The sequence below is a fragment of the Phascolarctos cinereus genome, unplaced genomic scaffold, assembly GCF_003287225.1.
Source record: "Phascolarctos cinereus isolate Bilbo 61053 unplaced genomic scaffold, phaCin_HiC Scaffold_4;HRSCAF=312, whole genome shotgun sequence".
NCBI classification, from domain to species: Eukaryota; Metazoa; Chordata; class Mammalia; order Diprotodontia; family Phascolarctidae; genus Phascolarctos; species Phascolarctos cinereus.
In genome coordinates, this window is record NW_027555847.1 from 22345263 (window position 1) to 22465761 (window position 120499).

Sequence of the window (120499 nt, forward strand, 5' to 3'; positions counted from 1 at the left end):
CAAGTCACTCTGTTGACCCATATTGGCTCTGTGACCTTGGGAACATTACTTAACCTCTCAGTGCCCCCAGGCAGCTCTAGGTCTCAGAAAGTCTTAGAGTCCAAGACCATAAATTGCAGAAATCATGTGCATGAAGGATGTACTTTCCTTATCAGAAATTCCCTGTAACAGTGAAATTACTGGTCCATGGGGACCAACCCCATGTGCTTGGGATGCAAAAACAAACAAAGTTTCAAGAAAATCTCTGCCTTCCAGGAGTTTACTTTCTAATGAGATGCTAATAGGTAGAGCAATGGTGTCCAGGAAGTGAGCTTTGGTCTGGAAAATCATAGGGATGGCAGGTCATCATCATGAGGATAGTTACCCTCGAGTGGCCCATTGTCGTACCTTTTCCAGTAGCTATAGTAGTGTTGATTGGAGTAAGAACAAGAGTTAGAAAGGCTGGGGAGGATGCTGTGATGTTGGCAGCAAGGAAGATGGTGTCCTGGTGGATGGCTGAGTGGGAATTAGAAGAGTGAAGAAGCAGCAAGCGCTAGAAAGAGCACAGGACGTGGAGGCCAGGTTGGAGTTGGGGCTTTTCCCCTAACTTGCTATGTGACCTTGAACAAGTCTGTTCTTCACTGGTATAAAAATTATGATGACAATGGTAACTCATGTTTCTATAGTGCGCGCTCTCTCTCTCTCTCTCTCTCTATTTCTCTCTCCCCTCTCTTTTTCTTTCTCTCCCCTCTCTCTCTTCTTTCTCACTCCTTTCTCATTCTTTCTCTCTTCTCCTCTTTCCTTTTCTTTCCTCTTCTCTCTCCTCTTTCTCATTCTTCTCTCTCTCTTCTCTCTTCCTCTCTTCTCTCTCTCTTTTTCTCTCTCTCTTTCTCTCTCTCTCTAGCTGTCTCTCAGTTATGTCTCTGTTTCCCCCCATCTGTGTTACTATCTCTCTGTGTATGTATCTCTCCCCTCCTCTCTGTTTCTCTATGTCTTTCTGTGTCAGTATCAGTCTCATCCTCCATTTAAATCAAACTTATGCTTTAAATGATGCCAGAGAGATTTCACACAACTTTAGCTATCCTGGCTTATGCATTAAGGTAACGTAAGGTAATGTATAGAGCCACAGAATGCCAGAGGGGGAGGGGACCTTCGAGTTTGCCTTGCCCGACCCCCTTATTTTATAACTGAGGTTTTGGAGCCTTGGGGTAATGAAGCAGTTTGGTCCAGGGAGTTATTTGTTGTTTTCTAGAGACTCTTTTCATAATGCATGGGTGTGGCCTGGGGTCTCTGGGGAGGTCCTCGAGGACCTCCTGTAGCCCCCTTCTCCTCTCTCTATCAATAATGAGTTTATTGTCTAAGCTAACTAACTCACTTTCAAATGCCCTGGCCCAGAGGGACTGAGGGATGGGGTAGGAAGGAGGAGGAGAGAAATCAGCTGCAGGAAGGCCAGGAAGGAAATGGGATGGCCGTAAGCAAGCAGAAGAGGTCTAAGTGGAGACTTCTTGTTTTTAGCATGGAGAGTCTGTATGTACATATATGCAGAAGTTACTGTGTAGGCAGAATAGATAGCAGGGAGTTTAAGGGGGTGGTGCTCTCAGTTGAGGGAAAAGGATGACAAAGTGGAAGAATGAGGGAAGGCAAGGCACAGAAATGGAAATAGGAGCCCCATATAGAAGGGAGCAGAGAAGAGGCCACTTTGGCTGGGCCATTGGCAGTCAGAAAGCTAGTCTGAAGCCATGTTATAAAGGATTGTAAGCCAAATAAGCTATTTTGTCCTCGAGGCAATAGGGAATCACTGGAGATAATTAAGTAGGGAGTGATACTGTCACATCCCTGCTTAAGGAAAATCACTGGGGAAGCTGAAAGGAGGATGGCCTGGAAGGGGAGGGACTTGAGGCAGGGAGACCAATGAGGAAACCATTGTAATAGTCAAGTTAAGAGATGATAAGGGCCTGAACTTATGGTGGCTATGAGGGATGGAGGCATGAGTGAGATGAATGAGAAAGCATTTATTAACCTCTTACTGTATGCCAAGCATGGTGCAGAGTACTGGGGATGCAAATGCAAAAGCAAGACCATATCTTCTCCCTCAAAGATGATGGGGGAAGACCCCCAAAAGGCAGGGCAGAGGTAGAAAAGGGGACATGGGGTGGGTGGAGGGCACATGCACCTGCCATGGTTAGGAAATGACTTTGAAGAGGCATGGTTGTTTGGCTTCAGAGAAGATAAGGTAAGAGTTCACCAATAAGAGTCCAGGGTCCCAGGGACAAGATTTGGCATTGATATATAGGGCAACAGAGGTTGAGGGGTCCAGGGTGATACCAACGTATTGAGCCAGTGTGACTTGAAGAATGGAGGTGCTTTCAAAAGAAATAGAGAAGTCTGGAAGACAGGTGCATTTGAGAGGAAAAAGACTGAGTCCAACTCTGGACACGATGAGTTGGGCAACCATCTGGTGTTGCTGGGGACCAGCCTTGAACCCGGTTCCCTCATCAGACAACAGTAAAGGTTCATGCCCAGAGAAACATCCTTGCTTATCCAGAGACCTGCAGCTATTCAGCAGGAGAGCTGGAACAAGAGACCTCAGGTGTCCTGACTTCCAGTTCAGTTCTCTGCTCAATGCATCAGGCTGTCTCTGCTTGGCAGGGATCCTGGGTGGTCAGCATTATTTCTCCCAGGCCCTCCAGGCTCAGGACTCATCAAAGAAACATGGAGTTACACCCACCATGGTTTGAGCACCAAGGATAGTGTATCATATCAGAGGTTTTCGCTCTCATTTAACCAGAATATTCAATTAACTAGAGCTCCCCAGCCATACTGAAGTTTCATGGTGTAATCTTTTCCTGATTGATCTTGGGCTCCACCTACTGAGCGGAACTCAAATGACAACTTCTTGGAAGATTTTTCTTCACTTTCTCCAGGGAATGGAACTGGCAGACACACTGGCAGTTTAGCCTGAGGGGCCATACCCACTCAGCTGCTCTCTAGGTACAGCCAGCCAGACCTGGGCTGGCATTCAAGTGGCTCTATGTGGCCTTCCCTCCATACCCCCTCACTGTGGCAAGTACTTTCAATAGGCAGGTGGCCTGGCCATCTTCTCATCATTGGGCTTGGGCTTGCCAGCCAGGCTAGAGAATAGGCCCTGAGGACTTCACCTTTTCAGATCCAGAATTCCCAGGCTGAGCCTGCTGATTGACCCATCCATCAATCAATAAACATTTATCTTTTTCTTTTTAAAATTTATTTTATTCCAAACTTAAGAAATAAAACGTGCTTTTCCATAACATAGTAGAATGGAAAAAAAAAGATGATTACACACGAAACTTCAAATCTATTGTGTACAACTTGCTATTATTAAGTGCCAAATGTGTGTCAGGTAATGTGCTGAGCATTGGGTTGGTGAGGGTCTCCCCTGGCTCAGTATCGTAGGCAGGTGCCAGCTGTGTTTCCCTTTTTTCCCTCTCTCCACTACAGCTAATTCCTCTGCTGTCCAGATTTCCATTTCTGGAACCTTAAATAAATGAATTCTGCTGTTACTCCTGGGAATGTGTCAATCGACTCCCCCATGGAGCCCACAGTCATCCAGGGAACTCTCCAATGTACCTGTTGGTGGCTACCGCTCCACTCTTACTTATGTGCTATCTTCTTCTCTTAATGTGGGAGCTCCTTGAAAGCAGGGGCAGTTCCTGTTTTTGTCATGTCAGTCATGACTGAACCACAATAACTATGAACCACAATACCTATGCTGTGCTTTTGTAGATATTATCTCATTTGGTTCTCCAGACAACCCTATGAGGTAGATGCTGTTGTGATCTTCATTTTACACTTGAGGAAACTGAGGCTCAGAGAGGTTGTCCCACAGATTCCCCCAGTTGATGGTGCCTCTCCCTCACATAATCATGTATGTAAGCACATGTAACCCAGCTTATGGTGTCCATTCCAGAACTGGGAAGATGAAAGGAAGAAAATTGTCTTTCTGTCAGAACATAATCTCCTGCTCCCAGGTAGAGTGCTTGAAAACACATATTCCTCTTTCACATTTGGGAAATAAAAAGCAGAGGCTGTAAATCATCTCTCTCTTCATGATTCTCTCCCCATCAAACCAGGTAATAGAGGCCTCCCTGAGAGCGTCCTCTTGGAATCATTACTGAGAGAGAATCCAGTATCAAGAATTTGAATCTCAAACACACACACACACACACACCACATACACACAAAGATACAACCAAACTCACAACCAAACAAGGAAATGGAGTCACTGAGCCCTTCTGTTCTATCTCCATCCAGTGGGAAATGCACCTCCCCCCCCCCCCCGTGTTGATCATTTTCACCCTTTTGTCCTTTTTCTGGTATCTACTGAGGGTAGTCTGACCTGAGCCCACTGGCCCACCATATTGGGCTGCGTGGTCTTTTTTATTCAACTCTCCATCCGTTATTTGCAGCAATGCTTGCAATATAGGATTCTGTCTCTGCTGGGGGCTCCATCGTGGATGGGTCTGTGGACCTCTGCTATGGCTATTTCCCTATAGATAGATAGATATTTAGTTCTGGGCACGTAGCAGAAGAGGCAGACTATTGAGTGTGGTAGATTGTTTGGTCAGTCCCAGTCCATGAATCCTGGCAATGACCATTCCCAAATCCCAAATTGTCAAGACCACCAGCATACTAAATGGTCAAGGGAAAACAGAGGTCCATGACAATGAGGGAAGAGAGATGACTACAGGCAGGGTGCTATGAGTACCTGAGACCACCTAAGGCCAGAACTGCATGGACTCCAGGACCTTCAGCCCATCTATCAACATCCTTCTGAACGCAACATACTATATATGCTATTTCCCCCCAGTAGAATGTAAGCTCCTCAAGGGCAAGGGTAGGGCCTAGCATAGTGAAAACATAGATTTGATTTTGCTAAAGTATTCATTAGTGGCTTTCATTCTGGAAGGATAAATCTGTGCTCTACCCAGCTGAAATTTGCTCCTTTCCATAGGAAGCAGAGTCTTGCAAATGGGAATAGGAGATGGGGACTGGACATGTGATTTCAAGGGTATAGGGAACTGCCAGGTGAGAAAAACAACTCTTTCTACTGATGCTGGCTGGTACCTTCTCCTCAACTTAAAAGTCTTAGTTGCCTAGAGCCCAAGAAGTGACTTACCCATGGTCACAAAGCCAGAATGGGTCAGAGGCAGGTCTTGAACCCAGGTCTTCCTGGCTGCCTTTCTACTCACACCCCCATACTGCCTTTCTTTGTACACAGCAGTCATTTAATAAATGCTTATTGAACTGAATCAAATCTCATTCAATTATTGACATTTGAATGGAAAAACGGAACCTAAGGTCAAGGTTGAAAAGTTTTATTTGTAAATAGTTTGTGCCCATAGGGACAGGCCTCTGAAGTATTTTTCTCTTTGAGGTCAGGGTTGGATTTAAATCCCACCTCTGACCCACCTTGGGCCTCAGTTTCCTCATCTGTAAAATGAGGTTGGGCTAGATGGCCTGTTAGTGCTATATTTGTAATCTTATGCTTATCTCATTGTTTTGTATTTGTATTTCCAGCGCTCAGCACATAATAAATAATAAATAAATGCTTTTAATTTCATTCATTTATTCCTCCGTGGGATCTAATGCTTCAGGATTTATCCTCTATATTGCCCACTGGAGCTTCCCTAGAGCACTCCAAAACCATGGCAAATAGGGAAAAGGCCTTGACTTCTCTCTGGTATAAATCTGCCTCAAATCATAAAGAGAGAAGTGGAGAGAAGGGAAGGAAAAGAGAGGAGTGGGAAAATCTCCGTTGACTTTTCGTTGGTGTGAACAGGCATTTAAATCCAGCTGGGATGTGCTTGGTGTTGGCTAATACACCTGTGGGCCCTGCCCCTGGGGAAGATTGAGGTGGGTGGATTGTTTGAGCTCAGGAGTTCTGAGGCACAGTAAGACTGATTGGGTGTACAAACTAGGTCTGGCACCAATATGGTGAGCCCTAGGTAGGGGCTTCATGAGGCAGGTCATTAACTGGGGCAGGTCAAAGATTCTGCACTTTGATCAATCATGGGATTGGGCCAGTAAGTGGCCACCATTCTTCCAACTGGGCAAGATGGAGACATCTGGTCGCAAACAAACAACAAGCAACCCAACCCAAAACAAAACAGAAAGAATATTGAGATTTTGCCAGGAGTGCCCCTAGCTCCTGTTACTTCCAAAAGTGGGCTAACATCGATTGGTAAGACAGTTCTGTACAAATGAATAATTTAGACCAAGATTTCTGGGTCACTTTGAGTAGACTCTAGTTGTAGAAAAATGAAGACCAAAGACATCTGTCCAAAAGTTTTCTCATTCTTCCCCCAAAGAAGACAAGATACAGGATTACACAACTAGTAGAAAGTCACAGCGATAATAAACAAAATAGAATTGAATTCTGCTGCTCTATTCCTCAGTCCTCTTTGAGTTGGAGACAATCAGCCTCCTGCCCAACAGAAACATCAGCAGGCATCAGAATCATGGACAAGCCTCGGCTCCAAAGTCATCTCACTTAGGGGTGAGGCTTGAGACCCTGCACAGTGGCTGGTGTCCCTGGGGGTGGGGAAAAGCATCCGAGATGCTTCTGATTATCAATTGGAAAAATCTTTTCAACATGGTTGCTTTTATTTGACCCTTGCCATCCACCCCTGGGGGCTGGCATCCTCCTGCTGCCCCAAGCTCCGCTTCTTCTTAGAGGCAGCCCAGAACTTCTTGAGGCAGGAGGCTTTGTGGAGAGACCTGAGCTGCCATGCTGGCCCTATATCACCTTGTGGGGGATGCAGCCCTCCACCGTCAGTGCTTCTGGCCACCCGTCATATTTGTTCTGCTGTGGCTTGTTCTTTAAAATCTGTGAAGAGATGGAGAATCTGGTCAACAACTGTGATGTGAGGCTATCCAAGGGAAATAAGAATCGTAGCTAGCATTTGTATCACATCTACTATGTGCCAAGCACTGTGCGAAGCATTTTACAAATATGATCTCATTTGATCCTCACAACAACCTTGGTGCTGGAATTGCCCCCATTTTATAGTTGAGGAAACCAGGTTAAGTGACTGAGGTTAAGGGACATCCAACTAGTCCATACCTGAGGCTGGATTTGAATTCAGATCTTCCTGACTCCAGGCCCCGTGCTCTATCCACTGCACCACCCACTGCCCATTCTCCCTAGGAAGAACCATGTCATAGTGTCCCTGACCCTCGGAGTATAGACTGAGAGCTGGAAGGTCCCTCAGAGGCCAACACATCCAACTTTTTCATTTTACAGATGAGGAAATGTAGGCTCAGAGAGCCAATGTCTTGTCCAAGGCCACACAGGTAGCAGGTAATGCATGGGGATAATCCTTTTTATTTTTGAAAGTGCCTTTGCAGGGCAGCTAGGTGGCACAGTGGATAGAGCACCAGCCCTGGAGTTAGGAGGACCTGAGTTCAAATCCAGCCTCAGACATTTGATACTTACTAGCTGTGTGAACCTGGGTGAGTCACTTAACCCCAGTTGCCTCAAAAAAAAAAAAGAAATAAAATGCCTTCACACATATTTTCTTGGTAGGTATTAGGGCACAGTGGATGGGGTACAGGGCCTGGAGTAGGGAGATCAATGTTCAAACCCCAGCTCAGACACTCACTACTTATATGACTCTGGACAGTTCCTTCACTCCTCTGTGCCTCAGTTTCCTCATCCATGAAATCAAGATAGTATTATACACCTTCCTTCCAGGGTTATTATGAAGATCAAATGAGATCGTATGTGAAACCTCAGTGTGCTATATAAATTCTAATTGGTTTTTTTTCAGCACCTCATTCTTCAAGCACCTTTATCATCAAACCTTGAGTTCCCAATGCCCCTCCTACTACCTTTATCATCCTCAGGACCTTCCGTTAAAACTGACTCATCTTCTGATTTACTCTCTTTACACTCTTGCTAAGTGATTGTGGCTAAGCCATTTTGGTGCTAATGTCTTAGCAAGTCACCTCTCCCAGATAACAGATTTCCATTTTAAGAGAGGTCTTCAATGCCATCAGCCTAAGGAAAGACTAATAGGTAAATTTAGCACATTTAGGCTGGTCTAATGTGGGAAAGATTTTAGGGCCCAAGAAGGGCCCCTTCAGGATCTTAAAAATTGCACCGAAGAGTCACTATCTTCTCTACCTCCAAGTAGGGTCAGTCCCAGTCAGAGGAACAAGATCATGGAAATGACTGAATTGTCCACAGACAAGATTTCTATTGAGGGAGATCTGACCCAGAAAGTTTTTAACATTTCACTCAGAAATACATTTGCAACTGGCAGAAACTTAGACCCCCTCTCCCCTCCCCAGAGGACAATAATAAAGTCCAGTCCTGGTGGAAGACTGGGGGGGGGGGCAAACACACAGAGAAAAATCAAGAAAGAAATTCGCTTACTAGGCTCCTGTCTACATATTTGTCCATTTAACAGTCAATCTCTTCCATCTGCAGTACCCCCACCAAGGTATTGGGTTGCCATCTGGCTATGGTAACTCCTTGGCCTGTCACTGAATAAATAACTTGTTTATAGCTCACAAGGAGGTTTGAATTCTATTTTAAAAGAAGCGTTTGCACAGTCTGATACTTAACACAAGGTCTAACTTATACTGAGTATCTCATAAATGCTTGTTAACTGACCAATTGACTTTCTTGTGCTTGCCCTATGAATAAGGAGCCTGGTATTGGTTAAATTAACAAATGTTTAGCCCTCTCAACAGCTCTGGAGACAGGCCCCCAGTGAGTTTCCCAACTATCCCTCCTGGCTCCAGGCGTTAGCTAAGCACCCTTACTTCTCCTGACCTATGATCTATCCCTTATCCAAGTTTTTTAAGATAAAAACTCTTGGGCAGAATTGTGAAGCTCCTGGCCTGCCTGAAGCAGATCAGAATATACTTTGGGAAGTATTTGACAACATAGATTAGGTTAATTTGTGATTCTGTGCCATTTTTGTATCCTCTTCTATATGAGTTTGACACAACTGCTCTTGGGGACCCAATATAGATGTACGACTCAGAAGATCATCCACTTTGGGTTCCTTTGTTATGGCTATTAAAGTTCATGGAACCACAAAAATGAAGCGAGAAAGGACTTTGGAGACTCTCTAGTCCAGCCTCCTTATATTACAGATGAGGAAACCAAGGCACAGAATGGTTAAGTGACATGCCCAAGGTCACACAGATTCTAAGTGTCATAGGTAGGATTTGAACCCAGGTGGCTCTTCTCATTGTTCTATCCTGCTTCTCTGTTCCAGCAGGTCCTGCCCCCCAGGATGCCTCAGACTAACTGTAAGCCCTCATCTCAGACAAACTATATGGGATAATACCTCTTCAAAGGGACTTTTTCCGCTGATGTCTTTGGCACCCAAGAAGACCCAGCTGTCGCGGAAGCTAACACTTTCTGCATAGGTACTTCCTAAAGCAGTGAGTAACTTTCGAGCTTCTGGGTTCAATCTGAAAAGTCAAAAGAGAATACAATCTGTCATCACTTGGTACAGGTGATTCTGTGTCTCCAGGTAGAACACAATTGTGCTAGGGATGGCATTGAGAACTCCTCCCCACTTGGAAATCCTCCTCAGCCCTTACAATGAGTTACAATTGCCACCTGCCCTATAACATAAAAGATAGGTCCTAAGGAGTTGTCTGAGGCTCAAGGAAGGTGAAGGAGAAGAGAGAGGAGAGGAGGAAGGGGAGGGGAGGGGAGGGGAAGAGGAGGGAAAGGGAGGAGAGGGGAGGAGAGAAAGGGTAGAGAAGGGAAAGAAAAGGGAGGGGAGGGAAGGGGAGGAAGGGTAGAGGAGGGAAAGGAAAGGGAGGGGAGGGGAGAAAGAAAGGAGAGGGAAGGGAAAGGAGGGGAGGAGAAGAAGGGGAGAAGAGGGAAAGAGAGGGGAGGAGAGGAAAGGAAGGGAAGTGGAGAGGAAGGGAAATGGAAGGAAAGGGAGGGAAGGAAAGAGAGGAGAGGAGGAAGGGGAGGGGAGGGGAGGAAGGGGAGAGAAGGGAAAGGAAAGGGAGGGGAGGGAAGGAGAGGAAAAGGAGAACAGGAAAAGAGAGCAGAGGGGAAGGGAGTGAAGGAAAAGAAAGGTAAGGAGGGGAAGGGAAGAGAGGGGAGGGTAGGAAAGGAAGGGAAGGGGAGAGTAAAGGAAATCGAGGGAAATTGAGGGAAGGAAAGAGAGGAGAGGGAGGGAAAGGAAGGGGAGGGAGCTCCTTGACTTGGGATTCTTTGTTCAAAAAGTGAGGCAGAAGGCAGTATATTTTATAGGAACAGCCCCAAAGGGGGACCAAGGAGGGCCCAAAAGCTACTTTTCAGAATGGATAATCTGGTGGGATGCTGAGTGATTTTGTACTTACTTTGAGGCTGGGTCATCATATGAGGCCACCAGTACTAGGGTTTTCTCTGGAATTTCTTTTAGGAATGTCAGTAAAGGATCAATATCTGTTGGAGAGGAAAAAAGAAAAAAGCATAAGCTAGAGGTCAGGTGCATCTTCTATCTCCTTAAGCACTTGTGCTCTTCCCCATCTCTGGGCACTCTTCTCTCCACCCCTTATTGACAGAAAAAACCTCCCACTTTCCATTTTAGGGTCTCATTAGAAATACAAGCTTCCAAGATAGGTGATCAACCTGTTTTGGACTTCCATTCAGTCACAACAGTCTTCTTACATGGATGGACCTCTTAGTTTCTTCAAATGTCTCCTTATGTTTAGTAGCCAAACTAGACAGGTTGGGAATAGTGGAAAGAGCACTGGGTCTGGTGTCAGATGATCCAGGTCCAAATCCTGACACTGTGGCTTACTTCTAAGGGTGACCTTGGGCCTCAGTTTCTCCATATACACAATAGGGGTGGGTTGGACTAGATAACCTCTAAGGCTCCTTCCCACTTTAGATGCAGTGAAGCTGATGGTTCTTCTAGGAAGCCTTTCCCGAACCACCCCAGGCCTCCTAGGGAGGATGAAGAGAATGAATGATCCTCCCTCTGTTGGGCATTCCTTGTCTTCGCTCTTAATGTCTCTCCATGCCATCCCTCCCCCCTCCCCAGGGCCGTAGTCTTGAGAATGTGTCTTAGTATCCTAGAATTATAATAGGTATGTGTAGCCATCCCACACAGCATTACAGGGCTTTCCCCCCAGCTAGGGGCAGAAATGGGGCTGTAGGATGGAGGGCATTGGGCCTGGATCCGTCCTTCTTCCTACTCTGGCACTCTATTTGTCCTCAGATAAGCAGAAAGAAGTCTGAGATTTTTATGGACACCTCACCCCCTTGCCCCAGCCTGGTCCCTTTTTCCCCATGAAGGGGAAGAAACCACAGAAACTGTACCTGTCAGGTAGCGTGATCAAGGTCTCCAAACTTGTCTCCTTTTCCAAGGGCATTCTGGGGACTTTCCCAGTGCTTCCCCAATTCCTATCCAGGCTCTTTTCTGACAGAAGCTACTCAGCCCTAGATGGTCCTTCCCCACACCATGACAACTGGTATTTTTAAAAATGAAGCATCCTTTGCATTTGTCTGATTCTTGGGATGAATGTCTGCTCTCTTTCTGTGCATGTGCTGGCCACCTCCTCTTCCTTTAGACCCCAGTTTAGGCTGCCAGGCAGCCTGCCTGGATGTCCTCTGCTCAGAGCTGCCTCACCTTCCTGATAGCCTTAGAGCCCTCGGGATCCTCGATTCACTCCAAATCCCATACTGCCTTCTCTCACTCTGGCCTCTTGAAACCACTTTGTATTGGCGGTGACTTACTTGCATAAATGTTGTATAGTCAACCCATCCCCACAACTAAGGAGAATGCCCTTTGAGGGCAGGAATTTAGAATTCGATTTTTTTTTTCAAATCCTGCTAAAAAATCCAAATGGTATAATGAAAAAAAGGATCTCTATATAAATATATCCACTCCTAATTGTAGCCTGGGGGAAGGGGAAAACCTATAAGGAAGCAAAGGTAGACAGCTCTCAACACAATTCATAGTATTATAGGCTTTCTTGAAATGGAAATTTATTGCTATGTATTTTGAATCCTCTCTTAAATTCTGCTGTGCACATCAGATTTTTTTCATTTCTCATTTTATATTTGTTTTAATATTTAAGTTTATGTGTTTCTTTTTCTTTTCACATTATGTATTTAAGTTTTAGTATTTAAATCTAAAAGAAAAAAAGGAAAAAGGATGAATCTGGAGTCTATTGGACGTGGACTCACACCTTTCTGCCACTGATGTTTTAAAAATCTCTCAGTCTTCAGCACCTGATACAGTGCTGGGTACCTGGTAGGTGTTGTTGAATTGAATTATTTGCATACACCATTGCTTCCCCTGACTCTCTCCATTAGACTTTTAAGCTCCATGAGGGAGGGACCTATATTATTTTATATTCTCAGGGTTGAAGACAGGACTAATTACATTTATGTTGTTTTATTTGGAGAGGGTGGGGTCTGGACCTGGATTTCATTGGCATAGGAATTCCCAGTGAGGAAATGCTCTTCACTGATGCACATTGGTGCCTGATTTGCAGTTTATTGACCTCTTTTGGATCATAGACCTCTTGGCAGTCCAGTGCCTAACACAATGCCTGGCACATAGTAGCTGCTTAATAAATGCTATTGAACAACTAACTGGTAAAGCCTAGGGATCTTTTCAGAATAGTCTTTACAGATGTGGAAACTGAGGCCCAGAGAGTTTAAGTGATTTGCTAAATGTCATACAGGTGGTAAATGTCAGAGCTAAGATTTAAATATGATGCACAAACTAAAATACATAGAATTACAAAGGAAACTATATTAAACTAGTTATCCAAATCTTAAAAAAAAAGTTTGTGGACGCCAGGTTAGGATATCTGTTGTAGTGGAGACTTGGCTGGGGCACTGAAAATTTAAATGACTTTTCAGGCCCCTGATACCATGGCTGCCCCTCACCTGGCATATAGGTGGTGCTTAATAAATGTTTGTCCATTTGAACAGAGTAAGTATCATCCATTTCCTCAAGTTACTAATTGGATGACAAGGTCTGGATCTTTCTTGGACCATCAAATGGCTTTCTGAAAACTGAAGTTCTTTTGTTAATTACCCTATGAAACACTCCCTGCTTTCAAAAGGGGTGGGGAAGAGGGATACAATATTTATACAAGTAAGTAAATATTGTTCTTCTCTGAAAACAATTTTCCTCTTTGTCTCTGTGGGAAGGAAGTATCTTTTTAAAAAAATCACAATCCTGTTATAGCTTTCAGGTACTATTACCTCAAAAGTTTATATTTTAAAACTCTGCATCTCCATCTTCCCCCATCTGACCACTACCTCCTTCCTGGTGAATCATCTCAAGGGAGAAGAGTCAAATCTATAATTTTTGAAGGGGACCTCAGAAGTCATCCTGTCCAATCCTTTCATTTTACAGATGAGGAAACTGAGGCTCACCCAGGTGGTAAGCATAAGATTCAAGATTTGAACTCAAACCCTCTGGTACTAGAGCCAACTATTTGGAGTGAAAATTTTTCTTCCCTCAGAGTCTATACTTTCACAGAGGATAGCTGGGCACTTTTCTGGATGTGGGTGTCTGGAAGGCTTGGCCACAGTTTAGAGAAGGGACTGGCAGCAAGAAAGCCCTCAAGAGTACTGATGAATTTTTATTTGTAGCCATGGGATCTTAGAATGCTAGGTTTTAGAGTCCAACCTCCTTATTTACAGATGAGGAAGCTGAGTCCTAGAGAGGTGAAGTGATTTCATTCAAGGTCACACAGGTCCTTGGACTTCAAATCAAGAAAAATCTGGAGGTCTTGAGTGTTTTCCAAAAATGGCCCATTGATGAACATTTCTATCTTCCACTGGCCAAATGAGGTAACATACATGAAGCACTGTGCGAACCTTAAAGAGCTGTCTATGCGTTAGCTCATTATTATTTTTTATCTTCTTAAACTTTATACCAAGCAGATCAGAGGTAACATCTTTATCACGTTAAAAGGTTCATCTTTCTGGGTCCACAGGCTCTACACAGTGATGCTTGTTTGTTCTCTCTCTCAAGGGAAACCTTTCCCTGCAACTGGTCAGCCGTGGTAGGGATGGAAATGGTGAGTCCAAAGGATAATGCAGGCCCTTCCTGGGGGTGCCCAGGCCCTCCTACGGCGAGCAAAAGCAAGGCCAATTCTTGTAAGAGAGGAGCAAGAAAAAGAAAGCTTGGCAGGCTGGGTTGTTTTGTTCCTCTCTGTGGGGAACCATTCCCCAGGATCAATGGGCTGTATTTGTTCTGCAAAACTTGAGTGCAGCCCATGAAGGGAGCCAGCTAAGTTAATTAATGTTGCTCTTCAGCCCCTGGGAGCAGTACAGTGCTGCCTCCCACCCCCCTCTCCCACTCTTGGCCAACCTGGGAATGCAGAATGTGAAAGATTATGAGAGAGTCAAAGCCAAGTTCAGCAGCTCTGAGGAAAGGAAACCTTTCTGCATTAACAGATGGAAGGCCGAGTGCTTTCCATGTGCCAAGCATTTTCCCTTGGCTGGGGCGCATTTCCATATTTCTGGCAGCCCGTCTTACTGATGTACCATGGCACAGTTATAGCCTCCATTTCTGTGTGTACCCCAAGCCTGAGCCCTGGGCTTCTCTCTCCATTTAAGCAATCAATCCATCAATCAGCATTTATTAAACACCTACTACATGCCAGGCACTGTGCTAAGCACTGGCAATACAAAAACAGGCAAAGGAGGAGAGGGACTTCCAGCGACCCAGAAAATCCACCTGCCAGGCTGAAGGGGAAGTTGGTTTGGTGGCTGATGCTTTATAATATCCTTTGTCCCCAAAGCTTTCTAGTGACAAAGCTGTTGTGTCAACTTCTATAAGAATCCTTTCTTGGCCCTTAGAGTTTTTTTTTAAAAAAATGATGTCTCCATTTCTGAATATAACCTTCCCCTAGGTTACCCTTTGCTTTCTAAAAAATTGAATCTGTAATGTTATGGGCGTGGGGAACCATTAGTTAGGAAAGTTCCTCTACCAAGGAAAATTGCAACTTATTCTGCAGCTAGCTTACGGTCTTAGAGAGCTGAGAGTCTTCTTAGCATACAGTAAGTGCTTGATAAATGCTTTTTCATTCACTCATTCAAAGAGAATAATGCTCTCCTCCGGTACTGGACATTATGCTACATCGCTGTGTGTCATAGTTGGGAGGGGGCCAGCCAGGGAGTCCAGAAGACCTGAGTACCTGTGTCATCTTGGGCAAATTGTTTGACCTCTAATTGTCTCCAGAGATATTATCTAAGAACTAGGTATAACAGGAGTGCTGATGCGGATGGCGTTGGTGGTTGGAGTTTACACAATGGGAATTTGGATGAAGTCATAGGTAGGGAATAGCCCCAAAAGCTGTATTCCCATCCCACATTCATTCCTTATTGATCTAAGAGGGTGCGGCAGTGGAAGAATTGGAGTCAGGACACTTGGGTTCAGATTCTACTTGGCTTAGTGTGGTTGCTTAATTTTTCCGAACCCTTGTCCCTTTACCTGGAAAATGGGGATACTTGAACAACTTGCTGCTGGAACTCTTTTGAGGGAGGGTAGGGGGTTCTTCAAGTGCATGTTGGACTCAATGCCTTTCAAGTCCCTTCCAGGTTCCTTGGAGATTTCCTTCCATCTATACCTATCTCTATGTCATATGGACGCAGTTATTTGTGTGTCACCTCCCCCATTAGACTGTGAGCTTCTTGAGGGCAGGCACTATCTTCTGGTCTTTCTCTGGTCCCCAACATTTAGTGCCAAGCCTGGCCGATAGTAGGTGCTTAATAACTGCTTGTTGATTCTATGATGGAGTCCATCTTCTTCCCACCAGACCTGCCTCTTCTCTTGACTTCTCCATTGCAGTTAAAGACACCAGAATCCTTCTCGAGTCTCCGAATGTCAGAATCATCTCAGAATCCTCCCTGTTCCTTGTGATCCAGGCAACTCCTGAGTCCTCTTGGTTCATTTGTCCTATCTAACCCCTTCTGTGAAACTCACATCAGCCCCACTCCAGTTCAGACCCTCATTCAGGTGCCCCTCCCCTCCCCACCCATGGAAGGTCTCTCTCTGGTCCTCTTTCCTTCACACCACTTTGTTGGCACCTTTCTAATGCACTTAGCATATGCTAATTTCTACGCTAATTATAAAAATACCACAGTGCCTGGCACATAGTAGGCACTTAATAAATGCTTATTGACTGATTGATTGTCATTATCACACAGCTTGTTGGTGTATGAGACAAGATTTTGAAGCCAGGTCTTCCTAACTCCCATGCCAGATCTCCATTAGACCGTGGCTGCCTCTCTGTGTATCTTAGCTTTGCAACTGACTGACCAATCAATCAGTCCATAAGCATTTATTAAATACCTACTGCATTCTGGGCACCGTGCTAAATGCTGGGGAGACAAAGAAAGGCAAAAATAGCACCTCCCCTCAAGGAGCTCACCGTCCAATGAGGGAGACAATATTACCAACAATTATAGACAAGCAAGTTATAGATAAGATAAATTGGAGATAATGTCAGAGGGAAGGTGCTAGCATTTGGGGGAGGGAAAAGGCTTCTCTTACAAATTAAAAATAATTTCTGTTCCACTAAGTGGCAATGGAACACAGTGGTTAGAGTACTGGACTTGGAGTCAGGAAGGCCTGCATTCAAATCCTGCCACATCTCAAATCGATTAGCTGAGTGACCCTGGGCTTAACCCTTAACTCTTAGTTTCTTCATCTGTAAAAGGGGATAACACCTCCAGTAGCCACCTCACAGGGTAGTTGGGAGTCTCCAGTGATATGACATGTAAGAAGTGTTTTGCAAACTTGAAAATGCCATAGAAATGCCACTTATCACTGTTCCGATGTATTCCCCACATCACCGGCACAGTCCAAACCAGACAACCTTTTGCAGAATGTTAATTTCAATATGAAAGTGAATACTTACCTCCTGAGAACATATCGAAGTATTCGTGTTTCTTGAGAACTCCTGTTGCTCCTAAGGGTAGAAATGAAAACACAATCATCATGAACTCCTATAGCTCAGGTTTTATCTAACTATGACATCAGAGAAAATAGCTTCTAGTGACTCGACAAGTTGGACAGATATGAGACATTACTGTGTGGGACCTTCTGGCTACCTCAGATGGAGCCATCCATCCGTCCTGTGTATCCCCACTTACATGGCCACCCCATTCAGAATTGGTCTTGGAAAAGAAACAACAAAGCTCCTTGTGACTGGATGAGGGGGATGGCTGCTGGTTGCTGGCCTTCTCAATTTTAAGAGACCAGTGTGTCTTTCTAAAGCACCCCCCCCAAATTTGCATAGAACTTGAAATGCAGGTGTGATGTTGTCTCCCACACTCCAAGGCAGCTGAGCAAGAAGGGAAGTCAGGGGCTCACAGGATCCAAGATCTAGGGCTAGAGGGGGCCTCAGGGCCCAGTCTGTCCCACTCCCTCATTTTATAGATGGAGCTGATGCCTGGAGAGAGGAGCTGATTTGTCGTGAGACGCTCATAATAAGGGGAAGACCCAGGATTCCTCTGACTCCAAAGCCAGAAGACTGTGTCCTGATGAGACTAGAAATAGCAGGAACAGGGTCCATTCCCTCCCTATCTCTGTCCATCTCTCCCCAGCCCCTTTCCCTCCCTGTCTCCCTGTCTCTCTCTCTCCCTCCTTCTCTTCCTCCCTTCCTCTTCTCTCTCTCCCTCCCTCCCTCCCTCCCTCCCACCCTCTTCTCTCTCTCTCTCTCTCTCTCTCTCTCTCTCTCTCTCTCTCTCTCTCTCTCTCTCTCTCCTCTCTCTCTCTCTTCCTCCCCCCCCCGGCTCTGGCTCCCTCTCCCCTTCCCCCTGACACACTTCCCCCTCTTTTTTTCTCTCTGGCTCCCAGCTAGGCGGCCATGTCTGGTTTTCACCTTCTTTGTTAGGTTCTCAGCCAGAGAAGCTGCTTCTTTCTCCTCTTTCCCCCTCTCTCTTGATTCTCTCCCTTTCTCTCAAGCCACTGGCCTGGCCATATCTTCATTTCTCTTCCCCTTCTTCTTTCTCTGCCTGGAGTTTAAGGTTTACGCTGGTAGCCTGCTTAATCTTGTGTCAAATTAGCCTGCTGGACTCTAGGAGACATACCCTAATTTATAACCCAACCTCATCTTCTTTGCAGGGATGCTTTCTTTGTGTGAATCTGTAGCGTCTCAAGCTAGAGGTGCCATTTTTGATGGATTTATATGTGTCTGTTGAGATCAGAATTTCCCTGGGAGTCTCTGTGTTTGCAAGTGCTCATTAAAATTCCCTTTGAAAGCTTTACCTGAGGGAGGCTCATAGAACCACAGACAGCCCATTACAACACTCAATCTGTCTTTTGCTTTGAGATATGGGGACTTGCTAGCTGGGAAGGAAATTTTTTTGAGATGCAAAGACAGAACCAAAAATGATACAGATCCTGTCCTCAACAAGTCTATGTTCAGATACCAAGCCCTTGCTTATGCTTTTCTCTTATTTTTTTTTAAATAACTAATGAGCATTCATTTTCTTTGCCCCTGTCCCTCACCGGGAGAAAAAAAATCAAAACCCTTGAAACTAATCTATGTAGTCAAACAACACAAATTCTCACATCAGGTGGATTAAGCACTAGCCCTGGAGTCAGGAGGACCTGACTTCAAATTCAGCTTCAGACACTTGACACTTACTAGCCATATGTCCCTGGGCAAGTCACTTAACCCCATTGCCTAGCCAAAAAAATAAATTCTCACATCAGTCAAATCCAGGGAAGTGTGTTTCCTGCACCTTGAGTCCATCATCTCTCTGTCAGGAGATGAGTCTGCTTATACTCTTCATTCCAAACCGAGGTACTATCCGGTGCTTGATTCAGGACAAGCTAGATGGTCTCTCCTGCAAATCCTCTTCCTTTCAAGGACCTTTGCAGATGTGAATACAGACTTGCTATGGTATTAGGAGCCATAGGTCTGAAACCAGAAGGGACCTCAGAGACCACCTAGCCCTTCATTTTACAGATAAGGAAACTGAGGCCAAGGCAGGTTAAGTCACTTGCCAAAGGTCACACAAGTAATAAACACTGGAAGTGGGATTTGAACCCAGGTTCATAATGGCCCTAGTGGGTAGAATGCTAGACATAGAGTCAGGAAGACCTGCCATAGACATTAGCCATACTAACCCGAGCAAGTCTTTTATGCTCTCTGAGCCTCAGTTTCTTCATCTGGAAAATGGGGATAATTTATAACATTAATGATAATCGTTAGCTAACAGGATTGTTGAGAAGACCAAATGAGTCTCTGCAGACCTTAATGACCCACCTAAATGCCAGTTATCATTATTATCTTTAGACAGCACTCATAATAAGGAGTCAGAGAGTGGAGGGAGGCATCTGGATTTGGGGGAAAGAGGTGGGTTTAAATCTCACTTCCAATGTGTGTTATCTGTGTAAGCTTGGGTAAGGGCCTATGCTACTATTGGTTTTTATTGTTGTTGTTGTTTTGCTTTGTTTTGTGGGGCAAAGGGGTTAAGTGACTTGCCCAGGGTCACACAGCTAGTGAATGTTACATGTCTGAGGCTCGATTTGAACTCAGGTCCTCCTGACTCCAGGGCTGGTGCTCTAGCTACTCTGCCACCTAGCTGCCCCTCTACTATTTATTGTTCTTTCATGTTTGCTTTTTTTTGGCAGACTCTTGCTCACATGGATAAAATGATGATGACCAAATCAACAAGCATTTTTATTAACCTCTCTTGGCCTCAGTTTCCTTATCTGCAAAATGAGGGGACGGCCTGTGAGGTCATTTCCAGCTCCAGATGGATATTTCCTAATTCTATAGCAAGCCTATATTCCCATCTGCAAAAGCCCCTGAAAAAACAAAGAATTATTCTGTAGACAGAGCACCTGTCTAGTTGTCCCTATCCAAGAACCTGATGGTGCCTGGGTTTGGAATAGAAAGACAATCAGGGTCTCAAGTCCCGATAGAATGTAAGCTCCTTGAGGGCAGGATTTGTTTCATTTTTAAATTTTGTATCCCCAGTGCCCATCCCAGGGTCTGGGACATAGTAGGCCCTTAATAAGCATTTAGAGATTGGCTGGCCTCTACTTTTGTGGTCTCTGGTTTCCTTCAAGACTTATGTCCTTCGTGCATTCTTTCCTGGTGCCCTCAGCTGCTGGCACACCTCTTCCTAAAACTAGTGGGTATTCATTTTGTATATATGTGGCATCTACTCGTATGTTCATTGTATCTTCCATAAGAATGGGAGCTCCTTGAGGGCAGAGACTTGGGTTTTCTTTCTTTGGTATCACCAGTGCTTAGCATAGTGCCTGACACACAGTTGGAGCTTAATAGATGCTTTCTTATTAAGTAGAAAAAGGCATTGAACCTGGAGTCAAAGGCTTACTTTTGGCTCTGCTGCTCACTCCCAGCCCTCTCCTGTCTCCGCGCCTCATTTTCCTCATCTATAAGATGAGGGGAGGTTGGCATGAGCTCTTCCTGCTTCCAGCTCTAAGTCTACAAAGTTCTAGGAAAGGCAGATGGAAACCAGACTAGCCTCAATGAAGAACAGACTGTTGTTCTTCCAGAATTCACTAGATGGCAGTGTTGTAGAAGAGATGGGGTAAACCCCAAACACGTGGGAAGTTTTCTTTTGCAGAAACTTTTAGGTGCAGGATGGAAGCTGAGTCCGTGGGGCTCTTTGTACCATGTACCATGATGATTAAAGACACTCCCCCACGCCCAAGGAATGGGCAGTCCTCACCCTCGAGGGCTTGCAGGGGTCTCAGCAATTAGGAGAACTCTGCAAATCTTAAATACTCATAAACTCCAGTGGATCTCAGATTTCCCAGTAGACATTTCCTCCTAGACGAAGCCTGGAACCTGTGCCTGCTGGCCCATCCATTCCGGGCTGATCCTTTTTCCCAGGGAGTTCATTCGACGTGACATTATGTGAATGCTTATGATGGTTATATCTCTTACTCTCACTAAGAGTCTGAATGAGTTATTATTTATTTTTATCCTCATGCTACATCTTATGGAGTTTAACTGGATCCAGGGACAGGTGCTGTCTAGCTCTTCATTGTCTTTCATGTTTGATTTTTGGCAGACTTCTGTTTCAGTGGATAAAATGATGATCAAATCAATAAATAAGCATTTATGAAGCACTTGCTGTGTTCCAGGTGCTGACAATGCAAGGGGGAGGAAGAAATAAGCATTTCTATAGCACCTACTATGTGCCAGGCACTGTGCTACACTCTTTACAAATATTCTCTCATTTCACAGCAATCCTGGGAGGCAGATGTTGTTCTTATCCCCATTTTACAACTGAGGAAACTGAAGCAAGCAGAGGTTAAGTGACTTGCCCAGGGTCACACAGCTACTAAGTATATGAGGATGGATTTGAACTCAGGTCTTCCTGAGGCCAGGCAGAACACTCTATCCATAGCATCAACTGTGTCTGATACAAAATACAAAGACAATGAAACAATCCTTGTCCTCCAGGAGCTTACTGTGGGCAGCTAGGGGGCGACAGTGCACAGAGTGCTGGGCCTGCAGTCAGGAAGACCTGAGTTAAAATTTGGCCTCAAGCACACCAGCTGTGTGATCCTGGGCAAGTCACCCTCTGTTTGACTCAGTTTCCACATCTCTGAAATGGGGATAAGAACAAGACTTATTTGCCACAGCTGTTGTGAAGATCAAATGAGATAGTTACGAAGTGCTTAGCACAGTGCCTGGCAAGTGGTAAGTGCTGTATAGACGTCAGCTATTATTATTCATCTGGCCTGGTGTTTCTGAGCCTTTCACGGGACTGTGGGACTTTGTACACTGCCCATAGCGGTTCCGTGAGAAAATGTGACATTTCCTTTGAGTATCTGCTGCTGGATGGGCTTCTAGATCTTCCTGATGCCAAGGAAGTACTCCCTACCCAGTCTGCACCACAACTGCTTGTTGAGGATGAGAATGCCTCACATCGCAAGGAACAGATTCCCAGATCTATACCCCCAGATCCACCTTGTGGTCTTGGGAAATCCAGCAAGTTTCAGAAGTCAAGGCAGAAAGTCAGCCAGTTATGTGGATTATCTGCTAAAAGAGCTTTTTATTTGTTCATCCATCCATCCATCCATCCGTCCGTCCGTCCGTCCGTCCGTCCGTCCATCCATCTATCTATCTATCTATCTATCTATCTATCTATCTATCTATCTATCTATCTATCTATCTATCTATCTGTCTGTCTGTCTGTCTGTCTGTCTGTCTGTCTGTCTGTCTGTCTCTGTCTACCTATCAATCTATCATCTAATTATCTATCACCTATCTACCCATCCATCCATCTATCTATCTATTATCTATCCATCCACCTGTCTATCTAGCTATCTAATCCATCATCTATTATCTATTTATTTATCTATCATCCATCCATCCATCTATCCATCAAGCTTTCCATCTGTTATCTATTATCTATCCATCTACCTGGCTATTATCTGTCTATCATCTTATCTAGTTATCTAATCTATCATCTACCCTTTTATCATGTACCTATCATCTATTTATCTACCCAGCTATCTATATGTATCATCTATTCAGTCATCTATTATCTATTTATCCATTATCTATCCATCTATCTGTCTATCTCCCATCTATACATCTATTTATTGTCTATATATGTCTACCTATCTATAACCTTACCTATTTATCTAATCTATTATTTATCTATCAATCTACCCACTTATCTATAATTTATCCATCATCTATCTAGCCTATATTTGTCCATCTATCTATATATCATCTATCCATCGTCTATCATCTATCTAATCTACCTGTCCATCTGTCTATATCATTTATCCATCCATCTATCATCTATACATTTTATCTGTTGTCTATCATCTCATCTATGTATCTAATCTATCATATATTTATCCCTCTGTCTAATTTATCTATTAATCTATCATCTATTTATCCCTCTATCTAATTTATCTATTAATCTATCATCTATTTGTCATCTATCTAATTAGTCTAGCAATCATCTATTCATCCATTTACCTATCATCTATTTATTTATCATCCATCCATCCTTTTATCACCCGTTCATATATCATCTTTCTATATATGTATCCCTCTGCATTAAGAATATTGAGAAAAATTCAGTATAGTCCAGAGTTCTTCCAACCTTTGGGGATTTTTAGAATTTTCAAAAACAGCCAGTGAGGGAAAGCTGGAGCCTGGCATTCACTCACTTTAACAGAAGGAAACCGTCAGGAGAATGCCAATTCCCTCCTTAAAGATGGAGTTTTGCCAAGGAGCAGACAAGTATAAAAACAGGGCTTACACAGGCTTCTCCAGGGGTGAGCTGGACATCTGCCTTCAGGTCTAGCACCTGCATTAACCTGCTTCCAGAGGGAGGCTTAAAGAACCAGTTTGGACTTTCACATTGCCTGTGCTAGGGCAGAAGCCTGGGACAGACATTCTCTCCTAGAACACCCTTTTGGGACTTGGAGGCCAGGACCTAGAGGGCAAGGTTGGGGGATGATGCTGACTGGCAACTTATCAGCTAAGTGGGATGAAGGAGAGTCCAGGATGACACTTGAGGTTGTTAATCTGGATCCGATTGGTGCCCTGGCCAAACTTGGGGTTGCTGGGAAGAGGGCTGAATTTTTGGAGAAAAATCTAAGCCTGTTTAGCTTGTGGGACTCATTATGTCCTGTCCAAACTAAAAAGTTGGGGTAGATGGCTCTTACTCATGGGTTACCTGTGAGATGCTAGGGGAGGTAGGGTTGGAGGAATAGGGTGAATCTGCTGGGGTGAGGGAAAGAGCAGGTGTTCCCCAAGGCTACCTGCAGCTGCAGGCTATAGGTAGCAGTGAGGTCATAGCTCCCCTGAGGGGACAAAACTGGCTTGGAGAGATGAGAGTGAAAGCTTGCCAGCCAGAAGGACAGAGAGTGGGTGAATACTGGGGGATCTGATAAAGGAAATTCTTCACTGGGAGCTCCTGATACAAGGAAATCACAGGCCCAGTTAAAAAATACATGCATATATATGTATATATATATGTATATATATGTATATATACATATATATATGTATATATATGTATATATATACATATATATATAAAATCTTTTTAAAATATGATATATACTATATTTAACATATTTTAAAATGTATGCCATACACGTATACCATATTTTTATATTACATATATTATATATTTTATAACACGCAAATATATACATATATTATACATTTTAAAATCTATATGATATAGATTTTAAACTACATAATATATATTTAATATATTTAAAAATCTATGATATATATGTAAAACAATATTATATATTGTATATTTTAAAATATATATTATATATATTGTGTGTGTTGTTTAATATGTATACGTGTAGAAACCTGTATGAGTACATGCTGTCTCCCTATGTATGTAAACTTTATTTTACAGATGAGGAAACTGAGGCTGGCAGAGGGTCAGGTGACTTGCCCAGGGTCATACAGTTAGTAAATGTTAGAGTCTCGTGGTCCTGTGCTCCTGGCCCCAGTCCTGGGCTCTTCCTACGACTACAGGCTTCTCTCCCTCCTCCTTCCCCCCACATCGATCCATCACAGTCCCCCTCAGAGTTAATGGGTTACAAGTCCTCAGAACACGCTTCACTGCATCTTTTAGAGGAAATGTTGATCTTTCTCCACAGAGTCGTCTTAGGTGATAAAAGCGATTTCTTCTCTCTTGGCCTTCCTTTCTCCCTTCCTGCCTCCTCTGCTATGAGCCAGACGCAGCCCATGGGGCCCTCCTCGAGTCCTGGCCCCTCTGAGCCGGAGGGGAGGCCGAGGATGGCGTGGCAGCATTCTGCACCCACTCTAAGGCAATGGTATCCAGTTGACTTCTCCTAAAAAGAATCAGGCTAGCCCTCCCTTTCCTCCTCTTCCCCCTTAATGCCAATCAGCCAGTGGCATCTTCCAGCCTACCAAGCCTAGTCACTGGATCTCAGACCCAGAGCCGGAAGGGACCCCAGTCCAACCTAGTCCAACCCCTCTTTTTACAGATGTGGAAACTGAGGCTCAGAGGGTAGAAGTAATTTGCCCATCATCCCACAAGGAGTAAATAACAGAAAGGAGGGAAATGCTTTAAGAGGAAAGGATGATCTGAGAGCTAGGTGGTGGGGGAGGGAGAGAGGGAAAACCAGATGTCGCCACATAGCCGACAGTCAGAGAGGAAGCTTGCTGATGTCCACTGCAAGTCAACGAGCCGCCCTGAGACCATGGGGTGCGGCTTCAGACAGCCCTTCACCCACTGATTTTCACAGCCCGTGCTGGGGCCTGGGTTCCCCTGCCTCCGCTACAGCTGACTCTGTCTTTGCAGAGACTCCAGACACACTTGGTGATCCTCCCTTGACTCTCATGGCCCCCTGAGCTCTGACTTGGACCGAGGATGGCTCCTCATTGCTCTCAGAACCCGGGCTATGTTTCTAAACTGAGCCCCGATCTTGCCTGGTGTGCAGAAGGAAGCTGGAAACCTCCCTGGCTGGGCAAGGAGAGCTGGGCCAAATCCTTCTCCTTGAACCCTGCGCCCTCCCCCCATTGCACAGACCCCTTCGGGGTTTGTGGAGGTATATATCTGGAAAGGGAAGCAGCCATGAAATAAAGAGCAATTTCTAGGAAGGTCTAATGGAAGAATGAGGAGAACTCTGGGCCTCAGTTTCTTTATCTGTAAAATGAGGGAGTTGGGTTTGATGACCACTAGGGTCCCTTTTGACAAAATTTTTGGTCTTATGACCCCCCTCCCCATAGTGGTTTAAAGAGTTGGGGGTCATAATAATACACTTCTCTAGACTCAGTTTCCTCACTTGTAGAATAATACTGACTGCCTCGTAGAGCAAGCCCAGCACAGTTAATAAAGGCCTGGACTTGAAGCCATCAAGACATATATTAGAAACCAGCCACTGGCATGTATGGCATTTGCACCTCTGCAACTCCAGAGAAGGCACTTAAGATCTCTGACCCTCAGTTTCCTCATCTGTAAAAGGGGGAAAATAGTGGCACCTACCTCCCAGGGATATTGTAAAGCACTCGGCAAACCTCTGAGAGTGCTATGGGTCTAGGCTAAAAGCTGCTTGAGGGTAGCAACCACATCTTGCCCTTCTAATGATTTTCTCTCCCAAGCTGCACCCTTCTCCAGCCTTGAGTACACAGTAGGTGCGTTATCAACCTTGCTGATCAGTTACTCACCATCCACCAGGGCAATGTTGAGTCCTCTGCCGATGTTATTTTTCACACCACTCATGAGTCTAGGGGAAGGAAGAAAAATTAGAGGCAGCAGCCTTGGCATGGACCTAAACCAGCCCTCAGGGCAGCCCTGGAAAGGGCCAGGGAGGACAAAAAGACAGACACCTGTGCAGATGGAGCTTGGCCATGGGTGTGTCCTCCGGGGAGCCTCCAATAATAGCCAGTAGTGGAGACAGTTAGCTCTCTTTCCATCTCATTGAATGGCAGATTGGTTAGAGGGGCAGCCATCAGAGCCTGTAAGAGCTGGATTCAAGTTTCACTTCTGCGACCAGTCACCTACCCTTTCTGTACTCAGGCAATGCTCTAAGGTTGCGGAGGAGATGCTGACCTGCGTTGGTCAAAGGGAGTGCCCTCACCCGGGAGTTCCCAGAGGAACCGCAGACCTAGCCCCCAGCTAGGCCCAGGCTTGCAGAGACCATTTGCTATGAAAAGACAAAGGGTGAAAACAAGTGGGTAACTAGGTCCTCTGGCAGAATAATCTAGAAAGCTCTACCTTGCCAGCATCTTTGCCTTCATTTAGAAGAGGAGGTTCCTTCTGGTTAGGACATTATTCTCCAAAATGAATACTTGTACATCACCTTGGTTAGGTTTAAGCCAAGTTTTATTAGTTGTAGTTCTTGTCTGATCAGAATGAGTGCATGTGATGTTTTGGGGTATATATGTAGGGAGGTCTCCTGGGGGGTTTCTGACACAGTCTCTTTTCCAGTTCTGGGGATACTCAATCTCAACCACTATCAGCTAACCAAGAGAGACAGCGTGGCGGAGTGGATGAGGGCAATGGGCTTGGAGTCAGGGTTCAAATCCTGCCTCAGACACTTATTAGCTATATGAACCTGAGTAAGTCACTGAACTTCTAATGCCTCAGTACAATGAGGGGGTCAAATCTGATGGCCTTTAAGGTCTCTTCTAGCTCTTTTTTTGTGGTGAGGTGGTTGGGGTTAAATGACTTGCTCAGAGTCACACAGCTAGAGAGTGTTATGTGTCTGAGGTCAGATTTGAACTCAGAACCTCCTGACTCCAGGGCTGGTGCTCTATCTACTGTGCCACTTAGCTGCTCCTCTTCTAGCTCTTAATCTGTTATCCTATGTACTGTTAACTGACTAGTCAGTACACAGGAATGAATGACCCGGCCGACGCTACTCACCATCATTTTGGGCCACCATCCCCTCCTGCCATGTGATCTACATTAGTGGGAGAAACAAGACCCTCTCTACACCTCCCACACTCCCCTGCTCCCTTGCCAAAGTCTTCTGGACTTATTTGGTGACTGGAAATCTGAATTCTCCAATGGATCCATTTAAATAACCATGAGATCGTGGTGCTCAAATGGCCTCAGGAGATGTATGACTCCAGACATGGAAAGAAAAGAGCGAGACCAGCTCTCTGGCTCAAAGGTGGGCAAGCAGCTGCTGCAAGACTTACATGTTGTCTTCAAAACATATGGAGGGTCCCACGACATTGGCAGCTCCGCTTGTGATCTTAAAGGCAAAGAAATCCTTCGGGCATTTCTTGCTGTTGTCGCATTTATTTCTCGAAGTCTCTGTGGGGAGAATATTAGTGTATTAGTGACACCCAAGAGAGGAAGCCATATGCAGACAAAGAAGAAGGGACTGATGGGGTTTTCCCCAGTACCAAACTGGGCCAATGCTCAACCAGTATCTGTTGAGTGAACAAACCAAGAAATGAAAAGCTATTTTAGGAGACACATTTTGGTGTGGGGGATGGAGAAGAGGTTTTGTGAACTGGGAAGAGCAAGCTTTAAGGTCTGCCTTTGACACATACTGGCTTTGTGGTTGTGGGCAAATTACTGGTCGCCTCTCAGCATCCTCTAACAACTCCCTAAGATCCTGTGTTGCTGAGATGGTGCCAACCTGTGTTGATAGAGGGTGTTTTCTCACTTGGGTATTCCCTATACTAGTGAAATCTCAGGTCTAGTCTCTATCCTCTGACTACCCCTATCCCTCAGGTCCCTATCCCTAATCCTGTGACTCCCTGGGTCTCCTGGCTATCATGCCAGAGATTCTCCTGAATTATTGGGGACCGTAAGACACCCACCACGCTGTCTTCCAATGGTACTTTCCAGATGGAAGAATGCTTTCCTCACAATGAATAAACCTGTAGGGTAGGTTTATTAATACAAAATTATAACCCCCATTTTACAGATGAATAAACTGAAGCCCGGAGTAGTTAAACCACTGGGTCCAGGTTCTACATGGAAGTATCTAAGGGGCTCTCCTGGAGTAGGACACCTGAACTCAGTGGCAGACCTGGCGAGCTTTGCCTACGGAATCTGCTCTTGTCCCCTGTCTCCAACTGGAACTCCACCTTCAGGAATGGACCTGTAGAAGACATGGTGCGGGGGTTTAAATTATGCAGGTTCAGAACTCTGCCCCATGGGTGAGTGAATGAGCGAAAGTCACCTGGCTGACTATAGCCAGCCACCCCCAGGACATACTTTCCTGTCTGTCCACCTCTTGCTTTCTGCCCTGGTACCACAGGGGTACCCCCTCCCCCATGATCCCTTTCCACCTCCTTTCTGGGAGCAGTCCTCAAACCTATCCTCCCAGTGGACAAGGCATGATAATCAGCTCCATGCTGTCTCCACTCACCATTCCTGACGACCCAGACCAAAGCTCTGCTTCCTGGCTCTCACTCCTCTATTTGTGCTGCCACCTTTTATGAGAATGTAAGCTTCCTGAGAGCAAAGGGTGTCTTATTGTTGTGTTTGTACCCCTAGCCTGGTATATAGTAGGTGCTTAATGAATGCTTTTTCCTTCCTTCAAGCCTGGCAACCATGATAGCTAAAAACAGCTGGCATTTACATAGTGTCGAATATTATTCCATTTTATCCTTAAAACACTCCTGGTAGGTACATGCTGTTATCATTCCTATTTTACAGATGGGGAAACTGAGGCAAACAGATTTTTTTTTTAAAGTGACTTGCTTAAGTCCACACAGCCAATAAGCATCTGAGGCTGGATTTGACCTCAGGTCTCCCTTACTTCAGGCCCAGCAGTCTATTCAATGGGCCCCCTAGCAACCTCAACCCCATGAGGTAGGAATTACAGAATTTCTTTTCCTAGTAAGGGCCTCAACCACCTCAAGGGCCCTTAGGGGGTAAAATCCGGCTGGCTTGTCAGACCATAGGAGACCTCTTGCACTTTTAATTGTTAAAATTACTCTAAAATCTCATCTGCAAATGTCACACTTTGGTGCCACATCCACCCTCCACACCCCTTTTAATGAGAGCACATAAAGAAAAATAGCTCTTTGAACCGTTGTCCCCTAGGGTAGTTTGCATGCAGGGGATGAAACCCGTGGCTTTCTGCCTGACAGGTTATAATTTATATTAATGTGTGGTTTTAACACTATCTGACAGTTCAGAAGGCATCATTAGGGAGAAGTGGATAAACTCCAAATTAGGAAATTTGGGGCTGTAGGGGAAAGGGAGCATTAAATAGTCAGAATCTCTACCAGAACCAAGCTAGAGTTGGTCTGGTTTTCTGTCTGGTAGAGACATCAGCATTGCTGCCCTCCAGAGAGGGAGGCCGATTGAGAATCCCACGCTGTGCTGGGGGCACCCAAGAGGTCATCAGCAGGGCCTCTGGGAAAATGCTTCCCCCTCCAGAGAGCTCTGCATGCCGGAAGGACTCCAGCGTGGAGCTCTGTGATAACCCTGGGGAAGCAGCCAAGTGCATGCCCTTTCTCTTCCCAGGACCTGGGGAGAGGGAAGGGAAACTGGTTTTTCTGGTAGTCACGGCAGGAGAGGAAAGAGGAGGAGGATGAAGAGAAGGAGGAGAAATAGGAGGAGGAGGAGGAGGAGGAGGAGAGGGTGAAGATAAAGAGGAGGAAAAGGAGGAGGAGAAAGAGAGAGAAATAATGTTATTAACTACCTAAAGGAGACACTGATTTTGAATTGACGGAGCATATGTGTATATATTATACATATACATATATGTAGGGAAAGAAGGAGAGACAGACACAGAGAAGAACACGCAGAGAGAAGAGAGAACGGGAGTGGGGAGAGATATACACACAGAGACATAGAGACAGGAGAGAACAGGAAGGGAGAGAGAGACAGAGAGACAAAGGGAAAGAGGCAGATAGAGTCAGAGAATGAGAGATGGCAGGTAATTTCATATATATATATATTTTATATATATATATATATATATATGACATGTGACTTGTAAATACACCTCTATACATCTATATGCACATACAGATATATTCATATTTAAATGCACATGAGAAAGGCTTATTGAATTCCAAAGACAAAGAGAATGCACAGACTCCTGGAACCTTGAACCTTTCTGACCAAGTTCCCACCAAAGGCTGAGCCTGCGTGAGACCAGCCCAGCAGGATCCCAAGCTGTAGGTGGCCCAGAAGGACACTTACATGTAGGTTGTTTAAGGTTAATTGTTCACAAGATCTGACTTTCATTGGTTTCCAGTTCCTGGTGAAGTGTTTTCTTTGCAAGTTCAGGAAAGAAAGGGAACAGGAGTTGGCACCTCCCTCTGAAGCAGCTGCCCTGGCACACAAAGAATGGTGCATGGAGGACAGCTCCCCCCCGGCTTCCCCCATGAGACACATTAAAATCAAAACATCTCTCTGTGGAGACTCGAGTCATCTGAAGATCCTGCCTCTGGGTTCCTGGTCCCTCTGCCTTCATTCCTGTTGGTCTATGCTCACCCCCTCTTGCCATCTCTGCCCATTTCCTGGGTCTGCCTCCTCTTACCTAACTGGCTGGGATGTCCAGGGGAGATGACAGCATCTGCCTTGTCTTTGGACTTCTTGGCATCACCAGGTCTGCTGACTCTGTCAAATTTGCTGATGGACTTTTCTGGGTTAAAATTGGGCTGGAAAGCTGATTAGTCTGCCCAGGCTAACATTCCAATTAGCCTCCACCCAGCAAATATTTATTCAATACCTGCTGGGGTCTAAGAATGGGAAAAGCCCATGAGAAGAGTCAACGGTGATGACAATTAGCTCTCTCTCATGGTCCAGACTAGAGAACCCCCACTGGAGGCAGAAAGACCTAGGTTCAAGTCCTCCCTCTGACCCATCCTGGCACCCAGGAGGTCTCACCAACACCTAATCTCTCAGTGCCCTAGGCAGCTCTGTAAGACTCTAGGTTACAGATGAGGTGCTTTTTGCTCTGGAAATTCTCTGTACCAACAAAATCATGGGTGCAGTCCCTATACCAACATATAAGGTGCTATGCTGGGTTTTGGGCACACAAAGACAAAAATGAAGATGGGGCTTGCCTTCAGGGAGCTTACAGTCAACTGGGGACAGGGGAAACATGTACACATATAAGTCAATACAAAATAAATGTGAAGTCATTTCAGGTTGTGGGGCAGAGCGCTGACACCCGGGGGCATCAAGAAAGGCATCTTCTAAGAGGTGGCAGGTGCACAGCCCTGAAGGCAAATGTTGGTGGTCCTTAGTCTTGACCTTCCTTCTGCCCCTCCCTCAACTCCCAGCAGCCTAACAGAAGGAGAAGAACATTAGATCTGGCATCAGAAGCCCCGAGTTCCAGTCCCAGCTCTGTTCCTTTGTAGCTAGGTGACCTTGGCCAGGTCACAGAATTTCTGAGCTTCAACTTTCTCATCCATAAATTGGGGAATAATAACGTCTATCCTTTTTATTTTCTAGTGTGAGACCTATGTATGAATAAAGCAATGGGCTGTTAGAGTTGGAAAGGGTCTTGAAGATCATCTGGCCCACCTCTCTCATTTTACTGAGGTCCAAGTGACTTGTTGAAGGTCACACACAGAGTGGCAAGGGCAGAATTAGAACCTAGGTCTTTTGGCTTTGAAATCAGGATTCTTTCCCTGGTATCATGTAGCGTGTGAAAACTGGAAGACGTGAAGGTACAATACAACAGATTCAAGGTATCCCCATCAGTATAATAAATGGGCTACTGTGTTAGTGAGCTCTTGGTATCTGATGAAGGGATGCTGACAAGGAGAGGGGAGCCCTGCATGAGGTAGATGAGGTGTCCCTCACACCCAATAGCCAATCAGTTACCAAGCCTCGCTTATTCTCCCCAAAGAAGTCGCCCGCTCTCACATCCATCCCCTTCTCTCCAGTCACACGGAAATGCTCTAGGTCAGGCTCCCATCAGCTCTCACCTGGACCTTAGAAGAGCCTCCTAATTGGACTCTTAGTTTCTTTTCTCTCCCTTCCCTGAACATTCCCCCCAGAGCTGCCGAAATGTATCCCTAAAGCCCATGTCTGACCACATCACTCTGCAGCTCAAAAAGCTTCATGTCTCCCTAGGATAAAATACACAGTCTGATTCAGCTTGGCATTGAAAGTCCTTCCCAGTCTGCTCCAGCTTCCTTTGCAGGCTCATGTACATGCATTTCCTTTAGTGTCCATGCAAAGTAGCCTGTTTTCTTTTCCCTAAATTTGGCCTTCATCTCCCACCTCAGGACTTTTGCAGGCTTCCTCATGCTTGAAATGCATCCTCTTCTCATCTTTGTCTCTTAGAATCCCAGACTTCCTTCAAGGCTCAGCTGACATGCCATTTTCACACGCATTGCATGATCCTGTAATACAGGGGCCCTTCACCTGGGTCCATGAGCCCCCAAGGGGCTGGTGGATTGATTTCAGAAGGTCTGAGCACTTGGATGGGGAAATATTACATCTTTAGTTCAATATAATTGTTTTTATTTGTAATCCTGCGTATTTTACTTTATGCTCTCACAGACAAGATTCAGAGGACTCCACAGGCTTCAGCAGACTGCTCAAGGGGTCCATGACCCCAGTAGAATGTAAGCTGTCTGAGGGCAAGAACTGTCTTGTTTTTGTCTCCAGTGCCTAGCACAGTGACACCATGTCACCGCTTGTTGGAGTAGACCTCTAGATTCTAGAAGTCTTCAGTTCCAAGACTCTAAAATCCTGATTCTTCTGGACTCAGCTGGCTAGCAGAATCAAGGCAGAAATGTTGGACCTGAGAGATATAACATGGTGGGGTGGGGGTGGGGAGAGGCGGAGGACCCTGTGGGCTTAGTTATCTAACCTGCAGCAGGCTGGCTTGGATTTCTCCCCCTCCCCTCCTTGAAAAATGGTGTTTACTAAACCATTCCTGCCCCGTGCCCTGAGTCATGCTGAGCAAAGTGACTAGAAGGCCCTTTGCCAAATACAATGTCAAGACTAATTAACCTCAGCTGCAGTCCCCTAATCAGTACCACTTCCCTGGAGCTCCACACGTTTTGCCTGTCTCAGTGACCGCGGCTATACAGACAAAATGCCTCAGCTGCCCCAGGCCCTCTGTTCAGAGTGGCCTTACCCAGGCAGTCCTTGGCCATGGAAAAAGTCTAGGCCACTACATCCAGGAGGACACACAGGGGCTTGTTTACAATTTGCCTGGCCTGGCTTTACAAAGGGAGGGAAGGAAGGAAGGAAGGAAGGAAGGAAGGAAGGAAGGAAGGAAGGAAGGAAGGAAGGAAGGAAGGAGGGAAGGAAGGAAAAAAAAGGAAGGAAGGAAAGAAGGGAGAAAGGAAGGAAGGAAAGAAAGAAGAAAGGTAGGGAAGAAGGAAGGAAGGAGGGAGGGAAGGGAAGAAGGAAGGAAGGAGGGAAGCAAGGGAAGAAGGAAGGAGAGAAGGGAAAAAGGAAGGAAAGAAGGAAGGAAGGAAAGAAGGAAGGAAGGAAAGAAGAAAGGTAGGAAGGAAGGAAGAAAGGAAGGAAGGAGGGAAGGAAAGAAGGAAGGAAGGAGGGAAGCAAGGGAAGAAGGAAGGAAGGAAAGAAGGGAGAAAGGAAGGAAAAAAGGAAGGAAGGAAGGAAGGAAAGAAGAAAGGTAGGGAAGAAGGAAGGAAGGAAAGAAGAAAGGTAGGGAGGAAGGAAGGAAGAAAGGAAGGAAGGAGGGAAGGAAAGAAGAAAGGTAGGGAGGAAGGAAGGAAGGGAGGGAGGCTGGATATCACATTTGATATCAGGAAGAAGTGCTTAAGAATTGAGAGCTACCCAAAGGTAGGAATGGGCTGTATTGGGAAGGCCTGGAATCTCATTTCTAATCTCTGGTCCCCAACATTTGATAGAGCACAGTCTTGGAGTCAGGATGATCTGGATTCAAATCTAGCCTCAGGAAGAAGTTTACTAGTTGTATGGCCTTACACAAGTCATTTCTAGCTTCAGTTTCCTCCTCATTCATTCATTCATCCTCATTCCTCACCTAGACTCGGTGGCTTTAGACACTTTCTGGAACAGAAATCTGATCCAGTCCCTGCCTACCATTTTTAGCAGAATGGCCTCGCCCTCTCTTTCTTCCTGTCTCCAAGCAGGGCAGAAATTGAAATAGCAAAAAGAACGCATTTCAGGATTAATATTGGGATGGGGTCAAGCTCCCCTCTTCTCCGCCCAGCACGAATCTGCTTTTCTGATGGCTTCTGCTGCCCATGACCCAGGGTACACATGCTCCCCAACGTGTAGGCTTTCATCTGATTATGGGAAGAACAGCACATCGATACCGGAAAAGGGATTATTCTGGGACTGCAGGGAGAATGTGGTTTGCCCAGAGTCTAATCAGCTGCAAGCTGGGCCTTATAAATCCTGTGTCAACGTGCCGGCTTAAACAGTCTTTGCCAGAATTGATTTTCTGACCTTTGTGTTCAGAAGCTGCTGGTGCTGGCTCTGGCTGCGCGCATGAAAAGAATTGGAGAAGGTGTGCCTTGCAGCTTGGCTCTTCCCACAAGGGGGAGATGTTTAGAATCCTGTTTAGTGAGATTCGAAGGCTGCATTTCTCTCAGGCCTGCTACATCAAGCCAGCATCCTTGTTTGAGCTCCAGGAGGGAAAGGCTCCCGAGAGCATCCCCTGTTCGGGGACCCCTAGGCCAGCATCCCTTCAGGGAGCCTCAGCAGCAAGAGGACCTGAGCAGCGGTCAGTCTTCCTGCTCCTCACCCAGACCCGTTCATTGTCATCGGCTTTTATCACTGAGCTGTAGTTGGTGGGGATGAGGAGTTCTCTGCAGCCCTACTCAGTGTCTATTATGCCCCCCCCCACCTTTGATCCAGTCCCCCACCAAAAAGAACTACAGAGCTGAGAATCAAAGGGTCTGAGTTTGACTCAGGGCTGTTCACTTAGGGCCACCCCCTAAACATGGGCTGTAGGGGAGGGTGCCTTTGGGGCAGGGTGTGGCAACCCCCACATAGCTCCCCTACTTGTCCGTCTGCCACAGACCCTAAGTTTCTACCATTAGTCCTTCTTTTGGGTCCTTTTAGCATAGACCTAGAGCAGGAGGGATTGTAGAGGTCATTCAGTCCAAGCTCCTCATTTGATGCATGAAGAAACTGAGGCCCAGAGAGCTAAAGGGATTGGTTTAAGGTCACACAGATTTGGAGTGGAAGAGCGATGATTTGAAAAAGGGTCTGGGACTTCAAGTTAAACAGTTTTTCCAGGGACTGTTTTGCAAGCAGGGCCAACAGTTCAGGAAGAAAGAAAGGGAGGGAGGGAGAGAGGAAGGAAAAGAGAAAGGGAGGGAGGGAGGGAGAAAGTAAGGAAAGAAGGAAGGGAAGGAGGAAAAGAAAGAGGGAAGGGGGAAGGAGGGAAGGGAAGAAGGAAGGAAGAGAGGAAGTGGGGAAAGAAGGAAGGAAGGAAGATATTTAGAAATGAAGGTGCTGTGAAAATGAAAGATATCAATAAAATTTTTAAAAATATACTATTAGACATCTACTTTGCCGATGGAATCATGCTAAGCTTCACAGATACAAAGATAAAAGCCATAGCATTCCTTCCCACAAGGAGTTTATGTTCTAAGAGCAGTAGCTTAAGAGGGTCCTGCCTGAGATTCTTTGCCTAGTTATGGCTCCTTTTCTCTGCTAATTCAGCCTCTAATTGATATTCCTGCCTCAAATCTAGGCTTTCTCTCATCTGCTTTCCGTTTGGCTCCCCAAACTGTGTCTCCTAAAAGGGATCTGATAATGTCACTCCTGTACTCAAACGTCTTCAGTAACTCCCTGTTGTCTCTAGGATAAAACCCCAAATCCTCAGTCTTCTACCTCTTTCTTCTTTTTCTATTCACCTGTTTTCTCTAGATTTTCAAACTAGGTGGACCAGCCAGGGGGTGGGGAGATTTTTCCTTCTTCCATTCCCTCCATCCCTACTCATGCCCCCCAAAATGAACAGAAAGTCCTTGCAGCACAAACAGCTTATACTGGCACAGAGTAGCCTGAGATTACAGTCTATGGAACTCCTCAGTGGTTCCCTGTTAACTCAAGGATCAAATTCAAAATCCTCTGTTTAACATTCAGAGCTCCTCACCACCACCTGGCTCCAACTCCCCCTTCTGCCTTATTAACACGTCATTCCCCGTGATACACACTGCCATCCAGTCAAAGCGGCCTCTTACTGCTCTTCACACGTGACGCCCCATCTCTATTCCTCTGTGCCTTTGCATGGGCTGTGCCCCATGCCTGGAATGCCTTCCCTCCTCATTGCTACCTCTTAGAATCTCCATTTCCTCTGAAGCTCAGCTCAAATGCTTTCTGTATGAGGTGTCCTAATCCCCCCAGCGGCTAGTGCCCACTCCCCAAAATTACCTCATATTGATTATGTGTGTCTTTATATATGCATGCACACATACACACGGAGCACAGACTTATTTTGTATATATTGAATCTTTGAACTTCCTTTTTCTTCTGCCTGGATATTCTCTCCTCAGATCCATCTCTTGGAATGTCTGGTTTCCTTCAACACTCAGCTCAAATGCCACCTTTTACAGAAGACCTTTTTGTCTCCTGTAGAAGTTAGTGCCTTTTCCTGCAAAGATACTTTTTCTCTCTTTTGTATTTGTCTTACATGTAGTACTACTGCTGCTGCTGCTGCTGCTGCTACTATTACTACCACTACTACTTTTACTCCTACTACCACCACTACTACTGGTGCTACTATTAATTGTTACTACTACTACTACTACAACCCCTACTACTGGTACTATTACTACTATTGCTACCACTACTCCTATTCCTATTACCACTACCACCACTACTACTGATACTACTACTACTATTACTACTACTACTAACTAGCTAACATTTATATAGCACTCACTGTGAACCGGCCACTGTGCTAAGCACTTTACAATCATTATCTCTTTTGATCCTTGAACCACTCTGGGAGGTAGGTGCTATTCTTATCCCCATTTTACGGTTAAGGAAACTGAGGCAGACAGAGCAAAGTGACTTGCCCAGGGTCACATAGCTAGTAAGTGTCTGAGGCTATATTTTGAACTTAGGTCTTCCTAAATCTAGGTGTGGCACTTAGCTAAATGTACCACCTAGCTAAATGTGTATATGTACACACACACACATATCCCTCTATCTATATTTAAATGTAGGTTGTCTCCCCCTGTAGGACATAAGCTTCCTGAGAGCAGCAACAGTTTCATTTTATACTTATTTATACAGTTTCATTCTATACTTATGCTACATGTGCATACAGCAGGTAGATAATAAGTGCTTATTGGTTGGTTGGTTAATTGATACAGAAAAATAAGGTTCTACTTACTCTCCTTGGTTATCCTTGAGGAAAAACCTACATGGAGGGAGAAAGAAGACATGATTAGAATTTATGTCATAGAAGGAGAGCCCTGGAGCTAAGGGGAAGAAGAAAAGAAGTTTTGAGGGAAACAATACTATTTTGTACCCCCAGGCAGTCTAAACATAGTTCTCCTCATTACAGGATTTCACAAAAGGTGATTTTAAAAAAATGTCGAATGTTGCGGAATCTTCCATCAAGCCAACCCTAACCAGTCAACCTTGAGCTCTTCTCCTGAACCCCAAAGGGGGCTTCATGTTAGCACTGTACACTTGGTACCTCTTTGTGGTGGTCAGTCCTGACATGTTCTCTGATTGTGATACACCTCCCAACCTCACTTCCATGCACAATAAATATCTTAATTTCCCTGAGGTCAGAAAGTCGGATACAGTTTCTGGGAGTCCTACCTCAAACAGAAACCCTTCATTCTCTACCTTTCACCTGAAGCTCTGTGACGAAATGAGTTTCCAGATAAATTCAGAGGTAAAAATTGATGTCAGATTGAATTAATATCATAGTGATGGGAGTAATCTCAAATTGATGATGGTTCCACCATTGGCCATGAGATATGTTTCACATTTGCTTGAGGTAAGAAGTGGTGACTGAGGGAGTTTGGGTGCCATGTGGGTGGTGGACTATGGCTGAAAAGCCAATGGTGGTCACTCCTAATTGCCTGAGGTTTGGAATGGATTTTTAAAGAATCAATTCAGAGGGGGAGTAGTTTAGAAGATGGGGAAAAGGACAGATATCAATAAAAATGTATTTTAAAAAAAATCAGAGAACTGATCTGAGCCAATGTGCCCAAAGTCCAATAGACAGAGATCTAAATTTCTCAGTGGCGTAGTGATTGGGGGTGAGGAGAACAGGGGGCTCTCTCCTCAAGGAGGAATGCAAGCTTGATCTATAGCCTAAGAAGTCAAGGGGCTTCAGAAGGGTCTTGAAGTATCATCCATGTTTCCTTCCTTTTGTGGACTCATCCTATCATTCCCAGGACCAGAAGGGCCTCCCTGGAGCCATTTTCCTCTTCATGGACCTCACCATTGGCCAAGAACTCTGCCTCACCCCCAATACCAATGTGCAACATTCAGTAGAGAAGTGGGGCCTATAGAAAACTCCTATTCAAATGAATAACAACTTTTGCCTATCATCTAAACAATATGTCATTGGCCACATATGGCAAGGAAAAGATGAGTTAAATAACTTCCAAATAACTCAGCTATGGGGTAGTGTTTGGGAAGGAGGTCCAACTTTTTTTTTCCTCACCAGCTAAACAAAGAAATGGCTTAACACATTTAGGACTTGTTAAAGGAGAGTTATATATTTATTAGGGGATGGGTTTCAGGGTTCTGGAATGGAGTTGAAATTCATCTGGGGTGCATGGGGGTGATATTTGTCGTTTTCTGGGTCACTGGCAGTGTATCAGATTAACGTGAGGGAGGCAGTCATGGCAGAATACAGTGAGAATGCTAGTTGAGAAGGCAAAGAGATTGGTTGGTTCCCTAGAGAGATTCATGTGGGCCCATAAGAGACTCATCAGAGGATTGGAAGATGGTGGTCTCCCTAAGAGGAGTTCCCTGGAGATAGGACCGTGGGAAGAATGCTGGGAAAGGTGGAGATCTGCACAGGCAGACACCCTGAGGCAAAGTCCCAAAGCCTTCCTTATGGCTCTGGCTTAGACTGGTTTCCTCCTTTCTTCCATTTTCTTTCTCCCTCATTTTTTCCTTCTCTTATACTTTCTCTCCCTTTCCCTCTTTCTTTTCACTTACTGAAAGATAAACACCCCCTAAATCCACAGCATTTCCCCAAGCCTTTCTCCATTTTCTCTTAGCTAACTTTCCCTCCTGGGTTCATTCCAGTGTGTGCTTCTGCCTTTGGGAGGAAGAAAAGAGTTGGACTCATTAAGAAGGGAAGTGGGGACAGCAGCCTTGGTGCTGACGGACAGCAGCAGTCCAAGAAATCTATGCAGGGGCCTAGGTCAGACACGCCAGTGATGGAGTAGAGCCTTGACTGGGGCAGCAACAGCCACTTCAGCAAATGATAATTCTTTTAGATTTTCAGCCCCAGCCCTGAGGTTTCCCTGCTAATAAAATGGCCAAGAAGTAACTTACCCAGGTAGCCTCGAACACTGATGGTTTTACCAGTTCTGTTGAAATAGATGTGGGTAAAGAACCATGTGGCCATCAGGGTTGAAATGATGACCATGATGCGGAGTATGACTGAGAGAGGAGACAGAGAATAGGTGACATTAGATCAGAGTGAGAAGAGTAGCTACCCTAGAATATTCATTTGACCTTGGGCAAGTCACCCTTCTTCTCTAGGCCTTGATTTCCTCATCTGTAAAATGATAAACTTTTACCTAATGACCTCTGGAGTCCTCTCTTGCTCTGGAGCTATGACCCTATGACCCACGATCAGCAACACTGTGAAGAGGACTTTTGGGGGAGAGAGGGACCCTCTTTTTCTCCTTTGGCATTTTTCTCTCTTTGGCATTTTTCTCTTTTGACTTTTGGTGTTCTGCTAGTCTTGAGACCCATCACTCTTGAATTGCCATAGGTTGCCCATGGCTGCCCAAAGTAGGGCCCCTCCTGGGCCTTCCTCTACCATTTCCAACCTTATCCTATGATTCAGTATTTTCCCTTCTAAGCCAATGGAACCATCAAAACTTACTTATTCTGAATCTCATTCTCTAAGGGTCTTGATGGCTCACTGGATGAAAGGAGAAACTAACTGATGTTAAGATGCTGACGGCTTATTCAATGTCCACATTTATTAGAACTTTAATGACAACTAAAAATATTTTTTCAATTAGCAAACATTTATTTTCTCTCTCTCCTCCAAGTTGGGGATGGGGTAGGGTAACAAAAACAAAACTTTTCTACCAAATATGCATAGTCAAGCAAATTCTCATATTGGCCACATCCAAAAAAATGCATGTCTCATTCTGAAGATTTATTCCATCACCTCTCTTTCAGGAGATGGGTAATGTTCTTCATAACCAGTTCTCTGGAATTGTGGCTGATCACTGCTTAATGCCTTAATCTTAAGGAGTCAGAAACATGGGAATTTTAGGAAGAAGTTTCTGGAGAATCTGTGACTCAACTTCCCTCTTAAGTATGGAAAACAGCTTTTTCTTCTGGCTTCCCCCATTGCAAGAATATTCATGTCGACATGATTCAGTTCTCTGTGCGTCATTGAGTCCAGCCCTCCCATTCAGAGTACCTATAAGGAGGCAGATAGACTTAGACTCTCCTATAAGCATGTATCCTTGAATCTCTAAGCACACTGGGGACTGACTGGACAACAGTCATTGCTGTCTTGGCTCTTTTAACTTGCCTGTCCTGAAGCAATTGCTTTAGATTAGGAAATGGGATGAGTGTGTCCAGGAGTCCTGTTGGTGACTTTTTCGCTCACGCCTCAAGCATTGGTAAAATTCCTACTCCAGTATATGCCAGGCACTATGCTAGGGTGGAGTTATACCAAGACAAAAAGAAATAGCTCCTGCCCTCAAGGAGATTATATTCTGTTGGGGGGGGCAATATATATGAGGGGAAAAAATAAGTGCAAAATATATACAAAGTAATCTTTGTACCTGTATCTCTAGTGCCCGGCACATAGTAGGCTCTTAATAAATGCTAAGTGACTGATTAATTGATAGAGAACCTTTGTAAAGGCAGAGAGGTGGGAGATAGAACCACATGTATGGGGAGGGAAACAATAGGTGGATGAGTTTGGCTGGAATGGAGAACACCTGGAGGAAAGTAATAGTGACTGGCACACAGCAGGTGCCTCAAAATTTTTTATTGATTGATTACTTGATTGATAATGTATAATAGGCCTGGAAAGGTAAGCTCCCTTGTGACAGGATGGAAAGGCAAAAAACCAGTTTAAGTCAAACTGATGTCAGGAAGAGTTGATCTGTCAAGAACAACCAGGCTGCCTTTGCAAGGAGACAGAGGCTGGCTCTGCCTGGAACAGTTTGGAGTGAATGCCTGCTGGGTTTGGCCCAATGGGTCTTGTTGGAGAGTGGCTGGGGTGGGCTTCTACAGAATAAGATACTCCAAGAAGTCACTGGTTGTAGAGGAAGGGCCCTGAATAGCTGTCACTCTCCCTGACCCAGCCGCAAGGGCACTGGGGGTAGGAAGGCTGGGGCAGGGAGAACAGGTGGGAAACAAAACCAAGGCTATTCAGGGGGAAGTCAGAGACCCTTCTCACTCTGATAGAGAGCTATCAGAAACTGAACCAACCCATAGAGGAGGGAAGGGAAAACAGTGCTCATCCTGTGTTAGCCCAGCTAGGAACAAGGGGCAGGCAGGCAGAAGCTGTAACCAATCACTCAAATAACAAATATGTATTAAGCACTTACTATGTGCAAGGTACTGTCCTAAACACTAGGGATACAAAGAGAAAGAAAGGAAGAAAGAAAGAAAGAAAGAAAGAAAGAAAGAAAGAAAGAAAGAAAGAAAGAAAGAAAGAAAGAAAGAAAGAAAGAAAGAAAGGGAAAGGAAGGAAAGAAGGAAGGAAGAAAAGGAAAAAAGGAAGAAAAGAAAAAAGAAGGAAGGAAGAAAAGGAAAAAAGAAGGAAGGAAAGAAAGAAAAAGAAAAAAGAAAGGAAGGAAGGAAGAAATAAAGGAAGAAAAGAAGGAAAGAAAGAAAGATCTTGCCTTCAGGGAGCTTACCTTCTTTTGGGGAGACATATAAGTATATGCAAAGCCATTCAAAATGAGTTCTAGGTAGGATACTCATACCAGATAGGGCAATCATTTGGGAGAGGGCATAAAAGCAGTTGGCAGGACCATGGTAAGACATTATGTAGAAGGGGGCACTTAAATTGAGTCTTGAAGGAGTCCAGGGATTCTGAGAGGCAGAGGTAAGGAGGGAAGGCATTTCAGGCATGGAGTCAGTCCATGCAAAAACATGGAGATGAAAGATGGAGCTTCCTGTGTGCAGAATATAAGTTGGGGAGTGGTAACGTGAAAGGAGGCCGGAAAGGTAGAGAAAAGCCATCTTGTGAAGAGTCAACAGCACTGAGGTGTGCCCCCAATTGTATCCTGTGTTTGGCTGCTTAGAATGAGTTCATAAAACCTGGGGGAAGGTGGGCCTCTCCAGCAGAAGTCTGGAAGCATCCTCTAATCATAAAGCTTGTGCAGAACTTGCATAGCTTTTAGGAAGGAGAAAACTGGAGAGAGCTGGGACCCTGGAGTGGGTCTACAGGGGTGGATGCTCTGGAGAATTATTCCCATTGTGTCTGTGGGGGTGTTTCCCCTGTGCTGTTAATGTTATGAGGGAGGGAGAGAAGAGAGAGGGTCGAGTTCTGAGCTGAGCTGACAAGCTCCCCTAGTCTTGGGCATGAAGAACTTCATATGAGTCACCAGTTCAGCAGAGATGCATTCTTGATACCAGCTTCTTGTTTTATGTTCCCTGCCTTCTAGATGGCACAGTGGAAGGATCATGGGGGCCTGGGGTCAGAAAGATCTGAATTTAAAAGATGCTGGACAAGTCACATAACCTTAGTTTGCCTCAACTGACTCTTCCATAAAATGGAGATAATAATAGCACCCACCTCCCAAGGTTGTTGTGAGGATGAAATGAGATATTTGTGAAGAACTTAGCAAATTGTCCAGCACATAGTAAGTACTTAATAAATGCTTCCCCCCCTCTTCCTTCCCTTAGGGTGTTTTGTTTCAAAAGTCAAGTGTTAGTGTTGGCAATTTTGGCTAAAATGAGCCCTAATCAGGTTCCCACCTTTTCCTCAACTAGCAGCCTACAAAGGACACCCGCACCTGAGGGCTGAGGCTGGTGATCTGACCTAGTTGCTCACTCTCATTTCACCAGGCAAGTTACGATTTGTGAGACTTGGGGACTCCTCTAGATAACTGCCTTCAACTCCTGGTGAACCAGGGATCTCTCTGCCCACAAGGCTGGGTGGCCTCCCAGTTCTGTCCCTTCAAATGCATCATGGAAGCTCCTACAGAACTTCACCATTCAGTTTTGTATCCCAAAACTGTCATGCCTCTGCATTTTTCTGGGACCTTGAGTGAGGATCTTGTTTGCTTGGGTCTCCCTATGGGCAGTTAAAAGGAGCTGGGGCTTATTTTATCAGATCAGGGGAGGCAGACTCCTTTGGTTTGAACAACAATAACAACAAAAGTCAGCCACAGGACAGTGCTGGACCCTGCTTGTGATGGCTCTTAAGAATTGATTGCTAAATTTTCAATATTTACACCTTAAAAAAAGGGCAAATGCTGCAGGTCAGGGCTTGGGTTACTGTTCTATTGATTGTGTAGACTGAAGAAAATGATGGAAAGGGGGTTAATAATACAGATTAAACTTAAAAGTGCATCATGTGTACACCCCCCCACACACACCAAAGAGCCGATTGTTAAACATTTACCAGCAGCAACTGTACAACTTCAGCTTATTTAATTAATAAGAGTCTGAACTTACCTGACAGCCTCATCCTGCCCAGGGAGAAGACACTTTGGCCTGATTGAGATCAGTGCTGGCCTGTGGAAACAAAAGCAGAATGAGAATGTGAAATCAATCTCTGAAAATAACAACAAAGACCAAAACCAGAACCGTCTAAATGAAAAGAATCCACTTCTAGTGATAGGATCCTAGGCTCATAGATTTAGAACAAGAAAGGACCTTAAAGGGCAAGTCCAAACCCCTCATTTTACAGGTGAAGAAACTAAGGCAAAAGGAGGTTAATGACTGGGAATACACAGCTACCGTCTGAGATTCTGAGGTAGGATTTCACTTACTCCATCAAATATGACCCAGTAATATATATTTTTTTCCTCTAGAGACTCTCCTTCCTTTCCTCTACTTCCTCCACCATCTTCCTATCCAAAGTCTATCTTGATTTAACAATTATTTGCAAGACACCCAGGCACCTTGCAATTCAGCCCTGGGGCTCAAAGGGAAAATGTAGCCTAGCCCCTGGCTATGATGTAGTTGAAGAGGCAAGACTTTTACATGAGGAACAGATAGACAACAGACAAGTACATGTCTGAATAGGTGTGGAAATGAGTGAAAGCAGAACACAGATGAGATCCATCAGATTTCTTGGGAGAGAGAAAGAAAAAGGTGGAACCCTCACCAAATCTGTACCTCTGAGTTAAAAAAAACTCCATCTCTTCTAATGAGTCATTTTCTTTAAAAGATTTTAAAGAGGAGGGAGAGAGAAAGAGAATAATATGAAAGGTGAGGGAGGGTGAAGAAGATGTGCTCCAAGGGGTTTTTTTAAAGAATATTATGGGTTTATTTATTACTATTGTTTTCTTGCTTAGTGCTGTCTGACCCTTCATGACCCCATTTTGGGTCTTCTTGGCAGAGATGCTGGAATGGCTTGCTGTTTCCTTCTCCAGCTCATTTTACAGATGAGGAAACTAAGGCAAACAGGGTTAAGTGACTTTCTCAGGGTCACACAGCTAGTAAGTGTCTGAGGCCAGATTTGAACTCAGATCCTCCTGGGTCAGCATCCTATCCCACTGAGCCCCCTAGGTGCCTATGCTCCAGGAGTCCTTAACCTTTTTTTGTATCATGGACTCTTTGGGCAATCTGATGAACCCAGGGACCCCTTTGCAGAATAAGGTTTTTGGTTTTAATTCTTAATTGAAGGAAATGCTCAATTTCAGTTAGAGGTGACTTAAAATGAAGATGTAATTTTTTTCCCCTTTCAAGTTTATCTAATATCCCCTGAAATCTATCCATGCATCCCCTTGGGGAGGAGGGAGAGTATTCATAGACTCTGGTGAAGAACCTTTGATATACTCAGTACTTTGCATGGTATGAACTTAGCAAATACTTAATACCAAACAATACAAGCATTTCCACCCACAAAGTTTCCTTATCAGGAATAGGAAAGTAATATCTTCACAGCCTACAGGAAGATTTATTGTTCCGAGGCCCAAATAAATAATAAGAACCACAAAACTAAATGGTATTGATCAAGCAGCTTGAAGTTGGCAAAGTGCAGCATGTACAGTATCTCATTTGAGCCCCCAACACAAAGCAAAATGCCTTTGAAAACAGCATGTTGAATCAGCTGTGTTCTTGGAGGGAGGACAGACGAAGAAGGAGCCCCCAGGTACACAATTTACTTCTCCCTCCCAAAGTGATGGACTTTGCAAACTTTAAGGCACTAGATCAATCCCATTTGGGTTTGTGGTTATTATTATTTATTTGGGCTTCAGAACAATAAATCTTCAGGTAGGCTGTGAAGATATCACCTTTGTATTCCTGATGAGGAAACTGAGGCCCTGAGAGAATAAGTTAGTTGGGAAATGTCACTTAAGCTCTCGGGACCTCGCCTTCCTCACCTGTAAAGTGAGGAGGGTTGGGCCAAATGAACTCTAAGGTCCGTTCTAGCTTTATATCCCCCAATCCTTCACATTATCCGAGGTCACACGACTCGGAAACGTCAGGGTGAATTTGGGCTTGATCTCCAATTTATCCTGTACAAACACCCTATTCTACATGTCTGCATTAGAAAGTGAGCTACTTGAGGGCAGGAAGTGTCTTTTACTTCCTTTTGTATATCCAGAGCTGAGCACAGTGCATGGCACATAGTAGGCTTAATAAATGTTTATTGAGCCTTGGAGTCAAGAGGACATGCATTCAAATCCAGCCTCAGACACTTCACACTAACTAGTTGTGTGACCCTGGGCAAGTCACTTAACCCTGATTGCCTCACCAAAAAGTAAAAAAAAAATGCTTATTGATTTGAGTTGATGTCTCATTCCAGCTCTGTAACTAGTAAATCATGCAAAAATCTAGTTTGGGACCCTAGCTTGTCTGATTCTAACATTCTGAGTTTCTCAAGCCCCCTCCCCTTCCCCCACAGCCCCTCTTAAAAATCCTGGGAGGATGGAGAAAGCACACCTGTGCTCTGGAAAAATTTTAAAACTATGGTAAGGAATAAGCCCCTGAAAGGTTAAAAAAAACCAGCCACGATATGGACTCAGCCAGCTGGAACCTGGTGCCATCCATGGTTTTGTCTTGTTTTCCCACCCTTTGTCTTGGCTAGGTTGGGGCCACCTGCCAAGCTGTGTTCTGAACTCCACCAAAGCCTGACAAACTCATTAAAGTTTCTCTTCCAAAGGGCCCAAGGGCCCTCATGTTTTGATATCTCCAGTCCCAAGTCACTAGAATTCTAAAATCATCCAGGACCCCGTGAGAGGGGAGTGGCCAAAGTCAGGCAAGACATAAGGAGAACATAGACCAGAATGCAGCCTCCTGCAGAAATAGGATTTTCTTGGAAGGTTCAATTGTGTTATCCTTCCATCTGCGTTTTAGATGGATTTTATATTTAGGTGGCAAGCTTGAGAAAGCCCACTAGGGCTTCAGCAGCCACTCCTCAGGGATAGGAGTCCATTTGAAGAGCTGTGAAAATCTTTCTCTCAACCCTGTGTTAGATGGCAAGACTGAACCCTCATTTGTTGCTGCTGGGCTAATTAAAAAAGACAGAGCTGAGCTGGAAAATGAGAAGCAAGTCCTAAAGTCTCTCCTTGCTGCTCCTTTCTGGTGTAAAACTAATAATTTCCAAGGTTTGTGAAAGGATGAGGGAGAAAGTGAAATAAAGATGATACCCATTTTACAGATGAAGGAAGCAAGGCTTGGTGAGATTCATAGAATTATAAATTTAGACCTGAAAGAGAGCTTAGAGACCATCTAATCCATCCCAGAGAAAGTTAAGGGACTTGGTCAAGATTACACTGCTGATGAATGGCAAAACCAAGACTCTTACTCCAAAATCTGGTGTCTTCTCCATTGCCTTACCATTGACTTCCTGGCTAATAATTATTGGAGCCAGGACACAAAAGAACCCTCATCTCCTCTTTCCAGGAACCTTAGGTTTAACTTGTATTTGCTTTGTACGCGTTCTGCATGTCTAACATTCATGAAACATTCTAAGGTTTGCAAAGAGCACTACATTAGACCGTGAGCTCCTTGAGGGCAAGGATGGTCTCAAGACTTAGTAGAGTGCCTGGTGCATAGTAGGACTTCATAAATGCTTATTGGCTGACCTAACTACATGTTTATCTCTTTTGATCTTCCTGACAACCCTGGTGGGGTCGTCATATCTTTTCCTCTTAGTTAATATCTGAGCAAGGTTCTGGGGACACAGACTGACCCTGTCCTCACGGAGTCTACTTGGGGTGCCATGGGGGAGGGGTACAGTATGCAGACAGGTAAGCAAACCACACATTAGGACTCCAGAGTTCTAGAGCTTGAGGGGCTCTCTGAAGTCACCTTACTACCTACCTGGGTGATGTTGGGCAAGTGATTTCCCATCTCTCTGAGTCTCGGGTTTCCTCAAATGAAATCGCTGGCCAAGCAACCCTCAGGTAAGTGTCAGATTAATATACAATAATTTAAAGAGGTAGAGAGTGCTAATAACTAGATAAAAGGGGGAAGGGGTGAGGAAAGCCTTGGGTAGAAGAGGGCACAGCTGACTTGAACTTTAAAGCAAGCAGGGGCTTTTCTGAGGCAGAGGAAAAGGGGCTGTTATGGGGTACTGCCTAACATCAAATATTTGCCATTTCAGATGGGCATCTGACAAGGGGGTAGGGGTGAAGGAAAGGAGGTTGGACAGATCTGGGAACTGCCAGAGACAGAGACAAAGAGGGACAGAGACAGAGTGAGACAGAGACAGAGGAGCCCTTTTACATGGGCTGGTACCTCACATTTAGGTACCCACTGAAGACTAGGGTTTAGAGAGATCTTCAGCTTTCACTGGAGGGGGATACAACCATAGAACAGTCCGGACAGACCTTCCAACAGCTTAGCCCCTCCCTCCCTTTCTCCCTGTCTTCCTCCCTCCTCCTCTCTCTAAACAACTACCTGCACATCATGTCCTGAGGGAGGGAGGCCCTTATCTTCAGAAGTTCGGCCATCCAGCCTACTGAGTCTTGACCAGAAGCATGATGCCCCCACCTCCCCCTCCCCTGCCATCCAATCCCTTCCACCAACGCAACTCCAGGCTGGGGTGAGATCAGTGGGGTCAACAGGGTGGGGTCAGACATCCTCTAGGCAGCCGCATTTTTTTCACTTTTTTCTCTAGTTAGTTTTTATAACCTGTTATCGAAGTTGGAAATCATTAGGTAAAGAACCCAAGGAGGCCTGTCATACTTCCTTTGGGTAGGGATGGAAGAGCTGAAGTTTGTCCTCCCGGACTCTGCTACAGCTCAGACAAAGTTAACTGGATGCAGGCTAGGGCAGAGATGCTGCTTAGAGGCTGATGGGCATGGCCAACTGGAAGGCGTTCCACTTAGTCCTGGAGAATAAAGTCCCTGCCCTCAAGGAACGTGCGATTCAATAAGGATATTCAGCCTGTGCACAGGTATATCCCTCCCTCTGTGTAACACCTCCCCTAGAAAGGGTAAGACTGGCCCAGACTCACACAGACTTCTGGGATTGGGAGTTTTTTCTCTCATCTTCTAAGGCAAAGAAATACCACATTTTGAGGCACTAGGGGGAGATTAAAGGAGAGCACTTCCTTGTCCTCCAGGACATCCCTCCCTCTCATGCAGCAGTATTGCTGAGATCTATTCCTCCAGCAGCTGATTATGTCTTAAAGAGCCGGTCTGATGACACTTCTCTGGGCCTCAGTTTTCTCATCTGTAAAATGGGCAAAACTACTTATTGTTCCTACTTCACAGGGTCATTGCAAGACTGAAATGAATTCAGTACTTTGCAAATTTTAAAGTGCTCTCTTTCTTTCTCCATATATATATATATATAATATATGTACATGTACATGTATATACACACATATATACATATATGTATATGTATACACACATATATTTGTGTGTGTGTGTGTGTGTGTGTATAGACAGAGGGAGGGGAAGGGGAAGGGAACACACACCTCCCATAGTAAGTGCCAGGCACTAAGCTAAGCACTTCACAATTTTTATCTTATTTGATCCTCACAACAACCCTGGGAGATAAGTGCCATTACTATCGCCATTTTCCAGGTGAGGAAACTGAGACAGTCAGAGGTTAAATGATTTGCCCAGAATCACACAACTCGTATCTGAGACCAGATTATAACTCAGGTTTTCCTGACTCCAGGCCCAGTATTCCATCCACTGAACCCCCTAGCTATCTCTCAGGTAAACAGAGGGGAAGTGACTTAGCCAAGGTCACATAGTAAATGTCTGAGGCAGGATTTGAACCAGATCTTCCTGACTCCAAGTCCGGTATGATATCCATTCTACTGAGTTCCCTTTCTTGTTTACGTGCTAATCCTTCACTAGACTATAACCTTTTTGAGAGCAGGGACCATGATTTTCTTCCACTTTGTAGTGATCTCTGTGCTGAGCATGGAAGGTACGTTTGTGTGCAGTTGGTGCTCTATAAATGTTTGCTGAATGAATGAATACTGGGAATTCCATAAATGCTTGTCAATTTCTGGACAGAATAGCCTTTGACTCTTCACAGAGACCAAGTCCTTGTTCCCAGTCTTTTTCACCTGCCAATATGATTGCATTTTTCTAAAACAAAGCTTGACTTGAAGGAGGAGGCCAGATCATGGGTCAATAGAAGGAGCCCTCACCTGGCCCTGGTCAAGATGAAGGCTCTAGTCAGCTCTGGGCTGAGCATGTGGTCTTGGGTAAGTCATTTTTGTTCATCACTCACCTCCACTCTCTGCCCCTTTCTGAGTCCTTGTTCACTTATCTATAAAATTAGGGAGTTGTACCAGATGGTGGGAGAGGCACTGAATATAGGGAAAACACCACGGGGAATTGGCAGTGATGGCACTATCGGTGCCCTTTTCAACTTAGCACACATTGAATATCTGCTGTTTAAAATTGTGCTAAATCCAGGGCAGATAAAGATATATAGGCCCTGAATCTGATCTCTAGGAGCTAACAATCTAAATGGTCTTTAAGATTAAGTACATAAATAACTACGATAAGGGGGAGAGTGATTAATATAAATGCACAAGAGAGATGCAGGCCACATGAGATAACTTCTGGGTGGAGGGCAGAATGAGAGGTTGCAAGAGAAGTCCACCGCAGCCCACTAGACACAGTGAGAAATGCCAGAGAGGGAACAGTGCTCCAGGAAATCCTCAAGAGGGACTTGGTTTCATAAGAGAAAATACACACTCAGAGAAATGAACAGAGAAAAGAAGTCACAGCGCAATGAAAAAAAAATGTTAAGAACTAAAAGAAAATAGAGGTCAGAATAGCGGAAGAGAAACATACACTCCAATAACACAGGCAGAACCACAAGACACAACAAAATAGATAGTAACCACACCACAAGAATGTGAGGAAAAAATGAAATAGCTAGGATAATGTTATGAGGAAATGATGGAAGAACTGTAGAGGACTTGGGAAACAGCAGAACAAGATGGTTATAGGACTCAGAAGTTCAGAAACCCCCACCCACGTCTTCTTCTCCAAGTGAAACACCCCCATCTCCTTCAACATTTCATTATATAACAAACCTTGGAGACCACGTCCCATCCTGGTCATCCTCCTCAGGACACCAATGTCCTTCCCAAGGCATGATGCTCAGAAATGGACATGGGATTCCAGATGTGGGCTGACTAGTATAGAGAAAAACAGTACAATTGCCTTGTTTATTCTCGAGTGTGACCTGAATCAGATTAAAATGTAGTCGGGAAATGTTTAACAAAAACAAATAAAAATACAATACAACGTAGATAATGTGAATTTGTGGTCTTCTAAGTCAATATTCTGCCCACAGGGATCTGTTTCTGTATGTGTTTGACAACCTCCTAAGTCCCTTTTAGCTCTAAATTATTTATAACATGGTGACTGACACTTTCAGATTCTGTTTCGCTCGACAATGAGGATCAGAGTGATACAATGGAAAAAAAGATGGAGTTAGGAAACCTGTGTCTCATCCCTAGCTCAATGTGCCTCAGATTATTATTATTATTAATTACTATCATCATTATTATTAGTTTATTACATGTTATTATATCATAATATTACAAGTTCTTTATTTTCATGTAATAATAATAGCTGGAGGCAAAAAGGTAATGCACTGCATAGACTGCTTAACCTGGAGTCAGGAAGACCTCAGTTCAATTTCTGCCTTGGACACTAGCTATGTGACCCTGGGCAAGTGACCTAAGTGCTGTCTGCCTCAGTTTTCTCATCTGTAAAATGGTGCTAATAACCGCACCTACCTTCCAGGGTCGTGGTGAGGCTCAGATGAGATAATCTGCCTGACTTTGACTCCAAAGCTTCCCGTTCCTCCTGGCCACCTGGAAAGGCCTTGCCTAGAAGGTACCATGTGAGCTGGCTAAGGAGAACCCAGTCTGAGACAGACAGATCTTCCCTTCCACGTGCTACTGGCCAGCTCTTCATTCTTGCATAGGAAAGGGCTTTCACTTTAACAATAGGCCTCTCATAGCTTATTAATTTTTCATTAATTTACACTACACACAGTGTCTCCATTCACAACATGGCTTGGGCTTAAGTCATAAAAGTCAATGGCTTCATAAAAAAAACGATCCTTGACTGATTTCACCTGACTGGGGACTAGCTTCCTCCTGTTATTCTGACGTGGACTCAGTTTACTCTGAGGAAAAAAGGGGAGAACAGCAGTCCTGCAGTCAGCCCCTTCCTTTCTCTAAAGGCATGCTAGCCTTCCAAAGTGTCCCTGACCCTAATTCTGCAGAGGGGAAGGAATCCTTTTTAAGGAGACCACCCTTCTCCCACAGACACGTGGTCCTTTGGATCGGTGTGCTTTCTGACGCAGGCCAAGCCGACTCTTGGAAACCCAGAGACTGAGCCCATGTCGATCCTCTCTGGTGAAGGCTCTAGGTCTTGGCTGGACCCTACTCTGGAGTTTCTTAGTACAAATGACTGAATGGTAGGAAGATCAGAACCTTAGCAGGGACCCCACCAGAAATGCGCAAAGAATTTTTTCCCATAAGCTGCCCCAGAATCCCAAGTGATTCATTCAGCAGCTATTGTGAGGTAATCAAAGGAACCAGCTGCCCTAAACAGGCTCCCTTGTAAACTCTGAATATTTATAGGCGGTAATTGATGGCATTGCCCAATATACAGAGAGATAAAACCACCAAAAAACCAATAGTCCATAAGGCTAGGCCTCCAATGATGGGCTGAGTGGACATTTCTTTCCAAATTAGCTCCAAAGAAAGCCTATTATTTGGCCCAGTTTAAATTTTATTTCTTGGACTTCACACGCTTTCTAGACTTGGGGCACTGGACAGATTATTGGGCAGTATCGCAAGGCCACAAATGAGAGATGTCTGGCTCAGCTCAGGGGAGATAAAAGAACTTGAGGGTGGCCCCTCCCAGATCACAAAACCCCAGAATCTCCGAGATGAAAGGGACCTCAGAGGCTTCCTAATCAGAGGTGTCCTGGAAAACCATAGAAGAGGAAGGATGAAGGACGAGAAGGTGAGCAGTGGGGTCAAAGGCTGCTGAGAGGGCACGAAAGAAGAAGACCGAGAAGAGGCCGCTGGGAACTTTGGAGGCAGCAGTTTCAGTGGAATGATGGGGCTCAAGCCAGATTGTAAGGAAAGTGCAAGTGAGTAAGTAAGAAGAGAATGAGAGAAAAGTGGAGACATCTGTTGTACATAGCTTTCAGCTAGTAAATGTCTGAGGCAGGATTTGAACTCAGGTCTTCCTGACTCCAAGCTCAGTGTCCCATCCATTCCACCATGTTCAATATTGCTCTGTATCCCTAGAAGGAGACCTAGGTTCACATCCATATTTTTAGCCCCCGAGTTGTTGTGTTGACCACTATTTGGGAGCTGGTATATCTATACTGGGGAGGAGCATGCTTGGGAATCTGCTCCTTCCCTTCTCCCTCCTGGTTGAGTAACTGGGTACAATAAAAGGTCAGCTCCAAGAGATGGTTATGGTGATGGGTGCATGGGACTGGTAGCTAGGGAGAAATAGATCTCTGGGGCCTGGCTCACAGTGGGAGATTAATAAGTTATTATTGATTGATCAGAAAGGAGGAAAAGGGTCTGGAGTGGAGGAGTGGTGCCCAAGAGGAAAGGAGAAAGCCACTAGCACTTGCTTTGGCCTGGGGAGACAGTACTGAAGAGCTGAGGACGTTTTGCAATCAATCGACCAGAGAATCAAGGAGGCGGGGGCAGACTGGCTGGGCTAGGGAACCATAAGGAATGCCAAGAAGGAAGAGATAGAGAAAGGTAGAAATCCCACCTCTGTTTCTCACTTCCCTCAGGAGACAGCTGGCCAAGTCAGCCCTTGCAAGTAAGGACTTCCCTTAGACCATCCCTCCCCCTGGTTGGCGACCTCTCCGATTTTACAACTGTCTTTGGTGGATAGAATGTAAATGCTTTGAGTACAGGGACTGTTTCGCTTTGGTCTACGTAGCTACAGTAGTTGGCACAGAATAAAGGAACTAGATTTGTGATTGTTGTACTTTGTATTAGGAACTCCTTGAAGAGGAAATTCCCTCTGCCAAAGTAGATGAACACGGGGCAGCTAGGTGGCGCAGTGGATAGAGCTCTGGCCTTGAAGTCAGGAGGACATGAGTTCAAATCCAGTCTCAAACACATGACACTTACTAGCTGTGCAACCCTGGGCAAGTCACTTAACCCCGATTGCCTCACCAAGAAAGCAAAAACAAAAAACAAAACAAAGTAGATGAACACTTCTGAAACATGGCCTTAGAGAACTGAGAAGTTAAGTCTGTGTCAAAGGTGGAACTGGAACCTCGGCCTTAGCAATAATAATTATACACACATACACACACACACGTATATATAATTGTTATGATTGCGTAATGTTTTCCTTATATAATTTTACATAAATACATTTTACATATTTACATTTTATATAAAATACACACATACATATACACATGTATATGTATTATTGTATACAATATTGTATATAATACAATTATATCAAATATATGATATAAATATATTATAGATATAATACAAATATATTTTATAATATAATTACATTGAACACAATACAAATATATTTTATATAATATAATTATGTATTATATACTCAAATGTATATATATGAAACAATTATATATACTTATATACACATACATATACAATTATCTACATACATCTATATGCCGTACAGTTTCCAAAGCTCTTCACATGTAACCTCATTTGAGAGGTCAGGTGATTTGCCCAAGGTCACACAGTTAGAATGTGGCATAGAGTGCCAGTGGGAACCTGTAGGGTCTGGGGGTCCGGGTTCAAACAATGAACAAAACCAGGAGAATTGCAAAGATTACCTGTCTGTTGAGAGACACAGTGTAGGCACACTGAGGCTGCTCCTCCCTCACTCCCACATTATCATAATAGCTTAGCAATGTATCCCCCAAACAATGTGGTTTCCATTAGTAACTCATTATGGCATGGCCACCTAGCAATTTATCTAAATTTTCTTTTTTCAAGATACTAATAATTTCAGCACATGCTGAACTTGGAGACCATTGGTTTCTCTCTAATATATCATTGTGCCATGGAATGAGCTTGGGATTGGGAGTCAGAGGACACAGGTTCAAATCCTGCCCCTGCTATTAACTCCTTGTGTAGGTTTGGATAAGTAGGGGTAGAGTAAATGGAAAGAGCTGGCTGGCTCTGAAGTCAGAGGACCTGGGTTCAAGAGCTGGTTGGACCACTTGCAAGTTGATCACTTGTGTGACTACAGACAAATTATTTTTAACCTCCCAGGGCCTCAGTTTCCTCATCTGGAAAATGGGGGGTTGGACTAGGATTAGGGTTGGGGTATCTAAGGTCTGCTCCAGTTCTAAATCTGGGTTCTAAGTCACTAAATCTCTCTCCAGCTTTCAGTTGCCTCTTTTATAAAGTGAAAGAGTTTATATATGAGTTCCTCATATATAAAGAGAAGGGGTTGCTCTAGGTGACCTCACATTCCCTTCTAGCTCTAAATCTTTGACTTTATGTCTCCTATTACTTGTCTTCAAGTTACCAGAAGGTCGAGAGAGACCCCACTGTTCAGGTGTGCTGGTGTTTGGGAAATAAACCCACATTCACTTTTAGGGTAACCCGTAGGGTTACTGCTCTGCCCAGTGGTCAGTACCCTGACCTTTTTATTCTGTGGTCAGTGGTCAGTTTTATAATCTCCACCTCTCTTGGGTGATCTCAGAACTTCCTTCACGTCCCAACTCTTCTTCCCCTTACTTCATAGGAAGGAGACAAGATGCAGAGGCAGTACACTTTGGGCAAAGAGTCAGGGCACACTAACCCTGAACCAGCCGGACAGAAGAAAGGAAAAAATCTAAATGACCAAGTAAACTTTTCAGAAACCACCTCCTCCTTCCCTCCCTTCCTCCTCCTTCACCTCTCCCCTCCTTCTTACTTATATTTCTATAGATCCATTCCCAGAGTTGGTTGCAACCAGGAGATTAGCCCAAAAGGACACTTCAGGACACAGATCATTTCTGTCTGACCATCCATCAGTCCTGCTTAATTAGGGATTGATAGTTTTGATGCTTGAGAAAGGCCGAGTCTAAACTAATTAGTGAAGCTACTCAGAGGGGCAGCCCTTGATCCAGGTTGTCCAGACTGATCGACTCAAAAAAGAGGGGACCAGCCTTCCCTGTGTAAATCATTCACGTTGTGCCAGGTTACGTTTTGAAGAAATGCCCTCCAGATCAAGTGAGAAGGTTATTTCTTCCCACCAGAGAGAGCTGAGTTTTAGGCCCCTCTGATCAACAAAGATGGTGGCGTCCATAATTAAGTCAGTAGTGTCTTGAGGGTTCATTAGAAGGCTAGTCTTAAAGAGAAAGGCATAGGATCTGGAGGGAGGCTTTATTAAAGGACAGTATTTACATAATTGACAACAGTATCAAATTTGCAGCTAGCTTGTAACTAAACAAAGACTTTCGGGATACCCTGTATTTCAAGAGAACTCTCAACCTGCAGCCCTAGCCGCTATCTTCTTTTCTCCAGGCGGAACACTTCTAGTTTCTCCCATCAATTCTCATCATATCAATCAATCAATAATCAATCAACAAACATTTATTAAGGTCCACTATGTGCCAGGTACTGTACTAAGCACTGGGGATACAAAAAGAGGCAAAAGACTGTCCCTGCCCTCAGGGAGCTTACAAACTCATTCTACTTGAACTCAAGGCCCTTCTCCATCCAGCTTATGAAATGGTGATAAAGTATTTAAATGCTTTCTCTGGGCCAAGTACTGGAGTTAAAAATGCAAGTCAGCAAGACAGGTTGCCATTTTGAGGAGAGACAACATAGAGAGGAGAGATAGGAAAGAGGGCAGGGGCTGGGGGTGGGGGTGGGGTGCACTCAGTAGGTTCAGGAAATGGCCAGTTCCTGGTTAAGAGAAGGCCAAAGCTGACCCCCCAAGAACCTGGGGCAGGCCCAAATGGTTCACATGGGGAGAGGATGAGGATGGCTGGGGTGGAGGTGGCTTGATCTGAACTCAGTACTCAAGGTGTGGGCTGACCAGGTCAGAGTTCAGAGGGACCGTCACCTCCAGAATCCCAATGTAATCCAAGATTTCCTTGGCTTTTATGGCTGTCATGCCATAATGCTGACTCCCTATTGAGATTACAATCTTTTCTTTGGTCCTTTGATTGTATCTCCCTATGGAGGGAGTGGCCATGTCCCATGGACACCTTGCTGGGAGGTTTAAGAACATGGACTGGGCCTGGATACTTGTCTGGCTCCTGAACCCATTATCCACTTCACTGAGGATGAGTGATGGAATTGTAGTGATTGGGGACGGGTGGGAATAATCTAGCTGGCTTGAGTTGTTGGGGCTGTGATGTACCCCCCCCATCCATGAAACGCTGGAGAACTAGGTGGTTAAGTAGTTAGAGCTCTGGGCTTGACCTCAAAAAGATCTGAGTTCAAATCCAACCTCAGACACTTAATTAGCTGTGAGACCCTGGGCAAGTCAATATAAAATGGGTATGATAATAGCACCTTCTTCCCAGGGTTGTTGTGAGGACCAAATGAGACCACATTTTAAAGTCACTGGCCCACCCAGGGCCTTGAACCCCTTCCCCAGGACTGACTCACTAAACTACAACTTAGTAAGTAGTTGCTGAAATCACGACTCCACTTGCCCAAGACTCCCTGTGACAAGGCACGGGTTTTTTGCTCAAATGTATAGTAAAGTTACTATTTGTCAAGGAACAGCAGGGTGGGGCTGGCTTAGAATGAAATAATGGTATCTTGGCACAATGGCTCCCTCCCGTAATTTGTTTTGACAAGCTAGGATGTGACCAGGAAGAAGCTGGTCACCTCAGCAAGGTTAAAGAGGAGGGAAGGAACGGGTTATGGTGGAAAGGGGGCTGACTGCCGAGTCAGAGAACCTGGGGCTTAAATCCTGGTTATCCCACTCTCTGTGTGCCTTTGGAAAACTATTGAACTAGTCTTTGCCTCAGTTTCCTCAGCTGTAAAATGAGAGAGTTGGACTCAATGATGACCAGAGTCCCTTCTAGCTGAAGCTCTATAATCCTATGAACCTCTCTGGGTCTCAGTTTCCTCTCCTGTAAAATGAAAGGGAGCAGACCAGAGGACCTCTTTGGAGGCAGCAAAGGTGTTAGGAGAACTCCTGGATAATGTTTGCTGGACAGAAAGAAGGGGTTCCTAAGTTCCCAGATGAAGAGGCATTCTTTGACCAAGCAGGAGATAGAACCAAGAAGCATAGGAAGGAGCCTTTGCCCCCTATGTCCCCTGTGGCCAGAGGTCACTCCCTCTTCACCTCTGCCCCTTAGAATTCCAAACCTTTCCTGAATCTCCCCTACCCAGCTTCCAATGTTTCCCCTTCCAAAAAACCACCTTGTCTATATTCATTCTATCTATCTATCTATCTATCTATCTATCTATCTATCTATCTATCTATCTATCTATCTATCTATGATTCTTACAACATCAGGTAGGTGCTTTCATGAGCTCTATTTTACATTTGAGGAAACTGAGGCAGACAGTGAGTTAATAAAGACTCACCCAGGATCACACAGCTGTAAGTGTCTGAAGCCAGATTTGAATTCAGGTGTTCCTGAATCCAGGCCCAGTACTCTATCCACGTGCATAATGATCTTGTTGACGGACTGAGGCATTATCTGGAGGGCAGGTTTGATACCAACTATGTATAACATAAATATATTGGGGTGTCAAGATGAAAATACAATAGTCAGACAGATGCTGGGCTGGAAACTACATTGACTTGGGCTCAGGGTCCCCTCCCCACCCTACTGCTAATTAACCATAAGGGATGTAAGGGAAATGTGGTATAATAGTTAGATAGCAATCCAGGAAGCCAGGAAGACCTGGGTTCAAGTCCTGACTGCCCATGAGATAATATGGGGATCACACTGATCCTAGAGGGATCATTGACCCTCTTGACATGAATCCAAGCCAACAAATGCCAGTAATTAGGCCAACGTTCCCTGGAACTTGTGCCAATAATTAGGGCAATCTGGGCCTGAAGGGGCATCTTTCCTGGGAACGACAATGGAAGTGAGTCAAAGCTTGGCCCAGTTCAGGGAACTGAGCATTAATTAGGCACTTCTTTTATGCAAGGTGCTGTGGCTGGAGGCCCTCGAGCAGCCTCTGTTCTATCCAGAGAAGGCAGCATGACCTCCATGGCAGGGACAGTGTTGGCCTTGGATTCAAGAGAACCTTAGTTCCAGCTGTGTGGCCTTGGGTATCCCTTCCTCAGCCTCCTTTTCTTCATCTGTAATATGTGGAGGTTGGCTTAAGAGGGGAAGAAGGGGTGGCACCCCTAAGAATCTTTCATCTGAGAAGTCTTAATCTCTCCTTTGTTTGTTCTCATTCTTCTGTGTCTGAGTCTCTGTCTCTTTTGCCTTCTCTTTCTCTGCCTTCTCTTTGTCTATCTGTCTCTCCACCCTTCTCTCCCATACACACCTCATCTGTCCTTCTTTCTCACTGGCACTGAGACCCATAAAACCACTAATTGTGGAAAATCTCCTGGGGATGCAGCCCATGTTCTTCTTCCTGACCCACCTGAGAAGGTGGTTTGGATCCCTTGGTCCTGACAACAGTCCACAGGACCAAAGACTGCACATTATTCAGCAGCTCCCCAGAGGAGGAAAGCAGTGGATTTCCCCAATTGTAAAAAGGAGTTCCACCCTGGTGGGGTGCCCCGACATACCTTCTAGACTGGCCTCCTCCGGAGCTCCCCGGGCTCTGAGCACATGTCCTGAGCTGGGCTCCTGGACAGCTGCAGGTGGAAGAGCCTACCACCCTCTGTGATTTAAAGACATTCCAGCAGACTACCCTGAAACCATCCCCTCCCACTGTTGACATAGAACAGCCAAGAGGCAGGCTTAAGGAACAAGGAAGTTTGATCTGGGTATCTCCCAAGAAAAGAACTCTGCCAACCGGCCAGAAATCCTCTTCTGCTGGGGATGCAGGAAGAGGAAGCTTGGAAATCAGTCCTTTGGCATCTGCAAAATTTCTCCAGGCAAAACCCCTCCGAGGAATTGAAGGGGATTCTTAGTTCAAGCCCGGGCTGCTGAAAACAAAGGAAAATGGTCCTTTGCCTAGATTTGTTTGCTCCCCAACTAGAATGCAGACTCCTTAAGGTCAGGGCTGTTTCTTGTTTTTTGCCTGTCTCCCTGTCTCCTAGCACACACACAGTGCCTGGAATAAAGGACGATCCCAGTAAGTGGATTCTCAATTGAATTTCCACTTCCTCCTCCCTTTGGGATACTTACTTTCCCTGTTCCAGCACCCCCTCTTCCCAGGGGAAGCCCAGCCTTGTGTCAAGAGTAGTCAGAATTCCAGAAGTAGACCGAACAATTGTAGACACCCCCTCTTCTTCCTTTCCCTCCCCCATTTAATTGCTGTTTCCGTCCTTGGGTGGGTTTTCCTGGGTGTGGGCAGAGCAATGCCAGCCTTCCTCCTGGAAGAGACTGGCATGCTGCTGCACCTTTGGGACTGTCCAGGGAAAAACCCCAACAGGAATCCACAAGGAGGAGGTGAAATACATTGTACCACAGCATTCCCTAGTAACCCTTGGCTCCTCCATCTCCTAAAAACCTAATTAGTTAACTAGCCTGTGGTTCGTGAAGGATACAGAGAAAGGCCTTCCCTGGCACTGGGCATTCCTTCTATCAGCGCAGGTTGGCACCTTCTCTGCCAGTGATCGTCTGAGGGAGCCCTGAGAGGTTGAGATGCTGAAGGTCACATGGGCAGTAGGCTCCAAAGGGGGTACTTGAACATGGGTCTTCATTGCCTGTCTCTCTAACCACTATTCAACACTCCCCTTACCAATCAATCAGGCCAGAGGACAGGGGAACAGGGGCCAGATTTGGAGTCAGAGCCCTTGGGTTTAGAGCTAGAGGAAAGGAGAGGCCGCCTAGAACAGCTCCTCCGCACCTACCCACCCGCCATTGTCCCCCACCACCATCTCATTTTGTAGATGAAGAGACTGACGCCCAAAGAAGTTGGTCAAATGACTTGCCTAAGATTACAAGGGTAGCAAATTTCGGGAAAATAGGGTTAATAGCACTTTCCTCCAAGAGTTGTTGTAGAGATTAAAATGAGATGTTTGTAAGGTGATAGAAATGCTTGTCACTATTGGCAGAGGCAGAATCTGAATTCAGTCTTTTCCCTCTAAATCTAGTGTTCTTTTCACTGTACATGACCCCCCCAAAGAGCACTGGGGGGTCAACTCCCAGTCCCACCATCTGCTACCTCTATGGCTTTGGATGAATTGTGCCATTTCCCGAGGCCTCATCTATGAAATGAAGATCTCTTCCAGCTCAAAGTCTATAATCATAAATGCTGATGCCGATATGGTGCTTTCACATTTACCTCATCCTTACAAGGGTCATCTCCCCTCCTGGATCTCAGCATCCCCTTTTCCCTATTGAAGCCTTCCTTTGGTTTTATCTAGAACTCCTTCCACCCATTTTCCCCAACAATGTGGAATGGGAAGGGGTGCTCCCTGATCCCCGTCTCCTCCTCCTCGGGGGGGATTCATCTTTGTGGGAGGCTAGGCACTGAATCAATCCCCACTCTCTGCTTAATGGTTGAGATTTTCAGTCTTCAGTTTCTTGAAACTACTTGTGGGCATTCAGTCCTCAACCCCAAGTACCTGGTTAAACCTTTTTCTTTTTAATAGCCGATTATAAAATTTTAAAAGTTAAAACTTTTTACCGACAATTTGCCACACCTGCCAGTCTGGTCTATTGTTTTATGAAACCACCTGTCTGTTTGTTACACGTAAGCTGCCTTGCCTTTTTCCTACTTTTCTTTGCCTTTGAAGCCACTTTTCTGGGCTCCCTGTGCTAGGAGACAGGGAGACAGGCAAAAATCAAGAAACAGCCCTGACCTTAAGGAGTTCTTTATCCTCCTAATCATTTTAAGGGTTTTTTTGTTTTATTTTGTTTTTAACTCTTCTTGATCTTTTTTCTCTTATAACTCACATGTAGACTCCAGCCCAGTATCTGGGCCTGGAGATTGTTCTTCCAATTCTCTTCATTTACTTAGTCAGCCAATGAGCTGCTAAGTGTTAACTATATACCAGGCACTGACCAGATGGAGCTCATGGTTCAATTTTGCTAGACATTTCCTCTACAGATTCAACCTCTGACCTGCTTTACTCATCCAACTCACCTGTCCAATGTTCTTTTCCTTATTTGGCTCATTGCTTCCCAGTTCTGTCTTCTGGAATCAAGCAGAAAAAGCCATAGTGAGCTTGCTAGGTGGTGCAGTGGGTAAAGCTCTGGGCCTGGAGTTGGGAAAAGACCCGAGTTCAAATCTAGATTTGGATACTTATTAGCCATGTGACCTTAGGTAAGTCATGTAACCTCTGTTTGTCTCAGTTTCCTCATCTGTACAATGGAGATAATCATAGTATCTCCCTCCCAGTCTTGTTGTGAGGATCCAATGAGCTATAATTGTAAAGCACTTAGCACAATATCTGGAGTAGACACTGCATAAATATTATTAATATTAAGTCAATTAAGTTCTGTTTCTTCAACTGTGAAATGGGGGTAATAATAACACCCACCTCCCAGGGTTGTTGTGAGGATAAAATAATATTTGTAAAGCACTTACTTAACTCAGTGTCTGACACATAGTAAGTGCTTTATAAATGTGAGCCATTCTTATGACTGTTACTTATTTCAAATCCCATTTGATGGCCCTTCAAATACCTGGAGATAACTCTGATGCTTCCCCAGCCCTCCTTCTCCACAATCTTCTTTTCTAGCTTAAACACCCCCAGGACCATCTGTGGATCCCCAAATGGCATAAATTTGAGGCCCTTCATTACCTTGATTTCTCTTCTCTGATTGCTCTCTGGCTCTTTGATGTCCTTCCAAATATGTGGTTGCTGGAGAGGATCAGGCTCAATGAGGCTGGAGTATAGTGGGGCCATCACTTCTCTAGTCCTGGACACTCTGTGGGTTCTAATGCAGCCGATGATTGCCTCCACTTATAATGCATCACACTCTTGATGTACACGTAGAACTGTCCCATCTGGCTCTAATGTTCTTATCACTGACGCCATGTTCCTGGGCTGGGCACAGTCTTTGCTCCTTAGGAGGACCTGAAGAGTGAAACAACTAACATACAGACGAGAGCCAATGCCTGAGCCCACCGTGCACCCACACATGCCCATCCTGTGATGTCAGATTGAAGATTCATGTCAGAGGGCACCCATACGGCCACTTGCACAGCTACCACTCAGGGGGCATTTGTTTTTATCAGATATGGAAGACGTCAGTTTCAGCTGCTCTGTGAATTTCACTTGGAATGAGACATTCTAAATCAGAAACCGTTCCACTCTGGGGAAATAATCTTCCTATTAGTTTGTTTAGCTGCTGGTAATAAGAGGTTCTGTTCAATAAAGGAGCACCTCAGTGTGGGGGACCCTTGGGTACTCTGCAGTGGGAGTGGGGGCTGGGACTGCTGGATTCAGGGACCCTAATTACAAATATCTGCGGCTGGCTGTCAGAAAGCTGTGCTTGTGTGTGTGTGTGTGTGTGTGTTTGTATGGATGTCTGTGTGAAGGTATATGTTTGTGCGTATATGTGTGTGTTTGTATTTGTGTGTAGGCCTGTGTGTATGTGTGTTTGTGAATGTGTGTAATCTGTGCATGTGTATGTGTGTGTTTATATTTGTGTGTAGGTCTGTTTGTACATGTGCATGTTTGTGTTTGTGTATATGTCTGTGTTTGTGAACGTGTGTGTTCATATATACATGTGTGTTTGTGCTTGTATTTATATCTGTGTTTGTGAATGTGTATTTGTATGTCTGTGTTGGTGAATGTGTGTATCTGTGCATATGTATAGATGTGTCTCTGTGAGTTTCTGTGCATGTCTGTGTGAATGTGTATGTTTGTGTGTGTGTATCTGTGTACATATTAATTTATGTATATATGTGTTTGTGAGTGTGTGTTTGTGTATATATGTGTGTTTGTGTTTGCATTTATGTCTGTGAATGTGTCTTTGCATGTGCATGTGTGTGTATATGTCTGTGTGTATTTCTGCATGTGTATAGATGTGTCTCTCTGTGTTTGTGTGTGTCTGTGTGAATGTGTATATATATGCATGTATGTATTTGTGTTTGCGTATGTGTGAATTTATGTGTGTGTGTTTGTGTTTGTGAGTATGTGTTTTATGTGTGTGTGTGTGTGTGTGTTTGCATTCTCTCTTCCTACTGCTCTAGCTTTAGGTGACGTCCTCTACCCCAGTCAGCCTTTCTCTCCTTAGCCTCGCAGGCCACAGGACTCAGATGACAGTCCATTTAGAAACCAGCTCACCTTTGTCCACTGCTTGGATGGGTAAAAGGGAAAAGACCCATAGCATCAGAGACTGATCTGTAGAGGATATTGAGGAGGCAACAGGGGAGGAGGGAGAACCTATTTCCCTGATGGACTTTCCCTGGGGTTGCTATTGATTTTCATAAAGGAGAAAGAAACAGAGAAACAGGAAGAAAGAATGACAGACTCGCTGGGTTTCTAAGGTGCTGGAAAGTACCGTAGAGATCATCTAATCGAATGCGTTTCTAATTTTTTGGTCTCAAGACCCCTTTACACTTTTAAAAATGATTTTGTTTTGTGGGTTATATCTATGGGTATTTACCATGTTAGAAATTAAAACTGATAAAATTTTAAAATATTTATTCATTTAAAATAATAACAAACCCATTATATGTTAGAATAACATTTAAAAAACATAAAAACCCTATATTTTCCAAAACAACAACAAAAAAGTGGCATTGTTTTACATATTTTAAAAAATCTCTGTCATGTCTGGCTTAATAGAAGACAGCTGAATTTTCATCTCTGCTTCTGCATCAATCTGTTGTGCTGTTATTCTAGTTGAAATATGTGAAGAAAATCCAGACTCATACAGATATGTAGCCAGGAAAAAGAGGAGCACCTTAATAGGCAAATATCTTTTTAATGATGTTTTGAAAATAGTTTTGACCTTGAGGACCTCTTAGGAGGACACTGGGGACCCCAGGGGTCTGTGGATCCCACTTTGAGAACTGCTGATCCCATCCAATGCCCTCATTTTACAGATGATGAAAATAGAGCCTAGCAAGGTTAGATAATTTGCCTGAGGTCACATAGGTAGGGAATTGTGGAAAATTCAGATCTTTTCCTCTGATTCCAAATCTGCCATGCTGTTTCTCATAAACCCTATCATTTTGTAGATGAGAAATTAGTATTTGTAGAATATAAGTAATTCAAACAAGGCTACAAAGCTTATTTGTGAAAGTGTCTATTTTTTAACATTCATTTTTTAAAAAAAATTAGTTTCCAGTTCTCTTCCTCCCTATAGCCCCTCCCCCATTCATTTCCCCCCCATTCATTGAGAAGGCAACAAATGAGATAGGATTACACATGTGAAGTCATACAAAACATTTTTGCATTCGCCATGTTCCCTTCCCTTCTTCCCTCCCCATAAAGCAAGAAAAATAAAGTTTAAAAAAGTATGCTTTGATCTGCACTCAGAGCTGATCAGTGACTCTGGAGACAGGTATCATTTTTCATCATGAATCCTTTGGAATTGTCTTGGACCATTGTCCTATGGAGAAGAACTAAGTCATTCACAGTTGATCATCATACAATACTGCTGTTACTGTGTACCATGTTCTCCTGGTTCTGCTCATTTCACTCTGCATCAGTTCAGATATGTCTTCCCAGATTTTTCTGAAACATCCTGTTCATAATTTCTTATAGCATAATGGTATTCCATCACAATCATATACCACACTCATTTAGCCATTCCCCAATTGATGGGCATTCCCCTAATTTCCAATTCTTTGCCACCATGAAAAGAGCTGCTATAAATATTTTTGTACATGTGGGTCCTTTTACCTTTTTTAATGATCTCTTTGGAATATAGACCTAGTAGTGATATTGCTGGGTCAAAGGCTATGCACAATTTTATAGCCCTTTGGGCATAGTTCCAATTTGTTCTCTACAGTGGTCGGACCAGTTCACAACTCCACCAGCAGTGCATTAGTGTCCCTATTTTTCCACATCCTTTCCAGTAGGCATCATTTTCCTTTTCTGTCTTGTTAGCAATCTGATCGGTGTGAGGTGGAACCTCAGAGTAGTTGGAATTTTCATTCTTTAATTATTAGTGATTTAGAGCATTTTTATATGGCTATTGATATTTTTGACTTCTTCTTCCGAAAACTGCCAGTTCACATCTTTTGATCATTTATAGTGATACTGTCTTGACAAGAACCTAGGTCTCTGGGTTATCACACCAGGAAAGGATATTGTTTCTTACCTCTTCTTCCTCTGTCATCTTCATCTCCTTTCTAATCATGGTGGATAATAACTTTAGAGACTGAAGGGACCTTGAAGACCATGTAGTCATGAAACAAAATTCCCTCTCCCCTCCCTCAGGGCCACACCTTCTCTACAACTTACAGTTTTAGAGAGATGTCTAAAGTAGAGATGTCAAACTCAGAGCCTCAGATGCCAAACTCAGCGGCATGTGGTCCACAACATTCCTGAGTAAGGCCAGAACCAGGCTAAATATAATTGGGAAATACCTAACAAGAAAAATAAAAATACAGTAAAACATTGACAATATTAATATGTGGATTTCTAAGACAAGCCCATAGGGAGCCTTACTCATGGTTTAGTGGCCCTCATTTCTATCTGAATTTGACCCTGGTGACCCAGACCACCAAAAAGTTAACTGACCTACCCAGGGTGACATAGCTGTAGCTTTCAGAGGTGGGCCCCAAAGCCAGGTCTTTGTCCATTATGGCGCTCTGCCTCTCTGTTTGTATGGAACACATACAAAATTAACTCAAAGTAATTTTGGTGGGTGGAGGCCTTGGGAGCTGGGTGGGGGTGGAGAGGGCAGGGAACAGGAAGTTTCTTATGGAAGGTACAGCATAGTGGAGGGTGTGCTGTCTCATTATCAGGTTCTTCCAGTAGAAACATGGACCTGGGTGAGACCACGGCCAAGGAGGTGATGGAACCTCAGTGTTCTCTTTATTTCTCCTCTTTGCCTATCTCTAGAGCAGCTGGGCAGGGTTATACAAATGACCCTGGGGCTGCTTCCAGAAACAGCACCAGAAAGGTGACAGAGGCCAAACCCACCCACCCTGATGGAAGAAGCTCTATTCCAAGGGAAGTGGGATGGGGTAGCTTCAGCTACCTCTAGGGGTCAGGGGGGAAAGCATCAGAATCCTTGGCTTTTCGAATTTGCTGTGGCCTAGTAGCCAGGACACTTTTTAACTAAGCAGGTAACTGGCCCAGCCCGGGCCAGCTAAGCCCCAGGTTTCCAGCCATCTCCTTTCTTCCTCTGACACCAGCTAAACTTCCTTTTTATTTCCAATGGAACAATGACTCTTGGCTTGTCTGCCCTGGGGGAAGCATTTTTTAAAAAATAACTTTCCAACACTTTGGTATATGTTATCTCATTGAATTCTCACAGCAAGCCCACGAGCTAGGAAGGGCAGGAATTAGATGCTGAGACGTTGGAGCTGGAAGACACCCTACAGCTCCAAGGAGTCCAGTCTCTCCTCTCTTATAGATGAGCAACCTGGGGGAGAAGGGAAGTGATTTGTTCGAAGGTACCCGGGAAAATCAGCAGCAGAAGTGGGGTTGGAATCCAGATGCATCCTCTCTACTCTTTCTGGACTAGGCTTCCTAGTGGGTAGTGCCTTCTGCCTTGGCTCTGGGCATTCCAACCCCCCTCCCCCGCACCTCCTGCGTTCTCACCCTGGTTCCCTGGCTCCTCTCAGATCTATATGTGATGTCACACGATCCCTACTTTGTGATGGAGGAAATAGACAATCAATAATGGAGCAAACAAGAGTATTTATTAAATGCCCACTGTGTGCCAAGCAGTGTGCTAAGGTACAAAGACATAAACAAAGCAGTCCCTGTCTGCGAAAAGCTTACATTCTATTGGAATATATTTATATAGATACACACACACACACACACACACACACACACACATATATGTATCTATATGAATGGACCCGTACTCTACTCCAATCAGCATTAATCAGTTTGATATGATTCCGTAGGGGTAACGATTATAAGTTCTGTATATTGGGTGCCAAAGCTGTGAGCCGCAGATTATAAGTTCACTTGCTTAATCATAGGAAACTAAATGGAGGCCCTCCACCCTTGTTTTTACTCGTTATGGTGGCCAAGCCCAGTGTGGCAGAGGTGGCTTAATTATGTGGAAAGTCCCACAACTTACTTTTGTACCTCTGGACCCCTCTCTTGTCCAAGATGAGCAGGTGACCATCTTATGACCGTCTTATGACCACTTAGTCAATGGAGATGCCCCATGCTTTGCCCAACCTGAGACCCCCATGCTGACATGCCATTTCTAGCTGATGCATCATTTTTGGCCCGTAAAGCAAGGGATTCTGTGCTTTGTACAACTTCATGAGAGTATAGGTATCAAATCTGGTGTCAACCCTTACGAAAGAAGACTCTGAAAGAAGGGGGCATTGAGATATGAGGAAGATTTGAGACCCACTTCATTAGAGGGGACCACGGGCCCTTTAATAAGATGCCATTGGCTCAGAGCTCTGCCTCAGTCTCTAATTGTAGGTTGGATGATTTTAATCCCCCTCCAGACACATACATTTTGTTGTTCAGTCTGTTTCAGTTGTATCTGGGTCTTCATGACCCTACGGAAATACTGGAGTAGTATGCCATTTCCTTCTCCAGTGGCAAACAGAGATTAAGCGACTTGCCCAAAGTCATACAGCCAGGAAGTTTCTGAGGTTAGATTTGAACTCAGTTTTACCTGACTCCAAGGCCAGTGCTCCATCCACTGCACCACAAGGCTGCTTCACACATATACATGCACACATATATTATAAATATGTATGTATGTATATAATATATAACATATGCTTGTACATATAATATGTGTGTATAATATGTAATGTATAATAAATATATACTATATGTAATATAAATCACATATATACAATATACTATATATAGACAAATACATATGCAAATATATTTATCATTTATAATTATAGGAACACATATTTATATATTATATAAATCTAACACGATTTGATATTTATATTATTTAATATATACATATATAATATGCCTATATAAAACAATCCATCAACAAGCATTTATTAAGTACCTACTATATACTGGGCACTGGACAGACAGAAATGAAGCAAACCCTCAAAGAGCTTACATCCTATCAAGGAAACAGTATGTGCCTGTATAAATAAGCTGAACAGCTCCACAGCAGCTGAGGGAGGGAGGGCACTAGCAGCTGAGCCATGATCAGGAAAGGCCTCTGGAAAGCGGCGCTTGTGCTGAGTTTAGGGAACAGGTGAATCTGAGAGGGGGAGGTGAGGAAGAAGGGAGGGAGCTGGAGTGGGGGAGGGGGCAGACAGACCGTGCCGAGGTCCGAGGGTTCCTTCAAGCCTTCATGCCTTCTCACAACACCACATGGTGGTGCATTCCGCTGCTAAACGTCGGGCTCTCTGTGCTCCCAGTCAGGACATCGATTTGTAACTAGCAGAGCTCAGTTATTGATGGAACAGCAGAAGTAACGTCCTCGCACCAGTAAATCGCATTTTACAAGTGGCGCCAAGACCGTTTACCTGCCACTTTACAGTAATTTCCACCCTCTGAAGGGCAGCACTAACGTGAGAGAACAGGCAGACAGCCCCCTTTCCCAGGACAAGTCAGGAAAAGGAGAGAGAGACAGAGACAGAGACAGAGGGAGAGAGAGACAAAGAGAGAGAGAGAGAGAGAGAGAGAGAGAGAGAGAGAGAGAGAGAGAGAGAGAGAGAGAGAGAGAGAGAGAGAGAGAGAGAGAGAAGAGAGAGAGTCAGAGAGACAGAGGGAGAGAGAGACGGAGACTGACAGAGAGAGAGACAGAGACAGAGACACAGAGACAGAGAGAGACAGAGTCAGAGAGACAGAGACAGAGAGACAGAGGGAGAGAGAGACAGAGAGAGAGACAGACAGACAGACAGACAGACAGACAGAGTCAGAGAGACAGAGACACAGAGACAGACAGAGACAGAGACAGAGAAGAAGGGAGGAGGGAGATTCATTGTGAAACTCAATACTAGACAATTAAGGTGTACAAGAAAGCCCCGGGCCGTATGAGACAGAAGAACAGAGGATGCGATGCTAGGAGCTTGGCTCCAGCGGCAGGAGACCGAAGCACCAGCGCTCTAACCTGACAGGGTCTGCTGATGGTGCTGTTGGATTAAGTAAGACCGCTCCGGGACTGCCCACGCCTGTGCCTGCGAGACCCGTATTGAGTCTGAAATAAAACAGCATAATAACGGTTTGAGCATTAAAGGGAAAATTAATCTCTATAAAAATATTCAGAGTTTACTATCCAGGCAAGTCTATGCCCAAGCTGGTTTATTGTTTTGTATGTGAGCTTTTCGTCTGAAAGATAACACATAGGTAACGTAATTATGACGGGTTAGCAGAAATCTCAGAATACAGACAGAAATGGAAAAGTCTCACAAATACTAGCAATTTTGTACTTTCAAAACTTGGAGGGGGGCTGTACAATTCCATGGAACCCATTCCCAAGACTGCTGGACTATTGACTGACAGGTTTAATGAAGGCAGGAGTTCTTAACCTGGGATCCCGGGTAAATTTCAGAGGGTCCATGAACTTGGATGGGAAAAAAAGTCCTTATTTTTGCTAACCTTTACCTGAAATTTAGCATTTCCTTCAAATATTTAAGAACATTATTCTGAGAGGGGACCATAGGCTTCATTAGACTGTCAAAAAGATCCAGGACACACCCAGAGAAAGGGTAAAAATCTCTGTATTAAAGGCTAACATGGAAATTCACACTAGGATGAAAAGAACGAGGAAAAGTATCCTTATATTTCACAGCATAGTTCATAGGAGCATAAATTTCCAGCTGAAAGAGAAGAGACAATCTAGTCTGTTTTCCCCATTTTAGAGATTAGAAAACTGAGGCCCAGAGAAGTTAGTTCAGTGACTTGCCCAAATTAATAGAGTAAGGCAAAATTTGAAAGTAGGTATTCCTGTTTCTAGGCCTAGTCTTAACTCTAGCCAAAACTCTAATTCTTGTCTTATCCCTAACTCAAACCACAGTCCTAGTCTTAAATCTAACACCAGCCCTAACTTAAAATCTAACCCTGATTCTAACACAGCCAAAGACTTTGACCTAGCCCTAGCCCTAACCCTAACTCTAGAAGAGAACAATAAGGCAAAGGGCATAGGTCAACAGTTTACACGGCCATTGACTTCTTGGGCATCCATGGAGGCCTCTTGCTTTTTGGTATGAGTCAAGGCCATGTTCCTTCCTGCAGACACCAGGCCCAGCTATTTTCCTGCTAAGCCAAGCATCTGCCTCCATTTACTTTGTAATTCTGGCTCAAAGTACAGTGTCCTTTACTACACTAACAAATACTTATTGAGCATCCACCACAAATGGGACATTGCATCCCACGAGGTTGGAATAGAAGGGGGAAATATGGGATGCATACCCAAAAGTTCTCTGCCTTGGGAAGGTAAGCTGTCAGTGAGTCAGTAAACATTTATTAAGCACCTACAGTGTACCAGGCATTGTGCTAAGCATTGGAGATACAAAGAAAAGTGAAAGACAGTCCCTCTTTTCAAGGAGCTCAGAGTCTAATGGGGAGACACCATATCGACAACTATGCATAGACAAGCTAGAGACAGGATAAAATGGGAGATTTATCAACAGAGGGCAGCACTAGAGTTAAGGGGAAATCAGGAAAAGGTTCCTATTGAAGACGAGAGTTGGGGGATGATAGAAAAAAAAGCCCAGAATCAAGGTCTGCAATGGCATATCATTGGACAGGTCCCCTTCTCATCATACCTTCATCAAGGAGGTTTTTTATGTGACAATAATATTCATAAAAATTTTGTAGAGATAGGAAAGTCAACATATAGGGCAGCAGCTATCAGTCTTCCCAAGATCATCTTTTTGGGGGATAACAATAAGGTCTGATATGTTAGCCAAACCTTTGGTATCCTTCCTCATTTAGATGCCATTAGAACCAATTCCTCAGCATCCTCTAGTCTGTTTTAAGTGGCCTTGTGACATTGCTCTTTCCATCTCTGTTTTTTTTCCCAGTGGTATTTTTCGTTTCCTCATGCAGCATCTCAGAGTGGGAGGTGCTGGAGTCCAGATGTGGTGATGGTAATTTTATTGTTGGTAAGGAGAGCTGAATTTAACACTTTTTTTTTTTACAGATCTTTTCCATCTTTTATCAGTTTGTTGTCCTCTTTGCAGCTTCATCTTTCAATACCCTTGGGGTGATTTTTTAGCTCAGTTTCAGAGGCACACTTTCTTTAAGCTTGTTTGTCACAAATGAATGAGACACTACCTCTGCTTGTGTGATGTTGAGTCATTCACTTGTAACCTGAGCCTCAGTTTCCCCATGTGTAAAATGAAAGGATTGGACTAGACTTTTGAGGTCCCCTCTAGACTTAGGTCTATAATCACATGACTTCTCAATGCTGGCACAACAGACAGGCTCAGCTGGGCTCGGCTTACAGAAGGCACTCATGTAAGGGACAGGATTGGCGATTTCCAAGGAGGAAGAAGTCAACCTCAAAAACAGGCTAATATACAAGAATGCAGTGTAGCCTGGTGTGGCCTGTTCTTTGACATGGTAAAGATATTGCACATAACCCAGTCTTTCCCAGCCTTGTTTCATGCGGAGTAATTATTCACTCCCTCTTTTCCTTTTAAAGTCAAATAGTTGAGATGGTTTCTGTCACCTCCATCCCCTCTTTTTCAGAGCAGACTTTGGAAAGGTGAGATGGATGAGATGGTTTGAGCATCCCAGCTACTTCTTAGGGGCTGGTGACAGCCTGGGAGATCACTTCAAAATATGCCTTCTACCCTTGCTGCTGTTTGAGGAAAGTCAGGTCAACAAACATATTAAGCACCTACTATGTGCTGGGTGCTGGGTCTACAAAGCAGGGCAAAAAGCAGTCCATGCTCTCCAGGAGCTCACAGCCCAATAGCAGAGACAGGCAAAAACTATGTAAACAACCACGTACAAACAAGACATAGAGAGGACAAATTGTGGATAAAGTTAGGGAGGAGATCCTAGTAATATGGGTATGTAGAAAGACTTCTTGCAGATGGTTGGATTTTTGTTAGGTCCTGACAGAAGCCAGGGAAGCCAGGAGGCAGGGAAGAGGAGGGAGGCAGGCATGGAGGACCCTCACGATTAAGTTAAAATTAAAGACAGAATTAGCTTGGCTTTGTGGCTTATGATAGATTTCTGGCACCCTTTACTTAGAATAGTTTGGGAGCCACAGCCACAACATCCCTCCCCCCCACCTCACTGACCACGAGGTATCTTCATGGCATGATGGCAACCCTGGCTTTTTGAAGGTTGCGCTAGTGGGCTCAATCAACCCATCACACATTCCATTCATCTCTTGTTCAGTCATTTTAGCTGTGCTCAACTCTTCATGACCCCATCGGGGGTTTTCTTGGCAAAGATACTAGAGTGGATTGTCATTTCCTTCTCCAGTTCATTTTACAGATGAGGAAATTGAGGCAGAGCGAAGTGACTTGTTCAGGGTAAAAACTCAAGGAGATGAGTTTTCCCGATTCCAGGTCTTTGTGCTCTATGCACTATGGCGCCACCCAGATGACTTACCATTTATCCCTATTTCTTTTAAACGCTCAAGAGCCAGGTCCTTCCCAAGGTCTCCTCCTCCCTCTGGTGGCATTGTGGCTAGAGTTCCCGACTTAGAGCCAGGAAGATCTGAGTTTAAATCCTCTCCCAAACACTGGTGCAGCTGAGCAACCCTGACCTCTGTGTCTTGGATTCCTCACCTTTAAAATAGTTATAATGATAGCACCTACCTCATAGGGTTGAGGTGACGCTCAAATGAAATAATATGTGCAGAGTGGCTCTCATTATTATCAGGGGCAGCTAGGAGGCACAGCGGATAGAGTGATAGACCTGGAATTAGGAAGACCTGAGTTCAAATCTGACCTCAGACACTTCCTAAATGTGACCCTGGGCAAGTCACTTAACCCTATTTGCCTCAGTTTTCTCATCTGTGTAATGAGCTAGAGAAGGAAATGGTAAATCTGTCAAGAAGACTCCAAATGGGATCACAAAGAGTCTTAAGTGATTCAAACACCTGAACGATAACTATTATTGTCATTATTTAGCACTAATGGTAATCTGTGCTCAAATTGTACTGTTAGCCTAGGACAACCCCAAAGGCATGAACCATCTCATTTTTGTCTTTTATTCCCAGCTCCTCTCAAATGCTCAGCCCATAGCAGGGCCTTAATGATTGCTTGTTGAATAAATGACCCACTGCCCTGGCTCCCAAGTGCCCAAGTTTCCCACAGTTTCTCTCTGGGCCAGAGAAGATGCTGGGTTCCCTGTTGCATACAGAACGAGGACTGATGCACTCACATCTTGACAACTTGGTTGTTATTTGGGGAGCACAAACAGCATTTACAAGAATGAATGGTGGGATAAATTATTAATACTCACCAAGGAAATTTCTAACCCTATTAGTGTAATGCTGTTAAATGTGTTTCTTATGCCAAGGTAATGATTTTATTGCAAATCAGAATGGGGCAGAATGCAAACACTGTAACACTGGATTGAGTCAATTAACGAGGATGCAGGGAAACTGTAAGCTGGTGGTGGTTTATTATGGCACTGCTTGGAATGGTAATGCTTTGGTGACTCTTCTATTTGCTTTATAGTTAATGTTTCCATTTATTGCTGAAGTCTGTGCACTCTGTAAAAAATTCTTTTAGTTTAGATGCCCAAACTAGGATGGTTAGGGCAGGGATAGAGATGTGACTTGGGCAGGGTAGTTGGGTCAGTGCCCAGGGTGATGAAATTTAGAGGGCACTGATACACCTTGTAATTTTACAGGAAGAAATGACAGAACTTAACATCTAGTTAGCAAGATTAGTTAGTTAACAGCTACCAGAAGGCCTGCTTTTTACAAGCCCCACCCAACCCCAGTGGCCACACTTCCCTAATTGTTTCTCCTTCTTCCCCTAGTGAAGCCCTGTCCAGGCATAGCCTTGGTGTGCCCTAGAGTCTCTGACTCTTTCCTGCAAAGGTGATGTTCTAGACTAACACCCCTCCCTGCCTTCTGGAATTGTTCTTAAATTTGGGTGTACCATTCCTGCTACTAACTGAGGGGGAAGAGGAGAAGAAGGGCATTTTGAAATGCTGGTCCCTGGCTCCAAAAATTTTAGTTACAGCTCCTGGTAGAGAGTAACACTGGAGAAATCCTAGTCCTTGCCTAATCTAAGAGCTGGAAGCCTAACTCCCTAGAGAGGTTCCGCCAGACAGTCTTCTGACCAATAGATAACTGAATGAATAGGATTTCATTATTTTTGCTATTTGACAAGCTCTGTGCTAAGTACTAGATACAAATAGAAAAACAAAGACAGCCCCTGCCCTCAAAGAGCTTATATTCTACTAAAGGGAGACAACATACTAGAGAAGTATGTCTATGGAGGAGGACTTTTGTTTTAAAAGTTACTGGGACAGTGAGTACGGCTGTAGGGAATAGATTGGTACACACTTTTCCAGGAACTATGGTAGAGCTGATTGGATAATGGCTGTCCACCTGGAATACTAACACAGAGTTGGGTAGAAAGGATCCATCCACAGTAACAATGCACTTGGTCAGAATGTTGACAAGATAGCCAGAGAGTAGGGTGTTGGGCAGGGACAGGGACAGTCAACAACTAGGACAGTAGATTGCTAAATGGAAGACTCAAGTGACACTTTAAAAACTCCAGGGTCTGTTTGGCAATGACCATTAGGAACGTGTGGCTTGAGAGAAGGAAGCACCAGTTAAAAAATATCCTTGACAAAGAAGTTTTTCAGGATTCCACCATGGGAAGAGGGGCTGCCTTCTCCCACTCACCTAGCCAGGCTGCTGGCCCCTTGGGAGACTGCTATCCTGGAGCATATCTGTAGGAAGTATGTGAGATGTCATGACTGACTAGTCCCCTTTCCCTAAAAGTTCACTGAATCTCTGAGTTAATGAGTCACTCACATTTTTTTTTTTTAAAAAACACTTTCCTCATAATAGCTTTGTGAGAAGCTAGGTAAGGCAAATCTCATTATACCCATTTTAGAGTTGAGAAAACTGAGGCTCAGCACCATGGTCACATAGCTAAGCAATTGGCAAGATCTGGACCCAAACCCAAGGCCAATGTTCTTTTCACTCTGCCACCTAGCTGACTTCACTTACAATCTTTTCCTGGTCTGGGCCCATTTTTCAGGCATCTCCACCAGGTAAGGAGAAGACCCATGACACCAGGCTGGGGAGTGCCCACAAAGGCAGGCTGTGGTCTGTGCTTCTGTGACAGAACTGGTCATGGCAATGGGGCTAGTGGTCTGAAGAAAGCGTCTTGGAGGATTCTATTCATGAAGGCTGGTTGGCAAGGAAATCAACAAGCATTTATGTAGCCCGTCCCATGGGCCGGCCTGGCCTGCTTCTGCCCAGCAAGAACAAAAAGAAAGGCTCCAAGTTAACTGCTCTGAAGGACAGCCGTGATCTCTCCTCTCCCGCAGTGGGTGGAAAAGGGAGGTTGTTATCAAGTCAAAGGACTTCTTGGCCCATTACCCTTCAGTCATTGGAGACTAAGATGGAAGAAAATGGACTTGAACCTGAAGGGGGGAGGAGGGCCTGAGCTGAAAAGTGAGTGAGTCCAGTGTGGCATGCCCTGCTACACACATGGAATGCTTTGATATTAGCTTCTATCTAATCAAATTAGACTGTTTGCTTAGCTATGAACGTGAGGCTGAGGAAGCGGGAGAGGGATTGAAGAGCAAATGGGGACTTCTGAGTGAGATGAAGGCAGAGGAGCCAAAGGGAGGCAATGCTGGGAGGATTATTGTCCCTGCAGCACCCCCTTCCTCCTCCCCGTGCCCCATGGTGTTCATGGGGACCAACCTGCTACAATAGGCAAAACAAACCAGACTTTCCCCTTTGCCTTCTTCTGGCCAAAATCCTGCCCCACGAGCGGAGGCTGTAGAATAAATAAGGCAGATGCCCAGATAAACCCTCAGAACTCGAACAGCCAGATGAAGGGACTTCCTCCTTGTTTACCTCCATTGATTTGTAATCTAGTCTCTCTTTTTCAGTTCGTAGGAAGAAGGAAAGGCAATATTCTTTGTTTTCACAGCTGGCTTACTGCTGTTCTATTAGTGTTCTGACTGCAGGAACTTGACAGGTGCTAACCCGTAATCTAAGGGAGAAGAGCCATGCTGTAAGGGCGGAAGGGAAGGAAAAAAAGAAACAGAGGGAGGGGGGCAGGAAGAAGAAAGGGAGGAAAGGCATGGAGGGAGGGAGGAAGGAAAGAAGGAAGGGAGTAAGGAAAGAAGGAAGGAGGAAAATGAAGGAAAGGGAGGAAGGAGGAAGGAGAAGAAAGGAAGGAAGGAAGAGAGGAAAGGGAGGGAAGGAGGGAGGAAGAAGAGAAGAAAGAAGGGAGGAAGGAAGGAAAGAAAGAAGGAAGTAAAGGGAGGGAGGGAGAGAGGAAGGAAGGAGGAAAGGGATTGAAGGAGGAAAGAAGGAAGAAAGAAAGGAGGGAAGGAAAGATGAAAGAAAGAAAAAAGAGAAAGGAAGGAAGAAACAAAAGAGAAAGGAAGAAATAAAAAGATAGAGGGAAAGAAGAGAGAGAAAAGAAGGAAGAAAGAAAGAAAGAGAAAACTGGAATCATGTGATTTCCCTTTTTTATTACATCTTCCCCACCATAAGGAATGAGGTTAAATGAATTCACTCTTGGCTAAGCCCTGCCTGCTGAAATACCCTGCATTTGTACCTTGGCCCCATGGTCCCCCAAATGAAAACCTCCACCTAATTTCTTCTGGGTCTTTAAGACCAGTCAGGCAGGACCACTGTGCAGTTAACATCTGGAAATTAATTACAGCTGCAAGGGGACTTAATTACAATGCTCTGGCTGGTACAAGAGCTGGAGATTAGAGAACAAATAGAGGAGTCAGAGAATCACAGAATGTTAGGACTGAAGGGGGGCCTGAGAGATCAGCTGATCCAACCCCTTCATTTCACAGATGAGAAAACTGAAGCCCAAAGAGGCTGTGCAGTTTCCCCAAGGTCACAGGGTCTGTGTCGACTCCTGGAGCTTGAAACTGACACATTTCTTACCTCCCTAGAGCCACATCGAAGGTGATGGCTTTTCCTGGCGATGGGCTTTTACCTCTGAGCATCTGTTGAGCTCATTGGCATTCCTAAAGGAATGCCAGGTAATGACAATTCATTTTTTTTAAAGCTCTGTACAATTTGCACTGGGGACACAGAGACAAAAATGAATGAGTCTCTCTTTCCACTATGCTGCCCTGGTCCCTGCCCCCCCCCCCCATTTACCTTATTTTCTTAATTTAGATCCTTCAGTTTCTGTTCTCTTTCAATTGCTCATTTCCCAATGTCCCTGGTTGGGTGGGGTCAATACTTAAGCATTCCCTATCTCAGATTTATAATATGGTCACCAGACTGGCCAGAGTTTTACACCTAGAATAAGTTTTTTTTTTTAATGGCATTACTTTTTGTGATGGCAAAGAAGGAGAAGTAAATTGATACATTGGTTTATTAATTAATGGAATATTACTGGGATTTAAAAACAACAAATATGATGAATTCAGAGAAGGAAAACAAGCTACAGATTGAGTACAACAATGTAAATGGAAAGACAACTACCACAAAGTAATCAAAATTAAATGTTGTGAAATTATAATGATCAAGCTTGGCCCCAAAGAACACATATGAAAAAATACCACCCTTCCTTGTTAGAGGTGGGGGGGGTATGGGTATGGAACTCTGCATATAATCTCAGATTATTAAAATTTTGTTTCTTAATTTTGCTGAACTGTTTTTATTTTCTCTTTTCTTTATTTTAAGGGATAGCTCTCTGAGAGGAGGAGAGAGGAGATAGATATATACTGGGAAATGTAGTTGACATAAATACAAAAGGTATTAATAAAAAATAATTGTTCAAAAAATTACTTTTATCTCTGTGTCTTCAAGTTGTCTCTTAGTGAGAGGAATGGTTGAACCTAGACTAGATCACAGAAATACCTTCTTTTAGATTTGCTCCTAGATCTCCACACAAGGCCTTTTATTGGGGTAGTTCAAGGAGATTCCATCATGGAACACTCCACGGACCTAAACTGTGGAAAACAGACTGGGTAAGTTCTCATTGTTCAACAATAAAAGGGGAGAGAGAGAGAGAGAGAGAGAGAGAGAGAGCGAGCTAAAAAAAAATACAGATCATAGAATCTTCAAATCATGAGGGACCTTAATGGCTGTCCAGTCCAACCCATAACTGAAAAAGGATCCTTTCTACAAAAGATAAAACGAAACTTTGTTCTTGGCTTTTAGGAACTTACGCTTGCCTGGCCCACACTGCCTCCTGTATCTCCGTCAGGGTGCCTTTTTACTTTTGCTAGGCTGGCTCTCCTGCCTCATGGATGGCATTTGGGAGGATGGTTGGCCCCTTATCCACAGGAGTTGCTTCCTCAGGAAGTAGCTCTAAGGGTTGAGCTGGAAGCAGGATTGGTGGTCTGGGGGGAGTTGCCATTCACAAGATTCTTTTCCTTATTGGTCTCTTGGTGGAAGCTGGTCAGCAGTTGCGGCAGATGGTGATAATGAAGGTGGATCCCTCCTTCATAATGATTCCTCCCTTCAATGATGGCTGCAGCAGCTGAGTGAGAAGTGGGTCTGATGGTTTGGGGGTTGTTGTTATTACTAGGACTCTTAAGCTTAGGGTCTTGAGCTATTTCCATCATGGTCAGAGAGGAGGGTATTCAGGGGATCATAGCGGTTTGACTTGCTTGGCACGTGCTATCTCCCTATGTGGCATACTTCTGAATCTCTTCACCATCTTGATTATAGTCTTCTGGATACTCTTTAGTTGTTTCATAAGGCTGCCCATTCCACTTTTGGACATCCAGCTTTGTACCATTGGCAAATTCAATAATCATGCCATTTGTGCCTTTATCCAAGTCAGTTTTTAAAATGTTGAACAACATAAAGCCAAAGGCATATCCTTGGAAACCTCTATGAGAGACCTCCTTTCATGGTGACATTGACTCATTAATGAGTTACTCTCTGGATCCAGTCATTCAGCCATTTCTGAATTTACCATACTATACAACCATCTTATCCACAAGGATAACTTGAGAAACATTTTTTTGTCAGGCAAAAAGCATTTATTAAAGACTTATGATGTGCTAAGAACTGAGCTGGCCTCTTGGGATACAAGCAAAGGCAAAAACACAACCCTTGCCCTCAAGAAGCTTATAATCTGATGGGAAAGCCACCATGTAAACAATCAACAACTACATAAAAATCAGCCAATAAGTATTTATTAAAGTATTATGTATTATATATATATATATATATATATATATAGTGTGTGTGTGTGTGTGTATGCACACACACACACATACACACACACACATACACATATATATTATAAAGTATTGTATGCCAGACACTTTGCTAAGTTCTGAGGATACAAAGAAAGGCAAAAAAACAAAACAAAAACTCCAAAGCCATCCCTGCTCTCAAGGAGCTCACAGTCTAAGTGGGAAGAACACATGCAAACAAATTCTGTACATCAATACATACAAAGGATTAATGAGAGTTAATCTTAGAGGGAAGATACTAGCAAGGTGGGGGGGGCAGGACTGGGAAAGGTCTCTTGCCTAAGGTGGGCTAAGGAATAAATAAACATGCCAATTCATCAAGCACCTATGCTTTTCAGTCCTGATATGGAAACTCATTCCCCCAAGGTAGGCTGCAAGCTGTCTATAGTTTATAATCTCGGAGAATGGCCTGAAGCTCAAAGAGGAGATTTACTCAGGGTTGTAGAGCTGTTAGAGGTGGGACCTGAAGCAGGCCTTTCTGGCATCAAGTTTAACACCATCTAATAGACCATGCTAAATAAATAAGAGGGCATCAGAAGACCAACTCATGGGTTTACTAACAAAGAAAATTCTGTCTTGAGAGAGTCATTATCAGGTCAAGTAAAGTCAACTGGCGTTTATTAAATTCTTACTAAATACCAGGCACTGTGCTAAGTGTGAGGGACGTGAAAAAGTCAAAATAAACAAAGAAACCCAGTCTCTGCCTTCAAGGAGCTCACATTCTAAGGGGGGAGACAACATGAAAACAACCTTTACAAATAAGATACACACAGGATAAATTGGAGGTTGAGGAAAGACACAAACAGTTCAGAGAATCAGGAAAGGCTTCTTGAAGAAGGTGGTGATATAAGTACGATTTGAAGAAAATCAGATGGAAGATATGAGGAGGGGGAACATTTTAGTGGGGGCACACCCAGCTAAAAAGCATGGAGAGATTTATGAGGATGGATCTAAAATGGCAAAGTAGTGGAAGCAGCCTACCTCTCCCAACATTCCCCTGCAAACAACTTTAAAGTAACACATCAAATCAAATTCTGGAGTAGCAGAACCAACAAAAAATCAGAATGAGACATTTTTGCCAGACTAAGACGGCTTAGAAGGTTGGAAGGAGAGGTCTGTGACACCAGGCTGGATACTAGCCTGGAGCCTATGTGGTGGCAACAGCAGCTTCAGAAGCTCTCAAGCCAGAGACAATAGGGAGATCAGGCAACTTATTAGAAAAAGATGACGGGAGACCTCTGTGCTAACGCTGGGCATGGAACAGAGCACTATTTGGTCACTCCATTGCCCATACCCACTTACAAGTCCCAGCTCCAGTGTGGAAAGGAGATCTTTCAGTCCCAAGGGAAGTATCAATTGCAATGCCAAGAGATCAGGGACCCTTCCTGGTAAAGACCAGAGTACAAGCCAGAACAATGATGATCATATCTCTCCCTAGATCACACCACCTTGGAAGCACTGAAAACTTCTAAAACCCAGAACTAGCTCTGACAACAGCAGTGCAAAAAGAGCCTGAAGCTTGGGACAGTGTCTCTCCCCTCACCAGGGACAGAGACCAACTTCAAAATAAAATTCAAAGTCAAGAAATAGGCTGGAAAAAAGAGCAAATAGCAAAAAAGAACTTGACCATAAAAAGCTAACGTTCTGACAGGGAAGATTAAGACACGAACTTAGAAGAAGATAACAATGCCAAAAAGCTACAAGTAAAGCCTCAAAGGGGAAAAAAAAAGTTGAATTGGATGTAAGCCCAACCAGAATTCCTAGAATAGCTAAAAATTCATTTTAAAAATGAAATAAGAGTGGTGGAGGAAAAAAATTGGGAAAAGAAAAGAGAATGATGCAAAAAAAAAAAAGCATGAAAAGATAATTAAGAGTGTGGTAAAAGAGCACAAAAATATTAAAGAAAAAACGCCTTAAAAACAGAATATAAATAATATATAACATAAAATATATAATATATACATTATATATAAATACATGATATAAATATAAAAACTGAAAAAAGAGGCACAAAAGCTCACTAAAGAAAATAATTCCTTAAAAATTAGAATTGAGCAAATGGAAGCTAATGACTCCATGAGGCATCAAGAAACAATAAAATAAAGTCAAAAATAAAAAAAGAAGAAAATATAAAATATCTCGCTGGAAAAACAACCACCTGGAAAATAGATCAAGGAGAGGTAATTTAAGAATTATTGGATTGCCTGAAAGCCATGACTGAAAAAAAGAGCCTAGACATCATGTTTCAAGAAATCATAAAGGAAAACTTCCCCAATATGCTAGAATCAGAGGGTAAAATAGAAATGGAAAGAATCCACCAATCACCTTCTGAAAGAGATCCCAAAATGAAAACTTCCAGGAATATTACAGCCAAATCCCAGAGCTCCCAGGTCAAAGAGAAAATACTTCAAGCAGCCAGAAACCATTCAAATACCATGGAGCCACAGTCAGGATCATACAAGACTTAGCAGCTTCCATGTTAAAGAAGCAGAGGGCTTGGAATATGATATTCCAGAAGGCAAAGGAGCTAGGATTACAACCAAGAGTAACCTACCCAGAAAACCTGAGTATAATCTTTTAGAAGGAAAAAATGTATATTTAAAGAAATAGAAGACTTTCAAGCATTCTTGATGAAAAGACCAGAAATGAATAGGAAACTTGATTTTCAAATACAAGACTCAAAAGAAACATAATAAGGTAAACAGGGAAGAGAAATCATAAGGGACTCAATAAGGTTAAACAGTTTGCATTCTTATATGGGAAGATGATAGACATAATTCCTAAGAATTTTATCATTATTAGGGCAGTTAGAAGGAGTCTACATAGACAGAGTATATGACAGTGAGTTGACTTTGTTGAGACGATCTTAAAAAATGCATGGAACTAGGAGATAGAGTGTCTTGTGTGAGAGCTGTTAGGAATCCAGTCACTGGATAACAGATTGCAAGGTGGTGTATAATGTGTAAGAAGACTGGAAAAGTAGGAAGGGGCCCAGTTATAGAATGCTTTAGAAGCAAAACAGAGGATTTTATATTTGATTTTGGAGGTGATAGGGAGCCACTAACATTTATTGAATAAGGGGATGACGTGGTCAGACCTAGGAAGATCAGTTTGACAGCTAAGTGGAGGATGAGCTTCAGTGGAGAGAAACTCGAGGCAGAGAAACCAACCAGAAGGCTATTGCAGTAGTCATCACAAAAAAAGGGAGACAACATGGCAGGAGAGCAGAGAGTTGGGAGACAGGACCAGGATGAACTGATCGGAGGTCCGATGTGGTCTTCTCCATGTATGTGTTGTTGGGGCTCAATGTGTGTGTCTTTGTGTGGTTTGAGATCGAATGAGATCTTTCAAGCCATCTTATAAAGCACCTTAAAACTATATATAAATCCTAGCTATTATTATTTTCTTCTCATCTTTATCCTCAGTAGAATTCAGAAGTGGTCCTGGGCTGTTGCTGTCCTGATATTCTTTTACAATTAGTGTTTGATAAACAATTGTGCAGATGGATAAAATGACTGGGTTTATTTGTTTGTTTTTATATCAGGATGCAAGTTCATTTGGAGAATTGCTGAAAATATCTTTGGGTCAACTCTAGAGCAGATTAGAAGATGGTGAGGACATGTACTTTCCATTTCCATATGGCCTTAATTTCTTCTCCTCAATCTCTGTTTTGAGAACTTTTCTTCCCATGTAGTTTGAAGGTCATGAGAGTTTGGTATGGTAACAGCTATCAGACACTATTTCCTTACATTTTCATGTTTGGGCTTTCATGGGAAGTAGTTTTCTCTGTGAAAGTGTACTGATTCTAATACAGTTTATTTGTTGAATTATCAAGCATATTTCAGAGTTCAGATCTGTGATGCTTGGATTTGTCATCTGTTCATTTATGAAGAAGAGTAAGCCTTTGGTAGATATTTCTGGTCATGATCAGGTCTGTCTAGGTGTTGGGCAGGTGCCACATATTTGCAGCCTACAATAACATGACACAGTTTTCTACCATTTCCTTGGAAATTCTGCATTAATGACCAAATCTAGGATCTTCAAGAATGTGTGATGTCTGTAGTTTCTTTTTTTATTTTGTTTTTATTTTTGGAGGCATTCTGGGTTAAGGGACTTGCCCAGGGTCACACAGCTAGTAAATGTCTATGGCCAATTTTGAACTCAGGTCCTCCTAACTCCAGGTCTAGCACTCTATCCACTATGCCCTAGCTGCACAATGTCTGCAATTCTGAAAACAAGGACCCAATTCGTTGTGATTATTGTGAAATCCTGAATGTCTGTAAACAAATCTTCTGGACTCAGTTGTTTTTCCCTTGATAGTCGTTGACATGTGGCTGGACTCAGTCCACCTGGGTCCTACAGCAGCTCACCTTTTGGTTCCTTTTTTAGATCTTAACCATTGTCCTGATTCTGTTTGGTGAACAGCTTCCAGTTACATCCAATAACTCAGCTTTTCCTATTGTTCTGTGGAGTGGTGTCTATTTGTTTAGAAATTATTTCTGGTAATGTGTAACCTGTTTGCCATAAAGTCTGAGAATATTTCACTGTCCTCTTCTTCCTTTTGATGAGAAAGTGTTCATCTTTCTGCAGCTACTTTCTCTTCTAGGAGTGGTAGACCTCCCACTGGCTGGACACATCTTTGGGTACTTTCTAAATCTGCTGTTGCCCACTTTGCTTGTATTCTGAAGGCCTACATCAAGGCAGTCATTGTGAAGGTGTGGATTGCCCTGAAAGCTGTCTCCTCCTTTCCATTCTCCTCTTTCCCCCTTTCCTTTTCTTTTTCTTTTTCTTCTCCTTCACAAGTCCCCTTAACCACCATTCACACATTCACTGCCCTTGTGCAGGTCTTAACCTGGACTATTGTAATAGCCTCCTGAGTGGTCTCCCTGCCTCAAATCTCTCCCCACTCCAACAAAGCTTCCCTTCAGCTACCAAAGAGATCTTCCTAAAACACAGGTCTTACTATGTCTCTCTCTCCCCCTGTCCCATTCAATAAACTCCAGGGGCTCCTAGTTACTTCTGGGATCAAATGCAAAGCCCTCTGACTTTAAAGGTCTTTACAACCTGGTTCCTTCTTACCTTTCCAGTCTTCTTACACTTTGCTCCTTTTCCATGTCCTCTGCTCTGTGATCCAGCTACACCAATCATCTTGCAGTTTCTTGTACGTGGCACTCCATCGCCTGACTCTTTGTCTCTCGGCTTCTCTGGCCTCCTTCAAGGCTATGTTCAAGTCCACCTTCCAGAAGGGGCCTTCCCCTGGCCTTCTCCCCTCTCCCACCTTCCATCTTCTCTACCTGAATCTTGTATTTACAAGTTATTCCTCCTATTAGAATGTAAGTCTTTTGAGAGAAGGGACTGTTTTTGTCTTTCTTTGTAATTTCGGCACTTAGCCGAGTGCCTGGCTTATAGTAATCACTTAATAAATGCTTCCTGACTGACTTGTCCTTCTTCTCTTCCTCCTTCTTTTTCCCCCTTTCCTTCTGCCCAGGCCAGAGAGGGGAGTATGGAAGCAGAGGATGGAGCCAGGTCATACTGTCTGGAAATATTAACTCTTAAAGGAGGTGCCCAGGCATTCCCTTCAGAGGTCAGGCCTTTGTTTAGGAAATTGAGGCTTGCCTGTGAAGTTGGAAGGAATTTGTAAACAGTTGTTGGCTTTAGCCAAGCCAACCCCCCACGTCCTGGCTCTGCTCAGACCCCTGCCCTGAGAAAGAATGGGTCTGGAACCTGGTGCCATAAGACAAGGGAGACATGTTCACAAGACCTGAAGGCAAATCCTAGACTCTTGTCTTAAATGAAATGACCCTAAACAGGTGGCTTGTAAATCTATAGCCCTTCCTGGCTCTGTTGGCTATGTGGCCCCTCAGGGTCTTACCTTGATGGTTTATCTGCAAAATTCCCTGGGTTGAATGATGGCATCAGAGCCTTTAGCTTCCTGGATTTTAATTTTACACACCACAGTCAAATGCATTTGCAAGCAGACAATTGAAGCTACTGTTAATGGAAATCCCCCCCGAAAATGGAGTAACTATACCAATCAAGATAATGACAGAAACCAGTCAAGCCTGGAAAATAAAAACAAGTAAATTCCAAAGAGTTTGCCCAGAAAAGAGGATGCTGGGTCCATTGGCCTCATCTTCAAAATTCTGATGAGAGCAGCCCTATCTCAGATGACCTGACCTGGGCAGCCTACCCACGATGCAGCTGATTCGTGCCAATGGGGTATACAGCAAGACAAAGTCCGAGAGGGTTCAGCTATTTTCTATCGGTTTCAGAAATCATGGCTTGCCATCTGCTTGTGAAATAAAGAGACGCAGTTAGGGTTCTGCCTCCAGTTGGACACATGGGGAATGGCTCACATCAACCAGCCTGCACTGAAATGAGAATCCATGCTCGGTACAAAGAGACCCACTGAGACTTCTCCCCTCAAAGGGACCAGAAAGTCAAAGAGACTTACAAAGTTTAGCATCCTGATTTTGTCAGTAACTTTCTAAAGAACTTTTCTAAACACCAGAATGCCTTGCGTAGCATTTTCTACTTTCCAGAGGTTTGTACTTCCATTATCTCATTCTATCTCCAGGTTAGACCCCCTACTTAACCCCAATCTTCTCCCAGGGAGATGGTGTGGCCATCAATCAAAGACCACTGTGATCTGGGAAGAATCAAAATGGTAGGCGCCAAAGAGTTACAAAAGCCACATGTGGGGGTAGTCAGGCTGCTTCCTATCACTGATGGTGAAGTGGGTGTGAAAAGTTAACCCTTGCTGCTCTGATTCCTATAGCGGTGGGCCTCTTGGCAATTCAGAACAACTTAGAAGCTTCTGAATTCAGGACAATTTTATTTGCTGCTCACTGTGGAGCCCACCAATGGCTGTGAGCGCCCCTAAACACAACTCAATTCTGCATCCTGGCAGGGGCCTCTAGAACATGGAACAGGTTCCCTTCCTCCTTTGCCCCATCCGTTATCCACTAGGTCCCCAGCTCAGTAGCCAGATTCCTTTGGCCAAAAATACAGCTGGTAGGGGTGGGAGAGAGAGCAATAGAGGCTTGCTAATTGAAAAAAAAACAAAGTATGGTGTGGGTTTCCAAGCTCAAAAGCAAAAATCAAACCAAGCAACCCAATAGAGCTGGCCTTAAGAGCACAGGCACCGATGGACATTTGCTTTTCATTTCTTTCCTTGTTTGATTTACTTTCCTTTGAAAAGGTGCATGAGTCCAGCCCAACGGTGAGGGCCTGGAAATCCTGTGACTACCCTGAGATTCTCCCCCTGCATCCCTTGAGACTCACGATCCTACTCCTATCCATCCAGCAACAAAGTGCTTGGTACATAGCAGGTGCTTAATAAATGCTTGTTGACCGGTGTCTGATTTACCAAGTAGATGCCAGCCTGCTGTGTGCCAAGGCACTGGCTCAGTGCTGGGCTTCTTTGTCATGTTCTCTCCCATGCCTCAACTGGCTCTTTCCATCCAAATGTAAAAGATATGAGTCTTTTAGAGCCACAGGATATGGGTTCAAATCCCAGCATGGTTCTTTACCAAATGTGTGACCTTGGACAAGTCACTCTAATTGTCTAGGTCTCCATTTCCTCATCTGTAAAAGGAAGGGGTAGGACATGATGAGTCGGAAAGTCCCACCCAATGAATGTATGATTGTGGGATCCAATTTAACATTATCAAACACGTGCATGACTCGAAAAGGTAGGAGGTGCAGTGGTTAAAGCCTGGGATGGAATCAGGAAGGGGAGGAGCTGAAGAGAACAAGCATTTATTAAGTGCCTACTGTGTGCCAGACAGACACTGGGCTAAGCAATTTACAAGTATTATCGCATTTGATCCTCACTACCACTCTGGAAGGTAGGTGCTACTGTCCTCATTTCCCACATGAGGAAACTGAGTCAGGCAGAGGTTTAAGTGACTTGCCCAGTGTCACACAGTTAATAAGTGTCCGAGGTCAGATTGAACTCCAATCTCCTTGACTCCAGGTCCACCGCTCTGTACACTATGGTGCCTAACTGGCTGAGCTCAGGGAGAGATGAGTTCAAGTCCCGCCTTGGGCACTTACTAGTTGTGTGACCCTGGGCAAGTCACTCAACATGTCTGTGCCTCAGTTTTTCTATCTGTAAAAGGAGGATAAATATAGCATCTACCTTACAGGGTTGTTGGGATCAAATGACATTACTATGTATAAAGCGCTTTACAAACCTTGAAGAGCTATATTAATGCTAGTTATTGTCATTATAATGTGCTCAATATTATTATTATTATTATTATGAAAAGAATCCATGTATCAATAATGAAAAATCATGAACTACACTGTTACCCTCAAGAAGTGTCAAAACAAGAGAGTAAACCTTCAGTTGTCTGACCTGGAGCAAATCATTTAGCCTTTGTCTGGCTCAGTTTCCTCAATTGTAAAGTGGGGATAATAATAGCACCTACCTCTCACAAGGTTGTTGTGAGGACTCAGTGAAATAATATGCATGCTTGGCACACAGTAGGCACTTCATGTTTGTTCCCTTTCCTCTCTCTTTTCACTACCCCAGATGTGAGATTTCAGCCCAGTTTCTCCTATTCTATAGTAGGTAATCTTTTATTTGTACCATGAAAAGAAATCCTTCTCAAAGTCGAGCCTGGCAGTTTGACTGGATAAGCTCCAAAATAAATGAGATTCTAAAAGCAGTAAATATTTTAATTATGAAGAACCTAACATCATTCACTAATTGCTCAGCTTTGGGCCAGTTCTTTGGCCTCTTATCTGCAAAACGAAGAACTGGGCCAGGTGATCTCTAAGCACCTTCCAGTTCTAACAATCTGTGATTCCAGAATGTTGACAACAAACTTAAACACTCCTCCTGATTGGGGAAGGGGTCTCCCATTTATATACCACACCCTCTGGTATGAAATATCCTAATGGCTTGAAAGTCAATGTGCTTCTGGAAATCTAAACCCAACTGAAAATCATTTCACAATGATTCACACTTGGCTTGTCTTTCTTCTCAGGTACCAAAGTTTCACCAGATGGTTACAAGAGAAATTAGTTTCCTTCCAAGTGAAATAAAACATAGAAACCAGAGACGGAAAATATAAATCCTTGACTCATGTCCCATCTCTTCCATGAAATCTTTCTTGAATTGTTGGAGAGAAGGTTGGGATTGTAATCTGGAAGACGTGAGGTCAAATCTGCCTCAGGCACTTACTAGATGTATGACCTTGAGCCAGTCACTTAATTTCTCTCAGCCTCAGTTTCCTTCTCTGTAAAATGAAGATAAGAGCACTTATCTCAGAAGGTTGTTATAAGACTCAAACAAGATATTTCATGTAAAATATTGTATAATCACTAGCCATTGTTAATAAGTAGTATTAATAATAAACACAATAATTAATGACAAACATAATTATTAAGAAAAATAGATCTATGATGGTGGAGGGAGTTTTAATACCTGGAATTCCCCACACAAATGAACTCATTGATAAAAAAAATTATTTTTGAACTCGTGTCAGAAGTTCTTACATAACATAACAGATGTTTGTTGAGTTGAATTGAATTGTAAATCCCACCCTAGTCATGTTACTTACCAGCGGGGGCCTCAGTTTCCTCAGCTATAAAAGGAGAAGGTTGGCCCAGATGGCCTCTGGGGTCCCTTCCAGATGCAGATCTGGGAGCTAAGAGCTAACAGGAGCTGAATGATACAAAGGGTCTGGATGAATTTGGGGGGGCTTTCTGACCTCTGGCTCATTGCCACCAGCTGGAAAATCTGAAAACACCACCATGGGGCACCAGTCTTGGGATTGTTACCAAACTCCCTCACAATTACAATAGCCACATGCTCAAGGAGGATGTTTATGGATGTCAAAGAAAACAAGTAGAACTCTCTGCAGGATTAGGAAATGTTGTCTGGGGGAGCCAGGCCCCAGAAAGGAATAAATGCAGGGAAATGTGCAATTATCCCCTATAAAATGTAAGCTCCCTGAGGGTAGGGACTAATCCCTTTTTATCTTTGTATACCCAGCTCCTGGAACATAAAAGGTGCTTAACAAATGCTGCTTGAATTGCATGGAATTTAAAGAGCTGGTAATACTACTACTACTACTACTACTACTGCTACTACTACTACTACTACTACTACTAATCTATTAGTTATATAGCACTTGATAGCTATATAGCACTTTAATGTCTACAAAATACTTTATAAATATCTGATTTTGCCTTGTAACAACCTGGGAGGTAAGTGCTAGTATCATCTCCATTTTACAGGTGGGGAAACTGAGGCAGAAGGTGGTTATGTCAGTTGCTCAGGGTCACACACCCAGTGAGAGTCTGAAGTCGGATTTGAACTCAGGTCTGCCTGACTTCAAGTCTAGCACTCTATCCATTGTACCACCTCCCTGTCGATAAATAGTGACAGGCTCCCAGCAGGTGGATTCCCCTGATTTCTGTCCCCTCTTATCTCCTTTACTTTGTTCGCTTTCCAGTTCTCCCCAGGTCCCAACAGCTGGTGCTGCTAGCCCTTTTACTGGAGCAAAAAAACTGCCTGTATTTGCAAGCCTACTTCCGTAATGAAATTCCAATCAATTTAATTCAATTTACCAAATATTTATTAATTATTTCTATGTGCATGGCTTTGAACTAGGGGCTATGGATACAAAGATACTTTTGAAAAAAAAACACACCAGTCCCTGCCCTGAAGGAGCTTACAATCTAATGAGAGGAGAGCACTTTAGATCTTCCCAGATGAACCAGAGGATACAGGCTCTCCCCACATTTAGATCTAGCAGTTACAAATCCAAATGCCCCACTCTGAAGCTTCTCCCTTGTGCTATGGTTTCTGCTGACCACTGGCCTCACTCTGTCTGCTTCTTGTGGGACTAGAAACTTAACAGAATATCCCAACGGGGCTAATTCAAGGCTAGTGCCTCCAAACAGCAATGCCTTCCTCTTTTGGTCATGATACAGCTAATCACAACAAGCATTTATTAAACACTTACTGTGTGCCAAGCATCCTATTAAGTTCTGGCACACAAAGAAACAAACACATACACATACAAATCCCTGTCCAACTACTTGGCAAGTGCCCTAATTTAGCAGATCAAGAGGCTGCCTTGAACACTTCCATTCCCTATTGTCTGTTTTTTTTTTTTTTGGTATTTTGATATAATGAAATTAATTCTATCTGGTCATGAGAAAGGGATTCAGAGGGAAAATGAGGGCTCATGAACAGTAGCATAGGAAGCCAAAAGGAGAAAATGTAACTCTCTTCCTTCTTGAGAGAGTTGGGGGAGCAGAGCCCTGAAACCCTGACCAACCTGGTCAACATGTTAATTGACTTTCATGAACCCTTCCTTTTTCCCCTCTTTTTTTCATTCTTTGTTACAAAGATGCCTGCCTGGAAAATGGAGGGATATATTTGGAAATGAAGAATAAATAAAACCAAAAGATGTAGAAAAAAGAGATTTAAAGAATAGGAACCCAAGCAGATTCTAAGAACCTAAATGTGACTTAGAATACTATATATGTCATAATTATTTGTACATTTGTCTATCCCCCATTAATCCATAGACTCCTTGAGAGAAGGCCTACAGGAGGCAGTGGGGTTGGTACAGTAGAACCAGCCCTGCCTCTAGAGACAGAGGACCTGAGTTTGAATCCCAACTCTGATGCTTCCTAGCTATGTGACCTTGGACAAGTCACTTAACTTTACTAGGCCTCAGTTTCCCTGGCTATAAAAGGAGGGGGTTGGAATAGATGACCTCCAAGGTCCTTCCTGGATTTAAATTTATGATCTAATTCCAAGTTCAACCTTCTTTTTGCTCTTTTCCCAATATTCTTTTTCTTTCTAAATGTCTTCTTTGGGGTGGATGGATACCCTAAGGTACAGGGGCTCTGAGGTTGCTTACATCTCCATAATGCCTCCTTCTGGGCTTACCTTCATTTATTACACACACACACACACACACACACACAGAGTTATACTAGGTAAAAGGATTTGCATGTCATCTCTCATTTGAATGTGAACTCTTTGAGGGCAGGGACTGAATTTTAACCTCTTTTTTTTTTTGGTATACTCAGTACTTGGCACTGTATGTAGTGCACAAAACACGTAATACATAGTTGTTCATTGACTGATTGAATGATTGACCATGATCTGTGGCTATATTTGTCTTTGTATTCCCAGGGCTTAAAACAGTGCCTTGCACACAGTAGGCACTTAATAAATGATGGTTGAATTGATTTGAATGTATATACTGTTTTCAATCTCACAGAGAACTTGCTTTATAACATTCCCATGAGGAAGGTAATTCACGTGTTATTGTCTATTTCACAGATGAGGAAATTGAGGCTCAGAGTACAGTCTCCTACCCAAGACTGTTCTTCTATTGGTCAGTAGTCTCCCGTCTCCCAGGCCAGGTCTCTTTCTGTGAGTCCACGTGCCTTCTCTGGAAGGCACGAAATGAAATGAAATATAATGTAGAGTGCAGAGCTTTTGTCTGGCTAAGCTATTTCTCAGTGATCAGATCTTTACTGCCATCACTCACTCCCCTTGTCCCAGGCAAAGGGCTTAGTGATGGATTCCCTCTATAACATGGCAGGCCGAACATTTGCCTTCTTCCCTGGCGATTCCTTCACTGTTCTACCTGGCCCCATAAAGTTTAAAACATGGACAACAGATTTTTGAGAAAGATGCTCTCTCATATATACTGACTTGACTCTGGAATTATTGGAAATAGTTGCGGCCAAATCACATTTCTGTCCTTGGCTGACACACACCAAACAAATACTGGACTGCGGCTGTCTCCTTTGTGATGTAGGACTTCATTTGGATGGCTCTATCTGTCACTGAGGCTGTCACAATCTGTGCCTACAAAGACTGCTGGCCTTGAAGACTTGCCCTACTCTGGAGTCAGTCAGCTGCTCAGCTTGGGACCCACATGCAAGTTAATTTTTGCCCCAGGCCAGTCATTTCACTGGTATAGGGAGCTCAGCAACTAGTCTATAACTTTACCTAGAGGGGCTGACAAGTTGATTTCCCAAAGTCACATGGTATCAGCACCAAGGCCAGCTCCCTAGTCACTAGATCAACGGCCTCTCTTAAGAGTGTAGTGGGTACAGTCCTGTTCCAAGTGGGGAATAATGTATAGAGCACTGCCCTTGAAGTCCAGAAGACCTGTGTTCAAATCCAATCCTGGATATTTAGTAATTCTTCTGTCAGTTTCCTCATTTGTCAAATGACAGGGTTGAAAACAAAACGACTTCCTAGGGTCTTGAGCTCAAAAGCTATGATTCTCTGAGCTTACATCTTTAAATAACTTCTCTAAACCTCATTGTTCAGTATCGTAGCTCTAATACTGAAAGGAACTATCTCATCCAACTCCCTCACTTTACAGATGAGGAAACCGAGGCCCAAAAAGTTTAAAGGGCTTACCCAAGATCAAACAAGAATTAAGCGTCAGAGGTGGCATATAAGCCCAGTTTCTCTGACTCCAGAAAAGATGTTTTTCCCACTTGTATCTTGCTACCTCAGTTTCTTTGTCTGTACAATAGGAAAAACCATAAGCCCTGTTTCACAGAGTTGTTATGGGGAACAAATATAATGTATGCAGTGCTGTAAACCTTAGCATGCTATATACTTGTGAGTTGCTATCACTACTGTTGCTGTTATAGCAAGTAGAAATGTTCCCAGATGAAAAAAGTGGTCTTTGAGAAAAACCTTAGCCATCATTTGAATTCAGAAAGCCTTATGCTTGGCATTGGGGAGACAAAGACAAAAAGAAAATAGTCTCTGCCCTCAAGGAGCTTACCTTCTACCATGAAGGATGTAAAATGTGCAGCGAGAAGTATAATACAAGATAATTTGAGGATGAAATGAGTATTAACAATGATGGGGATAAAGAAGGGTTTGGGAAGACAGGGGGAAGTGAATGATGCCTTGAAAGAAGATGATTCTGAGAGATGGAGATGGGGAGGGTGTAGGGGAAAGGAAGGCTTCTAGAATAGGAGGGTCTGAGGATTTTAGACAAGGGGATAGTTGAATTCTAGAATAAAGGAAAGAAACCTGGGAGACTATGGGTAGCCTGAAGAAGGGAGTGGGCCAAGGGCCTCTGGTAAACTGTGAGGGAAACAAATGAGGGAGAGGTAGGAAGTCTTCAAACAGAGGGTGGGTGATCACTTCTATGTTATAAAGGGGGCTCCTTTTGTCTATGGGTTGGACTAGAAGACTGTTAAAGACCTTTTAACTCTCAGCTTCTGTGAAATCCTGGGAGGGAGGGGAAAACAGAGTCTAAGAGCCAGCCTGACTTAGAAAAAGAGCAAGTCTGAGTTCCCACTGGCATAGGTTTGTTAGTATTCTAAGTCCCGTTTCTCAGAATGGGAGGGATATGAGAAATCTGATCTCTTAGCAGAAGGCTGGCTCCATATGGAAAAAAGTGGTGACATGCTACCTCATTCCCGATAGAGCCATTGTGCCACACCCCACTCCCACACCACCCTGCTCTCTCATATCGTGCCTCCACCAATTTCCAGTAACCCATCCTCCTCCTCACACGTAATACAACCAAGCATCCTGCCACCTTAGCAAAACCTGCTAGCCCTGGAGGCCAGGGAATGGCAAACTGAGTCATAGAATGACTTGAGTTCGATTCTACCACATACTTGCTATGTCATTCTGGTTCTCAATGTCCTCATCTGCAAAATGACACGAGACAGCCTTTGTAGATACATTCCAGCTCTAGATCTGACTCTAAAACCTTTAAATAAGTGTTGTGTGCTGTCATTGGTCTGCCAAAGAGCTAGTCTCCATTGTGTTTTAGCTATATAACCAGGATGTATCAATCAAACAATTAAAATCATTTATTAAACATCTTAAAACATATTAAACACCATTATCAAGTGATTAAACATTATTAAACATCATTAAACAAAACATGCCAGGAGCTGTACTAGATGCTGGAGATACAAGGACAACAACAGCAACATCAACAAATGTACTCATATGCAAAACACACACACACAACTTCCCCAGCCTAGCACCTATACTTACAGGTTGGGTAAACAGAGGGCAGCTGCTACACTCAAGTTTGAGGGTTGACCCTTCTAAAGCTACATTTCATGAGCCCCTACTGATAGGCTTTCCCTTCTCAGTCAGCCAGTAGACGAAATTATCTGCTAGCAAAAGGATTTACTAAGATAATATGGTAATAACAGTAACCATAAAACATTCCCCCAGTAAATCTGAGATAGACTTTTCCACAAATACACACGGTGCTTGTGGGAAGAGTGGGCACAAACCTGAGGTATGATAGTAATGACTTATATGTGTAGGGAATCTTTGTGATCAAGGGAAATTGCACCTCTGATGCTACAGGACTTTGATGTCCTTTCTCTTTTCCTGGAGTCCTCTCTACATCTTCATTCTTGAATGCCAAGGCTGTTTCTCCATTTAATCTACAATTGGTTTTCTTCTCCACTGCTAGGAATGCTGCTTCTTCCCTGAGGTCAACGTCTCTTTGTATCTGTGTAAGACTGGAGAGTATGTGTTCCTGCTTCCTCAACCTTGTCTCAAACCCTCTCAAACTGAATGACTTAAACTTCTGGATAAGATTTGTTTCTATTGGGTGGGTAGCTCCAATTGCTATATGCTATGGACCATAAGAGGACATGGGAAAAGAAGATTCTCACCATCCTTAGTTTCCTTTAGTGTTGGCCCAGGTCACATTCCACAGAGCTGCTCCCACCAGGATTCACTAAGAGTCAGTGAGCTTTACTGTTTTAAGGAGCTTTGGGGGTTATGGCCAATTATCACTTCACCAAAGGCATTGTCTATTCCCACTCAAATTTGTTCACACTTTGAAACAGATGACCAGGCATGACTTGGACATATATTTTAACATCTCATGTTCTGCTTTTTACTTTTGTGACTACATTAACTCTCTCTCTCTCTCTCTCTCTCTCTCTCTCTCTCTCTCTCTCTCTCTCTCCCCCTTTGTGTGTGTGTGAACTATGCCTCTCATATATACAAAGGAAATACAAACTAATTGAGTAAAGGGAGGCCTGGGTATCAGGGAAGAACAGGAAAGGCTTCATCTAGGATGTGATCTTTTAGCTAAGCTTTGAAGAAAGTGAGGGGTTCCAGTAGGCAGTGGTAACTCAGAAATGAATGCCAGGAATATATGAGAGTTTGTGCAAAGACATGGCAATGTGATGTTGTAGGTGAGGAACTCCTCAGGGGCAAGAACAGTATCTCAGTCATCACATTCTTCATGATTTCTAGAATAGTGAGTACTCGGTCCCTCTTCATTGATTATTGCTAATGAGATAAATTAGGACAGGAATCAGTTGCCCTCATTACCTCAGAATGGTTCAGAAATGGGCAAGACAATTTGTCCTACCATGACAAATTTAGCAAATATATTTTAAAAACCAACTAAGTAGAATAGAGATTCATAGTTCCGTGTATAATCTTCTTTTTCTGTCTTTTGTATATGGAAATATTCATATTTGTTCATAATTGTCAAGTTTGTGATAAAAATTTATAAAAACAAAATGAAGTGAAATGTACCTCCCAGCACAGAGTACTTCTACTTTGCTGCGCAGCCTTGGATGAGTTATTTAATTTCTCTAGGCCATGGTTTCATCATCTGTAAAATGAGGGAGTCAGATTAAATGACCTCTAAGGTTTCTCCCAGCTCTAAAATCTATGATCTGATGACCTTATCAAAGACCGAGGATGAAGCAGGCTTTTTTCCCCCATGCTCTTTACACTAAGGGTGACCCTAGCTTGTTAACCATAAATCAGAAAATATGGTCTGACAAAAAATATTACTTTCACAAAGCTTTGGTCAAAGTACATCCTTTTTTTTTTTTTTTTGGAAATCAGACCTGCCCTATAAAATTCTGGCTGTCTGATCACTGCTGCTGATGCTGTAAAAAGCCCATTCTTTAGTACCAGTATGCTCCAGGTGATGTAAGCAAACCATGGCAGACCACTTTCTCCAAAAAAAACTGATATGGTGGATGACCCACAAGGCAATGGAAAGATGCACGGTGGATGGAAATAGACCAACATTTTACCTACAATGGAGTGCATAGAAATGTAAATGATACCAAGGACATGTGTGTCCAGAAACCGAGGTGGGCTGATCAGCTAGAAAGAATGAAGGGTAGCAATGGACAGCCCTAGCTCTCTGTTAGGATTCACAGAATATTAAAGGAATAAGAAATAGCTCTTCCTTCATCACCTTGGGTAGACTTTGGATGGAAGATTTATGGGCATGCACACAGAGGAGAATCACATGGAAACAAATGTAGAAGGGTTGCGCTCTTATTTGTGAAGGGACTAGCCACAGTGAGGAGATCAATCATACATCCACTGAAGTTTTAGTCCATGGTTGCCACATCAGTATATGTGTATGAGATCTAAACATACCACTCTCTATAGTTCTATGAGTACTGGATGGTAATGTACGCTGCCTGCCCCAAACCGATTTACCAGTACTTATCCTAACTTGTGCGATGGAATCATTAATTAGAGTTCAACACTGCAATACCAACAATCCAACTTTATTAGTCATACACACACAGACGTTAGTTGCTATTCTCTATTTTGTTGTTGTTGAGTCATTTCTTGGGTGTCCAACTCTTTGTTACCCTAGTTTGGAGTTTTCTTGGCAAAGATACTGGAGTGGTTTGCCATTTCTTTCACTAGCTCTTTTTACAGATGAGGAACCAAAGTAAACAGGGTGAAATGACTTGCCCAAGGTCACACACTAGTATGTGTCTGAGGCCAGATTTGAACTCATGAAGAGGAGTCTTCCTGATTCCAAGCCCAGTGCTCCGCCCACTGCTCCATTTAGCTGCCCATGTTCTCTATTTAGCAATATAAACATTAATCCCACTAGGAAAAAAAAAGCCACCAATCTGATTTCCTAGGGCTTCCCAGTAAGCATATCTCATATTGGTACTTGGTGACAAGGTTACTTCTCTGTCCAGTCATAGGTCATGTGTCTCCCTCCAAGATGGTAACTTCGCAAGTCAGAAAATCTCAGTCAGCCAGGGAGCATTGTATTCAAGTGAACATGGCTGAGCTTGAATTTCTAGTGCAAGTGCCTTGTTCGCTACCCAAAGGCAAGCAGGAGGCTGGGGCTCTCTGTTATGTTTCTTGTAATTCTGGCTATGGGTATTGGCTGGTTACATCCAAATTGTGATTGATAGTCAATCACTTATTTTGTTTACTAATTAATTTGGTTGATGCCATTTGTAGTCTGCGTCCCATATGTTTACTAGTTGTTTACAAACACAAACATATAGTTTACCAACTTATACCACACACATGCTTATTTTAATATTGAAAAACAAGTTATAAAAAAACCCCATAAAAATGCTTCTACACAAAATGGTGGCCTGTTGTAAAATGGAATCATTTATGTCAAGGCAATAAATGTATTCTTGCTACCCTGGAAAAGATTTCTTTTCAACAAGTTCCCCTCCAATAGTTCTCAAAAGCAACCATGGCTTCTAGGCTTTCTTCCAGGTCCCCAGACTTTTATTAAAGGCACATCCACAAGAAATAGGAAAGGGTTCAGACAATACTGTCAAAAATGCATCTATTGCTGACTTTGTGATCTGGTCATTATTCTTCAGTCCTTAACAATTAAAGCTGTTCTAAATTGAAATAGATTATTTTAAGAGACAGTGAAGTCCTTGATCAAGTATGGATTGGACTAGATGGATTTTCTGATCCTGAGATTGTACAAAACTCTGTTATTCTCGATGCCCAAGATCTCAGGCAACTGCACCATGGCCCAGAACATGACTTCCTTAGAGACACATACAACATAGGTAAAGTCACTCAGTACCAAACGTCAGCCTTTCTCCCTCCCCCAGAAGTTGCACTGCTCCCCTCCCAGCTTCAAGGACAATCATTTCTACAACCAAAACACAGTGACCAGTCTAGGAACTCCAACCCAGAGGCTCTGCTTCTCCCCACACCCCAATTTTCAGCTACTATCTGCAGATGGATGGATTGGGAAGGCTGTTGATGTCTCATGTTTGGACAACTGGTAGCAGATGCTGTCTTTCTGTCCCTAAACCCAAGTTCCCTTGCTTTACTGACTAATAAAACTTTTTCTTCATTCAGGACTTCATCCATTGGGGGCCCTTTCTTTTTATCAGGTAGAGAAAACATGAAGTACAACTCATTGTTAATAGTGGGAGAGGTATGTTTGCCCTGAGGTTTTTCTCCAAAATAATTTCTGCAGAACTAGTTAAGAACTTGGTAACTAGGATGCTCAAGTTGATATAACACATTCCTCCTAGAGTTCTGGTCACTTAGAAAGTTTGACCTCAGTTGTCAGCATCCCTGATAAACAAACTTACTTAAGACTCCAGTGGAGTTCTCAGCATCCACATGCTTCATGACCTTAGACATCCTTGCCTTCTCCTTTAGTGACCTGTATTAGTCATATGTTTTCTGATTTCTTTTAATGGTATAGAACAATTTACTCTTTGGTCCTTAGCCAAAGACTGAGAGAGGTTTTTGCCTTGTGCTGTGGCTTTGCTGTAGATCCACAAAAATGAAAGAAAAGAAGGAAAGGCTGCCTTGATGAAGATAGTGGGACCCTTTTGAGTGGATATGATGGCATCATCATGGGACCTGAAGGAGACCTCTCCCTCCCCCTGAAGGAGACATTAATTAGATCTTAGATCATATCCTTTAGCAGAATATATCAGAGACTTTTGCAATGAAAGCTTTCAGTGTGTCTGGAAAGACATCAGCTTTTTTATGAATATGTTAGTCACAGCATTCTTGTAGTGAGGAATGCACATGAATTAGCTTACACTTAATTCTTGGGCACAGTTCATTTGCCAAGTTTGGTCAATCACCTTCTTGGGAGATTTAGGTACAGTTGTGATTCCCTTGGGCTTATGGACAAGGCTTGTCATGGGGGAAACAGAATACCTGGCTTCCTACCCATACAGAGATCTAGGGGAGGGGTTCATAACCTGGAGTCTATAGACCACCAAGGAATCCTTGGATGAATTTCAGGGAATTCATGAACTTGGATGGGAAAACAATTGTGTTTTCATTTTCACCAACCTCTAACTGAAATTTAGCCCATCTTTCAAGAAAGAGTTTAGGTAACAAGTCATTACTCTGAGAAGGGGTCCATAGGCTTCACCAGATTGTCAAATGGGTCCATGACACAAAACAACACCTGATTTAGGGTTTCAAGTCTTGCCTTTGGCATATTCTGGCTATGGGCAAATCTCTTGACCTCTCAGTGTCCTAAGGGCAATTCTCTAGGATTATAAGTTGCCCACAAGGTACCAATATTTATGCTTGTGAAGAGAGTTTCATCAACAGGAATGCCACATATCAGTAAAATTGTAGGTCCAGTAACCAAAAAAATGGGATAACAATACCCATATTCCCTAACTCCTTGGATTGTTTTGAGGCACAAATGAGACTGCGACTATAAAGTATTTTGTAATTAAAGTTCTCTATACATGCTGGTGATTATTTATAATATGTCTGTAATTTTTCTACTGGACAAGTAGTCACTCTGATGCTGTTCATTCAGTGGTCTGACACAGATGGATGAAACTCTTCTTTGACACCATCTAAAATCTGTCCTACCTGTTCAGTCCTCCTCCAAGGTGCTGATCTGGCTGGTAAAAAAAAAAAAAACAAATCCACAAAAAAACCCCAAGTATGTTACAGATAAAACCCACCTAGAAGACATTGGGAAAAAAAATCCATTCAAAATAAATGTAAAATGCGTACAATATCTGCAAGTCAACCTATCAAGATACCCTGGGGACTTATAGGAATACAATTATGAAATATTCTTGCAGAAATAAAAGAAGACAACTAATGTATTTAGTTGTATGGCATGTCGGTATAATAAAAATGATGATGACATCTAAATTAATTTAGAGGTTTGGTGCCAGGCCAATCTACAATGTTTGTAGAGCTAGATCTCTACCAGTATTTCCAACACTTCAGTGAATTTGTGAGTTCATAAATGAGTAAATCAACAGGTGTTCATGCTGGGTGCTGAGGAATGTTTGTTGTTCAATCATTTTCAGTTGGGTTTGACTCTTTGGGGGTTTTTTTTGGGGGGGTTGACTCTCTGTGACCCCATTTGGGGTTTTCTTGGCAAAGATACTGGAGTGGTTTGCCATTTCCTTCTCTAGCTCATTTTGCAGATGAGGAACTGAGTCAAGCAGGGTGAAGTGACTTGTCCAGGGTCACACAGCCAGTAAGTATCTGAGGCCAGATTTGAACTCAGGTCCTCCTGACTCCAGGCCTGGTGTTCTATCCACTGCACCACCTAACTCCTCTGAGCTATTGAGGAATAGAAAGAAAAAACTGAAACAAATTGAGCCCGCAAAGAGTTTTTATCTCTTGGGAAGTGGGTGTTTCTTTTACTGGTATGCACCAAAATCAACATATATCCTTTCGTCTGGGAGTTTCACCTCCATGCCTCCCCATCAAATCCTCTTCAGATGATCCAGCTCTCCTATGGGTCTTCTTTTTTCCACATTTATAGATGTCAGTGTATGACTTGGGTGGTCTAATTCTCCCCTTTTGCTATGTGACCAGCTAACATTTCCTGATCCACCATTTTCTCAAGGATATTCCTCAGGTTGCTTTGTGCACATATATCACTGTTAAAAACATGGGCTCAGAGGACCACGGATTTAGAGCTGGGAGTGACCTTGGAGGCCTTTTCATCCAAATCCTTCATTTTGAAGATGAAGAAACAAAGGCCCAAACAAGCTGACTTCCCTGAGGTGCCGCAGCTAGGAAATGGGATTTGGACTCAGTGCGTCTGACTACAAACCTAGGGCTCCTTATTCGTTGTTGCTCAGTCAGTCTGACTCTTCACGACCCATGGACCAATTCATTATGGGGTTTTCTTGGTAAAAATACCACACTTTAAATCACCTCAACTTAGATTTGTCAAGCACTTACTGTGTGCCAGGCACTGTACTAGGTGCTAGGAATGCAAATATAAGCAAAGAGAGAGTCCCTGCCCTCAAGGAGCTTACCTTCTAATGGGGGAAGAAAAAATATAAAAGGGAATTGAATGTGGCTAATATGGAAATATGTTTTGCATTCTTCTCATGTATGATCAATATCAAATTGCTTGGGGGAAGGGAGGAAGAGAATTTGGAACTGAAAATTTTAAAAAATGAATGTTCAGTTTTTGCACATAATTGGAAAATATTTTAAAAAATAAATTTTAAAAATCTAAAGGGGAGTTGAAAAGTGGGGAGTGGATGAAGGATAGCTATCCTAAGTTCTTCCTCAAAATGGAGAACTGTGTCATTTATGGAGCATCCCTGAAAATTGGACATTGGAGAAGGAGGAACCCACAAGAGTTTACTTCCTGGTAGAAAGGAAGTCAGCTCAATTTTGGAAGTTGCTAATAATACATGGAACTCAGGCTTGTCAGCTCTCTCAGGTTCACCTATGGTTTCCAGAATCACCACCAACTCTGGCTTCCCAGGCCTTTTGTGCATGCCTCCTCCCCCTTCCCCACTCCACCATGGCTGGGGTGCTTGAGAACTTCCTCCCAAATACGCCCTAACTTTCTTCATCAGTGAATAAATGTAGGATATCATTATGATTATCACACATAGCTGGGAGTGAATTGGGCTGGCTGGGGTTTTTTACAGGGACATTTTGTGGTAAACAAAGGGTAAACCTAGCCAGATGGGTGCCAGGCTTAATGATAATGCACCAGGAGCGTGGGTGGGAAGAAGATGGATATGTGCATGAAAATCTGTCCCTTTGATTCATAACCAGACACATCCATATTGACCATCAGTTTTAATAATTCTCTTAAGTAGGCTTTCGGTTTTTGGTAACAGCATCGGCCACACATACTCTGAATAGCCACCTTGCTATTTTTTGACTGTGTCGGCTAGCAGTCTCATTTTGCATGCTCTGGTTAAGCCTAATGACTCCCTCCCTCGTTCCTGTCCAGTCATTCTTCTCTGCTTCTATTTCCATCAGAGATGGCTGCCCCCTGAAGTACACGTCCAGTATTTATCAAAGTTAAGTCTCTTCCTATCGGCTCTCATCCATTTTCTTCAGATCTAGCTCTTTCTCTAGCTTGTCTCATCCTCTCTTGTGGATCAAGCTTGGCTCTAGTGAGAATCTTGTGGTTCCTGATTTACCTCTTTCTTTAGGCTATGTATTAAGTTATTAAATGGTTCCCATCCCAATGTATCACCATCCTGATCCCTCCAGTTTTCCAAGAAGGTGTGATTATCTCCCATGCCCAATCAGGAATCAATTAATTCACAGCCCTGGTGATCTATGGAAATGGTGTCTCATACACCAATGAATCCCTCACATGGGCAAATCATCCTCAGAATGGCTTCGAATGGATATGTCTTTGGTTTTTTAATAATCAAGTTTTTATGTCATTTGTTACAGAAAATTAGATGAATTTAATGTGAGCTGACAAATATTGATTAGATTCTGCTGAATTCCTAATGTGATTGGGTGATTTATGAGCAAATCCTTCATTTCATCAGTTTTACAACCAAAGCTACAGCTCTGTAGATTATCATTCCTTTGCTCTCATCAGCAACTTTTGAGAATGATGACTTATTTTTTAAAAATCCTTTTCCAGATTTTCTGCATGCTCTAATAAAAATTCCTATGTCTAGAGGGCTTTCCAAAGTTCTTCCCTTCCAATAACCCTGTGAGGAAGAGAGCACAATTATCTTCATTGTACAGATAAAGAAATTGAGGCTCAGAGGTTGTGACTGATCTAAGGCCACACATCTAGAAAGTGACAGAGCTAGAGATCTGGCCCTTCCAGGGACACGTATGGTGCTCTTTCTGCTATTCTACATGGTCTCTCTAGAAAGCAATAATTCCATCAGAGAAAGGCAAGATGACACAGTAGTTAGAGTGCTAGACTTGGAATCAGGAAGACCTGGGTTCAAATCCTCCCAGAGATACTTATTAGCTGTGTGACTCTGGGCAAGTCATATATGTTCTCAGTTTCTTCATATGTGAAATGAGGTTAATAAAGCACTTGACCCATTGAATCCCTGTGAGGATCAGATGAGATTCTCTCTCTCTCTCTCTCTCTCCCTCTCTCTGTGTCTCTCTCTATCTCTCTGTGTCTCTCTGTGTCTCTCTCTGTCTGTTCTGTCTGTCTGTTTCTCAGAGCAAATGGTTGACAACCTTGGAGGACTAAGGAGTTGGACTTCATTTGGCAGCAATGGGGAGCTACAGGTGACTTTTGAGCAGTGGAGCCACATGGTCAGAGCTGTGCTAGCAGGATTCCTGATCTCTGCTAAGGGCATGCTGGGAGGGTGCATCAGGGATGTTTGCTCAGGCACCTGGGACCCTAGATCATCACTGACCAGTTTCCTGATGTTGTTCTGGGTTGGGCAACTTGCCAATATGGCTGAGGGCATGCCAGATGTGCCCCTAGGGGATATGGATGAGCTCGGGCCGCTGGTCACCTTGCCCAGATGAACAGCTGGCCAGCGAGGAGCAAAGACTCCCAGGAAGGAGCAGGCACCTGCAGATTCAGAAATCAGCCCTCACTGCTGTTGTGCTCTACTAAAGACCCCGTCTGCCATCTTTTGTTATTCCTTGTACTCCCCACACGCTGATGACAGAATTCTGGTCACCACCGGGAACAGCTCTTGTTAACCTCAATGGTAGCGACCAAAGCATTACAGATTGAGAGCTAGACCAGATGAGAAAACTAAGGCCAGATTGGTGAAGTGACCTACCTGCCCAGGTATACGTGTCCCTGAGATAGGATCCCAATGGACTCCAAGCCTCCTTGACCCAAGCTAGGACTCTGTCCGTTATACTATGCTGCTTCTCTGATTCCCGGAATGCCTGATCTTTCTGTTTCCATTTCCCCATTCTTCAGACCCTCCTTCTTGGGCCTGGAACAAGCCCTTTCTTGCTTCCATGACCAGCTCTCCAGGGTTGGCATGTTCTTCATTCTGGTTCCCGGTTCCTGTTCTTTGGAACTCATTGATTGGGTTCTGACTTGCTCTTTCTTTTCAGAGCAAAAACCAAGGTGGGGGAAGCGGGGCTTTGCCCCCACGCACGCTGACTTAGCGGCTGCTACAATCTGGGGAGCCCTAACAGTACTTGCATGCTAAGAAATGACTCAGCATTTAGCACTGAGTTAGCAAGACTAATTAATCACAGGGACCTACCAGATGGTACACTTCCTAGCTTCCATCAAGACACAGCTGGGATGCCACCTCCAGCCCCCTAAGGACCCTTGGCTCTTGCAATCTGCAAGGTTTCTGTGCTCTTAGGCCTCCAGAGCCTTTCCATTTGACTTGCAGCCAATGCTTCTAGAAACGTCTTCCTCAATTAGGTCCTTAAGAACAGGGGCTATCTTATTTTTTCTGTATCTGATACCAGTGCTTAGCTCAGTGCGTGGCACAATAAATAAAGAGCTGGACCTGGGGTCAGGAGTTCAAATCTGACCTCAGACACTTACTGTTTGTGTGAACCTGGGCAAGTCACTTAACCTAGGTTTGCCTCAGTTTCTTTCTTTTTTTTTTCTTTTGGTGAGGCAATTGAGGTTAAGTGACTTGCCCAGAGTCACACAGCCAGTGAGTGTTATATATCTGAGGCCTGATCTGAAATCAGGTTCTCCTGACTCCAGGGCCAGTGCTCTATCCACTGTACCACCTAGCCACTCCTTTGCTTCAGTAACAACATCTGTCTCAGCATTTTTGTGAGGATCAAATGAGATATTTGCAAAGCACTTAGAATGGTGATTGGCACATGGTATGTTCTTAAAAGATGTTTCCTTCCTCCCTCCCTCCCTTCCTTCCTTCCTTCCTTCCTTCCTCCTTCCTTCCTTCCTTCCTTCCTTCCTTCCTTCCTTCCTTCCTTCCTTCCTTCCTCCTTTCCTTCCTTCTTTCTTTTCTTCCTTCCTTCCTTCTAACTACTTAATAAATGCCTTTTCATGTATTAATAGAAAAGAATTATCTGAATCTCTTCAATTGATATATTTTCTCTCTCTTGAAATTACTTGAAATAATTAAAAAAGGTAATTTGGAAATATTTAACAAAAATAATTAAAAAGAAAAAAAAAGAAATCACTTGGAATTTCTTAGCATTCAGTTAGCTGTGCTTATGCTACTTGAAGGCAGGATCTCTTTTGTTCTGTCTTATCTTTTGTTTTATCCCCAGCACCTAGGACAGTGCCCTGCATATAGCTGGCACTTAATAAATGCTTATTGAATTGAATGGATTGAATTGCACTGAGTTTAGGGCTCCAGAGAGAGAAAAAGAGTCAGTAAAAACAAAACAAAACAAAACATTGAAAGAATCCTAGTGCCAAAGGGAATTGGTCTCAAGGTCTTGAGGGACCTCTGATTTCCCACCACTGGAAGCACAAGAAACCAGGGCAGAGATTGGACAAGAGACTTAAGGTAGGGATACAGATTAGAAGCTATTGCAGCAATCCAGGTGAGAGGTGATAATGGCCTAAAATATGATGATGGTCCTGGGAGTGAAGAAAAAGAGGACCTAGACAGAAAATGTGAAGGTAGAAGAGAGATTTGGTAACTGATCGGATGCATTGAGTGAGTGAGAGTAAGGAGTCTAGAATGACACTAAGGGTACAAATAGGGGTGACTAGAAGGATGGGGCGGTCTTGCAAGTAATAAGGAAATTCTGAAGAGAAGTAGGTTTCTTGGGGGGAGGTGTAATAAGTTTCATCTTAGACATATTGGGTTTGAGATACCTACAGAATATTCAATTCTAAATGTCCAATAAATGATGTGGAACTGGTGCTCAGTAGAGAGAGTAGAGATCTGGGGGTCTCAAGCATAAACATGGTAAACAAACTTAATGGAACTGATGAGACCACTACAGGAGAGAGCATAGAGAAACAAGAGAATAGAGGCTAGAGCTTTGGGTTACACTCACACTTAGTGGGGGTGACATGGATGAAGGGGACTATGGAGTGGTCAGACAGGTGGGTGAACCCAGATAGAGGGTGTCCTGAAAACCTAGCGAGGAGAGAGTGTCCAGGAGGAGGTGATTAACAGGGTCAGATGCTTCAAGAGAAGCTGAGAAGGAGAAAGCATTGAAAAGAGGCCATTCAACTAGACAGGAGATCATTGCTAATGTTGGAGATCATCAGTGACACTGGAGATCATTGGTGATGTTTGAGATTATTGATGATGTTGAAGATCAGTGGTGATGTTGGAGATCATCAGTGATGTTGGAGATCATCGATGACATTGGAGAGAGCTGTTTCAGTTGAATGAGGTCAGGAGACAGAATGCAGAAGGTTAAGTAGAGAGTGAGATGAGAGGAAGTGGAGACAGCAAGAATATATATATATACATACATATATATATATATATATACATATATATGTATATATATATATATATACATATATATATATATTCCCCCCCCCCCCAGAGTTTGACTGAAGAGGAAAGGAGAAATATGACCATTGCTAGCAGGGATGGTAGAAACTAGTGACAGTTTTTAAGGGTAGGGGAGATATGACATGTTTTGTCAACAGGGAAGGAATCAATGGATAAGAGATTGGAGATTAGAGAGACAGGGAGCATGATAGTGGGGTCAATCTACCAGCAAAGAAAGGAAGAGTGAGGACCAAGGGTACATGTGGAGAAGGTTTGGCCTTGACAAGGAGAAAGGTCATCTCATATTGGAGTGAATGATGAGACAGGAGGATATAGTATTAGGTTATGAGATGAGGGAAAAAGGTTAGGCTTAAAGTTAGAGTTCAGAAATTCAAAGTGAGGGGCCTAAGGAGTTTGTATTATTTTTAAAATTGTGAATTAAGAATTGAGATTCTCAGAATAGAGTAGGGATGAGGGAAGGGCCATTGTGAAGTTTTGAAGAAAGAAGATTTGGAATAGTGCCTGTGGTGAGTTGGACAGAGAAACGATTAGGGAAGAGTAGAAGGACTGCTTTGATTAGTTAACATAAATTTGTAGTGGACCCAGTCAGTATGGTTATGGAACATCCCCCAGCTTCATGCGTTAAGTATTTGAGGAGCTGAATGCAAGTTGAAGCGTATTTTTTTTTACTCTCTTTATTTCTATTATTTTATTTTGTTTGTGTTTTCTTTTGCAACATGGCTAATATGAAAATATGTTTTGCATGACTTCACATATATAATTGATAACCAAATTGCTTTCCTTCTCAAAGAGAGAATTTAGAACTCAAATTTTTTAAAAAAATTGTTAATTTTTTACATGTAATTGGGAGATATTTAATGAAATAAATAAAAATAATTTTTAAAAGACAGTATATGGTAGGTAAGCCAGGGTTGGGTTTGGTGAGACAGTGATGGTACAAGGGAGTCAGGGATTCCAGAATGGAGGAGAGGTAGAGCTGATCTGTTTCTCCAAAGGGATGAGAATATAACCAAAGCAGAGGTCACAGCCTGAGAAAATGTGAGGGGTGGAGAGACTAGAAGCTACAGTGAAGACAAAGGATAGGTTGGAATAGTAAGGAATAAGGAAAGGAAGAATGATGAAAGATTATGATTAGAAGAAAGAATTTGGAAGATCACGTATGGAAATGGAAATTTTTTGGGTGATCAAAGGATGTATCCATCTTTGTGTGTGGCTAAGATGGAGCAGAGGAGTGAATCATGGGAGTGGACTAGATTGAGAAACTGGGCAGTTGGGGAATTTAAGTGAGCCTAAACATCTATGTTGAAGTCCCATAGCATAAGTGCAGGGATTGAGGTGGAGAGGGAGATAGAGTATGAGCCAGACACCAAACTTATTGAGAAAGAAGGGAGAATGTCCTGGGGGTCAATAGATTATAGCCACCAGGATTTTGACTGGATGATTAACTTGGATAGAGTAAACATCAAAGGAGGAAAGATTGGTGAGTGATGGCACTAGAGGAAGAAGCTGGAAGTTGTCAGTGGGGGAGGAATGGGAATTCTGATCCATTCCCTCCCAACCAGTGACTTGAGTGGTAGGAGAGAAGGCACTATGAGCAACACTAGAAAAAAAGACCTAAGATACAGTGTAACACAAGAGGAGCCAGGTCTCAGTGTCAGGAGATGAGAGAAAAAAGAGAGGAAGAAATTTGAAAGGAAATTTGTTCGTTATGGAGCAAGAGATCAAGAGAGCACAGGAAAATAGGCAGATAAATCTGGAATGTTTGTGTGTGGCTGAGATGGATGAGGTAGGGTTTGGTCAGTTGGTGTTGGGGTATGTTGTCTGGCAATCAGGGATTCTGTATCCCAGGCATGGGGAGACCACAGGAATGGGAGCATGCCAACCACTGGGGAAAGAGTCACAAACAATATTAGTAGGTAGGAAGTTCTACTGAGAAAGGCAGATGATTAGAAAGTTCAGGTTCCCTTCTTAGCCCTGGCTGGCATTTGAGTTCTCCGTGCAGCCCCTAAATATGCTGTGTCCCAGGACATCAGGAAGCCCTGCTTGGAGACAGGAGGTGTTGCCACATCCTTAACAAGACCATCCTGCTCATCTGTGTTCTTTTGTACTTTTTCTCTCTTGTGTTTACTTTTAAAAAACGATTCATTAGGGTTCTCATCTGCCTTCTCTTCTATTCTCTCCCTACCTCACCACCACTACCCACCAACTCTCCATATTTAAAGAAATTCAACATATTGACCTTGTCTGGAGAAGAATGGCCCATCCTATTGCTTTTGATGGTTTACCAAGTGTTTTATTTCCAATGGTCCTATCAGTAGAAGCACTTTTAATCCCCACCATTCAGAAGGAGAAACTGGAGCTTGGATGGGACTAAGTGAGTAGCCCAAGCGTCTACGGCCAGGAAGTGGCTGAACTAAGTAACTCAAAGCCAGGAATGACTCCGTATAATGAGCTGGCTCCTTTCACTATGCTTTTCTCTTCCCCAAAGCTCCAAGCTGTACTTTCTTTGTACTAAACTTATTTGTCCACGTGCTTGTCCCTGAGGGGAGGGACCATTACATTTTGGTCACTGTGCCCTCGGTACCTAACATTGTGCCCTGGATAAACTAGGGACTTTACAAATATTTGCCGCATTGAATTTGCTACTGAATTGTCAAGTGAGAAGCACCCCAAATGGGCTGCCTGAGACAGGAGAGAGGCCAGAGAGCAGCAGAGTTTCTTTAACTTTTTGTGTCATGGATACACCTTGGGCAGCCTATGGACCCTTTCTCAAAATTATGTTTTTCAATGAATATAATAAAATATGTAGGATCACAAAGGAAACCAAAGATTAGTGAAAAAAGATGTCATTTTTTTCCCACCCAGGTTTACAGACTTCTTGGGGTTCTAGGGATCCCAATTTAAAAAGCCTAGATTTAGTGGAAAGAATATAAGATTTGGGGTGAGAGAACCTTGCTCTGCCACTTGTATATAATATACCTTGTCATCTTGGGCAAATCACCTCCTTTCTCTGGGCCTCATTTTCCTTCTCTGTAAAAGGAAAAAATGGGACTGGATAACCTCTAAGCTTCCTTCTAGTTTGAAAGCTCCTATCCCACAATCCATTATTTTGATATCCATTGAGATCATTATAGGAAGCAGGATGTATAGATCAGACATGCTGGATTGGCTTGGGTTTCCTTTTTCCATCTGGGAGAATGCCCTTCAGAGCAAGATGGCTTCAGATGCCAAACAGGGAGGATAATGAGAAGGCATGTCTTTTAGAGGCACGCCAGAGAGCCCTTAGGAGTTCTCTCTGAAGGTCGGTGACATGTCATGGTATTCATTCTGGGGAAGGGGAGTAGAGAAAGGATGGAGGAAGAAGGAAGAAGAGGGGGATGTAGCCTTTTTGAACCCCCTTTAGAAATCCTTGCCAGTGAAGGACTGACGGCTGCCAGTTTGCCAGAACTCTTGGGCAGGTGGTTTTGTGACCTTCCAGAGCAGTCAGATTAGTCCTGGCAGAATTATTCCAGGCCATTATGGTAAATAATCCATGAATTAAAAAGGATTTCCATCAGAGTCCAGGGAAGCAGCAGAGCAGTTCTGGTCCATCAGGTTGGACCTGAGAACTTTTTTTCTGGAGCTGCCAATTTCTGTAACATATGAACCCCACAGCTGCTCATAATAGTTTTCAAGAAGCTTCTCTGAGGGAAAGCTACCTGACACATTTCCAAATGACTCCATACAGTTCCTTTTCTCTGCATCTCTTAATGATTTACTCTGGGAGACACATTTTTTCCCTCCCAGAAACAGTGAAGAAAACTCAGGAGTCTTTATCAGCTCATTTATCGGGGATTTTAATGTCCTTTGCATGGGAGTAGAAAAAATGAACGTGTGGCCAAGGAAAGGAGAACATTTCGGGGGGTGTGTGTGTGAAGAAATTCCATATTTATTGGAAAATAATTTTCCATGGTGTAATAATAATCCATTAACCCTGGAATAAACCCAGAGTTAATGGCGACCGTCACTGCACTGTGATGTCTCATATTTTCCAAGGCAAACAAAACCATCATTAAGTATGATGGTGTCTCCTCAGAAGCTTTCATGCTCATTTTCGGCGAAATAAAATCCATTACCCATAGACAAAAATGCCCTGCGATAAATACAAGGTTATAATTTAGCCCAGGGTTCCGGGTGGCGTCATTCGCCTGTTCTAATAGGAGAAGGGACCTGGGATTGAATTACTGTCTGAAGATTTCCTGCCGAATAGTGCCGTGCAAAAGGACCTTGTCAGATCGTCTATTTTATGGTTTATAAGGCATTGCGTAGGAGACATTTAACTCTCACAGAGAAGAGATTTTAGTGCTGGGGGCACAGAAGGAACAAGCATGGGGATTGCAGGCTGTGAGGTGTGAGAGGACAGTGATAACAGGGAAATAAAATGGTCTCCGTTCAGTCTGGGTCATCATTCTTTCAGCTTACAAAGTAAGGCTGGCAACAGAGATACTGAGCATGCGTGAACATCATTCACAGGGCAAGATTTCAGGGAAACGTTGCTTTGATTGTTCGTTATCGAGGCCTAAAATTCAGCCTTCTGGGGTGACTGCCCTGCTCCCGTGGAGTTCTTGGAGGTCTGTGGGTGAGGAAGAGAGAGAGCAATTTGTTTCTGGCATTCTGGAGCAGTGGCTGGAGGCTCTGATTGCCTTGCCAAGCATGAACCTGCTCGAATTAAGAAATTGGATCTAACGGCAGTGGAATACAAAATGCCTGGTTTGGCCCCGCTCTCGTGCCAGCTGCACCAGCTTCTGAAAAACAGGCCCGCTAGTGTCTTAATCAGGTCCCCCAATACTTTATTTATTATGAGGGGCAAAACTGGGAGATTACCCTTTCGTTTCAGAATGATAATTTACATTTAAATAGTCCTTTGAAGTTTTCAAAGTGTGTAACTCACAGAAACCAGGCGGAGTAGTCCTATTATCCTAATTTTATATGTAGCCTATACCCTTCCTCTCTATTGTTTGCCCCATGACATTTATCCCAAGTTCAAGGTATGCTTTCATTTAGCATCTATGCAAATCTAGAAGCCCCAGTGGTGCTTCTTTGACCAGACCAACCAGAAGACACACTAGTAAAAAACAAAGGACCTTTATGTACTTGTACAAAACTAATTAATTAATTAAACAATATGACCACATAAGTGACAAGGAAAACTCTCCTCACACGCTCAGAGGTGAACTTTCTTTCACAGATCCCCATTCATGAGAAACTTATGTGGGCACACTTGGAAGAGGGTACACTTGGAGAATAAGAAAAAGAGAGGTTACATGAGAAGGAAACATAGATAAGCTCATTCTCCTAGAACTGCACCCCAACTGGAACACCTTCCATGATGGGCACAACCAGCTGCTGGTTTCTCCACTTGTGCATTTTTCTCTGGGAGACTGATGTTATTTGCTGATCTGGTGATGTTATTGGCTTATGGGTTTCTGTGCAACAAGGTGGTTATGAATGAACTATTGGGCCATTTATTCTGCAATGTTACCACCAAATGGTCCTCCATGGTGCTAATATAGGTACTATTATAGGTCAGGGTTTCTGCAGAACTCATCCATTCAAGTCCTCTGAGCTGAAACTCAATGTGTCCAAAACAGAACCTGTCACCTTTCCTCTTAAAGTCTCTCTCATTCCAAACTTACCTATTACTGGAACTATTATCTTCCCAATCCCCTAAGCCCACAACCTAGGTGTTATCCTTGATCCTTCACTCTCTCTTCCAATCTTTTGATTTCACCATTGCAGCATCTCTCAAATTTGTCCCCTTATCTCCTCTAACACTACCCCTACCCTGGTGCAGACCCCCATCACTTCATGCCTAGATTATGTCATAACTGCTGTGGGTCTGCCTGCCTTAAGTCTCTCCCCACTCCAATCCATCCTCCATTCAGCCACTAAAGTGATTTTCCTAAAGTTTGAATCTGACCATGTCACTCCCTGACTTAATAAATGCTCCCTATTGCCTCCAGGAACAAACACAAAATTTGTTGTTTGGCTTCATAGCCCTTTTTAACTTAGCCTCCCCTTCCTTTCCATTCTTCTTACACCTTATACCCCAACACTTCAAATCAGTGACACCAGCTTCCTGGATGTTCCATGAAGAAGAAACTCCATCTCTGGCTCCTGGCACTTTCACTGGCTCTCCCCCATGCCAGGTAAGGTCTCCTTCCTCATCTCTATCTCCTGGCTTCCTTCAAATACCAACTAAAGTCTTATCATTTACAGGAAGCCTTTCTCAACCCTTCTGTTAATTATTTCCTGTGTATCTTATATACAACTTGTTTGCATATATTTGTCTCTCCCGTCAGATTATGAGTTCCTAGAGGTCAAGGACTATCTTTTGCCTCTTTTTGTAAAGCTAGGGCTTAGCATGGTGTCTGGCGCATATCTTTCTGCCGCCATCTGCTGGTCTTCGACCATATTGTAGATTTAACGTAGCCTTTCCCCTAGAGTGAGGTGATTTGCACCCTTTAAGCTCTAGGCTAAGGGTTATTTTAGCTCTTTTCAAGAGTCAGACCCACATGTGCATTCAACCAGCAACAAAAGTCAAGAGAAGCATTCAGGCTTAGATTAAACCTGGTTTTTTAATTCCTTTGTTTCTACCTTGTGCTCCTACAACTCTGTCTCTGTCTGTCTGTCTCTCTGTCTCTGTCTCTCTCTCTCTCTCTCTGTCATCTCTCTGTCTCTGTCTCTCCTTTTTATATTATAGTAAGAAAATTTCTTTCAACTACCACCATGACTCTGTTTTCTAACTAGGTCCATTTACATCACTTGAAAGTTTCACTTAGCAAGACTAGGGAGGCTGAGTGTAGAGGTAGTCACCTTCTATTCCCCATTTGTGACAGGGACAAAACTGCCCCTCTCTCCACATGGGGCTCAGAAGATTGTTGTGAAGACCAGAAGAGAGAGTGGATGTAAAATGCTTTGCAAACCTTAAATCGCTGTATAAATGTGAGCAATGATTGTTAATATTTATCAGTTGTAACATTTGTACTGTTTGCTTCTGTCAGGATAGTGACATGTCACTTGGGAATAAAATGCATCACTACAGGCAGAAGATGAGAATATGATCTGAAGGCAAATGAAGCAAGAGAAATTGGCTCTATAAACAATATTCTTGCACAAAGTTCAAATATGAAGAAATTCAGGGAAGCTCCTAAAGTTCATCTCAGTTACAATGATGATGATAATAATAATAATAATAATAATAATAATAATCCAGTTAGTCTTAGAAGGCTTCTATGCTGCCTTAGGGCTGTAAAGACCACAGTTCATAAAACCCTGAAATGGAAAACTGGAAGCGCAGGGTCTTGCTACTGAGGTAGGTTCTGCTGCATTTACTTTGGACTTCTTTGTTTCTCCACACACACCCTCCCCTGGTTTTCCAGCTTTCTTTTGTGTTTTGTCTTCCTCCATTGTATTGTAAGTTCCTTGAAGGGAGAGGCTATCCCTTTGCTGTATTTCTATCCTCAGTGCTTACAGTCTGGCACAAAGTAGGCATTTAACACATTTTTACCGACTTGACTAAAGTTCCTTCCTTGCTCCCTGGTCCTTGTCTCAAAATCCAAAATGGAAGCTGGTTCCCTGGCCTCTAGAGGGCCGATGACCATTCTGCCCTTCTGAAGATCACAAGACCATAGCTATATTCAATACTGTCTTACCTAGCCAACATAAGAAAGAACAGACCACAGAGACAGAAACACCTGCAGGAGCATGTGCACACAGGCCATGTTGTGTACCCCACGGAGGGAGATAAAAGGCTGAGGGCTCCACCCCTGGAGGCTTTCAACAATCCTTCCCTCTTCATTAGAAGAGAGGATGAGCCCTGCCTTTGGCCAGGTAGTACTTTAGCAAGAATTCTGGTTCCAACAGCACAACCAGTCAACTGCCCATCTCTTCAGCACATAGTGAGCAGACCAGCACTGGTTACAGAAAGTCTGTATCCTCAGCAGAGCCCTCCCCTCCCCCCCATAGGTCACATTCTTCCACAGGGAAACTGAATGGCTGAGCCCCCCCTCCACCTAACTGTAAATTTTATGCATGCTTTGTACATACTTACATGCATGATCTCTACCCTGATAAAATGTAAGCTCCTTGAGGCTAGGGACTGTCACATTTTTGACTTTATATATCCAGTGCCTAGCGCAGAACCTGGTATAGTAGGTGGTTATGCCTGTTGAATTGAATTGAATTTATATAATTTTCCATGAGCTTTTGTGCCACTGCAGACAGCATATTTGTTCCCTGAATTTCAGTCTCCCTAGTTTTCATTCCCTCAAAACACACATATACACATACACACACACAAAATACTGCCTTGGCTTAGGTTTATATTCACAGACCAAGCATGAAAAGGAAATTAATGGGCTCATGGCATTATAAGTGAACAAATGTTCAGCTCATTTGTAGCTCAGCGATGGATTGTCTGTTGTTGTTGCCTCAGAGAAGAGATGCCCCGTGTTCACCCCTTGGACTTGACAGATTATTTCTTTTGGCAACCCCAGGCCACTTGTGGAATTCACAGCCATAGGGCTTGGGGTATGGACAAATGTCTAGGAACAAATGGGCTGATGTGATCGACAGCTAGTGGCCTGGAGGTCAACAGAACCAAGTCAGAGAACTGGCAGGTCGGAAATCATGGCTCCAGAGAGACATGGCGTCAAGAGTCATAAAGCAAAGTGAGAGGGACATCCTGGAAGGGAGGCAATGGGGAAGGAAGTGGGAGAGCTGTGCCGATGAGGCCTACCCAGGTGGGGCTGACCTTCTGGTCACTGGGAGACATTCTCTTTCCTGAAGCCCTAGGCACCCTTACTTATGAAGGGACTTAAAAAAAAACAAACAACTCCCTGATGTGGCTCTTATGAGTGACGGCCATATAGGGTAAAGTTTGAACCTGGCAAATAATGGGATCCTTGATTCATTAGCTTCCTTTAAGTTTTATTTCAGATGTTTCCTACTACGGACAGTCTTTCAAAATTTCGAATTGTCCAATGGGGCCCTGACTTGAACAGGAAGAGGAGAGCAGAAGGGATTGCCGTCAGGAAACTGTGAAGTCCCTTTAATCATGCCAAGTTCCTCCCTGAACCCAAGGCCCATCTTTTTGTTTCATTTTGTTTATTTATTTAAAAATATTCAATATTTGTCTGCCGTTGTTTCACGTCTGTGAGTGGTGGGAACACTGAGGACCTGAAGGGTGGATGCTGAGAATCACCCAAAGTGTAATTGAGAAGACCCGTGGTGGGTGTGAGCAGGCTTCAGCCCCTTGCCATCAGAGAATTACTAAGCAGAAGCGGTGTAATACTGCTCAGAACAGTTCTCATTTTTGGAGGGCTTAGAGGTTTGCAAAGCATTTTACATAGGCTATCTCACTGGATTCTCATAATAGACCTGTGAAGTAGGCGTTATTGTTCTCCCCATTTTACAGAGGAAAGAAATGGCAAAACACTGCAGTATCTTTGCCAAGAAAACCTGAAATGAGGTCATGAAGAGTCAGACATGACTGAAACGACTGAATGATAATAACAACAGATGAAGAAACTGAGGCAGGTCGAGGTGACCTGCCCAGAGTCACACATCTAGTAACTGTCTGAGGGGGTTTTGAATGCAGGTCTCCCTGACTCTGAGCCCAATACTCTATTCTTGCACCCCCTAATTGTCTCTGTAATGGATCTCATAAAAAGAAAAACAAAACATGATCAGAAGGAGGGGAAGAAGACAGAAAGATAACAGCAGGACTGCATGTGCATCCCATTGGTGTTTTTGATAAGTTAAGAGACCCGGAGGAAGGCTTCTAACGCTTTGGGTGGACTCCTATGGCCAATGTAAGGGAGAGCATGGGAAAGAGACATATAAGTGGGATGGGAAGCAATAGGTTGTAATCTGCATTGTGTGAGGGAATAGCCATATTGATGAGGTCAAGAATCTTTTAAGTCATATTTTTCACAGAATTTTGTAAGTAGGATGCTTCATTAATCTAATAGAGAAATAGTTTTATCTTAAAGAGTGAAATAACTGATGATCAAAATTGGTAGACTTTGTCTCTTTCAAATCTTCTTTCTAGGGTTACTTTTGGGGGCTTGGTGGTTCCAAGGGAAATCCACTCCTTGCTTTCAAAGGGTTTATCTCTTGCTGAGAGTCAGCTAAGAAACCTTTTGGTGTTTTAAAAAATATATCACAATCACTTATTGATATATTCTATCCAATTAAGCCCTCACTTGTAACAAAGAACAACTGCTAATCAAAACCAGCCAATCGAGTGATTCCATCTGCCAGAGTATGCAACATTCCATACCCAAAGTCCCTCACCTCTTTACAGAGAGGTGTTTCATCACCTGTTTTTAAAAAAATAATATCTATATATGCATGTATATACATATACATACACATACAGCCATGTATATACATACACATACTACATACTACATACACACATACATGTATATAATGCATACATACACATGTATAATATATACAGTCACTATATATGCATATACACATACACACATATGCACACACATGTATATATCTACATGCATGCATATAAATATATGTATATATGTGTGTGTATATATGTATATGTTTATATGTGGGTATATTTATGTGTGTGTGCATGTGTATGGTTTCTTTTGACTAGAAAGACTTCCTTGGCAGCTCAATAATTTTTGGACTCTGAAAGTAACCAAAATAGATTTGGGAGCCCATTAGACATAATCATTTTTAGTTTGACCCTGTGACACCTGTATAGTCTATGAGTGGAAGACATTTTCTTGCGAATAATTAATTACATAAAGGAGAGTGTCGCCATTTGCCCATTAATATAATTTCAAAGATGGCACTTCAGGGCATTCTGGAACAATCCACTCTGTGGTGTTCATACCGCTCCACATTATGACTTGAACGATCAATTTCAGTATAAATGTCTTCCCTACTTAAGCGATGGGTCATTAAGTTTAACACTGTCAGTGTTCTACCTATTACATTCAACTTAATTAGTGAACGTGGTAATATTAGGCAGCATACTTCTCACTGAAATATATATTTACACTTTTTTTTTATACTAACGTAGCCCAGGACACACTATAAAGGCATACCAGTGGAGTAACTGTGTGAGATAAAGATGCGGACAATTTATATGTCTATTCACTCAACAACAAACATTTATTACGAGCAACGCACCATGTAGCCCACTCATATGGAGGAATGGAGGCAGAAGTGGGCAGAGCAGTATCTGCGACTGGCTGTTCTTTCAAAGCTTATTGGTGTCCCAGAAACTGGGCAAGTCAGGGTCTTGATCACAGAAACGATAAGATGGGAACTAAGGGAGGGCTATTTCTTCCTCAAGAGTCAGCAAGATGGTGCAGGAAAATCTGAGTTTAAATCCTGCCTCAGTCACTGACTAGCTGTGTGACCCTGGGCAATTCACTTAACTTCTGTGTGCCTCAGTTTCTGCATTTGTAAAATGGGGGTCATACTCAATAGCCTTAAATGTCCCTTCCAGCTCTAATCTATGATCCTGTGACTATGCTTGGGAGAGTATGTGACTTGGGCCTTAATCAATTCAAGGAGGAGAACATGGCTTCTCTACTTGCTTCTACATCATTTAGATTCAGTTTACAAATTTTAATTTTAATTTTTAGGTTACAAATGTGGCTGCCCAGGACCCATTTACAGCGTTATCTTTTCTCACTTAGCCTCCCTTATACCTAGCATTATTAGGGCTCTTTACTACCTAACCACACTGCTCTTGGGCCCTCACTGGGGATTCTTTTACCAGGTCAAGCCTCATGATGCCAAATTCGAAGCCAAGGCATTGAATGGAATGGAATAACAGGCAATCACAAGGAATCCTGGCATTCATTTCCAAACGGCCGCCATCTATCTCCCCTACAAATCTCCCAGGACAGCACTAGCACTGCCCACGATTAACCCTGTGTTCTCCTCAAACTTACCAGAGGGCAGATACATCAGTCAAGATTCTGGGCCTCAGTTACTTTATCTGTAAAATGGAGGCATCCAACAGGATGGCTTCTGAGGCTGCTTCCAGCTCTAGGTCTACAGTACTGCTGCTTGGCCGCCACCCTCCTTCCTTGGAGCAACCCTCACAACTCTTCAGGGTCTATATGTAACAAGATCTAGGGATTCAGCCTGTTTTGCATAGGTGCCAGATGCAGGGTTAATTTTCCTTAAATAGGTCTTGAATATTATCTTCTTGATTTCTCCCTGGAAAATGTTGATTCATTTTGGGGCTATAATTAGCTTTTAGAGAACAAGCCAAGTCTGGCGAGAGGATTGGCTTAGGAGACAGAGGTCCGGGATTCAAATCTCACCTCTCACAACCTCTGTAACCTTGGGCAACACATTGAACCTTCTTGGGCTTCAGTTTCTTCTGTAAAACGGGTGGGTTGGGCCT

At 43.6% G+C, this 120499-nt stretch overlaps 1 protein-coding gene across 2 annotated transcripts; it reads right to left on the reverse strand.

Moving 5' to 3' along the window:
* Positions 1-6289: 6289 nt before the first annotated feature.
* On the reverse strand, positions 6290-60004 carry FAM3D (FAM3 metabolism regulating signaling molecule D). Of its 2 annotated transcripts, XM_020969100.2 has the most exons (10): positions 59866-60004; positions 44177-44236; positions 39842-39949; positions 37704-37730; positions 27616-27733; positions 26137-26195; positions 16876-16926; positions 10339-10423; positions 9321-9447; positions 6290-6844 (listed from the first exon to the last, which is right to left on the reverse strand). In XM_020969100.2, the coding sequence occupies exons 2-10, from the start codon at positions 44187-44189 to the stop codon at positions 6755-6757; spliced, it is 678 nt and encodes a 225-aa protein (XP_020824759.1). In that variant the 5' UTR covers positions 44190-44236; positions 59866-60004; the 3' UTR covers positions 6290-6754. The 2 variants fall into 2 exon arrangements, with proteins under 2 accessions (XP_020824759.1, XP_020824763.1); XM_020969104.2 differs by lacking the exons at positions 37704-37730; positions 39842-39949; positions 44177-44236; positions 59866-60004 and adding an exon at positions 28461-28562.
* Between the last annotated feature and the right edge of the window lie 60495 nt (positions 60005-120499).

Excerpts from the sequence above, each read along its gene's own strand:
- FAM3D (XM_020969100.2), bottom strand. Across the intron at positions 26,196-27,615 it reads ATATGTTTTGAAGACAACAT|ACTCATGAGTGGTGTGAAAA; the intron begins GTAAGTCTTGCA and ends TCCTTCCCCTAG. Across the intron at positions 6,845-9,320 it reads GAAAAAGTCCCTTTGAAGAG|ATTTTAAAGAACAAGCCACA; the intron begins GTATTATCCCAT and ends ATCTCTTCACAG.